The sequence below is a fragment of the Tyto alba genome, unplaced genomic scaffold (assembly GCF_018691265.1).
Source record: "Tyto alba isolate M040663 unplaced genomic scaffold, T.alba_DEE_v4.0 Super-Scaffold_22, whole genome shotgun sequence".
NCBI lineage: Eukaryota > Metazoa > Chordata > Aves > Strigiformes > Tytonidae > Tyto > Tyto alba.
This window is the reverse complement of record NW_024881296.1, coordinates 8,642,103-8,755,984: the sequence shown is the minus strand read 5'-3', so window position 1 is coordinate 8,755,984 and position 113,882 is coordinate 8,642,103. Positions and strand designations below refer to the sequence as shown.

At 40.5% G+C, this 113,882-nt stretch overlaps 3 protein-coding genes and 1 long non-coding RNA gene across 10 annotated transcripts; 1 reads left to right on the top strand and 3 right to left on the bottom strand.

The window, feature by feature from the left end:
- Positions 1-1,125: 1,125 nt before the first annotated feature.
- Positions 1,126-5,142, bottom strand: LOC122153732. The gene is made up of 2 exons (XR_006165615.1): positions 4,831-5,142; positions 1,126-4,749 (listed from the first exon to the last, which is right to left on the bottom strand). It is a non-coding gene; the product is annotated as an uncharacterized LOC122153732 (long non-coding RNA).
- Positions 5,143-5,172: 30 nt separating this feature from the next.
- On the bottom strand, positions 5,173-30,900 carry EDARADD (EDAR associated death domain). 5 transcript variants are annotated; one of them, XM_042796079.1, is made up of 7 exons: positions 22,821-23,141; positions 18,342-18,403; positions 16,622-16,661; positions 13,595-13,683; positions 10,693-10,738; positions 7,802-8,184; positions 5,173-7,646 (listed from the first exon to the last, which is right to left on the bottom strand). In XM_042796079.1, exons 1-6 carry the CDS (start codon positions 22,849-22,851, stop codon positions 7,808-7,810), a joined length of 645 nt encoding a protein of 214 aa, XP_042652013.1. In that variant the 5' UTR covers positions 22,852-23,141; the 3' UTR covers positions 5,173-7,646; positions 7,802-7,807. The 5 variants fall into 5 exon arrangements, with proteins under 5 accessions (XP_042652013.1, XP_042652015.1, XP_032865347.2 ...); XM_042796081.1 differs by lacking the exon at positions 22,821-23,141 and adding an exon at positions 30,581-30,900 and having other exon boundaries at positions 5,173-8,184; XM_033009456.2 differs by lacking the exon at positions 22,821-23,141 and adding an exon at positions 30,581-30,900 and having other exon boundaries at positions 5,173-8,184; positions 18,342-18,400.
- Positions 30,901-31,141: 241 nt separating this feature from the next.
- Positions 31,142-63,657, top strand: ERO1B (endoplasmic reticulum oxidoreductase 1 beta). Of its 2 annotated transcripts, XM_042795684.1 has the most exons (16): positions 31,142-31,564; positions 36,256-36,375; positions 41,448-41,531; positions 41,941-41,982; positions 46,432-46,514; positions 48,471-48,544; positions 51,199-51,319; positions 51,410-51,456; positions 52,552-52,563; positions 53,391-53,417; positions 54,854-54,946; positions 55,109-55,355; positions 56,344-56,413; positions 57,605-57,691; positions 59,137-59,270; positions 60,014-63,657. In XM_042795684.1, exons 1-16 carry the CDS (start codon positions 31,466-31,468, stop codon positions 60,072-60,074), a joined length of 1,401 nt encoding a protein of 466 aa, XP_042651618.1. In that variant the 5' UTR covers positions 31,142-31,465; the 3' UTR covers positions 60,075-63,657. The 2 variants fall into 2 exon arrangements, with proteins under 2 accessions (XP_042651618.1, XP_042651619.1); XM_042795685.1 differs by lacking the exon at positions 54,854-54,946.
- A 2,051-nt stretch (positions 63,658-65,708) lies between these two features.
- On the bottom strand, positions 65,709-91,373 carry GPR137B (G protein-coupled receptor 137B). 2 transcript variants are annotated; one of them, XM_009975864.3, is made up of 7 exons: positions 90,867-91,373; positions 82,071-82,120; positions 76,728-76,950; positions 72,779-72,928; positions 70,713-70,841; positions 67,735-67,859; positions 65,709-66,317 (listed from the first exon to the last, which is right to left on the bottom strand). In XM_009975864.3, the coding sequence occupies exons 1-7, from the start codon at positions 91,233-91,235 to the stop codon at positions 66,206-66,208; spliced, it is 1,158 nt and encodes a 385-aa protein (XP_009974166.2). In that variant the 5' UTR covers positions 91,236-91,373; the 3' UTR covers positions 65,709-66,205. The 2 variants fall into 2 exon arrangements, with proteins under 2 accessions (XP_009974166.2, XP_032864457.1); XM_033008566.2 differs by having other exon boundaries at positions 66,148-66,317; positions 67,735-67,791.
- Positions 91,374-113,882: the final 22,509 nt, after the last annotated feature.

Here is a 113,882-nt window from a genome sequence, read left to right as displayed (position 1 = left end):
TTCTAACCCCTTCTCACATATTCAGTCAGGTGGCTTAACAAACACCACTTTATTGGCTAGAAAAAGAAGAGTACAACCAAGATCTATTTCGAGCTCTCCTGCAATTTCTCGCTAAAGGAGCTGCGACGTTTGCTCCTTCCTTCCTGCCACAACCACCTCACCTCACACCCACCCTTCTCCACCGTAGGGGCTGGTGCCTTCCTGGGAGACAAAAAAAAAGAAACGAGCTGCTCTGCCCTACCCGCGTGCACCTGTGCCGCTCGGGCTCTGCTAGCCGCCTCAGCCGCTCGCTGCCGTTCAGCCACCCGCTCCCGCTCTCCAGTTCCTCCCGCTTCCCACCCGACTGCCACACACTACATGGTTACGTGTTATCCTGCCTCCTCGAAGGAGACTTCCTAAGCAGACCCCCTGTCCTTGCTTCCCAGCCTACAACCCGCACCTCCCAGGGCAGCAAGTCACGGCCCAAGGTTAGGGTATTTTACCATTATTTTACACACAGTTCCAATTATAAAATTTTCACCAATTAATGGTGAGCTATTTTGAAAAAAAAAAAGCCCCTAGACTTGACACAAATAAACACACTTCAAAACCCCTCATGGGTCCCTTTTTAACTTTCCTCCTCTCCACCATACAAAACAACATTCTTCTCTTTATGTAACAGGCTGCTTTTCCTTTTTTAGCCCTATCTAGCACTTTCTGTAAGAGGTTACTTGTGGTTTCTCAGTGTTCAGATATGCTTATTTACTTTTCTTCCTAGCCTATGTACCCAAGCCCAAAGTTATGCTGACTTTAGGGACAAGGCTGGCTCCCCCACTGGCTACATTCGTCCTTTTTTCTGATGCATACAGTGACAAAACAGCTTCCTAACCACTGCTGTTCTTTTGAGGTTAGCACAAGACATCTGTGGTCTGGTAGCGACAAAACCGGCTGTACCACACCAAGTCAAAGGGTCACGTAGCCGTGACCAGTACGGACAGTTGGCCATCATGAGCAGCGTACAGGAGCAGGGTGAGGGCTGAGGCAAGCGCACAGTACAACCCACTCGGCTTCTGACCATCATCTGTTTCAGACTTTCTGGGCCAGAGGCCACAATTGCACCATCTGTCTGAATGAATAAGCAGACCATGGATTTTCCCAATTTATTTTTAGGTCAATGACACCACTTTTGGGCCTCCACAACACGATCCATGGCAGCACGTAGTATATTTTAATGAATTATTTCCTGAATATCCATCCTGCAAGAAAAATCCTATCCAGAACCAGAAGCTTCTCCTCACTGTACATATCGCTATGACCATTCAATATTAATAAACTCAATGGCTCTCTGCAGGTGTCGTCGGAGTCCTTAACAGGCTGGTAGCAGATCGAAAATATGGGTTATGAGAAGTTTGTTTGTCCTCACCCAGAGCTGACGGATACATAATCTAGCTTTGCAGTGAGGCAAAGTAAGTTACTAGGCCCCCATTAAGAAACCTGCCCAGTGGAAGACTCAGCTAATCTTTTTCATATTGTCGTGTGGTACCAGAATAACTAATTTCTTCCCCTAGTTAATAGAGTAGTACAGGCTACAGGGGTGAAGCCTCTGACACACTGTACTGTTCAGCAGAAAAGCCTGATGTTGTGTCTTCCATAGCTTTAGTGGAGCTGTTTGTGCATTACAGCACTTTCTGAAATTATTCCCCTAGCTTCTTTGAAAGGCTTCAGATTCAAAGTGCACATGAGTCACCACTTCCTGGTACACCAACATTAAAATCTCAGTTGACAGCCCAGCTGGTTCAGCTATTATTTAGTTACAAGTTAATCAGTGGCCTTCCATTAACTCTTCCTAGATAGGTCAATACTTAGCTCCAGATCTTCCAGTTTTCAGTTTAAAGCCTAAAAGCACAAATCTTACAAATCACAGGGAACAAAATAAAAAGGTTGTTTGTTTTTTGTTTTTTGTTTTTTTTTTTTAATTTGGCTTACCCATTCAAAAGCTTAAAATGTTACTGCTTCTTCAGAAACTAGTAAGTAGTCTATTTTTTTGTTGCAGTGACTGCTTTTTAAAGCGAAAGGTTGAAAAGAAGCATAAGAGTAAACAAGATACAGATGAGGGCCAAAGGACAAATGAGTGACAGAAAAGTCACCAGCCCTCTTGAAAACCAATTATAGGCCATATAACCCTTAAAACATACTCGTCCCTTCTTTTTTAAATCAGTGACACAATGCTCTAGGATTCTGAAAGTAGTCAGGATCACTTCTTCATTTGCATTGCAATAGATACTGGAGCAGTCCTGTGCCTATACCTGCCCTGTCTGCCCCCCTCAGTAGATGATCATGTCATGGTCTACACATACATAGTGTCTCAGTCCTTATCCAGCTAGGGAGACAAAAAAAAAAGAAACACCACGCATCTGTGCAAAACAAAAAAATGTGTGATGTTCTCCAAACTAGAGACTGTGACCAAACCCAAGATCCTCAGGACTACACCTTCGCACCTTAGCTACACCATCATCCCCACCGCAGTTGCCTTTGGATATCCCTGCTGGGTCTCTGCAGCTACAGACGGGCTCGCTTGCCCTCAGCGTTGCTGCATTTTCAAGGGAAAAGTGAGGGCTATAGTATCACCTCTCACCACAAGGTGGTAGGTGTTTCTTGATGGCTACAGGGAAATAGGCTTTTAATAGACCTTTGAGTTGGTGAGCTCCTCAGCTTCAGAGAAAGTATCGACAAAAGTAAATTAGGACAAAAAAAATCTACTAAACTATTCATGGGATTGTGAATGAACCGAAGGTTGAGGGGAGTAGGGGAAGCTCACATATATTGGGCACAAACATGAAAAAAAATCCTCAGCTTCGCCTCAAGATATTATTGCTACTGTTACAGATTCGGATGGCCCTTTCTTATTCACATCCTGGCTCTTCCTGTTAAGAAACTTTTTAGTTGTATAAATGTGTTTTCTTTCATCAACAACATGAAACCTTGGTAATTTTTGGAGACAAAAAGCATTTCCAAACCAAGTATTGGGTAATTTTGAAGCAAACTCGTAATAAAAAAAATGTACCTTCGTGTAGATGCATGATGTTGCTTCTCTATCTCATGCTGTACACAGATACACAGAATATATTTATTATCCAAGGTACTAACACATTTGGCCTTGTTTCTAGAATTTTCTCAAAAAACAGTTGAAAGATGCAGCTCTAAATAACTAAGATTTTCAGTCATGGAAACTATTTCTTTACATGCATCAGAGGAAGAAGAGAATTAACACCACAGACATTGCTTCTCAACAATTATTTCTGACAGAAGCTACTTTTTTCTCATCTCTTCTCCAATTTTAACTCTCATCTTCATAGCATGGTGAAGGCCAGTGAATAAAGCCTAAACAAACCCAACACACCAATACTCTTTCATGTTGGAGTTCGAAAAGGCCAAAAGCCAACCTTGCTGATCCCATCCTAACAAGACTTGCACTGGTTTGTCTTTCTCACATTTAAGATTCTCATGCAACTCATTACCACAGTATCAAATACATATTTCCCCCAATGGCCTGCCTTTGAAATCACGAATCACCATTTTACAAATGTAAAATAGAGATCAAACCAACTACTAAGTCTGTCTGGCTGTTTAATTGCCCCCGCCCCAACAGAGGGTACAGGCAAGCCTTTGCCAGGTCTGTCAACTCCTCTTTGCCATCTGTTTCTTGTAAGATGGAGTCAGTCCCAGTCCATGGCCGAGATACAGGCTTACAAATACTACAGACTCCACCTTTTCAAATAAACTCTTAGTGCTCCTCCTACGCAGCCTGTCTGACCAGTAGATCCATATCTTCCCTACCCAGCTAAGGCTAATAACTAACCATAGCCATGCAATCAGGAGTAGCTGAGCTTAGGGGCAAGGAAAAGCACTTTTCTGCCAAAACAGGCAACAAGCCAAAGTCCTCATTTAATGGTTCTCTGCCCTACTGTTCAGAACTGACCCAAAACTTAAGACTTACAAAATATATTGAAATAGTTATGAATAACTAATTGCTTTTCCTTCATGGACACAGCACATAATATGCTGCAAAAATTACAGAAGTAGACTGCTCTTTAAATTATTATAAATGTCATGCACTTTGACCTTTTAAACAATTCTGCTGCCTGACAAATAACTTCCAAATTTGTCTGGCCACGAGTCAACAATGTTACCCTAACTTAAACCACCATAAGGCAGAATTTACACTTTTTTTCCACTTTCTAACAGCTTACTTGGAACGATGGGAGGCAGTCAGTTTGAGACCGAGTGAAAAATACATAGTCTCTTGCATGAAGCGTTGTCCAGACTAAACTACAGCTCTCCATTATTCAGTAGTGATTCAGGAAAAAGTATGGTTTAGTTTCTGTGAAGCTTATTTCCAAGCAAGCACCTGGGGCCATGCTAACTACCCTATCCTTTATGGTAGGCTTCCAAAGGACAGCCCCAAGCCCATTTTGCATTCCCCCCCACAGATCAAAGGGAAGTGCGTGCACTGAGTAAGGCAAGTGGATGCTGTCACCATTTTGTTGGAGATGTTCCACAGTTGACCTCACAGCAAAACTAAGGGCTCCTGGCACACAGGACTGTACCTCTGCTGTTGAAGAACAGTTATTAGGCTCATCATGTCTTAAATAAAGCTGCAGGAATGAAAGAATATAGTGGTTTCGACATCTTCATAGAAGCTAAAGTGGGTGGGAAGGGCCACTGATTATCCTGCAGGCACAAAGATGGCAGCCAAAGAACTGGAAAACCCTGAAGGGAAAGGAGAAAGATATAATGGAACAAAACTGATAGTCTAGTAGAGCCTTTTCAGTGTCCATGTGATTCTCTAACCTTCATTATCAGATCGGTTATTAATTCAGGAAGAGTTCACCCAGTGTAGGTTTCATAGTTCTCTATAGTTAGTAACTCCGCTGCAAGTTTCTAAACAAACATCTTTGTTCATCATCTTATCAAAATTAACTCATTTTTCATATAGAAAATATTAAAAAGTGCATCTTCCTTTCTTGAACAGCAGTATCTCTTGCAAACATAGGTGCTTTAAGATTCCATGAATCTTGTATTTAAAATGTTTTTTACACAGCACAACTAGTTGATAGTTCAGTGGTTCCAAGGTAACTGGTGAGAAGGAAAACATCTGTTTTCCTAGCTGTAATAAAAACAAATACAATAAAGTCAAACACTGACAATCTGTATTTCTTCTAAAAAGAGTATACATTATAACAGAAGATAGAAGAATAAACCGAACACTCGGACCCAATATCTTATAAACAGATACAAAACTAGAAAAAGTGTATACATCTCAATTCATGCCATACAAAAAGGAAAAAAAAATATTTCAAGTATACTAATAAGTAATCCAGTGTGTGATGAAGTTTAAGGCCAACATTTTCAACCTTCAGTGCTGAGTTTATACAGAATCCATCAATGAACTCAGAAGCAGCTTTATTTCCATCAGACATGAATCCTTGCAGCTGACATTGACTTTTTAAGATCTTCAAGGGATCAGAACTCACTTCCACAAGACAACAGTGTTTCTTCAAAATTTTATAAGTTTTAGTCAGAAAAGAGGAAAAGGGGTAGATTTCAGTTGAACATCTTGATTCAGAAATGCTGCTGCTGAATCATTTCATATTCCCATTGTGAGTCTTTGGTGAGGGCTCCAGCTCCTTGCTGGACTGGATCTATCAAAGCAGACCATACTAAAATACCACACACCTACAGCTGTGGTATGTTATGGAAGACAAAAGCTGTTGACATACATGCCAGCACTCATCACTCAGAACAACAACTTAACACACAGACACACATGATCCTAAATCATGCATACAGTAGGACCAAGGTATGGGGATTATGTTGGACAAGCTGCATAATGACCTATTTGTACGTATGCAACAGATGCCTCTGTAAGAACTGAAAATAGCAGGCAGCCCAGCCACAACAGTAGTCCCCAGAGCTGATTCTAGAGCTCCTAACTAAAGACAGATTTTTTGCAAAAGTTAGTTGACAGAAATCAAGAAACCCGTTTCTAGAAGAGCAACATTAAACATTTGAACTGTAGCCCTGACAAGATACAGCAGTACTCTTTCCTCTCTAAAACATGGCTAGAAAACTTACTGGTCTAAGGAGTAGCAGCTTTTTTAAGGAATGTTTGGGTTTTTTAAAAAAAAAAAAAAAAAAAGTTATTAAAAATTCCAGTCTTCCAGTCACTAGTGCCTGACATTGAAAATGTTAGTCTTTACTTCTAGCTCCTCTGTAACAATATCACTATAGTATAGTATTACTAGAGGTTCCTTTTCATTCTCTTACAGTAAGAAACGCAGTATACAGCATTAGACTTACCTCAGCTTTGCTACTAATTCTTAGATATTTCTACTTGAGAAAAATAAACAGTGCATCAAGCTGTAACCCATTCTAGTTTTGCCCCATATCTTGACATACTGTTCACCAGTGTTTTGGTATATACACCTATGTACATATTAGTATTGTTTGAGATGCTTTTAGGAAGGGTAACAACCAGAAGTATTTTTAAGTTACAATGTCTTTGTGTGTGGTATTATTGCTATAAGTACTTTATACATCATATTGTATAACTGATTTTTCAGGAGTTTTTTTAAAACATTGTAACACAGAAGAATGGTAGAAAAAAGATCAATTTCTAAAATACTTAAAGTGTAAACAGTGTAATTCAGAGTATCAAAATTCTTTGAGAAACACCAGTCTAAACAACCATAAGTGCTTCAATAACCACCCACCTGGACTGTAGATTAAATCATCTCCCATTAGAGTGGTTTTAATCAATACATAAACTTGTGCTAGTTTCACACAGGTGTGCAACTACTTTGGTGTGTGACACAAAGCAGGTCAACCCACATGACTGTAAAGAAAACCACAGCCTGTGAAAAGGGAAGTTATACTCAATACTAAGGATATATTGTGGGTGAGGCATTAGCCATCACCTCACACTGCAAAGAAAGACGCATCTGAGATAAACAGATAAGTGCACTCAGAGTATACACTGTCTTAAAAACTTTGGAAAGTAATTTTAAGTATAAAGCATTTTCATTGGTTTTTTTGGTCCTTAGTGGTTATGGGCTGGAAAGTCCCTCTGAATTGCATGATTTCTTCTATACTAAATATATGCCCTATGACATAATAGTATGAAAATAATTTTGTTTAACATCTATTCTTGTTTATAAAAGAGATTTGAAGCTTAATTTGCCTCAATGTGATGCTGAAACATTGAATTAATTGTAACATGAAAATCCAAACTGCTGCTTGCAACACTGAGGCGTTCCTGTGCCAAAACCAGTGTTAAATGCTTAAAAAAAAAAAAAAAAAAAAGGGGGGGGGCAGGGAAGAAAAAAATAACACCTAATCCTCACCTTCTACCAGGTAGAACATATAAAACTGTGTAAGGGCTGCCAGAAAGGATAAGAGACTTGCCTTCTAATTGTGGCTTTCCCAAGAGCAACAGCACACCACTGGCATGGTTCACAACTGCTGCAGTAAAACCAGCGGTCTGGCTTTTTTGTGCCTCTTCTGCTTAGGAAGCCCATGAGCAGCAGCAAAGAAACTGAAGGCATTTATAGACTCAAGAACACAATCTGCGTCTTTCCATCCACTTTTGGAAGGTTATTGTTGCAACCCTGAGGGCACAGAACATACATATATGTGTATACAGTACATAAAGCTTACAGAGTATACAAACCGTCAGTACAGGCTCTCTCTCTTGCAAGGGAAACTTCCCATGTACTAGTGGCAGCTAGTCCCAGAGTTTAACACATATGGACTAACAACTTACTTTCACCTACAAGTCATTCTGGTAAGTTCTGTTCCCTCTCTTGGGCCATTCCTCCTCCACCCATTTCAGCAGCACTTTCACAACATCGATTCTCTTATAAAATTTACAGAGATCAATCAGCTGCTCCACAGTCCGGTCACTATTCCGTAGCAAGAATTCCAAGGTGGGACTTTGGGGCTTCTGCTCAAGGAAACACAATTCATCGTAAGTCATCCCCCACTTGCTTGCTAAATTTCTCCAGTTTTTCACTGTTGGGTGGCAGGGATCCAGCTTTAGCCTCACTGTGTACAACAAGTCCTCATCATTGAGCATATCACTGATGGTTGGTGCACGGAATAAGCACAAGGAGCAGGTGCCATTTTCCTTGCAGGTTTTCTTGAGATCTGCAGTAAAAATCATTACATGGGAAGAAGTTAGGATCTATTACTATGGTTCCACTGAGGAAAAAAAAATTAAAAGCAAAGGATTGAAAACTGTTTGTTCCTGTGAATTGTATCTGAAAAAGCCAGAACAGTCACGTGTAATACCTTTCCTTATGAAGTACTCATGAAACTATCTAATACTTCTCTCTTCACTATGTTCAGTGGCTATAATCAAAAGGATAATAATTTTGAAAGTACCATATTTGTACTTTTATAGAAAAGGCATGCAATTCAATACAGTGTGTGAGCTGGGATATTCCCCTTTTTTGTTTTTGGGAACTACATCGCTTCCTCAAATCTGCCATAACCTCTGCTTATATCACCAACAGGATTATGTGTGCATTACATGCATCTTGTCTACATGTTTTGTCGGATGAAGGAACGTTTTCCACTTCTGAGATGCTGCGAACTTCATAACAACATGAAATATCTGCACCAGGAGAATCTCTGCTGACGGCTGCAAACACAACTAACATCTAGTACTTTAACACAACGAAAAAGTGGAAATGTTCTTTTGCTTTGTAAAGGCTCTTACAATAAAAGCTGCCCCTGTTCTACCAAGCAAGCCTATTTTAGATGTACATTGTGGAAAGGAATAAAGTGCATACTCCTCCATGTGTGAGAAAAATAAAAATATCACGTTGCTGGAAGTAGGTGGTGATATGTTCCAAAATCTACATCAAATACCGAAAATTGCCATTTAGAGGTCTCCCACACACAAGTGTGTCTCCCCAGCACTGTGAACAATGTGGTGCTATTGGACTATCTTATATATTTATAACCTGTAAAAGCATGTAGAAACCAATCCTAGTCATACTTCTAGTTAAATAATAATACCAAGACCTTTAACACTGCAGTGGTGTAGGGGACTGTTGAAGCCTTTTGGCTGCAGATACAACCTTAACATTCTGCGCTCCTTTTTGAAGGCAGAGAGAATTTGGTATCTCCAAATAAGAGTAGATAATGGATGCAGCCTAGAGGCACCTTCTAAAGCTTCTGCCCTCCAGCCTCACTGTACAGCTTGAAATAAGGAAGTAACTGGTCCTACTTGGGATGAAACTCTTTGAAAAAGGGACACCACAGTAAGAAAAGTGATATTAATAAAAATATTGATTAAAAACAACAACAGAAATCAGTGACATACAATGTACAAGTGCTGGATCAGTGCTGGTCTACGAGACCTGGACAGTATCTCTGGCAAAGGGCAAATCTGGTACTTATGTACTCATACAGACAACAGCATCTGTTAAGGTTGCGTTTGGTTTTGGTTTTTTAATTTGCAGTAATTATTGTCAGAGTGTGTGAAAATTCTAGGAAGACCATAAAATTGTGATTTTTTTAATTCTGAATATTAGTACTGATAAAAGCAAATCAGCTGGATGCCCTGTTTTGTTTTTAAGGGAAGAACAAGCTATTGTTATTTTTGTAACACTGCTCATCAGTTTGCTTTTTTAGCAGGCCAAAGACAACTTCTGGAGTTTTCAACAAGTTAGGACGTGCAGCAACAACACTGCTGCAGACACATAACTTCATACAAATGCTTAGATTCCCTGTTAATGGGAAACATGTTCTGGTGACATATTTGCTCACAGATATTCTACAGGCCTTGCAGCTGTTCTCTACAGAAATATGTATGAGAACAGAACTATTCTGCTCTTCTTGTGCACCCTAAACTCTTGCTGAAGTGAGACAGAACTTTGTTGCTTCACTCATATCAATAATTAGTTATACAAACAAGGCAAAATGAATGTAACCCAATCAAAGTTCTGGCTGAGCTCAAAGGGCAGGAGAGCACCATATCTAAATTTCATCTTACTTTGCTTTGGAAGGATGCCAGAATAAGTGTTATCCTCCAATGGAAGCAGGGGGAAGAAAGGGTAAAGAAAACACAGGGCACAGTTATAGGTAAACAAAACTAAACCAACCTGCTTCTTGTGCCATACCATTTGCAGACTGTCAAAAGCATTATAAAAAAATCCTGGTTTTCTAAGATGCCCTCTGTTAGACACTGATGAGCAAATGATGACCTACTCACTCAATTGCATGAGTCTCCTGTTACATGATAGGACAAGCTTCCTTACTAACAGGAAATTCTCAGTTGTTCACTGTTAGATTAACAGGTCTGTGTATCATCTACACACACCCCAGCCCCAGCAGAGCTCATACAATTGTGATAAATTCCCCACAGCCCACTGCCAGCTTCTGCTCTCTCCTGATAGCTGTTTACAGATTTCTTCCAAAGGTGGATGTACTAGATGTATCTGGAAAGCCCAACTTACGCATGTTGTATGTTCTGCATTATTGATCACCACCTCATTAGAACAAAGAGGAAGCTGTAAATGATAGTGGTAATGAAATGAGCCTCACGAGCACTGATTACCCAGGCAGTTCTTGGTTATGACAAATAGCAGTTTTTAATAAAGTACTTCCAAGAATAAAATGTGTAGAACAGTAAAGCTGACATACTACCTGAAAGTGATTCATCAGTATGGTTTTGCGTGTCTTTGTCTTCTGGCTACAAAGCAGAAAATAAATATAAATCAAAACAAAACAATGTATTTGAACACCAGAATAACTATTTGGCTAATTTATGAGTGGCAGGAGGTTACTTAGAAGAATCCCAAGCTATCTGTAAAGTCAGACAGGGAATATATCCAGTTTTGAGGAATTACTGACAATCTGCAGCCTTTTCAGGTAGCATTTTCATGCTCTGGCTCACAAAACTGCCCTATTGGTTGTATTCACTGAACAATGATATGCTATGGGCTTACACCTTTTGAATAATTTGTTCTTAAACCCTCAACAGCTGTTCAAAAATTCATATGGTTTGATTAAAAAGATTTTTTAAATGTTTTGTAATGAAAAAAAAACAAAACCAAACAAGAATCTTGCCTGTAACATGCAGCACTGAAGCACTGTTTCATTGATCTAGGAAAAGTGGAAGAGCTTTTTTTTTTGTACAAACTTCTTTACATACATAAGAAGCTTTTCTAGACAACAGGTGGACTTGAACATTTCTGCTGGCTCATGTCTAACCCTCCCCCTGTCTGAAGTAAACATTCCCTCAGTGGTTTTTTGCTTGCTAATTAAGCATAATGAAATTATTAGCATCCTGAGACTGCAACACACGTTGTAACATTTCAATTCTACTATTTAGAGCAACGTCTTAAGACTGGAAGGACAGCACCCTTGATCCTAGGACTGTGGGATACTGTAGCTGACCTTACTTTAACTACACAGGTGTGGAGACAGGTGAAATAGCTTTCTTCTGTTGTGGATTTAAAGATGAAAGCAGAAGGGGATTTTTAGCCTTAGATAGCTAAAATAAAATATTATTGATTTTTTGTATTGCATCATTCTTCCAAAACTATCACAGCAGGCTTCTTAACATTTTGCAGGCTGTGCATGCAAACACAAGTCAATTGGGTAACAATATACCATAAGAGACTATTCCTACTTGCTACACCTTCTTTACTAAGAAATCAACTAAAAATAGAATATAGGCAGTTTCAGTTGATGTGGTGAACATGCATACGTTCACAGTCCAATTATCAAGAAGATAAACTATCTCCAAAATATTTAAAGACTATATTAGGAAAGGAAAAATTTGCATGTTGTTTTCAGCATGTCTTTATTCCCTGAAAACTGCAAGATCACACATGCAACATCAATTCACCTCACAAAATGTCTGCTCTCTGCTCAGGAGAGATCTAACACTGCACATGCCACTTGCAACAATAATAATCCTTGCCATTATCTTCTAATAGTTTACTTTTCCACTGGCACCATGTAAGCTTTCTCTGGACAGAGCTTTTTAAACATGAACTTGGCCTTCATGGCAACATTTGAGCACACAAAGTTTAAGAAAAATTAAATCTGGAGATCCTGATTTATAGTCATTGTCTCCATTTCCAAAAACTCCTTAGGAAGGTAGAACATTTTTAGTGACCCCTGAGGAGCAAATTGCCAGAAGCATAACTCACTGGGAGAATAAGGAGCTGCCCATTACAGCTCAGCTTCCCCACAGGTCTGTTTTAAAAGAAACAACCAAGGAAATAAAAACAAAGCGGGGGGGGAAGAAAAGTGGATACTAGGATACTGTTCACTTAGTCTGTAATAGCTAAGTTGCTGTCCAGAGCTTCAGTAACATTTCCCAGACTTCCTGAATTTATGAAAGTTCAAACCATATTGTGTTAGCTTTCAACACCTAAATGTCTTTAAGAGATGCCATGGTACTCATGCCTTGCGATAAAAATAACAAGAATGGCTAGTACTGCAAAAAGTACAAAGAAAAACATAGATACTTACCTGTGCCGTACATCTGTTTTCAAAATTAATATTGTTACTGATCAGTTATTATCCACTTTTATCAAGCCAGATGCACTTAGGTTTATTCAAGATCATTTTCTTGTAGTGTAATTGCAATGAGACAATGTAATGTTACTGCCCATGAAATGAAGGCATTAAGCAAGAATATTTTTTCCCCACAATTAAAATCCAATCAACCTCTACAGGTCTAATCAAAGCCATAAACCTATGCACAGCCTGAAGACAAGTAGAAAGTTTTCCAGGTCTGTAGAATCGTTAACACCCTAATACACTGGAATATCTTCATAGTGATTCTAAGCTAGCAATAAATGCTTTCTTCTTGATGATGGGAATGAGATTGTTACCTCCATCATCTGTGAAATGCATACCAAACCCATGTTTGTTTCTGATGAAATTCAGCTGGGACTCTGGCATAAGGAACTATTTTTAATTCTCCGTCTTGCTGGAAAATGTTCATTCATTTTTCTTCTCCAAGTTTTCTGCTCAACCCAAGGAGAATCAATTTGAAATTCAGCAAATAACATTCACTTGAAAGATGGTTACCATGGAATCACTCAACACTGCCCACCTTACGGCAATGTAAAATTTCACAAACACTGGAGAGTGTTTCCACTATGTGAAGAGCAGTATCCCAAAGTCAAAGCAGAACAATCAAATGCCTCCCTAAGGGCAAAACACCAGGAGTCCAAAACGTAGGATCCCTTACTTCTTCATTTATTCTCTGCCCTGGCTTGATTTTCAGCGGGAAAGAGGGAGGGCATGCATGACAAAGCCTTAATTCTCTGTCAGCTTTCCTTCAGAGCATCTACACACTAATCTAAACCTATTTAAAATACAAAGTATACGTTAGTGATTAAATAACCTTTATTTTGCTCTTCTCCAGAAAAGCTCATTTAATTAAACTCTTGAAAAGAGAGCCTATTTCTGGCTTGTATTACTCAGTAATTCCATGCTCTCCAGATATAGTCTGAAAATACTTGTTAACATACTTATTTAATCAACAGCAATAACTTAGTTCACATTCAGATACCATTTTTCTTACCTGTTGGATTAGGCCAGAATCTGACGTAAGGGTCTTTATGTTCACAGACGCAATTTCCAACGTAACTTGATCTGTTAGGTACTCCTCATCTAAGACAAAGACTGTGAGACACTAGCCTTCCACCCAAATACAAATTTAAATAATAAGACTATCAAATATAAATTACAGATGGCTAAGATACAAAGTTTAACTCCATATCATGGTCAGTCCCTGGGAAAATCTGGATTAAAAACTCAAAATATTAAACTGGCAGATACTGCAACAATCATGTAGAGTATGACTGTGAGAAGAAAAATTATCCTTGCAGAGATTAGATATTAACGTAGCAGTTGTTTTTTCAAACAACACACTGTTTTTGAAGGAAGAGTCATGTTCTTCTTTCATAAAGCTGGCCAAAGAACATTAACATCAAAGTAGGCTGAAGACAACTGTTGTAAATCACTGTAATTTTTGCAAGTCACTATGATTTTTACTCTCTTTTCTCATAATACTTACAACTATAATTGTTGAAATATGTACTACACAAATATTTATCTTTTATTCTGCCTCTTTGTGAATTAGGTTCATCCTACTTATCTTCACTACACAAGAGTTTTCCGAAGCAGTCAAATAATCCATTTCAAAGTGTGCTTATCAACTGCCCTGGGAGTCCACTGAAAAGCACAATGTTCCCCAGTAAAGCACACTCTATTTACCTTTCAAGCTTCACTTCATCCATCAAAATGGGGCACAAGGGATACATAAGCCCCTTCTGAACCTTATGCAATCAGACAAATTTTACTCTGCACAATTAATAAGGTCTTCATCATCAAACCATTTGCATAATTCCCCTGGGTCAGGTGCTGCCCAACCATTAACACGAGCTTAAAGAGGTTATATTCTATATGTTTTTACACACAAGAATTCTCTGTGGTGGTGATTACATTTGTAGTGCTGGTACCTTTCCATTTGCTGTTTGTTTAGTGGCAAGATCTCATTAAAGAACAACTATTGTCTTTATGAATTGTCAGATAACAGAAAGAAGACATATTTCCTTATCTCACTCAATAAATTGATCTCAATCAAAGAATTCTTTCTTATGCTTGCAAGAAAAAAAAAATATCATTATTTTCCTCCTCTTCTGGTTGTATCAGCTTGTTAAAACTTAACACCAGATAGTATTCCACCCCCAGCAGGGTAAATGTTTAATAAGGATCACCTTTATTGACTGTAGGTCCAGAGAGTACAACAACAGAAATAAAAAAAAAAAAATAAATTCTGGCTGAAAATGCAGAGTATGGGCATCAAAATTCCACTTCATTTGCGTGGAAACATTATGTGTGAAATTTGTTCTATAGTTGAGTAGAGGTAGAATTATAATCAAAACATGATGTAAACATTAAGCCTAGTCCTGCAAGATGAAAAGTTCCCTCAACTCACCTTTAATTCATAACCACTAGAGGGTGCCAAGACCTTTAATAAGTTATGGTCCTAAAACGGTCCATTAATTGACCTGTAAAAGCAACCAAGCAGCCCTCCCCAATGTACCCTTCTAATTCGAACATTAGATCTGAAGCAATAGAATTTTGTGTTACACAGGATCAGACCTGCACATCTGTAATACTTTTTAGCTCACAGATTCATATTTCTAAGTCAGTATTTTTATAGAACTAGTTATGAAAAGCAATTCTTAGAAGAAAAATTTTAATCATGGAAATTAACAGAATATTAAGAGATAATTGTATCACTTTCTACCCCAAAGGAGAAATGTCACACTATATTAGTACTTACATCTTTTTACACTTAGCAAAAGGAAGCAGAAACTAAAATGAAAAATAAATTGAGTTCACTTCCTTTCTACAGAAAGTGCTTAAATTTCTACTTCCTCTCAGCTTTCCTTTTTAGATCAAATGCATTTAAAACATGCAATCTCAGATTTCAAACAACTTTGACAAATTTGAAATTTAGAAATTTATCTAATTAATTTTCAGGAGGACCTAACGCCATGGGTGAAATAAAAAAACAGGACATGGAAAAGAACGTTACAGAGAAATTGCTTCAGTGTTAGTAAACAATTCTGAAGGAACAAACCACCTGCCTGCAAATAAACAGTAGTTTATGATTTCAAATAGCTTTCATCCTGCATTCTCCTTCCCTACTGAGCAGCACTTCTGCGAAGATGCTCATTTCCTGTGGCTGGCTCCCTCAAGCCCCCAAAACAGTCTCTAACCCCAGCGGTATATTGCTGATGCTCCTCAGCAAAAGCTTCCATTGTAACTAGCCGCTTCTGCATAGTTTCGTGTGTCTGTCCCTGCTGCAGACCTGCTGTGCAACATAGGGTGGAGAACACCCTACCTGCAATGGGCTCCTCAACTGAGCCCCTGTCAGTGCATTCCCTGGACAAAGGCCAATGGTAAAGCCCAGGGTGATAAAAAAACCCACCCTACATGTCAAGGAAATCGTAAAGGGGATATTCACACTTTGTAATCCAAGAATTTGACTTCACTGCAATATAGAACCTCCCCTTCCTCCCTCCATTTGTAGTAAGGAAAGCCATGAACTTGTGCAGAGTGGACCTATATTCGGTTGCCAAGTAGATCCCGTGAATAACCCACTGAAGGTAAAAGATGGCTGAGACTGCAATCAGAGGTAAGAGACCTGAAAGGTATGTCTGGATTATATTTCTGATAACCTGAAAGCATTCGTAATATCTTCAAAGCCACCTTCTAACATTATCACGTCTCTACCATCTGTTCTCTGAACACACTGTTTTTCGATGGCACTACTCTATTTTCCTTCCAGATTGAGAACTAAGATCTTCCAATGATAGTTTTAGACTGACTTTTAGACCAAAACCAAACTTTGGAAAAAATTTCAGAAGTTACATATACACACCAAACTGACCTTAAAACTACAGAAGACAACACTACATTTAAAACATAAATATCTAGGGAAAAGTAAGAGTATTTCAATCTGTTGGATAATGGTTTTATCGGATATAACAACACAGCTCTATGGTACTGAATAGACAAAATTCACAATACTTACCTTTAGGTAATCCTGTGTCTTGGACAGGATATTTTTCAGTCTGTCACAAAAAGGCAAGAGACACAGATGTTTGTTATTTTGAGTGTAACTGTGATGGAGAAAGAGTATGTAAAACTGCATAATTTAAGAGTTGCATCTCTTAAATTGTGACTAGCTGATCTATCTACAATCAGATATAGAAACACTGCTCTTACGTGGGAACTGAGATGCTACTAACACTACTGATTAGCATGTGCATAAGAAATTGAGATTGCTGCTTTGCTGCAATATTTTTAAAGGTATTACTTTTTAGTGAAAAAGCAGAGATTGGGAAATAAATTTTGCATTTCAGTAGCAAGATAATCTAGAAAAGGTAATGCATCAGGAGGAATAGAGATGATTTCAAAAGCTCTTTCAGCAGATACAAGCTTTTTACTAAAATGTTACTGTACTGAAAGAAAATTTTTTTCCTTTCTGCTCTAGAATTAAAAAGCTGACTAAGATGAAATAGAAAACTATTATTACTGAGTTTAAGGGGATAGCTGCTGATTTCCAAGCATATTGTAACTTACTGAAATCTACCTTCTTCCCCATGATCCCTACTACCCTGTGTGGCTGCCTGGAGTGGCTTTTATAGATGCTCATATCCAACCAAACAGATTAAAGACTTCTTAATTTAAGGGAGTGGGGGAGATAAACAAACTTTAACTTTTTTCAGACATAGCAACTTTCCATCACCTTTTAAAAACTCCTCCTAGCAAAACACAGTATCTAATTTAGCCAGTGCACAAAAACAATGTCTATATCTTTTATTAAAACCTGCTAACATATATGCATGTACACATACTGCAATAATGGATCCCAGTGAAGGATCAGTACTAGTGAAATTTTCAGAATTTCCTGCTGACTCCCTCTTGTAAAGTTTCAAAAGGGATAGAAAACACCAAGGCAAAGCAACAGCTTGCTCACTTGCCATCCATAAAATAAACCAATGCATTTTAATCTGTTTACATAACTACACTAGAGAGCAATCTTTGGGCTACACAGCACTGCATCTTTTCCCCAGAGGAAACAATCCATACCAACATTAAAAACTCTTAAAAGTCTTCACAGATTTTCATATTGCTTTTACCTGATATACTCCTTGTCTCAGCACGAGGCTGGCGTGTTTAACACCTTAAGACACAAAAACTTGTCGTAGACGGCGCTACCCTGTTTGCCAGCAAGCAGTAGAGCGCGCTGTTCGGCCTCTCCCTGGGTTCACCCGTGCCTGCTGTAAGGCACTGCTGTTTGGTCCTACCTTGCCATGACTTTAACTCATCAGGCAAAATAGGTACAGGAAGGAATAACTCAATTGAAATTTTAAGCCTTTGGTGGGTTTTGTTATCCCTCGGACCCATACAGGCAGAAGAACGTCAGCACCAAACTTCCTTGGTTGTTTTATGGGGTTTTTTAAATGAAAAAGAAAAAAACAAAAAAAAAGCCTCCAGAGGACTATCCCACAGAGAGCTCAGCTGGTAATATCCAGTTCAGCTTAAGTACCTACTGGTATTTTTATTCACACCTGAACTGTACAGATTTAGTAAATTAAAATTTGTTTATACAATCATATAGATAAGCAAACCCCTATATATATATGCACAGTTTGAATTAACATCCTTGAATGTTTTACCTTACTTCTGCACTAAATAACTGTAGAGAGTTATAATGATTTTAACTGTGTTAGACCAGAAACACATACCATCGTTAGGGAAAGAGTGCTTGGATCTGTATCCTCCACGGGCTCTTTTGCTGCATGATCTGCTGGAAATAAGAAAGCTTTATCACTGCATAATCCTCAAAGTATTTCCATCTGGCAATTCATATTTTCCTTCTTTGTCTGACCAAGATAAAGCATAACTATGCAGCCATTACATGCATTATGTCAAATTACATTTCCACAAGAAAACATGACAAACTAGAAAATGTCAGAACTACTAGCACATAGGTGAGAAAGTACATGCAACAAGGAAATCCAACTCTAAGCTAACAAAAGAGAAAGTAAAAATTCGAAATTATTTTTAGTAAAGAAAAAATAAATCACAAAGCAATTCTACAATAAAGAATAAAATCCAGTAAATCTGCTAAAAGTTTTGCAGTGACAGCTCTTTGTTTTTTCCGCAAAGCGGTAATTCAAACAGTAAACACACCCACTACAACAAAAATGAATACTATAATAAACAACATACTATAGTACAAAACCAAACAAAAAAAGCATATATGAGGTAAAATGCAATTATTTGTATACAGTAGAATCATAAACTCCAATTATATTAACATTAAAAGGATACAAAAATAAAACTTTGAAGTACTTGCAGGTGAATAATTAAATGTCAACCCCTCTGCATCAATGACTAATTTGACAAATAGTAGTGGGGGACTGACCAAATGTGCTCAGAGAATCTGAAACAAATCTCATACAGAAGTCAGGATTCACTCAACCACTCCTGTAATTTACCATTGTCCTGACATTTCCTTGATGAATCTCTTCTGTTGATAAGTATCAGTTTCCAAAACCAAAAAAGCATTTTAAATTAAGTAGTAGGATCTTTACTCCATTCTTGTCACTTGCATTCTAAAAGTCCTTATGCTTACTACAAGTACACATTAAATGTTTTCGGCCACAACCAGTAAGAGGTGATTGGAATCAATATTTGGTGATTAGCTTCTCCCAGATACAGAAATCTGTGCATTTAGAACACAGTCCCAGAAATTAACTACAAAACACACAGTATTAACACTGAGCCCCAAAACAGCACAGCAGTTACACAGACGCTATCCTAACCAACTCAAATTTAACATAATTGTTTATTTTGGGACCTACTTCTACAAATCTACTCAATAAAACAGAACAACAAGCTAAAGTATAAGACAATGCAATACAGTAAAATAAACAGGCCTGAAAACAGAAAAGGTGTGCAGCAGTGGGACAGAAGCAGCCCCAGGGCTCCAGGACAGAGCCGGTCTCCCTCCTGGTTCTGTGAGGCAGCCCCAGCAGCAGCAGCAGCTCCTGGGTGCCCGGTGCAGTGCCCAGCCCCTGCCCGCAATGCTAAAACCACACGCACTGTCCAGGCCGGTGGCACTCGATCCCAAGGGCCAGATCTCCAAGGCCCGAGCACAGCCTCTGCATACAGGCACACTCAAGGTTTTAAAAAGGCAGAGGTCTATGAAACTTCAGATGAGCGTGTTCACACTGCAGTACAAAGTTTAGGAACACATATGCAGAAGAGTCAAAAAAAAAAAAAAAAAAACCAAACAAAAACAACCAAAACCCCATATTCTTGTCACATGTGCCTTTTTTGGTAACTATGAAATCCCTGCTCCAGAAACATGGTATTAACAGAACATTCCAGATAAAGCCTATCCTGATGGCAAGGGCCAGCACAAACTGACATAAACTTGCCAACTCAAATGCGGAAAGGTTGAGAGTCAGACTAGGGCATGAGAAAATACTGTAAGCTGTTTTAAGACGTTGCTTGAGAGTAGGGCCAGAATGGAGGATCCAAACGGGAACTGTAGTAGAGAGCTGCAAAGGAACTGTAAAGGGAGCTGGGGCAAAGAGGAAAGCCCGCCCTGTAAAGGAAAGCTGAACAAGGAGGTGACACTGGGAGCCAAAAAAGGCTCCGAGGAGGAAGGCCAGCCCAGGCATCCCTAGTCTCAGTTTCTCCAGTGTCAGAAAAGACCCAGCAAACCCAGTGGCAAAGCATGCAACTTATCAACTTATTCTGGAGGCCTTGCAGCTCCTCCTTATGGATTCTTAGATGCATTAAGGAAAAAAAAAAAAAAAAAGAGTTTTAAAAAACCTTTCTTTTGCCCTTGTAATATAACAGCACCCTTGAGGTAGATGAAAGCAGACCCCACAAAAGGTCCACGCCCCAGTGAACCTTGGTGACTAATGTAGATATGGTAAGGGTTTCATCCCCTATCTTCTCTCTTACATCTCCAAGACATGGCCAAGGTACACTGCAACACTGGTAATTTACTTTACATAATCCAGAGGGAAGCACTGAAAAAATGACAGAAGCTCCAAGAATACGGGCATTTCAAATAGGGATTTGACAGACCCTTGAGTGACCCTTCAAGAGGTGGTGTGGCACAGGGTGGTATCTTTAACTGACTCCTACTTTCTAGGTCTCACAGAAACAGTTAGTGTGAATCTGACTGCATCTTCCTTGCTTATTATCCATCCTGAAAAATATTTGAAAACTGTATTTCTTCCCCTATACCTCAATTTCTTCCCTTTTGTTTTTCTAGTTCTATATGAAGAACAGCAAACTCCATGTTTTTGAGGTTGCAGGGCACTACCAAGTCCCAATGTTTTCTGTAAGTGGCATTTATGTGTATGAATATTTGTACCTGAGAATAAAAGTTCCACGTACTAGCTGCGGATGACTCATCATGGTCTTGTTGACAACTGATAGTAGGCTGATGATTTTAAAACAACAGACTTAATATTTAATTGTGAATAAGGGAATTAAAATGCTATGTGTCCTCTCTTTCCCACACCTATCTCCTACAGCATTCTGCAGGTCATGTCATACAGCTGGATGCAGATGCATAAAACAGCTGGGAGGAAATTTCTTTGTTTATCTCAAATGTAAAACATCCACATTTTGCATGTTGAAAGGCCAACAGGAAACACAGGTGTCATCTGTCTGACTATGCAGTACAGACTGTCTGATTTCATAGGGACTTTGACAGACAGCTTGGTAACAACGTTATCCAGGATTCCTCAAAAAATCACTGTCACCATACTCCCCACTGACAGAATACAGCCACTAGCCTACATTTCCTTCCTCACACTTCTGCCAGGAACCACAGGGGAGTTGACTCAGATGGACATAAATCAGTATGTGCAAATTGACTCGGACAGACATCAGTCAGGTTCGGTGGTTGCTCCCAAGGCTCCTTCCTGCTGCTCAGCACACTGCTCGGCGGCTGCCACGGCTCTTTTGCCTGAGCCTCCCCAGTACAACCAGTCTGCAACAGGAACAGTAGACTTGTACCCATCGCCACCATTTCACTCTGTTCAATACTGCTACTCTAGCAGAGATGCGATGCTGTGCACTTAGCAGCGTGAACAGTTGGTCAATTTTACATATATGCAGATGTATATATGCATATACAGATACACATTCAAACTTCTAATCCTTGCCTTGGAAGGAAGTCTGAGGGTCAGTTTTAGAGACCTCAGCATTTTGACCTTTCAGTAGGAGGGGATTCACAAAGCACCACGTAGCAGAGACCGTATTGCCCTCCGTTAGTTTTTTCCCTGCAACACATCCTTGAAACTTCCAGAAGTGAGTGAAGAATGTAAGGTCTACCATAGTCACATAGTCCAAAACCATACACATGTAAAACCTCTTTCACACCAAGGTGGGGCATACACATTAATAGTACACCCTGGTACAACTTGAACAATGCAATCACCCAAATACAAATGTTGTCCATATAGATGAACCCTTTGATTAAACTCAAATCAACAATGGTGCTTTGACCAAATAACATGAACTTCATATCTGAGAAAGAGGAGAAAATACAGCAAATTACATTAGAATATTCAATTCTCTGAAAAATGTAAGTCCATCAGCACTTGTGCATTTTTGGTTAGTTAACTGCTCAAAGCTCTGTCCCTGTCTGAGCGGATAGGTAGGGAAAAACTGTGATGTTGGCACACCTGAGATGAGGCACTCCAGACATTTGCACCATTAGCCATGTAAGTTAAAAAGTGTAGGCATCCCAACCACCCGGAGTCCAGGATTTTAAGAAACTAGCTTTGTAATGTGCTGTTAGCAAGCACAAGCTAACTCGCACGCTAAACACTGGAGCAGGCTTGACAAGTTGCACTAAAGCACATCAGCCGAGCACATGATAAGTTATTACCGTGCTTAATTAGCGCGTGCGGAGGGGGAAGGGAACAACTACCAACCCCTGTTAACCTCGGCCGGGGCTGGGCTCCTCACCTGGCCCCCGTAAGCCAGGCCCGCGGGTCACCCCCGGCCGGGGCGGGAAGGCCGGGCGCCGCACCCCCGCGCAGCGCCTGCCCCCGGCTCCCCGCGGCGGGGCCTCGGAGCCGCCGCCGGCCCTCCCTCCCGCCCCCCGCCCGCCCGGCTCCCCGCGGCGGGGCCTCGGAGCCGCCGCCGCCGCCGCCCCTCCCTCCCGCCCCCCGCGGCAGCCTCACCTGGGGGCAGCGGCTCCTGCGGGGCGGCCATGGGGCGGGCGGCGGCGGCGGGGTCCCGGTGCAGGAGGAACGAGCGGCGCCCGCCGACGTGCCCGGAACCGCCGCCCCGCCGCGCCGCCCCCTTCCTGCCGCAGCCCCGCCGCAGGTAGGGCCGGGGGGGCGGTCCCGGGTGGGGTTCCCGCCGGGTTAGCGCCGCCCGCCCGGGGAGCGCCGCGCTTCGCCCACAGCGGGGGCGCGGGGCGCACGTCGCGGCTGATGGAGTCGCGCTGGCTCGGACCCGAAGTTACCGCGGCGCCATAAGATCAAGTGCTCCCGCTCCTGCGTAAACTGCACCCAGCTTCTTCGTAAATACTTTAAATTCGTCCTCTTATGCTGCAGGCGCTTCCGATACCACGATGATGTCAAATCTTTGTATGCAATTGCTTTGGGTCCCCACTGTCATCTCCGGCCAATCCTCTCACTTAAGGTTTCAATATACTTAAATAAATACAAGTTTCTTAAGAGGGGTCTGTGCATGACATTACTTTCTAAATAAGAAATACCATGTATTGCTATTTATTGTACAATGCAAACAAAAGAAACCAGTGTAACTGAGTTTGCCATTATAAAGACTACATTTATGGGTTAGCCACCTTACCCATTAATGACATAACTTCACAGCCTAACTCTCTTACACTGGGAGAGCTCCATTTCAGTCAACTGGTTTACACTGGAGTAACTAGAAGTAACTTGTCCATAAAGCATTAAAAATCAAGTGCTTTTCCACAGGTTATTTTCCATCTCTCATGCATGTTACAAATTAAAAAGTGACTGAGATCAAATTGCTCTTATTTTCAGAATTTAGATTGAATACAATGACTCATCCTGCTATTTGTTTTTTTCATTTAATATCAATAATCTTAATGTTTTGCAATGAATCTGTTATTGAATTTGTGAATTCTTGTAAAGGAGCAAGTCTTTTTGAGGAGAGCTCTTACAGTGTACCTCTACATCATCCTACCAGTGGGAGTACTGACATGGTATTTAGAAGATTCAGAGCATCACCCTTATTTCGCCTGAGATAAATGGAGGTTTTGCCCTTGGGTTATACACACACACAAACACATAAATGTATCTCTATATATCTTAATCTCCAAAACTGAGCTATCAGATCACTAAATATTTCTGTAATTCACGATGTATAAAAACCAAAGAAGTAATTTTCAGGTGTATCATTGGAGTCTGGCTGTTCAAGGTATGGGTTGGCTCCGATTGCTTACACATTAATATTGAAACTCATTCTCAGAGAACAGAGGCGTTTCTTAGTTTAGAAGGGAAACACCAAGTCTAATTAGAAATAAAATTACTGACTCTGTAAGTTTCCATAGATTTCCTTAGAGGCACAATGTTTTTGGTGATGGATAACAGGGCTGAGAATTAGAGAGCAGAGAAAGTGTATTCTTACCAACACAGATCTGCACAAATGCTACAGTAATAATTGCAGCGTCTCCTATAACTGTAAGGAACGAGAAAGCCACAATAGAGCTAAGAATTTTCTGGATTTTAAACCTGTCAAATTTATGCCTCAATAAAATGAATGCTGTATCTGCCCTGAGGACCTGCGTGTATGTATTGCCTCTGTGTGCTGTTTGAAGACTACTTGTTTTAACCCCAGAAGTAGATACAGTTAGTAACTACAAAAACTTTGGATAAATACATGTATAATCTATATAAAAATGCATCCATTAACCTCCTTCAAAATATTGCTAGTGTACTGTTGTTACACAGATGGCTGTAAACTACAGAAACCTACAAAACATTACTTGGGGCTAAGCCAGGTTTTACCACCAATGTGGCATTTACTCTTCTGATAACTTACAACCTGAAATCTTCCTATATTAGGATTTTAAAAAATGTTTTAGTAAACAATAACAAAATAATTTTAGCAGAACAACACTCGTGCCAGCAGCCAAAACTGGTTAATGTTGTTTAAAATCATGTGTTTTTAGAAGTATATATGTAAATTACATTGGCTTTTCAATTTGAAACAGGTGGGAGGGTTTAAACACATTATTCATAAAGAGCTCTTTAATGGAATTTAATAATAGAAGCAAATAGTCAAGATAACATTACTGCCTCAAAACTTAGGTTAGTCATCGTAATTTAACAATCTTTTCCTAGTAATGAAGGAGGAGCCTGCGATTACATATAAATATCTCTAGAGCACTGTCAACAGTATGGATTAATTTGGCTGTTGCATGCCTGTTCTTGTATCATTCTTTAATGAGTGACACAGAAATCTTTATTACTTAATTGACCAATCCAGAAAGCCAGCAATTATTTTAACAAAGCTAAATGTAACTGTATCACAAAAACAAATCCAGAATGAGATAACTTTAAGCAACAGCATTCTCTAAAACTGTGGTTTAACTTTATCAAATTTCTATACTTAAATACAATCTGTATCTTATCTTACTGTAACCCTGCAAGCTGCTAAATTCAGAGTAACTAATGAAAATGTGAAGAGTTTGGGATGTTGTAAATTTCCACTCAAATACAGAATTCGTATTTTCAAATACTTTTTACAAACCAAGTCTACACATGCCTCTTCTCACCCCTTTCCTGGCCCCATCAAAAAAACAGCCGTCTTTGATGAGGACAAAGACTTTTCCCAAAGAGTTACAAACTATGTGGTAATACATAGCCAGTTAGTTTATTGTTTGAAATAACTAACCCACACTCTCAAGGGGTTTCCTGCCTTCTGACCACAAGGCTGCAGATGAAACCTCTTTCTTCCCATGGATAATATATTCCTGTCCAGCAAGATATTATTGCTATCTCCCCACAAAAAAAAAAAAAAAAAGAAAGCTATAGAACTTTTTTCTAACTGATCCTCTATGGCTTTTCCCCATGGAAATAAAGAGCTTCTGTTCCAGATCACAAATGCCTCTAACACAGCGGAACAGTAATCTTTCCCTCCCTGACAGAGGTTGCTAACAGTCACAGTAACTGTGGGCCTGCCGGTATCACGTGCCAACCTTGTTTACTCTTCCTCAGTCATTTGCCTTCTACGTTTCAAACATCTTTATTTAAGGAAGTTCATATTGAGTAAAATACTTCTGTTTCAACGTAAGTTTTTCACCTCTAATGTATTTCAGGAGAGTTAGGAAATACCTCCCTGCATTTTCGCTCCCAGGTATCCTATCAATAGCTTTCAGCTGTCAGCAGCTTCGGTGTGTTGCTAGACCAGTTCTTTAAAATGCTGAGACTGTTTTGGAGTAGGAATAATTAACCAGCAGCTAAGACGTTAAAACTACTTTCTTTGCCAATAATGATGTTGGTCTGTTCTTTTACAGTTGCACTGGAATGTCACAATTTTGACATTTGACAGAAACAACATTCTATGGAGAAAATACATAAAATGACACACACCTAGACCATCTTACATAAGCCTGTGAGTATTTGTTTGCCTTACAGGGCTGCATGATATGGGAATGTTCCCACCATTCCAGGAGCAGTGCTGTGTCCAAGTCAAACACGTGTCACAGAAACAGTGAAACTTCACCTTCTCTAGATTGATTTGTTAACACCGAGCCTAATACGATTGGTTTCAGGCTGCAGCTTATGCCTCTGCAGGGTCCCCCTGCCTGGCTGCCTGTTTTCATAAATGTATAATAATTTAGTTGAGATCTCTACCTCACAATCAGATTTGTTGACAGATAAACACACTCACAGAAAGTGCAAGTGCAAAAATCTTGGTGTTTTGGTTTTGTTTTTTTTTTTTTTTTAAAAAACATGATTATTTATGTTTATCTGTGCCTGCTATAGCCAGAAGTTTGACAAAGTTAGTACATGCATTTCTTTGTTAGCATTCTTTCTTCAAAAATTATAGGTACTACAGGAATGACATGTATGTATGATTCTGTACTCTTGATTCAGACCATGCTGTCACACACTACACAATGCAGTTTGTTAACATTCAGCTGTAACACACACATGTGAAACAGGAATGAGGATACAGGCGTATAGCTAAGATTTATAGTTAATTTTTCACCACCTACAAAAACTTGTAAAAAATGTACTCCCTCCTTGTACTTTGCTATTCTTTCTTTTTTACTGCATTCTATCTTCCTTGATCCTCTTTTTTCCTCATAATCATTGTGAAGATACTACTGAATTTTCACATTTTTAAATGCTCCTTTTTTTCACTATGCTGCATTTGACCTATTGTTTTGCCATTGACAGGCCATACTCCTGCCATTTTCTCATTTGTCTAGACATTCATGGGTACTTTTCAAAAGTTATTTACAACACTTGCCTCAGACTTGAGCATATATTGTGGGTTTAGGGCAGGTATCAGTAGGTGAGAACAGAATGTCAGTGAAGCATGACTTGCAGGGAAACTTAACTTGTATTGGGCCTCATGACAGCTGGATAAAACAGGGGTTTGGGTGTACAAGTTCTTCAGCTGTAGCAGGCCTGATTGACCACAGGACTCATGTGCCCCACTACTTGTCTGCTTCTTGTACTTCCATCAGGTGGTTCACTAAAAGTTCTTACCCACAGCTTTGCCTCACTGTATCGTCAAATCTTCATAACTAGGCTACCACAAGACGTTCCATTGCTCAGCAGGCACCGCACTCCCACAGCTGCTGTTTGCCAGACTTAAACAGAAGTTTGTGACATATTGATTCCCCTGGTTTACTCTCCTAAGTTTAGAGAGGACTCATTCAAACGTTAATTTGGAAGAATAAATAAAGGCAGAAGTTTCAAGGGCAAAAAATTTCCAAAAATCCACGTTTCAAATTACTGAAATCTAGTTCATGAACTTGGCAAAGCAGCTGGGATTTACCAAGCTTCTCCTAACATGAAATGTGAAACCACCCTGTTTTGCCTGTTTGTTCACTTAAATTAGTCCATAATAATTTCTAAAATACATTTTTACACAGTTGATGACCAGAGATGATTATTTCTGTGTACAACCAGAGTGCATAAGCTCAATTCTGGCAAGCAAGAGCTGACTAAAAAGCACCGATGGAGCTAATACAAGAAACGTAGCAGGACTTTATCAGGTTCAGTTCCCACTGTGTCCTCTCTGCAGGCCAGAGGCAAGTTTGGTAACTGCACATTTGTTATAGCCACTAAAAGACCAGCTCTCACTCACTGGTGCACCCAGATCTCTGTCCACTCTAGAAAACAACATTGTGATGGGGAAGGGGTGACTGATGTGCATTACTTAACTCTTATTTACTAATACATAATAATGTTTTTAGTTCCCATGTTCAAGGCTTTCTTTGCTTGAACATAGAAAATGCTAGAGCTTGCAAATAAAATTGTCGACATTTTAACAGCAATGTGTATTATGAAATCACAGAAAGCATTTGTTCTTATGCCAAGCATGTACATTGTACAATATATACTGAAAATTAAATATATACGCAGACTCTTTTCACAAGCCCAGCAAGCTGTAAACTATGATTATCCCTGGATAATATTTACTGGACAAGCCAGTAAAGGCTTGTCCTCAGCCCCTGCTAAAATATTATTATGTCATGGCAAATTGCTTTAAAAGGAGCAGGCTTAGTAGACACTCCCAGCTTTGTAACATGCTGTTAGGTTTTGTTTGGAATTGTAAGACTGTTTCTTCTGCAGCTATCTCCTGAAATTGATTTCCCAGAGAAATCCTATATCAGGATTTTTACTTCTTTTTAAAAACATTTTTATACAGCTATCAAAGTAGCATTCATAGGTTGAAATCAACACTAAAACATTAAATAAGAATGAAAGTACCCTAAGAGTTTAGGAAACACTATTAAACTAAATTCAGTTCTGGTATAGCAGATAATATTTATGGGTACAAGGAATTAAATTCCTTTTCTTGCCTCCTAAAATTATTAATTATACATTTCTACAGCCCATTCCTCATGCTTCTGAACTAAAACACTAGTGACTTTTGATGCAGGCAGGATAATATTCTGTCAGAGTACTTTCTGTAACTAACAAAATGTTCTGCACTGAGTGAACACTATGACTTAGAAAAGATGACAGTTTACATCTAATTTGCATAATCCTTTCTGCAGTGTGCTTGATTCTTCCAAGGTTTTGGGGCTTTTTAAAATACTCACGATAGAAACTCTTCTGCAGAATCAAAGCTACAAAGTGCAAACAAATACAATGAATTCACCCGAGTCTGCTAAACAGAAACAGTTCCTTTGTTAGAAATACAAACCACTTGCGATAGAGGAAGGAGTACTGATAGTGAGAGCAAACCATGGCAATGTAAACATTAGCATTAGCTGTTCTGCCATTTCTTCTGAAATATCTAGTAAATTTATTGGCCTGCTGATGCTGAAAAGTAGGAATAGATTGTAACTGTTCCCAAATTATAGGTGTACTGCCTGTACTCCAGAGAAGAAAGAACAATTACATTATCTCTTTGGGACCAAACTATAAAACTACTGCCTACTCCATTTCATGGTTTTTATAATTCATAGCTACCAATCCTTCATCTTTTCAAGACATTTTCAGCAATGCAAAATCCATGACATAGTGGCAGTTAAGGATAGGTATAATGGAAAACTAGTTTGAATGAATTTGTAAGTAACAATGCCGAATCTAAAAACTTTTAAGCTCTCTGAAATATTTACCCTGACCTCAAAGCTTGTCTCCATATTCCAGTAAAGGAGTATTCTCCTCTAACTGAAAGGGTGCAAAAAGAACCTGGGCTAGCAGATGGATTGAAAATAAAAACCTAATCCTATCAACCCTGCACATGAAATCAGTGCAACACTCATGTTTTCCTACAGGAATACGAATTTTTGCAATTCTGGAAGTGAATTACAGATATACGTTTAACTGTTGGGAGCAAAAGATTGTTTCTGAGCTGTTTGGGGTTTGGTTGTTTTCTTTTTTTTTTTGTTTGTTTAACATTTTGAAAGGAACTGAGAAGAAGCAGCAGTAACGGCCTTAGACCAGTTCCAATAGCTATTGGCAAAGCACTGCTAGACAACTTCAACTGATGTCATACCATAGCTTTTAACCTCTCAATTCCAGTCTCCCTAAGGGGGTCAATAAAAAAATAATAAAATTCGATGTAGCTAAGCTGATCTAACAGTAAGAAGTCACTGGAAGGTATGGTCCTACCCTTTCTCCTTCCTACCAGGGTATGTGCCCTTGCCTCTTCCCCTAGATCAGGATGAGAGATGAAGCAGCCATTAGTGAGTCAGTTCAGCTGGCTGCTCTAGCAGAAAATTATCCCTAGAGGGGAAAAAAAAAATAAATTATTCAGGTAGTTGAACTGATTTAACATGCAAATTCAGGACTGCTAGCTCAGATACATGGGATGGGGAACTTGGAGAAGGAGGGAGGGGAAATAGTACTGCCTCTTTCCACACAACTTGGAATTTCATTATCTTAGGTATCAGGTGAAACCACACGTGAAAACACCTTCTTCTCGTCATGTAAGGCTTCCATCTGCTACACATTAGCCTGTGCCTCCACTAAAAAAACCAACCAAACAAAAAAGAGCCAGTGAATGGAAAGTGTGTAGCTTTTCCCTTAACTTTCACTTTGCTCCGAAGGGGAACAGGTAGGAGAATCAGACAAGGCAAAGCCGTATTTATCTTCCTGTACACGATACTCTTAAAAAAAAAAAAAAAAAAAAAAAAAAAAAATTAGGCGTGCCCACCTTCCTATAAATACCTTCTCATAAAAGAAGCTGTGCTGAGAGAAAAGGACAGTTTAAATAAAAATGCCGCTTCTACACACTCAACACAATTCACCTCTAGGGCGCTTCCCAGCACTTCGCAGCAGCAGCAGCAGGGAGACGAGGAGGCCCCAGAAGTACTTTTTGTCTCTGTGAGACACCGGGCCCAAGGCGGGGCACGGGCGCCGGTAATCGCCGGTCGTTTCAACTTCCCGGCGGCGGGGCGGGGCGGGGCGGGGCGGCCCGCGGCGCTGCCCGACACAACCACGTCACGCAGGGCTAGCGCGGCCCCAGCTCGTGGCCGCCCCGCGTTACCGCCGGCGGCCGCGCGGGTGACGCCCCACGCAGGACGGCGCCGCCCGCCGACATCGCCCCGGCTCGTGCCTCCCCCCACACGGGCCGCGCCAGTGCGCGCGTACAGGACCCGACTCCTTCCGCTCCGCCCCCACACCCTCCCGCGCGCGCGCGCGCGCGCCCAGCAGCCCCTCCCTCGCCGCTTGTTTTGGAGGCGCGCGTGGTCCTCGCCGATTGGGCGCCCCGCCGGGCCCCCGCCCCCTCCCGCGCCCCGCCCCGGCGGGGGCTGCGCGCGTGCGCGCGGACTACAGCTCCCGGGGTGCCCCGCGCGGCCGCCGGAGGAGCGGGCGGGCGGGCGGGCGGTGTGCTGCGCGTTGCGCGAGCGGGGAGTGTGTGTGTGTGTGCGCGCGCGCGCGTCGGTGCTGTGGCGGCAGCGCGCGGGCAGGTTGAGGTGAGCGCGGCGCCCCCGCCCGACGGCTCCCGCCGCGGGCAGGAGCGGCAGCGCCGGGAGGAGACGTTTGCCGCCGCCGCCGCCCCTTGGTTCGTCTGTCTCCTTCCTGTGGCGGCGACGGCTGCTGTGTTGCGCTGCGCGGCGGAGCGAGGGCCACCCTCCCCTGTCAGCCGTGGCGGGCGGAGCGGCGGCGGCGGCAGCAGCAGCAGCAGCAGCATGAGCGACGGCGGTGCCGCCCGGAGCACAGCGGCGAGGGCACGGTTGGCAGCGCGGCTGCTGGCGGTGCTCGGCTGCCTTCTGACAGCGGAGGCCCAGGTAGGAACCAGCGGCGGATGGGGCGGTGTGGTGGGGGGCCCCTCGTGGCGGGGGCCGGGGGGGAAGGTGGGGGGAGGGTGGCCGGATAGGGCTGCCCCACCGGCTTTGGGCAGGGCTGTGTAGACCCATGCGTGAGGGGAAGGCGAGCAGAGGTCCTCCCCGACTCGGGCTGGAGGAGGCGGTGAGGGGGTTTCGGAGGGGTGGGGGACAGGGCAGCTTCGGGCCGTGCCTTGTGCAGCCTCCCCGGCGGACAAGGCTGGGGGATCCCCCGCTGGTCCGTAGCCCGCGTCCTGCCTGTTCCGTACCCTGTGGTTGCTGCTTGCTGGGATCCAGCTCGGGGCCGGGCGGTTCGGTGCCTCTGGTCTGTGGGGCCCCGCTGCTACAACGAGGGGAGAAGTTGGTTGATCTGGGAACCACTGGGATTACTCTTATATAACGGTCCAGCTACACGGGAGAGTTGTTTAATTCAGATAACAATATTTACTACCTGTGGGGTGTCGTGTTGAGGAGCTCTGGGTTGCATCGTACCCTTGGCTTTAGGCAGAAACATTGGTGTTCTTACGAAGTTGATGAGAAGCCATATGTTTGAATGGTAATGTCAATACCCAGGCTTGGCTTATGTATAGGTCACGTCTGCCCGCGTTACAGAGTAGGATGAGAATGTAATTCCGTTTTTCTGTGAACTGCCTTCACAGCTTCAGAAGGACCAGTGTCTGTAGTTGGGAGTTTGCTATTCATCAGTAGTATAACTGTGACTGAATTAATAGCTGGTGTCAAGTAGGGAAGGATTTCGGCAGGGCCAAAGACATTAGAGTGAGTTTATATGGACATACAATGTCCACATGGAGCAAAGTTTATCTTCTGTATCAGATTAGTATTTTTCTTATATTTTCTAGATTTCTGCTTTGTATAACATGCTGCATTGTAAGTGACCATCCAAGGCAGTGATTAGAGTACTCTAGAATAGAAGGCTTTTATTGTAGGTTTTTTTTTTCTTGTAAACTGAGGTTTTCTCAGGTTTAACAATGCCTTATTTTAGTAACTATTTTAGCGTAACCAAGTGCTAATTGAATTGGGATTCTTAAAGAAGCCATTAATGAACTGGCATGGATTGCTTATGACACTTGGCAGAGAGATTGGTTGTTGCTCTTTCATAAAATTGCTAGCATATTGTATTCAGAGGTTAAATACCTAGAGTTTGACTTGTGCAGGGAGAAAATGAGCTAGCTGTTAGTTCTTGGAGTCATGTTACCTGTAGATTTTCTTTCATTCTGCAGCTATGGCAAAGTAAAACATTAAGGAACAAAACAAGGCATCCCAGGTGGTCTTCTAATTGTTGAAGCAATTAAAGTACAACAGTGTGATAATACTAATAAGGTTGTTTGTATGAATAGACTGCTTGTTAGTATATGCATTTATTCAGGTTTTTCTTAATGTTGAAGTGCTGAATAAATTTCTCTTTCCAGATTTCATAAAGAGAAATTGATGCAGGTTGAATGTTGACCTTTTCTTCTGAAAGGTTGATTTATCTTGGAGAAAATAAGTTAGAAGGTTAACATGTCCAGTACATCTCTGATACCTGTACAAGAACTAAACTAGGTTTGACAATACAAGGAAATACTTCGATAAGCATATTGGAAATGTAGAAGAAATAGCAGCTATCCAAGGTCAGATGACTTCTTGAACTCAAATTATAGTAGGTTAATGCTTTTAGAGTTTATCGCAGAGTTCAAAGTAATTAGCAAGTGAAAAGAAAGCTCAATACTTGGCCATGGTTATAAAAGTTGTGATAGCTTACAGTATAGTTTGGCTTTATGTTTGTGGACTCAGTTAACTAGTATAGTTCAATTTAAAAAAGGCAAAATACCAGTTGTGTGAACAGCAAAGTAGATCTTGCAGTACATAATTTTAACTGTGTAATACACTATTTTTATTTTGATGTCTCCAGTTTGATAAAGAATTCACTGGAAGATTGGGTGTCAACATAAATGAAAGAATTTTCTGCATATTCTTAGGAGTGTTCCATCATTACACAAGTGAGAGCACTGAAGACTATACCTGGACTAATTAAAAAACCCCTCTAGCTGGGGTACTTGAAACCTGTGTTGCTGTTGTATTGGTGTGCTATGAACTGACTCCACTGATATGCAGTATTGGTGTTTCATATGTGCTGTCAAACTATTTTATGAATTGTGGTTTGGTACAGATATAGCCTAGTTTAATTTTAGACCATGCCTTCCAAGGAAACATTCATTTTGCTCTTCTATGTATACTGGGAGCTAACTGTTCCAGTTTTGAAAAAGTTGTGAGAAAGAAATGGAGAAATTTTTTTGCTTGCTCTTTTTACTCTAAATTATTTTTTTCTCTCAATAGTTTCTTAGACCAGTTCTAGTTCTGGGGGGTGGCCTACTTCTGAAACTTCATACTAAGTAAACTGTACTGTGTTTTGAAAGATGTTCTTAAAATCAAGTTTTTATCAAAGATGTCTGGTAAAGGTGTGACTTCCATTAGTCTGCCATCTTAGTTGAATAAAGAGGCTGTAGCTTTTTATTTTTCTATGGGGCTTTGACACTGAGTGTGGCTACAGCATGTTTGTTTGGAACACTTTCCCCTTGAAAAGCATTTTCAGTTTTGCATAGGTGGTAAAAATATTTTTGTAGGCAGTGGATAGCTTCATGAGGTAGTCATCAAAATAGTTTTCTATTCTTTATCTTCTAGGTCCAAAGGAAATTTCGTGGATCTTTCCTCCTGCTTTCAGCTTAATAAATTATTGCTGCTTATATAAGGTTTCTCCTGTTTATACAGTGTAATAATATTTGAGCAAAATGTTCAGAGTTATATTTTTGCCTTTTGATGTTATAATGAAATAAACTGTTTTGTGGTATGATGAAATTTTTAGTGAAATCATTATGGATTAAAATGCATGGAGGTTTAATTTCTGTAAATACCAATAATAACTAGTTTTGTCTTCTGACTTTGAAGTTGGCAGTCATGTGGGCTGTGAGCTTTCTTGGCTTTGTGAAAAACCTGTCATTGCACACAGGCTCTTTCGTAGCTGTTTGCCCAGGTTTGAAGTTAGATAACATTAACAAAGCAAGCATAACAGCATGGAAGGCTTTGGGTAAAGTAACTTCCCTTAAATGAGTTTTACTTCATTGCCATATCTATTCTGCAGAATTGTGACAGCCTATTTAGTGCATCAGGAAAAACAGGATCTATATAAGGTGAATTTTCTACTTAGATGATTTACTGTCATCCCCTCACCTCTTTAATCTCACAAGGGGTTGGGGGAAATCCATTTTCCAGGCCTCCTTTATTCTTCATAAAAGACCAGAAGCCTACAGTTTGGTTTCTAGTGACTTTTACATCAAGCTGGTTATATAAGGGTATCTGTTCTGTAAAGTAGTGGAGTGATTTATCATGCATAAAACACATTAGATGATTTCATAATCTCATCTATGTGAAATCTGTGGAGGGAAAAAAAAAAGCCACAAAATATTTTTCATCTCCTTTTGCACATAACCTTCTAATAGTTAAAAGTTCTTCTAAGCCCATGCAAGGTATAAGATGTGTGGGCTTTCCTATTTTATATGCTTTCTAGGCCGTCACGTATATCGATGAATTTCCTGTCTACCTGAGGAATAATAGTAGCTGACAGCTGTGTTTGGTTCTATTCCCTTAGATATGGTCTAAGGCCTTCCAACTTTTGTTTGAAAGGCTTTTCAAGCATATTTGTAGTTGTTTAAGAAGCTATGCTTAGGAGTAGTTAGTTGAGATTTAATTAAATTTATTGTACAAATGTTCATAGAATCATACTTTCCGTTCTTCCACCTTTCACTCAGATGCTGTCAGGGTCTCACCAAAAGTATTGCAGCACCTTAGGCTGCTCAGTTAGCTGGGCCTGTCCTCTCTGCTGCATGCACAGTCCTGCCTTCCTCTCCTGTGCTGGCAGTAGCGCTCCTGCACTCGTGTGCACTCCTTCTTGTAGAGGTGTTCTTAAGCTAGTGCAGTACCATGAACCAGCCTGCTGTCCTGGCACAAGAAGAGGGAGAGAACCTGGGAAGTTCAGACTTAGCTTCACAACAGATTTACAGCCTTACAATATAGGTGCCTGCACCTGGTTTTCCTAGTATTAATTTGCAGAATTTAACTTGTGAAGTTACTAACATTTGGGCAGGAAAGTACCTATTTCTCTTTCTCCCATGCCTCTAAGGAGACTAGCTGGAGTGTTCTTACACTTTGAGAAGAATTATAAAAATAAGATGGCAGTGCATGATTGCGGGTTTTTTTTTAGGCAATTCAACTAATGAACATTGGGTAGGAGAATACTCAGTGTGCAACTCTGATGTGTTAATATACCATGTGTTCGTAGTCTGGAAAATCTCGCTGCTTGTTCTGCAGAAAGTTCTATATGCTGAATCTGTCAACAAATTTTAGGGCTAAAAGTGTTAATCTGGCTAACAGATTCAGCATTGTGTTTGGAGATGGACTTAAGCTCAAAAAAAGTGATAAGGTCTGTTATTTTCTAATTCTGAGCAAGGTATGTTGTAGAGTATTTTAATGATGAGAAATGCGATGGAACTGCATTTCACTAATTTCTTTTGACTGCCATCTTTTCCTCTTGAGAGGATTTTTCTGTAATTAATGTTGAATTTCTTGACTAAAAATAATTTTTTATGTATTTTTAATAGCTCACAGGAGTCCTAGATGATTGTTTATGTGACATAGAAAGCATTGATGACTTCAATACTTTCAAGATCTTCCCCAAAATACAGAAGCTGCAAGAACGTGATTACTTCAGATATTACAAGGTACAATTAGAATGGTATTTTCCTGAATAATTTAAATAAAATCCAGAAAATGTAGGCAGGATTACATATCAAACCAACTTGTCTGTATGAAGTTGTCTTTTAGAAGCCCACAGCTCTTTAATTTGGTTGTAGCAGGTTTTCAGCCCCTAACAGTTATGTTGATAATAAGTCGTTTGCTGTGATAATCCTGGAGTTAGTGACAGTAAATCATGACTGCTTTCATTCAACTGATAAGTGGTGATTTTAAAGGTAAGATCTATGTACTGCTGCATCTAGAAAAGGACTGTACTTTCTGACAGCAGCTTTCTGGCAGCAACTTTCTGCAGTACTTGTCTTCTAAGAAATGTTTGTCATTTGAAATGGAAATATTGCAATGATTTCCTTTTCTTGCCAGTTGCTGTCCTAGTTCTGATTTTAGTGTTTGCTATCTAGAGAACCGTTATTCCTTTGAAAAAATAGGTTAAAAAATTCAATTTTCAAGTAGTATGCAATATGACTTTTTTTATGACTTCAGGCATTTTTTCACTGTATTAGAATCTGATGAGCAAAATAAGACTTTGAAGCCTGATAAATCTGTTTTGAGATGTGGTTAACTTGAAAATGGGGTTGCACCTTGACTGAGCTGATCTGAGGGTTCTGTGCCACTGGAAAAAGGAAGTTACACTCCTTTAGGGCAGGCTATCCTGCCCCTTCTCTGCTTTTAGCTCTTGGGCTTGTCTGACTGTATTTTAGGCCAATGCATCTCTAACCTGGTAGATTTTTAATTTGGATGTTTGGGTTTGGTTGTTGTATGTTGTTGTGTTTGGTTTGGTGTGTTTTTCCCGGGATGTAGCAAGTTTTCTAGCTGATCTGGAATCAGACAAGTACTAAACTCATGCAGAATAGGGTCATGAATGTGAGGAAGGAGAAAAAAGAGCTAGAATCTTCCCTTTCTAGTCTGAGCAAGCAGTAATGTGTAACTTCACCCTGAATCTTCTCCAGCTACATGATACAGTTCTAACTTAACTTTTCAGGAGAAACAAGATATGTTCAACTTCAGTGATAATACATCACATAGTAGTGGTAATTAGATTCTCCAGAGGCAACAGAAGGATACAAAAAATATTTGAAGAGGAGGAGCAACAGGTATATAAGGTTTTATACAATAGTAATTTCATCCTGCAAATGTAGAGCTAATCTTCATTTAACCAGCAGTTCTGCAGATCATATTTTAATGGTGTGTTGCAATCCCACCTCATCTTTCGTAATGGTCTTCTTAATAGATGGGCAATTACAAGGGCAGGTGTGCAGTCCACGTATCATCACACATTGTTTAGTACTTCCAGGGGTGACAGGGAAGAATTTGTGTTGAACAAGCAAACTGAATAAGTAAATCGGAACATTTTTCACCCTTTCCCCTCTGAATAAGCAACAGAGTATTTCTGATGTCCCTGCACAGAAACATGGAAGTGCTGTTAAACACCTAAATGGATGTAGAAATTGTAAGTGTAGGAAGTGATCATCAAGGTCAACTACAGTGTAGCTGAATACTGAATGAGCATAGGGGGAGTATACTTGTCTGGGAGTGAAAACACTTCTCTGAAGTAATTTAATTTCTAATAGGAATTTGGATTATGAACTTTTGTAACTACAGTCACAGTATTCCCATTGTGTTACTAGTTCAACAGCCATAAAGGAACTCAAACTTGAATGTATAATACTGAATGGACTAGCTAGTTTTTCTTTAAGGCTGAAGAAAACTTTCTTTTTAAAGTCTTGCTGAAATTGTGCTAGGTGTTTTCTAGATAGTTAGTGGAACACCTGTCAGTGAAAGAAATAATAAGAAATTTTGTCTCTCTATAGTTTTATACATCAAAGTGCACAAACTTGGATTTGGAAGCCTCATGATATGGTATCTAGCCTTTATTATGTGACAAGTATTGAACAATGCTCTAAAAGATAATAATAAAATCTAATACTTCAGACCCTGAAGAAAGTAGAAGGATGTCCTGTGTATTCAGTGCATGATTGGTATTGATTAAAGTACAGGTGCTGTACAACCTCAGTTTGTCTCAGAAGTGTGTGTGCACGCGTTGATTTTAGCATGCTTGAATCATTCTGGGACTAGTCTATCTTGATTTTCAGGTGTTCTTCCTGAATTAATCTGTAGTTTAGACAGCAGTATTCTTTTATGTAGTGTTCCTCTGTGTAAGAACAGCAACTGTCTAGTTACTTTTCCTAAGTGTGCTGGCGTTTTTTATTGTTAGAGTTTACTTTGAAGAAGGTTGAAGTACGTTAGCTGGTCTTTTTTTTGGTAGAAATTAGTAGGAGGGGTATGTTTTATATAATTGGTCTTATTGTGAAGGTGATGTAAAATGTAACAATTTGGGGGCTTTATTTAAAAAAAGATGAGTGAACAAGTACAAAAGATTCTAAAATTTTACATATTTTTTTTTCTAAGGTTGGTGTTTGTGGATTGAATAGAGGAATTGGAATGTGGATTTTGGATTGAATAGAGGAAATGGAGGATGGGGAGCAACCTGAAATCTCTGCTTTTAATATATCTGTGCTAGCATGGCTTGAACTGTAACTAGAAGATAGTTGTCATCACTCCTAAGAAGTCGTACCATCTGCTTAATGTCTTGTTAGGTTTTTTTGACTGAGGAATCTCTAACATTTTAACGCTGAATTAATACATCCCAGTCATGCTGAATAAGTACAGCAAAATGGAAACCAGGAAAAGTCTTTCCTTCGGGTGCTATATTGTAGTTAACTTTGTATGTGTGTTTCGAAAATACAGAAATAACTTACTTGCTGAAAGGTTTGGTGGAGGAATTTAGTATAATAAAGGGCAGTTGAACAAGTCAAACATTCAGTTTTGCTCTTTGGGGATCTTTTGTGGTATCGACAGAACATTTGAAGAGGGAGTTCTTTTTGTTTTGCTTTAATTTGGGTACAGAGTACCACAGAACAATTTACTGTTCAGTCATTAAAGTTTGTTTCTTTATTTCTGGTACATAGTTTTGATTTTTCTTTGCTGTCAAAATTGGGAATAGATGGAGAGTAAAGTCTGGCTATAAAGCATCTCAGATTCTTATATTGATCTAGTTTTCCTTATGCTTAGTATATTATGTATAATGCTGGGAAAATAAATTAAATGTGATGATTTTTTTTTTTTTAATTATTTTTTTATTGTTGAGCTTCTGGTTTGACAGTTCAGTGAACATAGCCATTGACCTTCTATTACTGTACTCCCCCAGAAAACAAGTCACTTAAAGTCACTGATCCAGTATAAATGTACTCTGCCAGTTAAATGTGTTCAAAGCAAAAAGCATTTTTTAAATGGAATAATTGTTCAAGACTGCTCAGTGATTTCAGTTTTTCTACAAGTTAAAAGACTGAGTAGTGTGTTTGGTGTACCATAGCAGGAACCCTCCAGGTACCACATGCAGTGAACTCCAAGTTCATCAGAGCATGGGATTTGGAGCTCAGTTGCCAATTCTTTGCCTAAGGGGCTGCTCTGGCACTACTGTACTAGATGTTTAATCTTTGTTTCCTGTCGGTGCTTCTCGTTATATAAAGTGTAGGATATAAATTACGTGAATCAGAAAAATGTTCCTGCATATAAGGGGAAAACATGTTTTTCTGAAGAATAAAATGAAGTGTTTCATCTCAATCTTTTAAACTATTAGGTATAGCAAGAACTGTTCTTGATAGTGTGTGACTACTAATTTACTTTACAGCTTGTAGGTATTTTTTTCCCCATATACTAGCATAAGGATTAGTTTTCTGATTTAAGATGTATGGATTTCAATAATTTTTATAAGCACATTTATAGTTATTTTTTTGTGTTGAAACTGCTCTAGGGCCTGATGCTATCCTTGGGGTATTAGGCTTAATTTTACAGTGCATTTTATGCTCTGTGTCTGACTACAGGATCAAATTCAGTATCTTCAGGTTTCAAATAAGAAGTGGTACATCAAATTATTCAAGATGTAGTTTGTTGGATATAAGTAGTGACTTCAGTTGAATGTCTTAATAAATAGTATTTATCAACTGAAGAAAACTAGTACTAAAGGAAAACAAAAGAAGTAATTTTTGTTTTGTGTTTTTTTTTTTTTTAAGTTTTAAAATGGACTTTTAATCTGTAAAATAGTAGTTACTACTGAGGATAAATGCTTTGTATTTTTTTTTTTGTAATGTTAGCTTTCAAAGATGGTGTACTTCTGCAGTGTTTCAGGTTAATCATGCAGGAATAGTGGTGTACTACTGCAGTGTTTCAGGTTAATCATGCAAACCTTTTAGTTTGTACTATTCAGTTTAGGAGTGTTGAGGTCAAAACGTTTTTTATCACTAATGTTTGTTAGTATATATAAGGCTAATATAAAGGAAAGCTTGGGTTTGAGGTTTTTTTTTTTCTTCACTGATTTTCACATTGACAATCCAAGTGAAGTGTAGTAAAGTGTTTGAATCTCTTGCCATGTAGTATATACTAATATATGTGGTACTCTCTGCCTTTGTTGTGCCATTTGATGACAGATAGGAGCACTAATCATCACAGGATTTGCTGGTAATGTTTCTGAAGTGTTTTAATTATTTATATTTGTACTGTATCAGCTTTCTAATTTGATGGTCTTTGAGGTCCCTTCCAACCTAAACCATTCTATAATTCTATGAAATGTATTTTGTTGATCAGTATAGTGTAAGTAGAGCTGATTCTAAGTACAAACATTTTAGAGCTGCATATGTCTGATGTGCCTTCTTTTTAGTAGTTTATTTACTGCTTTAAAGTTATATGAGTAGTGAGAGATTTAATTTGTGCTTTAGTATACTGTGTTTGTGTCCACTGGAGACCATTATCACTAGCAATTCCACTGCAGCAAACTTCAGCTTACATAATTGGAGGAAGAGTAGCTAAAAGAAACCAGCTGACCAAACCCTCACAAAACTCCTCAAAGTTAAAGTGCTAAATTTAACTCTTTTTCCTTATATCCTCTCCTATAATTTGAAAGGACTTCCTGATACTGAGAGCTCTTTCTTTAAAGTTGCCATATGTAAGTGTTGATTGTAAACTTTTGGTTTTGCATGTTTAGGTCAACCTGAAGAGACCGTGCCCGTTTTGGGCTGATGATGGCCATTGTTCTATCAAAGATTGTCATGTGGAGCCTTGTCCTGAGGTATGCATCAAATAATATAAAAAGGTTATTTGGTTAAAAAGTTTGCTAATTTGCAGTAACTAATAGTATACTAACAGTACTTACTAATGAGAAATTTAAATAAAGGAGTGACAAAATTATTTTTTCATTTCAAAAGCAGAAATGCAACAAAAGTATTTTCAGGTTGTAGTCACTTTACCAGTAAAACAAATAACTTTAAGAATAAGTCTCTTCTAAGCTCTAGCACTGTTTTGGATATAATATGTTGAGAAGGTAAATGAGCAAGTTAATTATTTAAAAACAAGTTTGCTTTGACCTCTGTAGGAATGATACTTAATTTGTAGATTTTAATCAAGCATAATAAGATCTATGAAGAATGTAGAAACTGTGATTTTTTTTTTTTTTTTTTTTTTTTTGGTTTTGTTTTTAGAGCAAAATACCTGTTGGAATTAAGGCTGGGAGTGCTAATAAAGTAAGTAGTCATTTATTTATTTTCTAAGTTCTTGGCGATTTTTTTTTTTTTTTTTTTTTTTAAATCTTAATATTACAGTAGCTGTGTGACTTTTCATTACAAACCTTCAGTCTTGAGATAGTCATGTAATTGTTAACATAACTGATCAGTTTCTCTATGTGGCCTTACATTTTTACTTCTACGTATAATAGTTTTTCCAACATAGCTGGTACTGTCATGTCATTCTGAGTCTGTCGTAGCTTGAGAGCCAGTACAGACTGAATCACTGAATGATCGGGGACAGCAGTACATGGCCACAGAATGTCTGATGCAAAATTCTTTGTTCATTTCTGAGTACAGGCCACCTTCCATAAAGCCATAGGCTAAGATGCACAGATGCAATCTTGTAAGAACTATATATAACCAGAACCTCTTAATATTAAAAGAACCTGAACAATTACATGTAGTTTTGCCATGTCTAATCTTGAGCAGGTCATTAGTCTAAAGATGATTTGGTTATTAGTTTAAAGGCAATGTAGGCTAAAGTGGTCAGCACAAGTTTAAGTAGTCAGTCTGTGCTGTTGGCTTTTGTTTGCTTCTCTTGAAGCCATCCTTTCTAGATCACCAAGTGATCTTAACAAAGCCAAAAAAGTAAAGAGGGTATATACACCTAGAAAAGAGGTCAGAGCAGAAAGACAAACAACCCTTCCCCACCCTCAAATTCCAAACACAGTGCCCAAGAATAAGGATTTTAGCAGTTGGTGGTATAATGGTGCCCAAATGAGAGATCTTCCTGTTGAGTGTCTTGGCTGTGTTGTAGACTCATACGTACTCTTGATTAACTATATCTCCATCTTCCCCACTACTTCCTCACTGGGCAGCCATAGTTGCTGCTTGCCTCACCTGAGTGTAGCTCACCATATCATAAATGACCTTTTGCATTAAGTTTAGACTTTATGCCAAAAAAGATTACCAAAGACAGTGGGAGGAATACTTCATCGTGAATTGATGACTTCTATGTCCCGCTGTCATGAACACTGCAGGCAAGCCTGTCCAAGCTTTAGCTCAAGAGGAAGTCTCGTCTCCTGGTTATACATATATTGTTAAGCTCACTCTGAAGTTAAGTGTGCCTCTTCATTTAAAGATTTCTGGTGGTCAGAGAAGAAACACCTCTCTCACTGACATCACTTTAAATGTCAGTCATTCATCATTTTAACACAAGCAGCAGTTGCTGTTCTGGGAAAACTTTGGCACTATCTATGGGCAGAAGATCTTGCGTTTTAGCTGCATAATCTGTTGTCAGTTCTCTTTTTCATTGACTCTGTTCTCTTCAAAGCTTGATTGTAGAGAAACTGACTCCTAGAATTCTGTAAGGCCTGCTAAAGAGGCATTTTAAGACTTTAAAGACTGTTTTAGAAAGGATTCTTCTAGTAGGCATTTGAGCTTCCTGATTGATTAATCTTCAGAGCCTTAAGTAATATGTTAATTAGTAGCCAAAGACAGCCAATGCTGTTCTTAAGATAATTCACATGAGCTTATTGAATTGGACTTCGGAAGTGAAAAACCAGCCACCTTTTGCTTTCACTGCAATAAAGAAACTGGTGTATTTGCTGCAGTTGTTTCCTTTGAATTGCCTTGTAGATTGTTACAACCAACTACAGTACTGAAAGTTAGGCAGTTCTGCACCTTCAATATGTAGTAGAACAAAGACATTAATATCTGCTGCTTCTCTTTTGGAAAATAAAATATTTCTGCAGGAAAAGTGTCATCAGGACTGACATAAATCGTACACCATTTTCTTGCTTTTTATGATTCAGTTAAAGATCCTTCTTGGAGCCAATTAAAAATTGACAATCTCATTTAATATCCCTTTTAAGGAAACATCAAACTCATCTTAGTATGGATGTTTTGTTTAGAGGACTATGCAAGTACTATACTTTTAGCCTGTGTTTGGTCCATTTGGGAAAGTCCTGCATCTTGTGGATTATCCATAAAGTATTGGCTTAAACAAAAAAAATGGTGTTTTTCCTCTGAGGACTTACATGTCCATCTTCTCTCTTTCCTCCTGATAGTGTCTGCCTTGGGAAGGTGAAAACAGCCAAAGCCATCATTTTAATACTGAGAGCTATAATCTCTTGAGTAGATGTACTCAGAGTAGAATCCTGTGGAGAAGTTTTCTGTGGTCTAAGTGCTTGGCTTCTCTGCAGTTTCCTATTGCCCTTTTCTCCTAATGTAGATGAGCTTGTAAACTTCTAGCTTTATTTAGGCTTTCATGGGGGGATCTTTTTGTTTGTTTGCTGAGCCACAGAGAGAACAGTTCTTTTGAAAGCTCATCTAGCCACAAAGACCAAGGTTACACTTGCACAGCTTCCCCACACAAGTGCAGTTAGCAATAGAGGATCTCTTTTTAATTCTTGGAACCAACGTAAGCTTTTTGAAATGGTGCTAGAGAGGCACAAAATAGTTTCCCTTTCTATAGTCTTGTTTCGTTTCAGTGGTAAACACGTTTTGAGGGGCTAGACATTAAAGAACGGTCATGACAGCTGCTGTATTAAACTTTGAAGCAAGGGACAGGATGCAGTAACTCAAGATTACAACATTTAACTTGATATTTTACTTCCTGCCCACCTCTTTCCTGTTTTCTTCAAGAAGCTGCTCTTAGGAGATCCTGCTTTGGCAGGAAGAGACACTTTATCCTCATCTAGTTAGTGGTCACAGAGCGCTGATCAAATACCTGTTGCAGTTAAACACTGGAGAATAGTGAAGCCCGGAAACTTGTATTGAGACTTGATTGTTCATGCTGTTTGAAACCTTAAATGTAGGATTATATTCTTGGCAGGAATTTTTTTCACTTCAGGGTGGGGATTGGTTTGCAACTCTAGACATGCAGAATGTTTACTTCAGCATCTTAGTACATTATTTTGTCAGCAATATCTGTTTCATTTTAGGTCAGATCCATTCCTTATTCAGATTTTTCATTTTGACATCCATAAGATGCTAAAGAATGAGCCTCCACACCTGGAAAATCCAAGAAAATTGAATGAGAATTTTTTTCTAGAGTAAATAGTTGTTAAGGGTAAGGCCCTTAATGAGGTTTAAATTATTTGAGTTTTTTAATTTCCTTCACTTCTTTGGTCTTCAGTGGGTTCTGCTATTTTTTCTTGTATTGGTTCTGGCAAATACGTATTTAAAGCAAGTCATATTGCTTACTTATCTGAACATTTTTAATTAAATACTGTCTTTTTTGAGAAGTATTGTGATACGTATTGTGGTGGTACTTTGCCTCTGGCATCTTGACCATAAGTCTGTCCTCAGATATGAACTATTCTATTTCTTTTAAAATTTATCAAATTATTATTGTTTTTTGCTATTTCTGAAGGATTGATTAAAGCCTTTATCTTACATTTTTATTTTGAGCTGGTTTTGGACAGAAATTCTTCATGTCATTATGTGCTCTGAAGTGAATGGAAGTCATCAGTTTAGCTTTATATAGGCTGTCAGTTACTGAATGTTAAATCATTTTCTCTATTTCTTAAGGACTGTGATAAGGTAGAAATCTGTGTAAACCTAAGGCTCAGTCTGAAAGAAAGGCTCACACAGGAAAAAAAAAAAAAACCTCAACCCAAAAACCCCAAAAAAGAGGAAATTGGGTTTGTTTATCTTCTAAGAGAGGACTGATACTATCTATTACGTTCCAAAAGTGTTAGAAGGATTTTTTTGAGCTTTAAGCTGTCAGACAACAAATTCCCTGCTGACATAACCATATTATTGTAGAATAGTGGAATTTAATCTTTAATTCTTCGAAAGTTTTCCTTAGAAGTATTCTAATAGTAAGTCTATTTTAGTGGATTACTTTTTTAAAAATACTGTATAATCAGAGTTCAGCTTAAATACTTCAATTCTGGCTTTAAAATAATCAACACTTGAGTTCATCTTGAAAAGCGTCTCAGACCTATGCACATCTAAAGCATGTCAATGAATAGGATTAAATGAAACATGAGGGAAAAATGGCCAAAACTGATAAATTTTCCTACTGGAATGACCAAGGAAACTTGGGGTATGATTATGCTTGCAAAATACAAGGTATGTTTATAGGCATGACACTGCTGTCTTCCAAGGTCTGTTTACAAGAATGTAAATAAATATCTGAAACACTTTAGAACTCCATTTAATGTAAACTATGTTAAAAAAAAAGGGGGGGGGGGGGAAACAAACCAAATTTTGACATACTCAGCTGAATTTTCTGTGGTAGGTAAATCAACATAGTGAATGAAATTGGCCTGATGAAATTAAGTGGAAAAAAAAAAAAGAAACAAGAAATGTTGCAGAATTCCTTACTGCTTCTAGAATCTGAGAATTTTCCCTGATACTAGCCAGTTTACTGCTAAACCTAGAAATACCTTTCACATCACCTGTTCTCAGAGAATTTTAGCAAAATAATTTGTATATTAAATATAAACTTTCTTTCAGTATTCAAAAGCAGCAAATAATTCCAAAGAATTGGAAGACTGTGAGCAAGCTAACAAATTGGGAGCAGTTAACAGTACCTTAAGGTATGCTGTGATTTATAACAATAGTACAAAAATAGTAACAAAGGAGCATTTCATTTTGTCTGTCTTGTTTTTGCAATGTGCTGGTTTTTGTTCTTCATTCTTTCCATAGCCCATTAGAAAGTAAATGTGAAATGATGCAAGAATATCTGAAGGTAAAGGTGCTAAGTGATAAGTAGACTTTTACAATTTTACAAGGAGACTTTTCTTTTTTCTTTTTTTTTTTTTTTTTTGAAGTACACTTTGATATTATTTGAAAGAGGTATCTTACAGCATTAAGAATCACAGGAAACTTGCAATAAACCCCACTTTTTTCTACTTTTTACCAGTATCAGTCGTTGTCCTTGATGACTGTGGTGGGTGAAAGGATTCTGTCCTGCTCTGTCCCTCTGTTACACTGATGTGCCCGTTTGTGATCATTCAGTGAACCAGATCAGGGAGCTTGTGAGTTACTATTGTTGTTGGCAAAGTTATTTTTAGCTTGGATCAATTCCCTGATCTTGCTTATTGCATGGCACAGTCCAGATTGGGTGGGAGGAATTTTGCAAGATGGTGTTGCCCCAGAGTAGTAAAGTGTGTGGAACAGCACTTAGAAAAACTTGCATTCTACTAGATTCCCTGCCTTTAAAAAGTAGAAATAGAAGAATCAATTCTTCACTTCTGATGGAGAGATGTGGTATCTTTGGCCACAGGTTTTATCAGTTCTACCTGATAGAGATGTTGAAACCCTTTCCTGTCATCTGACAAAATGGAACTGCCATGAAAAAGCAACTGCTTCTGCCTGGTGTGCGATGTTTTTAAAGCAAACTAGGTAGAGCCCTTATCCAAGGATTTTTAAGGGGAAATAAGGAACTATTGACTCTTTCACTCCTGTAGGGCAAAAGATTATGAGATTGAGCATGCATAAGGAGAGCTAAAGAAAATGCAGTTTGTGGGAGTAGGAGAGACAATTAAAGTTGAGAGAGGACAGGTAACAGGTCCTTCAAGTGCAGGAAGTATATGTGCTTTTTCAGCAAACCTCCATGTTCTCTACCTAGCAGTGCATCGTCCTCATGGTTTGGGGTTATTTGCCTTTATCAACTGTATTTCTTGTGATTATCAAATCTTGCCTGCTAGTAATTACTAGAGAAATTCCTCACCTAATGCCAAGTACAGGGTCTCCTATTGTCATTTGGCAGAAGGTTAGAAATGTATCTTGTTGTAGAATTGCTTCTGTTTGTAGAACTGAGCTAGTACTAATTTGATCAAACGGAAGAGGTTGTTTTCATTGTTCCAAGGTGCTTCACTGCACCCTGGAGCAGAGTTCCCAATCTTAACTTTGCTTACGAAGAAAGAATTCAGCTTTTGGCACTGTTTGTGTTTCATAGTGTGGGAACTTCAAAGTACTTGTCTCTTTGGTACAGTACATGTTTGAAAACACTAGGGTGAGTGGACAGTGCTATTTAAAAGGCTTACGAGAAATCATATTCATAGAGTAATTTAGCTTGGAGAGGATGTTTAGACATCCAGTCTCCCACTAAAAAGCAAGGCTAGCTTTTGTAGATCTCATTGAAAGTACAAGTATTGAAGGTATGATGATTCCTTCTCCCTCCCTGAAGTGACAGCTGCAAAAGTAGTACTTTGAAATGTATTGAAAATGTATGCTATGAAAGTGTTTTACCAAGCTCTTACTGAAGGAAGAGAAGTCACTGCTGCTGCACAGCTTGTTCAGATAATGATGGTGAAGTCCTTCTTGCTGTCTTAACATTAAGACAACTCCTTAAAGTATTGCAGTTGATGCCTGCTTGAATCTCTGGGCAGCTAACAAGTGGTATCTCCATATGTTCTCAAGTTTCAGATACAGTAATTCAGAATTGAGTTCCAAGTTAACAACTATATGTGGATTGTGTTTGTTTCAGTAGCTCTTACTGATGTTGTTTATTGAAAAGTTTAAAATTAAATGTATTTTTTTCCCTTCAGTAACCAAAGTAAGGAGGCTTTCATTGACTGGGCAAGATACGATGATTCACAGGATCATTTTTGTGAACTTGATGGTAAAATGTTTAAGCTTTTTCAGAGTGTTTGTTTTATTTGCTGTCTCTTAAAAAACACAAAAGATCGTGGTTTCTCTGCAAATAAACATTTTTAAAAAATTTTAATTTTGTGCTAAATGGAGATGTGACAGTTCATATCTTAATTTCAAGGAACACAATTTTTTACGAGGAACGTTTGATAGTCTACATAATGCACATTCACTGTTACCTCCTATTAGTACAGTGAACAGGTGACTTAGGGAAATCAAAAAGAAGGTAAATGGGAGGGGTTTAGCATATATTTTTTTAAAAAAAGCTGCTTCTTACAAGAGAGTTGCATCTAGCACAAATATAAGACAAATTACTTGCAGCTGATTCAGTTTCTTCCTACTATATTATTTTTGTTGCTCTTCTACTGTCTGTGCTTGGACTGAGTTTGTTCCTCTTCCAGCCTTGCTGTTTCTAAATGATCTCTGCACTAAATTCACCCTTATTTGTAAGGACTTTCTTATGGTTAAAACATTAGGATACTAGATTGTGTCTTCCCTCTGCTTCACATATGACTCTCTTTATTTGGTTGTAACATTCAAAGCTCAAAGGAATGTTTTTTCAGATAAACATGAGAATTGCCAAGTTGAGGAGTGACTGCTAGAGGCCTTTTTATTAAATACCTTAGACAGCTTTCTATGCTAGGAAGACTTAGGACATAATGCAAGATGTTTTAATGTACCTTTAGGCTAATGTTTGGTGTCACTTGAGAAAGTAGCAGCTGTAGTGGATTTAACAACAGCAGTTCCCTTTCAGCACTTCTGCTGCATCTTATCTGTGAAAACATAAGCTGTTTATGTGATAAATAGTTGGTGAGCATTACTCTAGATCTGAACTGTTATAGGCGATAAGCTGCTGTTGTCTCTGCTGTCTTCAGGGTGCCGACTTACGTTTTTAAGAGGACTCAGTTGGGAAGTGTATAGTTTAGGAGCATATCTTTCAGAAGTAATACTAACTTAAGTAGTTCCTGATTCTACCTCTATCTCTCCCTACATCATGCCCTGCTGAAGGAGGATGTATTGCCCCCAGCTGTGATCTTCTAGTGCTTTTTTTATTTTTGCACTGGCTCTGTAATGCATCTTCCTGCATAGTAAACTGATTCAGCTTACTTGAGTATCAGGAAAGTAAGTTGGCATCTCCCTCCCGTCTCCCAGGTTGTTATATGAACTGGCTTATCAGGTGGGTTTGCGAGCTGGAGCAGGAAGAGGTGAGAGAATAACTACTGAGAGTGATGGGAGAAGGTAGAAACTTTCGTTCTTTTCATCTCCTCTCTTCCTGGTGATGTGAGAGCTCTTAATTCACTCAACTATAGAAGAAAACCATATAATCAGTTTTACTTTTTACTCATTTTTTTGAGGCTTAATAATAAACTAGATAAGGGAATTGATCTAGCTGAAAAAAACTTCATAACCCAGGTCAGCTTTCCGTCTTTCTGTTGCCCTGCCCCACAGACTGAGTTGTATGTGGATAATAGGAAGAAAAAGTAGAGACCTGAAGTGACCAGGAAGTGTAGGAACTGCTTAGGTTAGCCATGCTGTCAAAGGAAGAAATAAAGCTGTAATTTGACTTTGTCTCATCTGGCACTCACTGTGTTGTTGTGCATTTTGTGTCTGTCTCTTCTTTGTTTTTGCTACTACTGCTGAAGTGATGCTTAACTGCTCATGCAGAATCATCTCTTCCTTTTAGAGCAGTTTTCATGCTCTGTTTCTGTGGCTTTTTTTTTTGACATCTGAGGGAAATATTCAGTGGCACTGCTTGGCCTATTGCTATGATTAAGTCTCTGGGCTACTGGCTTGTGTTGTATGTGGAGTTTTGTTTAAGCATGAGTTGCTCTTGACCTAGAATTTCAAAGAGGAGGGAATTCTTCTTGCTTTTTACTGTTTGTAGCTCGAAACTTAAGTTTCTATGTGTATGGAGTTTTTAAGCAGAGTACTGTTTCACAGTTTTCTTCGGATACGTTGCCTGAATTCATAGTGAATTTTAGAGATGAGGGTCTAAATTGTTGAAATGCTGCTTAAGTAAAATTTCTTGCCATAACCAACAGACCATTCTGCAAAATGTTGAAAGTTTGTTCAATTCAGCAATGTGATCCAGACTTTCTGCCAGTATACAAGGGTATCTGGGGAAAAAAAAGGGATTTAGTTAATAAATATGCAATATGTACCATCTACAAGATGCACTTCTTTGACCTTGTCTTTATTAAGAAGCCTCTGTAGTAGTATACCCGTTTCAAAAAGGCAACCCCCCCCACCAAATACTGCCAGACAAATAAACCCTGAGTTTGAAATCCCTTTAAAACAAAGCACTGTTTATATCTTAGCACAAGTTGAGAGAACACATTGCATGACAAGTGTTTATGGTAGAGTTGAGGAAGCCACATAGAAGGTTTTCAGACATCGTAGAAATTATGGCCACACATGAGACTTTGAAATAAATTATATACTTTCGACCTTTCTATTTATTGTGTATATTGCTGTATTTTTACGTTCAAGGCATTTATAATCCAACTGGAAGACAGAATGGTGTTATATGAGACCTCTTACATATTTGATTCTATATGACTTTTTAAAATTAAATCTTTTTTTAACTAATCAGTTAGAATATGTAACAAAAGGTTTCCTATTTAGATGAGAGATCTCCAGATGCCCAATATGTGGATTTGTTGCTGAATCCAGAACGTTACACTGGATACAAGGGGCCTTCTGCTTGGAGAGTGTGGAACAGCATCTACGAAGAAAACTGCTTCAAGTAATTGGGAGGGAGAGGAAGCCTATTTCTTACACTTGCACTTCAATTTAGCTTAAAACTGATTTTTGTGTTTTCTAACTTATTTTCTAGGCCTCGATCTGTCTATCGTCCTTTAAATCCACTGGCGCCTAGTAGGGGTGGGTCTTGACTTTTATTTTGTAACGCAGTTCTTTTAACATAGTGGCTATTGCTGTACGAGTGATACAAATAGTAATCTTCAGTCTGTAGGTGTGCTTTCTGCTTTCTTAAATTTCCTCTGTAGAAGTAGCTGTCCATTTTCAATATTTAAGGTTTGCAATACTTGATTACATGCATGCTTCATCTTCTGCGTATGAATAGGCTTACGAAAGCCAGGGGAGCTAATGTGAAAACTAAAGTAAGTCTCAAATTTTCCAGTGTGGATGGGAAGGAGTTAAAGTTCAACAAAAATTTCATCACTTGCATTCTTCCCTTGTTTTTAATTCCTATAGCATTTAATGTAATCACTTTAGCTCACAGTCGTCCTAGTGTATGTAGCCGTACATTTTCCATCCATAAAGTTTAGTGTATTACAAATGTACAAACAATTGCATTATTTGAAGAAAGAGTGGATACTTTGGAAGGCTCAGTTATCTGCAAGAATGTTTTAAGCAAAAAAATGCCAATGACTTGGGTTTTAAGTTTTCAAATTTACATTGGAAACTGTAACCTGGTGTTCCAAATAAGTCAGCTTTTCCCTGTCAGTGTGTCTCATTTCCCTTAAAATTTAACTATTGGCCAATAGATTGAGTTTAAAAACATCACCACACAGTAGAAAATCAAGATAGCTTTTAGTAGTTGTAAATATTGAGATAATACATTGCTTGTAGACACAAATAAAAAGAATTGTAAGAGCAGTTTAACTTAGAGATCAGAATTTCAGAAAGGAGCACTGTTCAGATTGTTGGATAACGTGAACTGAAGCCAACAGCTTCCTAACCATCTTTCTGAAGCTAAAACACAGCTTTCAAGAATATGTGAATCAGCTGTTACTAAGATTTCAAATTCTTAGTGACTTTCATTATTTTAATGTGTTTAGTCTCAGGATGGAAAGTAGCCTATGTTTGTTAGATTAAATAAGGTTTCTTGCACTTTTTCCATGTTTGTAGTAAAGCCTGTGTTTCATTACTACTTTGCTGTGGAAATGATCTTTTTAATGCTTATGAATTTTTTTTTTTTTTTAATTCCCCTTGCCCCCCAACCCCCCCCGTCAGGAGGAGATGATGGTAAGTTGTCTTATTTTGCCTGACTTGCAGAGATGAAGTAAGAGTTAAAGAGTTTTGGACATCTGATTTATTCACTTTCCTGCCCTCTAGTGCAATAGCAATAAAGTTATGTTTTTATGCAGATGATTAATCAGAAAATGTTTTTATTGGGATAATTCTTTCACTTGGAATAGGGGGAAGGAGTGGATAGAGCAAAATACAGTTCTGTTGTTGGTTCTTATCCTTGTAACAGAATACATTGTGATAATTTTATTAGCGAGATAACTGGAGATGCACAAATGAAAGGATTCTTGGGTCCCCTCCAGAGTGCCATCGATACTGATGTCAGAGCCCTTAAAAGAAGAGGGACAGGTTTTTTATGTATTTTCTTGAATGTCCTTGATTGTGGGGAGAAAAAGCATTTGGTCTGTCTACAGTGAGACAGCCTTTAGGATTTTTCATTCAACTGAAAACTCTCAGGCAAAAGGTCTAAGCCTACAGGAAACCTTCAGATAGTAGCAGTCAGAGTAAAGGCTATCAGATAGAATTACACTCTTCCATCACATCTTTCACCACTAGTGCATATAATCAGGCTTGTGCTTCCATACACCTCTGAATGTCCTGACTAGTAGCTTAGTCATGCTCATTCTTGTATTTCTCCTAACTGACCCAAACGTATTTAAACTAACCTCAAAGTTAGGCACTTCCATGCCTACTCTCACTTTAAAAGCTAAATTATTTAGCTTTATGTCCAGATGGCAGCTAATGTTAGTATGAATAGTAATGTAAAGATACTGAAATGTTGAAAATTAGTACTCTTCATTTAACTATATACTTTGTATTTACAGGAGAATCTTTCTACACGTGGCTAGAAGGTAAAGGCTCTTGGATGGGTTAATATAATGTTAAATACACTAGAATAAACACTGTAGTATTTTTTTTCATCTCCCCAAATATTTTTTGTAAAATATTCAGTAAATTGTGCAGAACTTCTGAGTACCATTCAAAGAATATTTTTTTTTTCTTGAGGGTCTCTGGAAATCTTCTCATTCACTTAGATGGTATATTCCTTAAACCCTTCAGTATTTCATCTTTTATAAAGGGAGAGTTCAATAACAATTACTTGGAATTTTCTGCTCATTTTAGACATTTAAGCAGGGACATTATCATTATTATTAGTAATATTACTAAGCAGTTTTATTTGAAAACAGCATAAAAACCTTAGTTGTTGATGGTTCTGTTCCCAGTACATAAACTAAGTGCAATGTGTGTTCAGAAGGCAAAGCAATTTGGTTTTTATTCATATTTAAATGGAAATTATTATTGCAGAAGTAGCAATCAGTTTTGGAGCACACATTTTGGAGGTGTGTGGAAAAGTAAATTAGTGGAATGTACTTAATTTTAAATTTAGTTCATGCTCCCTCACATAAGCCTTTGCTTGTCTCGTCAGAAATCTCTAACTGGTGCTCTTGGAGGAAAGCATACAATTTTTACATGCTTTTACTGTAATTGTGACCATATCTCTGCCTCACAAATAGGCTTCCATCAGCTTCTTCCTGCTTCTGTTTGTGGAGATTGGAGTGGCAGGGAAGTCACCCAAACACATCTTTGAGAAAGAAACAAACTCCTAAATTCCAAATGTAGTCTCTATTTCTGGATCTGAGCGGTATTATAAATAATTTCTGCATTTAAAGTATATTTTGACCACCCAATGCTGTTGTGTTTCTGTTTACACTGTAGAAGTGTATCAAAGTGATATTTTTCAAGGTTTTGTTCTGTGCATTTAAATATTCAGTGAATTTATAGTGGAGCTTGGAAGAAGTATTTTTGCTGTTTTCCAATGCCATAAGGTTTTCTGGGATTTCTGATGTTCTTTTGTAAGATCACTAATTCAGTGGTAGCTTTAGTTCGAATTCGGATGGGTAATGGTATAGTTCTGGTTTTCAGACTGTCAAAATTCAAGACTGAAATTTATTGCTCAAACGATGTAAGCATCTTATTTTTGCGTGGCAATTTTATCTGTACTGATTGACCAGACACTCATTTGACTTCATTTGTGAGGACACTAAAATACCAAGTAATAAATGTAAAATTTCATTGTTAGTACTTCTTTATTTAAAAAATATAAGAGATAAGCTTTTCCTGTGGTGGATAGAAGGGCTTATTAGCAATGCTGAAGTACTGCAGTTGTAACTCCAGAGAGTTAAATGGTGCAGACTTGCATCACTGAAATGTGAAGGTATATTCATTTTAATACAGTATTTCCAGTATTTAGTTTGGGGTCTGTTTTTTTTTTTTTTTTCCTGGACAGGTCTTTGTCTTGAGAAAAGAGTGTTTTATAAACTCATTTCTGGACTTCATGCTAGCATCAACTTGCATCTGTGTGCAAATTATCTCCTTGAAGGTAATTTAAGTCTAGGTAAAATAGCTGAATGGAATTCTACAATATATGTAACATGTATTTGTTTTTTGATTAAAATGTTTGATGTATACTGAGTTGATTTCTTTTTCTAATTATGTATGTTTTATTTACCCTGCCCTTTTTTTTTTTTTTTCCTCTGTGTAGAAACCTGGGGGAAGCCTCGCTGGGGACCGAACGTGAAAGAATTCACTCACCGCTTTGACCCTACTGAAACAAAAGGAGAAGGACCGAGGAGGCTCAAAAATCTGTATTTCTTATATTTGATAGAGCTACGTGCTTTGTCAAAGGTTGCACCATACTTTGAGCGTTCAGTTGTTGACCTTTACACTGGAAATGGCCGTGAGGATGCTGAATCTAAAGCTCTCTTACTAGATATCTTCAGGGATACAAAGTAAGGCATAGCGGTTTTTTTTATATCAAGAGTTTGAAATTTTCAGTTATATTTGCACATGAGAATAGATGCCTCTTTGATAGGATAGGACAAGGAGAGTGGAAGGAAGAAGTAAAATTAAGTAGTGGGAGAGAACAAGAGGAATCTGTCCATTTGATGGGAAGGGGTTAATATTTTTGAGGTTTGAATATACCAATCTTTAAAAAACACATCACAAAAAAGGGGGAAAAAAACCAACCAACCAACCAAACAAACAAAAAAAACAAAAACAAAACAAAAAAAAAAAACAAAAAAAAAAAAAAAAACAAAAAAACCCACAACAAACAAACAAACAACAACACCCCCCCCCAAAAAAAAAAAAAAAAAAAAACCAAAACAAAAAAAAACCAAACCACCCTGGACTGCTACTGATTTGTTGCTTTTTCTGATTCTTCAGTATGATGTACGTGGTTTATTTTGAAAAGGAAAATAGTGTATATAGTCTTTTAACGATCCAGTGAGTAATCCAGCTTTTATCATAGACTTAACATCTGGGGTTTTAGCCATCCCTTCTTCCTTCTGTTTACTCTCTAAGGTTCTTTAGTCCAGTTCTTTTGCTCACCTTCTCGCTAATTTTTGTGATTGGTAATATGCTGTATGGCTTCTTTGCTGTCCCTAATCATCATCTTGCTAGGTATTTGAGATGTGGTCAGACAACAATCAACTGAAAGGCAAACATTAAGACAATTTCAGTGTATATTAGAAAGAAATCTTGATCAGTGGAAATGGAGCAAAGAAAATTCTCAACAAAACTGTAAATAACAGATTTCAAGTTACAGTGATTGAACAGTAAAACTGATCCCATTCAGTAAACTTGTTAGGAGCTATTCTGCAAAGGCTAGGTACTCTGAAAAGCATTTTATGTGGATGGCGTTAGCTGCTCGCCGAGCTTGATGGAACACTGTAGTTTATGCCAGCAATTGTTTTTTTTACATTTTGTCTTTATTAGGACCTTCCATATGCACTTTGATGAAAAGTCCATGTTTGCTGGAGATAAAAAAGGAGCCAAGTCATTAAAGGTAAAGCTAGTTTTCTGAATGACGTCCAAAATACCTGGTTTGGAATTAAGTTATGCTATTTTAGAAAACCTCTCTACCTATCAGAAGCATATTGCTGAGAGTAGGAAAGGCAGGGACGAAAGCTTACAGAATTGTATCCAAGGCCTCTTAATCTACTTTCTAGTAAATGAATACAAGATGTTGCCCTGAGCCAAGCAGGCTGAAATCTCTGGTTTAGAGCCTTGGATCTGCTATCAGGACTGTGGTGAGGTAAATGAGTTGAACTGGTACTGCCAGTAGATCCAATGGTGTTTTTTTAAAACAGAGTATTTGTTTCACATAAGTAACTGGAAAAAAAACAGTGCTTTTTGCTTTAAAAGCTGATGCCTTCTATAGTATAATATAATGTAATATAATATTATGCTCGACATTAGAAAAGCATAATTCCTAGACATGGGAACCTAATGCAAATGCTGTTGCTACCTAGCGATTTCCAGTGTTAACATGCTGGTGTTTGGATTGGTATGTACTACAGTTCCGCAGCTGGAGTGGGTGGCTCGGTAATAAGGTCTGTTTTAATACTGATTAACACTTTTAGTACTTATTTCGGTAGGGGTATGGAATTTCATCAGCATTAGAAAGAATGCTTATTAGAAAGGTGCCAGTAGTTTATCAGCCCAGCTGGTATTTTTCTGACCTTAAATATTTAATTGAGATCATCTCAATTAGTTCTGTGCTGTGCTTGATTCCACTCTGGCTGAAGCCGCAAAGCAACAATCTACCCATAGCTTTGGACAGGAAATGTCTTTTGTGAATTATAACTTGTTTGTCTGTTGGTCAGAAAGGTAGGTTAGTTCAAAAGGGGTTTGAATAGTGAGATTAAAATTGGGCAGGGACACAGATAGGGTACTTAGAGCTCAGAAAATTTTGAGAAAGTTGGTAGAAACTCAGCGTACAGAATCCAAGCATTACCTTGCATGTCCTGTATTCGGGGCTTTTTTTGAATTAGCTGTTAGCAGTGGCTTGGAAACAAGGTTCTGGATTTGCAGGGACCTTTGTTATGGCCTGACCACATAAGGTGGTCAGTGTTTTGTTCAGTTTTAGTAATAGAGAATTGATATTCTAGTGGTCCTAGATTAGTTAACCTTCTGCTTTTGTGGAGCTAAGGGGTATTTTAAGTTAACCTTTTTTTATTTTGTTTTTAACTGTTAGGAAGAATTCAGATTGCATTTCAAGAACATATCCCGCATAATGGATTGTGTTGGATGTGACAAATGCAGGCTGTGGGGCAAACTGCAGGTACAGTTTATTTTATGTGTGTGTGTGTGCATGGCAGTGGAGGAGGTTAGAAAATAAGCATCTATTTCAGTTTGGCAGGATTCCTCTTACCTCAGCATTCAGACTTTCTGCACATGGTTGGTCTTCGATATCTTTACCTATATATTAAAAATAGACATATGTTTAGTTCACTTAAATTTTTGTTTTATTTTGTTAAAAAAAATGTTTATTTTGTTTGGTCAACAGCTGTTTAGTTTACTAAAAAGTTTAGTTAGTTTTCTCTGAAAAAAAATTATTTAAAGCAGATGCTTCACAGCAAAGTCTTACTGGCTGTCAGTAGCTTGCCTGTATTCAGTGATCACATGAGCCTTGTAGAATCACCTGTGGGAAGCCTTTCTGGATATACAGCACTCCCTTAATTTTTAGAAAATCCAGCATGAGATTTAACTCCACAAATTGAGGCATAAGAAAAAGAAGTATAATATTTTCACCATTTATGCAGAAGGCAGCAAATGAATGCAAAGGTGCACAGTAAAGCTGAAAGTTGAAAAACAGTTTCAGTTTCTGGACAATTACTAGTTTTACTGAGAACAGGATTTTAAATCTTAAGACTAATGTTAAGCCCAGACTGAGAATAGTTGTTGCTCTGGGGTACTTACTGTACTATTCTGCTGTGTAACATTAAGCTCATCAGAGTTCAGCTTTCAAAGAACTTGATAACATCAAAAATTTGGTGGTCTCTGCTGAATTTCTGGAGTTCTACCTACTCTGTCCTAGTTAATGCTTCTGATCTATTACTGTTTTTTCCTTCTCACACAAAATGAAATAGGGCCATATTTCCTGACCTACAAAATTCTCTTACAGACAGCTTTAACCGCTTTGTATCAAAATCCAGTGGTTGTTTCTGTAGCCTGGTTAAACAGGGAAGCAAGAATAGCTTCTTATGTTTTATTTCTGTATAGAAAATAGGAGTTGAAACTGAAACTGCAGTGTCTACCACGGGGACTGGAGGTGGAAAAAGCAGAACCGTTGTGATACCTCATAGTAAAACCTAGTTTGACTTAGAAGGGGGAGTGGAGAGGAAAAGGGGAGATCTGATCCAGCAGCTCCTGCCACAGTGGGGCAGCTGTAAGGTGAGGGGTGGGAGGGAGCTGGAAGGGTTGTAACAGGCAAATTTCTGCTGTGCCTGAGGAGAAGAGAGATGGGAAAGGAAGAGATTAAAAACAGAAGGATGAAGAGCAACTGTACCTGAGGAAACAAATGTTCTTAAATAAGTGACTGAACCGGGTACACAGTTGATGGCATGCATTTGCATAAGTGACCTGGTTTGCGTGCAGCTGTTTGGGTTGAGGGAGCGTCAGGTACTGCAGTTTGCCTGGATGAGTAGTTTTTTAACTTCTTTACAGTTTTCAGAGTGTTTGAAGGAGTGATCTCAGTGGTGTTAAAACACTGGACTTTTTTTGTAGACTCAAGGCTTAGGAACTGCTCTGAAGATCTTGTTTTCCGAGAAAGAAATACAGAGCCTTCCTGAGAATAGCCCATCGAAAGGTTTTCAACTCACACGTCAAGAAATAGTTGCTCTTGTAAATGCCTTTGGAAGGTAAGTTTTTATCATTTGTATTGTAGAAAACCCATAAAACTTCAAAGTTGACACACAAGGTCTGTGGAAAGATGGTATTGTACATGTAGCTGTAGCTTTTTAAAGGCAACAGCGTAAGCATTAGTCTGTAAGTCTCCTCCTTGTAGAACAGCTGTAGTCAGTGTTCGGAATTTTCTATTTCTGTTTTAAATGTGTGTACGTAAAGAGTAGTGAAAAGGAAGAAAAATACTTGGAGATTTTTTTTAAACACTGTCATCCAGCCCCTTAGGCTTTTGGATTTTTGTGTATGATGTGATTATTTTTGTTAAGACTTTAGCTTTGGTTGATTAATTTTTTGAAATTTTACTCCAGGTGATGAAATAAAACATTTTAAAAGCTTTAAAAGATCTGTAGAACTTGCTTTGTTCATCATGCTAGTTTTTCAGATCTTGAATATAACAATCTGTTCCTGTTTGAAAGAATATAATAAACTTTATTGCCTCTAGTTAGAGATTTTTTGATGCTTAATGAAGTCAGGACAGCTAAACATTAAATATAAACTTTAATCCTTGTCATATATTATGTAAATATAATGGAGAGTCAGATAGTAGATCTTTTGAGAGAAAGTAGTATCTTAAGAGTGTTCATCTTGGGAACAGAGTTGTGTTTGAAAAGAACCAGACAAAAAGCCCCCATGAAGACAATGACTTGCACTTCTCTCTTGCACTTGACTTACTAACACTTCAGGGGTTTTTGTTTTACAGGCTTTCCACAAGTATAAGAGAGTTGCAGAATTTTAAAGTTTTATTACAACAAACTAGGTAATGAAGGCCTTTGAACAACCCATTAGCGAAGACCATTTACATGACTGCATTTGAGCAGAAGGAACTGATCCTTACAGGACTCACATGAACTGATAAAAAGTAAAATTGAATACCAACTTGAATATTTATGTTTAAACTAGAAATGGTTATTAATTAGAAAATATATTTATGAATGAAATATATAGTTTTTAAATGTGTAAATTATGCTGATCTGATTACTGTTTAAGTTCTCTGCTCACAGTTCTGTTGTACTGAAACTTAATAAATTTTCTTTATTTTCTTGTCTTTGAGGCAGATGTTTTATACAAAAACATACGTACCTCTACACTGACTTGGCCTGTCCTGAGAGAGGTGGTTCACCTTTTGCCTCTCCCCAGTACTGAGCTTCAGTGTATTTTGAGGATTGGGTATGCCGACTCTGGCTGCCTAAAAGAAAATAACAAAAGGGGGGTGGAACAGGAAAGGAAATAAGGCTCTCCTTGAGTTTTGACTTCTTACTGTAATAATGAAACTTACTTAAAAATAGGAAATTTACTGAGCAGAAAACTTTATTTCCTACCAAGCTCCTTTGCATCATGCTGATACCAACATGTTTTTCCTTATGTGCTGCTTTTCAGAATTTCCTTTCTTCTTTGAAAAAACTACCTTGTCCCTGATGCAGCACAGTTGGAAGTGACTTTCCTGCACAGCCCCGTGGCTGCCTGCGTTTGCCTGGGGGTGGGGGTCAGGGCAGGGGGAGATGGTTGGTGGAGTGCTGCTAGCTGAAAAGCCTCAGTCAATCAAAGTTGCATTTTATTTTCTAGATTGTAATCACAAATCCAGTTTCCAGAATTTGTCTTTTTAATGTCTAAAATGTTAAAATAGCACACTTGATCTTTGAGCTGTGGAACTAGATTTGCTCTTTATGGGTTGTGTTTTAGTGCTGTTAAAAGGTCAGTGCAAACAGGAAGAACTTGGTTTTGTAGCCACTTTTAAAAAAGATGCTTTTTAAATTTCATAATCACACTGACATCTAATAGTGCATACTCTATCTATGCAATCCCTAACTGTATCTTCTTTAAAAGGATATTCAGCATAAAAAAACGGGTATGTTAATAACAGAACTTTCATAAAATAAGGAATTCATGTATCATTGCCTGCAAATGTCAATGATAACTTACAGTTGTCCGAAACAGAATTCAGAAACAGCACTACTGATTAGTAGCAACCAAATACTGGTTTAAATTTAAAATGAAGTAATAAATTTTTTTTAAACCAGCATGTTTCAAAGTGAAGTTAGGTGTTATGAATGTAAGAAGTGCTGGTACAGTGTAGATATAGCTCCTTTTTTAAAAAATTAGTATTCACAAAATAAAGTGCTCTTAGACATTTTTCACGCTACCAGATATTTAGTGACCTGTTTATATAATTGATTGTAACTGTATTGACTTCCATAATGCGGTCCTTTGCAGCTGAGATTTTCTAAAAGCTGTAATACGCTGCGTGTCCTTTGTTTCCAGAGTAGCCACAGATACCTACCTGACTGGAAATGAGAGAGACTACCTGCTGACACTTGCTGTTATAAAAAACACTGTTTCTCAAGGAAGTAAACCCTCTTGAGCCGAACTGGGATAAGATAAATGGAAAACAAAACAGGACAAAACCAAACCCCCTCACAAACCACCCCCACGAAGTTTTGGTGATAGTTGCACAGATAGGCAGTGAACTGGTTCGCAGTTGGAAGTTCCTGTTTAAGCCAGCAGATAATTTAAGGTGGTGTTAGAGAAAGCTGATGCCGGTCTGGGGCCGTTACGTTCTTGCCCAGCAGCTTCTCCTCCTGCTTGTGGGCACCCGGGTCTGAGCATGTCACCACAGGCTTCCTTTTTCTAGTTAATGGAGGAGAGCAGGTGATCTCTAGGTGGATTCATCTGGCCTATTCTGAGCTCTGTGTTTGCACCCTAGTGTCTATTTTCCTCTGTTAAATTGAAGTGGGAATCGAGGTAACTAGCTCACACAGCTGTGTTTGGTAATGGATTTACACCTCAAGTATCTAACTCCTCGCAGTAACTGTATATATTGAGAGAGTGGTTTTTTCAGTTGGCCATCAATTCCTTGCCTCTTGGATTGACCTGCAAGGGCTAGAACCTGTAGGCTCACTTGTGTGAAGAATGCTGTGTGGCTGGGACTTACCTATGTTGTCGTACATTATACTGCCTAAAGCTTTAGGCAGGATTTTTCTAGTTGAAAACAAATTGTGCTGTCTGCGCTACCCCAGGAAGGACCTGAGTTTGAGAATTTTCTTCCTTTTTCCCCCCTCACTTGGTGGGGAAAGTAAATTGCTTCCAACCTTCTTCTGGGGGTGCAGCTTGCTATTTTTCTTTTTTTTTTTTTTCCACCTGTGCCTGGCTAAAATCTACGGACACTGAAGCAGCATCGCGTACTACTATCCCCCGCTTGCTCACGGGACGGGTGAGAGGCCCAGGGGACACACAGATCCTGGGCATCTGCTCCTCACACCCCTCCTTGGCACAGTGCAGGCACGGTTAATACTGGAAGGACATAGAGAGACGAGAAGCTTGTCATGAAAACACAGGAAAGCAACTGAACAGGAAATTCTGTGTATGGGGAGGTTCGGTTGCGTTTGAAGGTACGTCTCGCTTGGTGATCGAGTACGGAAGGCGTTTCACTTCACTGTCATTGCCGAAATAGGACATAAGAATTTTCCTGTTACAAATCTAGTTGAAACCATTTTCCTGTCACTGTCTTTTTTTACCGTATTTGTACATTCTGTGATTATGCTGCCTATGAAGTTTTGCCATGTAAGTCGGATGACTTAGCTCTTTGTATGTTAAACTAAATTTTAGAAACCGACGGGTCCATTTTTATACTAAAGAATACGGTTAGTTACACTGTCCGTGACCTGTAAACGATCTTAAATTCCAGCTCCCTGTTGGAGATCAGCTTGCCAACATTGTCCGTCGTTCATTTCAGAGTAAAGGTACATTTCCCTGTACAAATGACAGAGTGATTGTAATCCCAGAGCTAGTGAGAAGACGAAGACAAAAACGTTTCCTTTTTCCCGGGTCATGAAGACTTATGTGAAACAGTAAAAAAGACTTGGTGCAAACTGCAAAGGTAAAATGCAGGGCGCTGTTGCTGAACAACTTGCTCTTCAGTGCCTGAGGAGGAAGGTGAGAATATAGATTGGAGACAGTGAGACAGACCTGCGTCAGCTGGAACAACAAAAGCGTTTCCCCTACTTCAGCTGGTGATTTGTGCCGTCTGTCATTGTACGCGCATGAAATACACTGGGCCACGCTTCCCTGAGTTGTGTTTTGACGGTCGGGTTGCCTTTATCTGACCTTGCTTTGTGCTCTTCTGGGAAATGACCTGTAATATTTTGTAAATAATCTCGATGCTTATGTTTATAAAGTAGCAATCAGCAATTCATCACTTTACAATTCTTCCATGTAGCTAGCCTGTTAAAGTGTAATATTTATTAAAATCACAGTCAATGTTGGAACTGCTTACTGAGATCTAAACACTTCTGAATCTTTGCCATGTTTGAATCTACGAAATGCAAATTAAAGTATTTTCTGCTACAACTTCTTTATGTGAATGTAATTTTTGGCTTTTCATTTGAAATTTTTTTTACTTTTCATTTACCTTTCAACTACACTTGGTAGAAATGGTATTATTTAAATTATTAACGTGTGAGTCATTTAAGTTTCAGGTGATGATCAGGCTTTCATTTTCACTTTAATTCCATCCGAAAGATGAATGTAACCTGTGAGTATCTTGTTTACAGTGCATTGCAGTGTGTCAGCACACCTGAAATGCATGTGGCAGAACTGCAACAGGTTCTGTCTGAATATGGGCAAATTCAGCCACTGTGTAAGTCCAATTGTTTTAAGAGGCAAAAAGGCTTATTTTGAACTGCGCTTTGGCCCATTCTGTCCCTTTCTCAGAATAGCTTATAAAATCAATTTTGTAAATATTTTTTCTGGCTGGTTCACCCAGTGTGGGGCTCTTTGTGTAAAATTATTCCCCCTACAGGGTTTCCGCAGCTTTCTATTTCGTTCCATGTCTGCATTTTTAACAAAATATCTTACTAAAAATTTGGTTATCAGTATACACGTACTTCATCCCCAGTTTAGGTGGGTAAGTACCTGTTACACAGGTGATGATAATTATAGTGACTAATTTAAATTTCAGATCTTACCTTTCACACTGTGGTTTAAATCCCCTGTGTTAAAGAGTATTTAATTAATTACTATGATTTGTTACAGTCACTTTAATTCTGTTTTTTGCATGCGTACTGTGGCATAGGGATTAAGCTTGTTTTAAGCACAGAATTCTCATAATTAAATTTTTGCTGTGCAGATATATCTACTGTGAAGAAAATGTAATTCCTGCAGACTTTTCTTGTACTAGGTCTTAAGGCAGTTTTGTACAAACATGTTTGTAGAATTCCAAAGGATTTAATAAAATTTCTGTTCTGCTAACCCTGTGGCACCTTTTTTAAGCTCTGGCTGATAGTTTAATTTGCCTTTTTTCTTCCACAAACATTCAGGAAGAAGTGAAGAAACTAATGGAAGCTCTGGAGGGCAAACAGTTGGCAGGATGCTTCTGCCAGAGGCGAGGCTCATGCTCTGATTTTACCACAAAGGCCGCAAAAATCCAAGACCCAGTGGAAGACTTGGCATACGAGTGTGGCACTGCTGTGCTTTTGGCTTCCAAGCAGCCCCGAGCAGATCTACTCCCCATCCCTCTGTTTTTTCCTGTATATCCTCTGCAAAACGTATACAGGACTTCCCTACTTGTAGCTCCTGAAGTTGAATGAGGAAAACATCAGGCCTGGGGGTGCTGCAGTACACCTCAAAATTAACTGCTGCTAGAGAAGTAAAGTTCACTACAATAGGTTTTTCTCCTAGGGAAATGATGGAATTATTACAGTATTTATCTTGTGTGGGGAAGGAGAAAGAGACTGGGGGTGTGGCGTTCTTCACAGCAGAGCATACCAACCAGTACTGGCCACAACAGAAAGACCTGCAGTAGAGTTTGGGTTCCTGCTCGCCCTTGGAATTAGTGTTAACTAGTTTTAGGCTTACTATGCACAACGTCACACGTTGGAATGGTATTTATCCCCCATTTCCACCCCAAACCACCCAAATTACCCCTGAAAATGCAAAGCTGAAGCCGGCTTTGCTGACCCGCTAGTTACACAGAATTTATCCTCTAGGTCCACTTGAGGTTTTTCTGCTTTACATACTCCTGGCTCGTGTTCTATTCCCTAGGTTTTCAATAAATAAGTACTGAAACACATATCCATTTCCCCAGCTAGGTATTTGACTTAATCTTTTACATAACATACCTAGAACTGATTGACAGAGATGATCCCATAACTTTAATTTTTCAAACTTCCAATTTTTCAGCCTGTTTGCAACGTTCCAGCCAGAGCAGATGCCCAACTCTACCGTTCTGAGACTGTCCCCGTAGCTGCCAAGAAGACAGAATTTTCTCACTTTCTTAGAAGAATGCAGTGAGTTTTGAGATCATAACTAGAGCATAGATGACTTTTAGCCTCCAGCTGTCTTGCCACATGGCTTAAGCAGTGATGACCCAAAGAGTAAACTGTGCTCTGAGAACGCAGCAGTGACTTGAAAAGACGGTATTTAATCGGGTTGGTATTTCTCCCTGACGGGCTTTTATGCGCACGTAAGAATCGCTACTGTCATGCGTTTGAACAACCCATTCATGTGTTTACAGTATATTCCATCATAATCACGTATTTCTAACCTTATACACAGTGTAAAAATAAAAATACTTAGAAAATAATTATGCCGTTTCACTTCATGAAATTTGCTCTTTTAAAATGAGCATAAAATGATTAAATTATACCCTCCAACAACACTATTCAAAGCCAAAAATACCATGGCTTAGAACAAGGTATTAAGTAGAACAGTCTTCAAAGTTTAAATCATAGCTTATACTTCTCCTTGAACTATGAAAAGCTCGTGGCAAAGACAAGTTCTTCATTTATCTGTGCATAGGAACACTTCTAAAAACCAAAAGGTGGAGAAAAATCGCTAAGCTTTGCTTTTCGGAACATTTGTTTTAATATCGGAATGTCTTGGAACGCTGTAGTTGAAGTTATATAGGGCTCGGCTGGTCTGTGTCCAGTGCTGGATCTTGCTGGAGGGATCCTATGTACGCCATGAAGCTGTTGTTCTGGTGGCCCCAGTCGTAGTAGTCTGGAGAGAAACTTAAAAGCAAAACAGAAGAATGGGTGACTGGCAGGTCGGTTCTGTAGGTACCTGGTTAGTGAATGTGGGCAAAATGCAATCACAGGGGTAGTTCCCACACTGACGTGCAAAAATGAAATAAAACCCCAACCAGGGGTTGGGGCAGCTGTTTGTTTTTCTGAGCTGCCAATTATTTTGGCCTAAGCGTTCTCAACTTACTATTTATTCCCTGATTTTTCCAGTTCACGGAAGACCGTCCCCTTTCTGAGCCGCTGTTCCAGAGGGTGTTTGAAACCCCTGGAAGCGGTGCTCCTGTTCCTGCTCCCCGTCCCTGCACGGGCCCGTCGGTGACAGACCCAAACCTCCTGCACGGGGCTGCTTTGGTTTCCTCTGGGACCTGGGCCCGCGTTACCCCCACGGCTGGTTCCCCCCGTGCCTCTGTGGGGAAGGGAGGGTGCCCCGGGCTCCAGGCCCGCACGCACCACCCCCCGTGCCCTCGGTGGGCTTAGTTACTGTGGGAAAAACTAACGCGTAGGGTGACTGTAAATACCAAATACCCAACTTAACTGAATCACGGGTCGGGCTTGGAGACAGCGACTATACAATCTTAGCTACGCGTGTGACAAGAACTAGGCCTGGGTATGTTGGCAAGTTAGCCGTCATTTTAAGAAGACCGATTAATTGGTACTAGCTTAGTGTAGGTACAGGAGCAGCAAAGGAGTAACACGTGCCTGAGCCGCCCCTCCGGGCAGTACGGTGTCCTGGCAGTGCCTTTCCTTCTCCGCACTGCGTGCTATCATTCTTGCTGTAAGCTGCTCCTTCCTGGAAGGAAGTTCACAGTTCCACAGAGAAAACAGCCTTTTTGTGCCCGCTCTGGGTTGTGCAGGATTTCAGCAGTCGGGTGGCTTCACGTCAGCTTTCAGCAAGTGGGAAAGCGGAGGCCCCCGTCGTTTCGGGTAACCCCCAAAGCCACGTCACAGGGCAACTTCCCGCTACCCCCGTCGCAAGCTGCTGCCTGCGCTGGCCAGCGTTTCCCTGCTCTCCCTGAAGGCAGGGAGACAGCTGCTTTTCTAGGTTGCCTTGCTCACACGCTTCAACTAGTAAATGGCGCCTCCTGGGCCACTCTTGGAAGAAACAGAGGGTGAAACACGCAACCCAGAGACCTGACATGAGTTTTTCAGAGAGCGGCACACTGTCTTAACACAGTTCTTAAATTACGAAACCGGTTTCACTCTCGTGTCCCCATTGTCTCTGTGGGGCCTGTGGATGCCTCCAGTCACTCAGTGCTGCCTTTCCACTCCAGCTTCCCCCTCACCCCTTGGAATGTATGCAACAACCGGAGCTAAGACAATTCACATTAGCCTTCTGCAGCGTGTGGGAGTTCTTCCTCTTCCAGTTTCTGTAATGGGGAGCAAGTGGTTCCCTCTTGTAACTCACCTGCCCTGTGCCCCCTGGGGTGCAATATTCCACGCGAGATCGTCATCACTGTCGTACCTGCGAGGGTTGTCAAAGAAATAAGATCTGGGACTGAAGCCGTGGCTTGGGACCATTCCTGTGCTGCCCTGAGGGGAGGGAAACCTCAGTCAGTTCTTGCAGCAGACAGACGGACTGCTTGGTGCCTGACTTCCAACAGACGTCACTGCAGACTTACCTCCTGGCTTCCAAAAGAAAACAGCCAGTTTTACATTTGCTGTAGCCAATAGAAATATTTTTGTATTTTCTGTTTTTCTCTAGGAGCGTAGGGCTAGTCTACCAATCTTAATGGCTTTTCCTTCCTTCTAGCTGACAGAGACAACCCGTTTCTGGAACCGCCCCCCACTATGTGTTTAACCTGTCTGCTGGATTCCTGTCCAGCCCGGACACTTTGCGCTTTCAGCCAGCTGACCTGAAGTGAGCAGTAGGGAAGCAGCTGAGGAGCTGGAGGATATGAAACACCTACAGAGATTTGGTTTTACCTCCCACATCTGTAATCCTCCCTCCTGGTGCGTTACCTCCCCTGCCTCAGGAACTGATTGTGCTGAACCCTGGCACCCTGCTTAATGAAAGCACAGCTGAAAAGCCCCTCAGGACCCCTCCGAGCAATTTCAGCGTCTCCCCTACAGTGCTGTGAGGGTCAAATCCCAAGGAAAGGTCCTTTGATAAAACAGGGAAAGGGATGTACATGTAACTCCTTCGTTTACAAGGCATTTTGTTTTTATTTCTCTATTCATCAAAACAGAAAACATACTGGATTCCAAAGGTCAGTTTGATTCTGGAAACTCTGCCGAGGGACATCCAGGACCCAGCTGAGCCCCTGCCACGGACCCGCTGCTTCCATCCCCAGGGAAGAGGGTTCCCTGCGCCTGTGGGTGAGCCAGGAGAACATATTCTCCTTGGCCTAAAGAAGGAGAACAGGTTAATCTCCCCCAATTTTTTAGATGGTAGATAACTTTGACAAAGATGAGGTAAAAATAGGTCCACCTATGTCACCTCCCCCTTTCCAGCAGCTGTCAGGCTGAAGGTACGGCCGGGCAAAGGCCCACGCGCTGCCGTCGCCCCGTGTCAGCACCAAAGCAGACAGACCGCTCCCTCCAGGCTCTACCTGGCTGTGGCGTGGGGCTTTCTGGCTGAACAGTGCTGAGCACAGGCTGCCCCTCTACCCAAACTTCTTGTTTCTGAAGTCCCGAATGAAATGTACCAAAGAACAATTACTTCTTGGCATTTTTCCTCATTAAAAATAAAGACCATTTTTGATTTTTACTAAATCAGAGTTGTTAAGATTTTTTAACTAAAAGGGGGTTTGTTTTGATTCTAACCCCATGTTTTCTGGCCAAGTATTTTCAACCACTGGACCGTTTGCTACTTAATGCTAGAACAGCCACCCTAGGGAACAAAGTCCTGTGGCCTTTGGTCTCCCTCTTGTGGCATAACTTGCACTGAAGTTCAGTTTTGCCTTTGCTACAGTGTCTGCATTTTTTTATTTGTCACATTGCTGTTTCCAGCTTTCCTTCTACCACGATATTATTTAGCATAAATATTTGTCTGGTGTAGAAAAAATCCATAAATGACCTATCAACTATGACAGATAATGTCTACCCTAAGGAAGGCACCCCTAAAAGAAGTGATCTCGCTCGTCTGAACTGTATCTTTATGAAGTTGGAGATTCAAGGCTTCCTGCAAATCACAACGCAAAAATATAATGCTCTCCGTGTTACTGCAGTGCTCTTTGACTTGTGAGAGAATACTGCCTCTTCGACTCCACTGGAACTCTCATTTGATTAGGATTCCAAATCCTTATGTGATCGGCTTTTTGAAAGGAGAGATTAGACCAACATCCTTTATTTTTCAGTCTCTCGTAAACCTCTCCCGCACTATTCCAACTTGACCATGAGCTCTAGGCTTACTCCACTCACTTTAAATAAAATGAGATCTCTCTGTGGTCACTTTTTAGAAGAGCAGCACCACTGGACTGCACTTTAAAACATTTATTCTCGCTGCAGTTGTCCTGGCTAACTCCTAAGCAGGAGTGGGGCTGAGAATTTTTTGATGCTGGACACTGGGGTCTCTTAGTATGATGTCAGGTATCACTCCCTTGGTCAGCTTGGCTTTATCATCTTCTCTGAAGCTGGCATGTGAGAATAAAACCCGTCACCTTCTCTAAAAAGTTCTACTGATTGCTCCTCTTACTTGTGAATTTACCACTCACATCCTTCTCGGGGAGCGTTAGCTTTGGCTTGGTTTGGCCTGCAGAAACAGAGACATTGCCTCGGTAATCCTAGCGCAGGGCTGATACTCCCCACGTGCCTGTCAGCCAGCATAGCCTCTGCTAACCTGGAGACGTTGCCTACAGCTATAAAAAGACGCTTGTCCATCTACTACCTACCTAGATATTAAGGATACTTACAGGGAATTATCCTTACAACTCACACTTTAATCTCCGCTTTGCTGAAATAGCAAACAAAACTGTCAGCAAGTGATTATTATGGCTATTGGTCTTTGACATGGAACCAATTCAGGGGGTGCAGGGCTGAAAGAATTTAATCTATTCCTTCACAGACGCCGTTGAACAGTTAGCACACAACCATTTCATCACGCGGTAAGATCTCAAGTTTGGATAACAAACTCCTTTTCCACTAACTCCAGGGAAGTACTGTATTAACACAAAAGGAAGATGCCCCTAAATTTAAGAAGGTTCCTGATTTTTAAGGTAAACTGCCTGAGAAACACCTTGTCTTCCTCCTGGATAAATATGATGAGTTTATTTCATGAGGAATTAGTATAAAGAAGCAGGAAGTTTGTGGTGCTTTTAGTCTGCCAAGGACACATAGAAAAAAGAAAGAAGTCAAAATGTAAAGAAGCAAAGTTCCTTCAGGAGCTGAGCTCTCCAGACCTGCCTGGACATTACACTAACAAATACACTAACAAATTCCACTTACTAGGTCTTTTGTAGGGTTTCGAACACGGAAGAAATACACAACCAGGGAAGTAGGCAAGAGCTCCCAGATGAAAAGGATCACTCCAAACACTATGTAACCTGCATCTCCCAGCTGACATTTCAGGTCTGCCTGTTGAAAAGTCAGAGAGACAAGTGTTTCAAAATGAAGACAGCAGATCATTTAAACGCGCAGGAGCTAACACGTCTTTTAATAAAGATATGTATTTAAGTGGCTGAAGTGCTTGGCAACATGGCCAGAAATTCCATTCAGTAAAGCCAGATTAACCCAGCTAATGATTAAAGGTATACTAGAAAAATCAGTATGCTATCTCCTTGGGTACACGACTTCCCTTTCCTTCTACCTTTCCTCCTCCTGCTGCTATCTTTCCAGGCACTGCTGGCAATCTGGCTTTTAAAAATTAAGTCTTGCATCCCTTCAAATTGGTGCCCATTTTTAGCTTGAATAACCATGCTGTTCCTCTAGCATTAGCTCTGAACTTCTCTCTAGATTTCCCCTCCACCGTTCACCATAGTTGCAGAGGGCAAATCCTGCCCTTTCATGTGCTTTGTACAGAAGAGAGAAGGGTAATGTTTCCGACAGGTGACCTGAGGCACTACCACAGTACAAACATTGGGCTGTACTTTTAAAAGTGACTTCTGATTCCGGTAGCAAATTGAGTACCTGCTCCTCAGTTCCAGACCCTTTACATATGGCTCAAATAATTTATCCCAAAATCCAGGCAACCCTCATGTCACAAGTCAGATCAGATGTTCAAAAATCAGTGGCAATGCCCTAAGGCCTAAAGCATTGCAGCGAGCTCCCTATGTACAACTTCTGCCTCCACAGGGGAAACAGGGCCAAATATTCTGGTTGTAAAGTTCCAGCCTCTGTTACTCTGGACTAGGAGTCAGCACAGGAATTGTCCCCTGCAACGGGTCAGCAGGAGCAGCACCAGCGCTCCAGGCCCCAGCAACAAGAGGGGAAATGTTTGATGCAGCAGGGGAGTCACAATTTACTGCCCTTCTGCCTAAACCCCTGTGTTCCAATCACACAGAGTGGCAACACCTTGCTGCGCTCCCCCGCACTGCACCAGGGTTCATTAACGGTCCCCTGGCAGACCCTACTCAACTAACTCCTAACGAGGCCCTCCGGGCAATCCTACCCTACTGATTACCTACGTCCTATTTACAGGTTTATCTACTGCTCAACAGAAAATTGTTAATGGCTCCAGGTTTGCCTGGCCACCCCGGCAATAGAAGGCCGCTGCGCGGCTGGGAACACGGCTTGTGGTCTGCGGGCGCTTGCTGGGAGGGTGGGGAGATGTCATGTCTCTGGGATTTTGAGGCCAAACAAAATATACTCACGGTCCAGAGCCAGGCCTGCCGTTTTGCCTAGCCTCGACAGAGCTGGAGAACTACTGGGGCCTAAGTATGTGCTCCAAAGCCAAGAAAGGAGCTGGATGCTCAAATTTCATTAAATTCAGTGAAGAATCCCCTGCTGTTTCCTTTAGTGTTTTTATCACTGTTAGTTTTCAGTCTGAACCGTCACTTGCAGTTAAAGGTTGGGAAGAACCTTAGTCTTATCCTCAGACTACAGAAGTCATCACGCTAAGGACAGAATTAAGGTAAAAGTCTCTGCAGCCCTGGATGGCAATGGGGGATTTGATGATGGCTTCAGAACTGAGCATTTCAGTGGAATCAAGTACTGGTTTTCTGCTTCTCCACATACAGTAAATTCTTTCTAATGGACAAAACACCTGTCTTTTTTAATAAAAGGCATGCTTTTTTTTAACAATAAAATCAAAGTAAATAAAAGATTGGGGTTTTTTACTTATTTTTGCTAGCAATTACTTCTTTCTTTTAGCACTGAGGTGTTTTTTTTTTTTTCCTCCTTATGCTGAAATTACCATAAACTTGTATTCCTGGAACTAAATAATCTTAGTGCATTGAATAAAAGAAAAAAATAATAGGATTTTAATATACTAATTCCTCTTGTCATAGCATTTAGGAAATAAGCCATCACATACAGAATGAGTTTTTCTCATTAGCAAATATTTTCATACTTGCCTGATCTGATACGTTGTACCAATCATAATCGAAAGAATTTACTTTCTTGGTTTGGGAAAATGATAAGATGAACAAGTTGTAACAGGCTCGTGAGGTATAAAGCAGAATAACAGTCACTCCTATACTTGTCACCTGACAGACAGATGAGCCCTGGAAGAGATTCAAGCACAGGTTGTTATTCGTAAAGGAAGTTGAGAAGAACATTGCTTTGCATGGACTTCAAGGGTTGTCGTGCTACCCTGTCTCATGCAACTGACTTTCTCTTTCCTTCTTTGATCAGTACATCCTATATTATGTATATTCCCTGTTTTGTCAGTAGAGTGGTGTCCAGGCAATGGTAGCGCTTCCAGCCCATACCAAGATGGGGTGAGACCAATTCCTACAACTTACTGTACAAGTGTTATTTTCAGAGCAATGAAAACACCTAAGAACTACACTTGCTACCAGATGGAACAAGAAAATTCAGCCTTCAGCTCTGCATTAGCTATAACGCATCCTGTACGAGATGCTGGCTAGCTACCATAATGCAACCTTGCATCTTCTTACAACGGCTTGCTGTGCGCCTGTTTCCGAAGTACAGAGCCAACTGTAACAGTGAGCAGTTAAACACAGCACAGACAGGAACAGAACATCCTGCCTTGCCTAGTGTCAACACAGAGGAGACTAAGTGGAGGCACAGCCCAGGGGCAGAGTGACCATGGCAGGGCAGTCGTGAGTGGGAGCTGGGGCACAAGGGCAGGAGCGGGACTGTGAAGTGCGAAATCACAACAGGTCCTAAGCCCTTGAGAGAAAAAAAGGACAGAGCAGGGGAAGGAGCCTAATCCAGCGTGAAGGAACAAGTGAGATGCCTGACTGCTCCGTCGGGTGGGGAGGGTCACTGTGGGGCGCTGAGACACCAGCACAGGAGCTGCAGCAGCAAGGAAGGAAGGAATCAATCCCGGAGCCGTGGCTACAGGGATCAGTGTGAGTCTGATCACAGAGGGAGGCAGGTGTGCAAAACCAGGACCGGCTTTGAAGGAAGCTCAAAGTAAACTGTGGGCAGGTGGCTCTGGAGTAGTGCTTTGCACAGCCAAAGGAGGAAAGATGGGTTAAAGCTCTGTGTGCTTTTAGAGGAGCAAGATACCTTGCAGTCATGTGCTTCGCTAGCCGTGCCCTCGCCCTCTCCTGGCACAGACCCACACCGCGAGGATGGGCTCCTCTCATCGACGTGAGAGAGACCGAGGCCAAGAGGGAGGCCGCTCCTCCCTCCACAGAACTTTTATACCAGTGCAGGAGACGGGAAGGTCTCTGCACCTTGCTCCCTCCAGGTTTGCAGCCGAGGAGCAGAGGTCCAAAGCACTGTGGCAGGTAGAGCACAGACACAGCAGACTGGCCAGTGAAGTGTCAGGGACAGTCACCAAATCACCATGTCCTGAATCCCTGGCCTTCAGGAGACTACCAGGGCCTCTCTGCCGCTCGCCCACGCTGGTGGCTACTGTCCCTGCGGCTCCGTCAACCCAGTTCCTCAGTCTGCACTCCCTGCTGAGTGTCAGTAAAGAGAAGCTCAGGGAGTAGCCATAAAAGCTTGCAACAAACTAGCTTCCCTGTTTTCCCAGCAAAATCATACTGATTCAGGGAACAGTCAGGCTGAGGAGTATTACAAAATCCCCAGTCCAGTCAACTTCTCTGACTGAATTCCTGCTTACAACACGCTGAAACTATCACCGTTCACTGGGCCATAACCTACAGCCACACCAGGAGTGAGCCCAGAGCTTGCTGCTATATGGGAATTGAAGCCAGATACGCAGTAGGCAGTGATAAAAGCTGTGGCAGAACCAGCAAGCAGGAAATGCCACAAAGAGGAAATGTTTACTGGGCTCTTCTCTACTGCCCTTCGGTACTAGCAAGCCAGCGATGCTGTCATGGAAACCGAGGGTGAGGGAGCAGAGAGAAGCTGCTGACTGGCGCATACCACATCCCAGCTCAGTGGCAGCTGCAGACTGGGGATAGCAGAAGTGGAGAGCAAAATGGGGTCAGTATTTCCCTATATAGGTTTCCCCACATAGCTGTCACTCTTTAATAGTTAATAGTCAAATATGCTTGAGATTTAACAAACTTCAATCCCGCCAAATACGAAAAAGAGGGTAAAAGTGTCCCAGTTTTGCTGCCAGCCAAATATACTTAGAGGCCTGGGGAAGGGAGAGCGCAGCAGTAAAAGGAAAGCCAGTGGAATCCCTTCTCAGTCACAGGCCCCAGCAGAAAAGAGGGGGAGCCCCCAGTTTGTAGCATGTGCCACTACATGATGCTTCTGGCCAGCACAGAACCGGCGCAAGGCAGCCCCGAAGGGCAGGGCTGTGCACCTCCTCGGTGCTCCTGGCACAGAGAACCAGGCCGGTCCCCTGCGCCAGGTCGTGGCGGGGAATGCCTTTCCACATGTGGGCAGAAGATACGTGCCAGCAGATGGGAGATGCAAATAAAAGGCTGTCAGTACCGATGCCCATCGACACGCACTGCTGTGCACGCATTATCTCCAATGCTACGTCTATCCTATCCCTGTAAAGAATGGATTTTTCTTCTTTAGCTAGCTTTTGTAGCACAACAGTAGCGGATTAAACCAGGATGTTTTTTCACTGTCAGCTCCAGCCATCTGTATCCCTAAGTACGTGCAGTCAAATCCTACTGCAAGTCCCCAGAGGAACTCCCATTTCAGGACAGCAGAAAGGAGCAAAGCGCTCTTTAATTCTCATTTCCACATTCAAACTTTCATCAGCTGAGTGTCCTGTCCCTTCCTGCCTGCAACAATGTTAGAGTTTGTTTGGGTTTTGTGAAATAGCTTCAAGTAAAGAAGATCAGGTTTCCTTCAGGAGGAGGAAACGGAACAAAGTAATCTATGAAAGCCTCCCTTAGGTTAACACTGCTTTGTTAGAGATTTACACTTCTGTGATTTGCATCAGCAGAATAACTTTTCTTACTAGTTAAAATAATCCATTGCCCATGCCCTTTGGTCAGCGAGTGACAGGCTTGAAAGAAACAAAACAAAGCTGTGTTTTTAAATCTTCTATTCAGCCCTGAACTTTCAGTTGTCGTGCAGTATGGCCAGATTTGATTAAACAGGAAAAGTACTCCTTTCATCTGATTAAGTAAACAGAGAGAGGAATTTTATTGTACGATTTTCTAAGCAGTAGCTGAAATCTACATTTCTGAAAGGTTTGTTGTGGTAATGTGCTATCGGTTAAACTAGTCATTTATTTTAAGATTTAACTAACTACTGCAGACGCAAGGACCTTTGAAACCCCTGTTTCATTATTTATAAATACAATCCACATTCACTGATTCTATAACAAACATTGCAGTCTTACGTGATGCCATCCAGCGCCTTGACCACCGAATGTGTCCAAAGCTGTAAACCTAGCAATTTTTCTTTAAAGAACATTTTGTAGAGTAATATGAGAAACTTTTTTCCCCTTCTCCCCACTTGGCTGAATTTATAATGCATTTAAAACACATCCTCATTAGCTATAGGTCATTATGCAAATGTATAAAGGGAGATTCATATTCCTCTGGCTGGTTTATCTTCAGCAGGCTGCTACCTTAAACATTCAACTTAATCAGTCAATAACTGGACAAGCTGAAGGATCCCAAAGTACAGACCCCTTCTGTGTAGCAGTACTGAAATGAAGCGGTCTTCAGACAGGGATTTGGAGACAGCAGTGTCCACTTGAAAAACAGATGTGAGAAACTTCAGCCAATCAGTTCTGTAAACTCTGTTTCAAAATTATGTATTTTGGGGTCACTGGTGGTAGCCAAAAGCACCCTCACTGGCACTTAGTATTTAATTCATGCATTCAGCAGGGTGGCCAGCCAAGCCCAAGCCTCCAGCTCTCAGGGGATCTAAAGAACTGCGTGGCTTTGCCTCGCACAGCCCTTGTCCCTCAGAGGGTACTTGAAAAGAACTGAAAATGTACCTTACCTTGGACTCCAAGTAAATGTTGGCTAAAGACATCTTGGAAATCTTATACAGGCAGATGGAGAGTGAAACAGCGCACAGCACAAACAACGTGTCATTAATTGCCACCCGGACAGAGACAATGACTTTTCTCTCTGAATTCTGTGTCCTCACCAATACTGCACATGTTAAATTCACCAAGAGGAAGAGGAGACTTATGAAAAGAGAAGCCAGGTAGAGGGGCAACCTGGGAGAGTGAGGAGGAAAACAGTTTTAGAGACATTGTTCAGCAAGTGTCAGTCATGAGATGGAAGGTGCACTCTGAGCAATGAAAGCTGCACGTGTTGGGCTGCCACTGCTGACAGAGTCACGAGCCGCCCGAGCCCACACCAAACTGCTCCAGATCGCTGGAGAGATTAACTTAGCTCATTTCAAACCTGTTTTTACACTTACACAACAAGCTGTAAGTAAAGAAACTAATGTTGAGCACCAAAACATGGAAGACTTTGCAGCAGAAATACAACAGCGTAGTTCTTAAAAACTATGCAAGATACACATGTGCACTTCACATACAGCACAAACCCTCTGACTACTCACTGACAGGAGAAACCTTCCAAAAGGTTGAGTTTCCCAGAATGGACTGGTTTTGCCCCTGGTTTTACTACACCACCACTGCCATGAGAAGCATGACTGACTGCTAATGTTTGCCGTCAGATTTCATATGAAATTATAGAAGTGTTTAACAGTAGGAAAAAAATCTCTGAGTTACTGATTCCCCAGCATTTTTCTCTTTCCCTTTTCCTAAATAACTTGGTCAGAGGCATCCTCTTGCAAGAAACATCAAGAAATTTAAATATGCATATTGATTCTGGGTTGGCATTTTGCCATCTATGCCAGGCAAAAGGTTCATTTCTACAACCAAAGGAGCAGAGCTGGAACAGAAATGTGACAGACAGAAGCCCAGGAGCTGGATCGGTTTTCTCCATCTGTTTTTTTCCCACCTACCCAGCACTGATACCTGCAATGTAAGTATACCATATACTCAGGAAAGCTGCTTATAATTCCACTTTACTCCTACACACAGCTTTGGAGCTTTTCACTTAAAAAAAAAAAATAAAAAAAAGAAAAAAGGCATATTTCAATTTCAGGTGTTTGCCTACTTCATTATCATTGCTGACCAAGGCAATTACTGATAAGGGTCATAATCTGCAGTCACTGAATAATAGGTTTTGGCCACAGCTTTTCATGTCTGCTGGGAACTTTGAATTTGGCTGACAACAAACATCCAGACTGCCCTGAGGAATCCAGTTCTGATTGTTTAAAAATACTTTACCCAATGGTGATTTACTTTTTTTTTCCCCACACGTTCATATCCTTTTGGGATAGCATCAATGCAGCTACGAAGCTGAAGCATAGTTGGCTTGTTTTCAGAGGGCCAGAAAGGAAGGGGTATACCTTCGAGACATTTTAAATGTGTAACAAGGAGAACTGAAAGCCTAAAAGTCCCTGCTTGTGAATCAATGCTCTTCTTTCCAGTTATATCTGGCAGAGAGTGAGCATGCTGTTTTTAACTTGCCAGTCATGGAAATTCCCTCTCAGGGGGAAGATTGTGCTCGTTCTTATCCTTCCAGGGCAGGGCTCTGTTTTTAGGATAAGCAGTTAGAGATAGTTCCTTTAAACCTCACAGTCTAATGCTGGAAGCACTGCAGTCTTGAAGTTCCTCTCTCACACAGCTTCCCCTGGAGAATGCAGGTCCCAGTTGTAGTGGTGGTACATTTACAGCTTTTATTAATATCTCAAAAGTCTTTAAGTGGCAGTCATGTGTCTTCCTTTCCTTCCCCTCCCAAAGCCTATTTCATAATCTGCTCCCCTACTGTAGTACAGGTAAAATATTCTTGTGGGGTTTGGGCTTACAGGGAAAGGAACACTCTTGAATGCTGCCTGCTTGCAGGACAGTAGAGTACAAGCTCTCTTTTTGCTCATCTTAATCAGAAGGACCTTCTGTTTCAGAGCAGCCTGCAAGCCCTTGATGCTGGCATGTAACCAGCAAGGCTTGGAGGCTTCCAGGACAGGCTCCTCCTTGATGGAGTTTAGCAAAAAAAAAAAAAAAAAAGGCACTGTCACGCTCTCATGCCCACACACTCCCGCACATGCCAGGGTGAGCTGTCATGGCCAGTCAGTTGTGCAGCTCTTCACATAATGATCTTCCATCCCCCTTATTAACATGATGTGGCTGGGGAAACAGCAGCCTGTTTTGACAATAGAAGCACTGTTGCTGAATTTCTGAATAAGCACTGATGGAGATGCAGGATGTGTCTCTCAGGACAGTTTTAGGGTCTCTGCAGCTGCAGAGAGCATTCCTAACTCACCTAAAGCAGGATGTATCCCTACATCTCAACTCCAAGAGCACCTACAAGGCATGAATAGGTATATGGGAGTTTTTCAGAAAATAGAGAAGTAGGGCAGGAGAGGTATTTCCAGATTGCAGCAGTGACTGTTCAAAAGCCTATTGTGCCTAATCCCCACTTTGGGGCTAGTCCCTTGAAAGGAGCTGTGTGTAATCTGGCCTGGCCAGGGAAGGCACGTGCCAGGGTGTTCTGTTCGTTCTGTGTCAGGCTGGATGCACCCCTAAGTTTTAATTTGAGCTTAAAATCAAACTGCACATGAATGCAGTGAGTTTTGCCTTGTTTAACACGAAAATCTGTTTGAAACTACTATTACGTTTTGTATGTGGCTTCTGTAGAAACCATACAGTGTCTGAGGCTTGTGTGTAACAAGGCACGCACACCCAGCACAGCAAGCCTCATCTAAACCCAGTGACTGTAAGAAATCCCCAAGCCTAGGAAGACGTGCAGAAGGACTGTTTAAATATGAACTTGGGCTGGCACAGGCTTCACCTTGAGCTCTTTTGCCACAGTGACTAACATCATGAAGGCTGTGCTGAGTAAAGTTTGCTTAAGCTCTCTGATAGGATTTTATCCATTTTTTCCATATCTGAAATTATTCTGACTTCTGAGACCTGCGCAAATACATAGACCACAGTCCTACTTCTCTGTTGCTCTGCTTATGTTGCCATTATCAATTGCAGAAGTGCCAATATCAGGCAGTAAGGTCTGACATTTACTAAAGAAAATGCGGGGGGGGGGGGGGGGGAAACAAACCAAAGAGTGAACATTCAGCAATAAAGAAAAATTATATTCAGTAAGTGCAGACTCCAGCCCCTGTCTGTAGGCCATCCATCTTTCTATGATTCATCCTCCATCTCTCCATCAGGATTTGAGCAACTTGATCTAATGAAAGATGTCCCTGCCCATGGGACAGGGGTTGGACTAGATGATCTTTAAAGGTCCCTTCCAACTCAGACCACTCTGTGATTCTATGATCTTTCACTAGCCTGTTACAATTAAGATTCAGGATCTCAGCTGTGGGTGTGCACGTATTACACCACTTCAATTGCCCTGTATAAGACAGGAAACGAGGTCAGATTTATTTATATGGCTCTTTTACACAGGCTAGCCACACTGATGCTAGGAGATCTAGCTATTAAACCAAAACACTACTGAAGTTCTTTATCAACAGAGCTGAATAAGAGACAAAGGCTAGACCAGATCCAGGAGTGATCTGTGTTAGAAATGCAGTAGGCAAGAGTCAGGGTGGCCACGGAGCTGTTGTGGGAAGGGCAGTCTGTGTATGAGTAATTCCAGTCACAATACGTAAGTGTTTAGGAACAGAAATGCTCCAAGAGCTACATTCAGGGTGCTAATGTAGTCACTTCATAGGCATTGACTAAATATCACAAGCTCCCTTTGCTTGAAGAAAAACATTTTCAAGCAGGTTTCAGGAATAAAGCCTTGCCACAAACATCAGTATCCGATGAGGTTCAAAGCTTCTACCTCTTACCTCTAAAGCCAGCCAGGAACATGTTCACAGACCTGCCCTGTCCCACCCTCACCTGCAGCGCAGGTTTTGTGCAAAGCTGTCCTCTTTGTTCCTCGTGCTTATGTGTACCATCAGGGGCAGGCACACTTGCACTGGGGGCTGCTTGGGGGCCTGGGTGGCGTGTGCTGTGCTTGTCTACCAGCCCATACTGCTGGATTTCCTTCCCACAGAAACCAGAGTGCAAAGGGAGGTGAATGTATTTGTACGCCACAGCGTTCACCAGGGAGCATCCAGCTTTTGCCCCTTGTGGTTTGGGATGAGGCCAAGGTATGCATGTAGACCCACTAACCTGAAAGCATTCCTGAGGCCACCAAACTAGATTCAACCTCTCTGTTCCCATCCTGGCAATTTATGCATCAGCTGTGGTTCAGCACGGAGTCCACATCCCGCAGTCAGCCATCACACCCTGCGTGTCCCATACCCTCACCAGCCCCAGGACAGCCCGCCCCAAGCCTGCCCCCACTGTACTGCCATCCTACCAAACATGGTTTCTGAAGCACTTGCTCCAGATGATCGATCACCTGTCTAGTTGTATCAAAACCCAACTGGATAACAAACTTTCCAGGGCAAGAACAATGTTAATATTTGACCTGCTGATACAGTACTATGTTCTCCTAACAGTCAGCAAGTAACAGGTCAGATGTCAGTTTCAAGTTACTCTGTTTTCCTATCCTGATTTCAGATTGTAAATTCTTTCTTCAGACAACCTCTCTCTCTCCTCCCCTGTCTAAACAACATTGCCCGACTGAGGCTTTTAGGTACTGCCACAATAAACATTAATTCATTGAGCTGTTTCTCAGCTTCCTGGACATTACTGCCCTTTGGGGAGCTTTCAAGTAGTTCTCGACAATTCCTCCTGCTCAACAAGATCCCCAACAAATCTTTTCACCTAAGTGCAAAGCTACCATAATCTCATGGTCAGCAGGGGTTATCTGTGAGCTCCCAAACATATCATCAAGTTCAATCCAATCCCACTAGCTCTTTCCCTTCACAATGCTTCTCTCATCTTTCCAAAACTTTTGAGTCTTTTATTACAACTGACTTCACGAATGAATACATACCTAGTCCCACTCAATTCCTGTCAAAATAAATATATCACTCGGCTACCTTTACCAGAGCACTGGATCTGAATTAACCTAGCAATACAAATGTTAACCTGTAAAAAAATCACCAGGGTGAGTGTTTTCTGCTTGCATTTGAAATATTTGCCTTTGAAATATGTGAATGTCTAAAAACAGTGCTCGTGTTGGGAAAGTACACAGACTTCTAAATGTCATAGGAAGAAGTTGGCCTCAGAACCATCATCATAAAACATTGGTATATAAATATGAATAGCTGAGATATGAGTGCCACACATTATAAAAGATGTACTGTTTCTCAAAAAGGATGGCTATTCTTCTTTACGTTAAATGTTTGCATAGTTCTTACCTGTATTTCAGTAGCTCTGGGGAATATTTTGATTTAGCTTTGAAAATCACCTGCAAAACAGACAAATATTGCATCAAACACAGGATACACGTAAGTAAAGAAAGACTGTGCTTCACTGGAATCCTGTCTCACAGGTCACGAGAAATCTAATGATAGGTTCCATTACATAACAGATTTGCATTTATTGCTTATCCATGGCAGGCAAGCTCTAAGCAAAGTATTAAAACCACTCAGCAGGTGATCACAACGTACTTGTATACAAATTGTCTGCACCATTATTTTCAATTACTCTGTCTTGGGAATAAGGTTCTTTATACCAGTGTTCACCAGAGGATCAACACCAGTATAACCATAGATGCAAGTAATTATTAGGCTCTTATGTGACCTAACAGCACATTTGTCTCATGTAAAGCAGCTCATACCGGCACATCGGGTCAGATGCTCTGTTCCCATGAAGAGCCCTTCATAGCACCTGGGCCTGAAATTGGATGTATACATTTGTGTCCGTGTTACATTGCCAAAAGGATGCCATCGAGAGCCAATTCACTGTTTTACTCTGAGGTGTATTTGGCTTCTGCTGCCTGTCTATTCCCTATACAACAATATGTATTTTTACAGAGAGAAAGCTCACACCCAGTAGTTACCTTGCTGTAATAGAAAAGACAAAATACTGACATGTTTTCTGCAGTATAGCTAGGTATTATCAGTCGTGGGTCTTTAACCATCAGAAATTATACAAAATTACATTAGCATATTTTATATCTTATTTACTAAAAAATTACAGGGAAGCATCACTGCTTTTTCATAAGCTAACATGGTTTCCAAACACACTCAGTTTACAAATGTTCATTTAAACCAACACTGAAGCACACCAATTGCTAGTATTACCCCAAAACATGCTGTATGACTTATTCTGGGTTGTTTCCTAATTGTTTTACCCTCAAGTTATCCTGCCTTATCCAATTCACTTGGTTTTGCATGCCCTTTAGTATAGCTTGCATAATATTTGCTATGATTATCATGCTGTCCCAAGGAGACAGGACTTACATGATCATTATGTATGTGTAGGCCTGTGTATGCCTCTCACCCTGTTTATCTGTCCCCTCACTAATCTTAAAATCAAAGACAGGATTCCTTATCACCCTCCTAAAACTAGTGACTCGAGAAGTAAGGAACCCTATAAATGTATCTGACATATGACCTCTGTGAGAAGAACCCTGCATAATGATCCTACACATTACCCAATATGAGAGAGTCTGTATAGCAAAGTGTCATAAGAAATGCCCCAGTTATGGAAACAGCTCAAAGTCAAGTATGAGACATAGGTCTGGAGAAAATCAGGCTTCACTTGTTCCAGCACTCCTGGAACAACTTGTCATTTAACTCCTATTCACCATAAACAGTTGCCTTGACATGGAAATTATTTTTGTGACGCATGAGCCCGTTTAGTACTAGCTGAACCAGCAGAGAACACTGAGATTTTCAGCAGGCCCTATAAGAACAATAGCCAATATTAAAATTGAAAAGTTGAGGGAAAATTCTCTAAAAATATTCTGCAACCATTGATAATGTTTTCAAATAGTTAGTATCTCTGGCAGTATCCCTTACAAAAGATTTTTGCGATTCATTCTCCAAATTCCTGGATCATGAATTCTCACAGGAGTTCAGGAGGAAGTTTTATGTTGCTTTACTTACTAGCTACTGAAAGGACAGGTACAAGAGGCTTGTGAATGTTCTGTGTTTCCATGGTGCACAAAGAGGGGCTGTCAGTTTTTATAGAAGAGATGGGGTTCAGAATACTTCCTGTACACTTTCTACACTAGATTTGTTGCCTACTCTGCTTACTCTGGAAGACACTGTGGGCAAGCAGGAAGGAACAGATTCCTGACCTCAGTGAAACTAAACAAGTAAAACTTGTCTCTAGGGCCATTCCACAATTCTCACCTGTTCTGGGTAGCACTTACTCACACATATTGTACCGTTAATTGTGACAGCTTTCCAGAGTACCACTGAAGAGAAGTGTTCAGAGCCTGTACAAAGAACTACAAAAGACAAGCAGTTTGCAGTGGGCAATGAGTTGTGCTGGGTCCACAAAACCCAGAAAATTCACAGGTTCCTGAATACCTCCTAGGTTCTCCAGAAAGGATCCACTCACCCCTATAATGTCACAGAGCTCTCCTGTCACATAAACCAGTCCAAGGCTGCCCTACCTAGCAAAAGCTCTGCGGATAACCTAGCTAAAGCCAAACATGACATTCCTGCTGCAGATCCAGGAGGCTCTCCAGATGCAAGATCGCCAAAACAGTTCTTATTGTGATTCCCCATTTGGTGGGCCTCTCCCAGCCAATAAACGCTTCTGAATTTTATCAGAACAAAATGACCATTAAGAAAGAAAATGAAGACCGCATAAAAAATGGATGCTGTATAGATTAAGGCATGGACATTTTTAGAAATTCACTGCTAGACAGAAATACAGGTTCTGCCACCTTTGCTTAAACCTTGCTTAAACACTGATGGGGCCTTAGTTCATGAGTAGCCTTGCTGGAAGCAATGAGATTGTCACCGAATAAAGGGGCTGTTCAGTGCAAGTAAGGATGTCAGAAGCTGATCTCAATATACCTTACGTGCGAGGGTGCAGCTTTCTGCTTTTAACAGCTATTTAGCTCAAGAGACTGGTTGCTCAATGGCCCCTCCCCGCACCAGTGTTGAGAAAGCTTCCAGTCAATATCTGAGTCATGTAAGCAAGTCTTCCAGCAAAGCAGAGCAAACCAGGCTATTCCTAAGAATAGACTAAACAGCAAGCAGAAAGCAGACTTTTTTAAAATGACCTTTCAGAGAACCCCAAGATGAACAGCAACACTGAAAACTCAGTGAAAGTCCTTGCTAATTTTCTAATGTCTAAAGGGTTACTTTTTCTTCTGAAAAGTACTTCCCCTTTTGCTTGTTCTTTAAAGGAGAAATATCCTGTTTCGAATCTTGTTTTTGCCAAAGGACTGGAAACCTCAAATGAGATTCTCACACTCCCTCCTCCAATCCCCTGAGGTATATGTCTGGCATATAAAACTGCAGCACTACAAAAAGACTCCAAAAAGCCCTTCACACAGCCGGGGAAAATTTCTGTGGCAGGAACTGATGTAAACAGCTGACCTTAAAGACATGTTACTAGGTGCTAGCAGAGGAGCAGTGAGGATGGCATGGGAGCCCATCAGCAGCTCGGTGGCAGAGCGCTCTGCAGAGCTGCTGGGCAGCAGAGAAGGCAGACAGGGCCAGGCTGCTGTAGCTTAAGGAGGTTCCAGCTGTGGTTATGAAAGTTAAATCAGGAGCCACTCTGGCCCTGTAAGTATCAACGAAACAGGTGTCAAAGCCAAGCCACACATTCCCAGAGCAAAAGAAAAAGAAAATCACAGTGGAGCAATTTTCAGTCCATGCTCTGATTTAGCTGAACTGACACGACAGCTGGCACGAACCACCAGCGTACCTCTAGTGCTAGCTGACCAATTCACTTTTACAGGAGCTGCAGCCCAGCTTACCAAAAAGCCTCAGGTATGTGTTTAAGTGCTTGCATATGTCTTAAGCTGGCCCTCTGCACAGGAATGAAACTCAGTTCTATTTACCAGTTCTCCTTCCAAAATCTCTATAAGGAGCAGAGTGTGTACTTTTCCTTCCCAGTTCCTTTCATCACATCCCCCCTCTTCCCCTGTCACACTTCATGCAAACTTCTCTTTGCGCCCTGAAAATATGCCACAACCTCATGTAGGCCCAGAGCCCCTCACCATCAGCACATATACCTTTCCTCTGCTGTGTATCTGCCAGTCCCAGACCCATCTTCCTCCTTCTCTCTTTCTCCCATGTTCATTCTTTCATTTGGATCAGATTCCCCAAAATATGTAAGTTTTCACTCTATTATCTAAACTTTACATGATTTGTAAGGCCTACAGACATGGGCAAGATGACTCACTACCATACTCAGCCTTGTGTAAATTGGTAAAAATAGTCCTGAAAGGACAAGGACCACTGCAGGGCTGGCAGCCAGAGTAAACTTGCATGTGTAGCTTTCCTATCAAATTATTTTCTAAGTCAAATGACCTCATTCTTCATGTCAGATGCTGACAGCCAGCCAGTCTGCAGTTGCAATTTGTCTCCTATAGATCCAATACTGAGGGCAATGTTTTACGCCAAACATATTTGCTGATGCTTCACCATCTGTAGTTAGACTCCTGTGTAGTTCTATGTACATCTGAAGCATGCTTTAAATTAATAATAAGCTTTATAATATATGGTGGGTTCATTTCTACTAAAAAGAAAAATATTTCTTCTAAATAAAAAGCTCTCTGTTCTCTCAGTGGTGGTGTTACTTTTGAAATGCTATCCCCAGTAATTAGAGGATTAGAAGTTCTCTTAATTCTTCTCCCAGAGCTAACACATATAACAGTTCCACTGTGACACATGTAACCTCCCCAAAAGCCTTGTGTTGGTTTTACCCCACCCTGCCCGGCACTTCCAGCATGGCCAGCTCCCCTCTAAACTGTCTTGCTCTGTACGATTTCTCTTCATTTGAAAGTCCCTGATTTTATCAGCCCTGCCTGGGAGGCAGGGTAAGCTTCTCAACCTGAATGCCAGAGAAAAGGGAAGATGGTTAGGGAGGAGGAAGAAGAGGTAAATCTGCCTGCTAGCCCTTCTCCACCCTACAGCCTCACAGTTCTTGAGCTCAGCATCACTTTCCCTAGGTCCTGGAGTAGTTCCCAACCTGATGATTAAACCTACAGCCCACCAAATGGTTTGCTGTGCTTGGCCACAGCGGGGGCCTGGGATCTCCAGCATCCCCTACGGCTCACGGTCTTTGGCCCTGACCTTGTTTTTTGAGTCTGCAACCCTCCATCCTAGCCTTCCTCCTGCTTCATTTGTATCCTGTTCCCCAGGGAAATGTAAAGTCTGAGCAAACAGGACAAAGTCAGGCAAGACCTTCTCTGCCCACCCTTCACACACACCAAAAAAGGCAACTTCTTATTTCCCAGAGCCTTTTTACGCTTTTGCCCACAGCACTGACCATAAAGCCAGAGGATTCAGCTCAATTTCCCCTTGTCAGGCTCAGGTAAGATCTGGCTAGGCAGGACATAAATAAAAGAGTGCCTGAGCCCTGGGATCCTCGCTGTCTGGAGTCACTTAAAGTGGAAAATACGTTATCTGCCCATTTGCAGTCTTTGCTGTATTGAGCAGCAAAATAAACCTGTGGGAGCTGCAGGTGTGAGTCAAATGTGTCTTGCGGCTTTTTGGTCTCTGTAGGTGGAAATGCACGCTTCAGCTCCCTATCTGATGGATCAGAGAGCTGCTCTGGCTTGGTACAACGCAGTTATTTGCTGGTGTTGCACTGTTTTACAAAAGTGTGACTAGATCACATCTTCACTTTTTATTTTAATGATTTCTAAGTAGACAGAGGCTTATCTTGAAAGAGTTGGTCACATTTTTTTTTTCTTCTTTAGAAGAGAATGAATACAGACACAGGATTGATAAATTCTAATAAATGTAGCGCTCTCACTAGGAATCACACATATTTTTTCCATTATGAGATTTCTGAGGGGAGCTAATATTATATAAGCCTTATCTGCACCACCCTTTCTATTCTGTCCTAAGCAGGGCATCCAGACCATAGCAAAGGACCCTGAACTTGACTCTTAATCCAAAAATTCCTTGTTCTAAGTCAAAACTATTTTGATTGCAACTTCTCTTTCATGCATTGGTCCCCTGCTTTAGCAACCTGCCCCACACACTACAGCTCCTTCCGCTGTATCTGCTGCTGGTGATGCTCAAGTCTGGGAACAGCCCTGCTGTGCTGATGCCATCCTGGCTTATTTGTCTTGCTACGCATAAAATACAGTTGAAATTTGTGTCCCCACTGCTTTGGGATACCTATTAAAAAGATAATAGTTGTGGCTAACTTTCTGTCAAGTTCAAAGGTGCTTATTATTCTGAAAAATGCCCTCAGGCACTTGTCAAATGAGGTTTTTTGTTTGGCTGGGAGGATTTGCAATATTTTTAGAATCACTTTTTCTTCTCACATCTGTGTCTAGAAGTTTTCCTAGCAGTGCCACATTTAGAAATGGTGGGTGCTGTACAGCAGATAATAAACACCTGCAAATTCCAGAGACCCATTAGGCCTCTTCCAGTCCTCTGTCCCTATACTATACATAGATCACTTCTCTCCCTCTAGCTAAGCACCAGTTAAATAGCATGGTTTTCATGCAGTGAGACACAGCTGCAGACCCTTCTTGCCTGCCTTCTAGAGAAAACAGGATGAAAGTTGTTTCTGAACAGGTCTGTGAAGTTATAAGCCATTACTGAAAACAAAATTCTCTCTCCCCACCCCTTTCACACTAGTTCTTGCTTGTCTACTGTGGAAAGCTAGATGCACATTAAATATACAGTCTCAAGAAGATGCTGAATTTCAAGCCAAACCACCTTTTAATGGTTAGAAGTAAAGAATTAATAACAGTGAATTAAAAATATGTGCACTTATTCTGTGTCTTACGTTATATTGGTACAATGGCTGTGCTTGTATTTCTTAAGGCTTTGTTTTGGCTGGGGAGGTATTTGAAATGAGATTTCACCGGGAGCAACCAGCTCTAAAGCAAATAACAATACTAATAATATGCCTGTCTACAGCAGTCCATGATCTTTAAAGATTATGACGCATATCAAAAAACTCTGAAAGTCCCTTGCAAATACTGTTTCAAAAGCCTCACAACAGCTCTTCAAGACAGGTAACCATTACACTGTTTTACAGAGGGGCTCAGAGGAAGATCGTGAGGACTCACGATGACAAGGCAGAAATTGTCTCAAAGGCAGAACCAATAGCCTTAGCATTTTTTCTGTTTCCAACCACTGACTTGTACTTCCTGAATGATATCAGACAGCAATGCCAAAAATAAGTTAAAAGGACATATGTGTGCATTCTGTAGGCTCTCTTTTTAGATCTTCCTTAGATGAAAGGAATCAGTTACCCACAACACTTAGCCCCCAAGTGCTGGCACTCTAACACGCAAGGCGCAGACCGCTGTGCCCACTCTGTGCTCATGCCAGCCTCCACTTCTCTTGGTGCAGAGCCAGGATGCTGCATTCTGCCTCCAGACTTCCATGGCAGCCCTTCGTGTCTGTGTGCATGTCTGAGGGAAGAATCTGACCTAGGGCTATCACTTGGTCCCAGCTACTTAGATGGGGATGGACTCGGCAATGATGGACGTTTGCCCCTGGGGAACTTGCACCATTATCAAATGACTCTCACAGTAGCTGTGGGATGAAGCATAGGTCACCACATGCCTGAGCTGGATTTGAGGAGCATGTAGATGAAAGGTTCCTGTAATCCCTTGATGTATCTCAAGTCCCAGGGAGGGGAGTGGGGTGAGCTAGCAGGTGTTTCAGACACTGAAAAGTAAACCTAAGCACAAAACTGTGTATGTAGTTCTAAGTATTTAATACCCTCTACAACTCAAGTGATCCTCTTACAGCTGTCATGCTTACCACTGCTGCTTTTTCATCTCTGGCATGGCAGCTCTCACAGGCAGCCTGATCTCTCCGGCCAGACTGTTCAGAACTGACAGGCCTGTAATCACTACAGAGCACTGCTGAACACAGTAGGCACTACAGAAGCACCCAGACCCAGGCACTAAGCTGGTTCCCAGTGGGGCACACAGCAACACCCAAAGCATCCTGAGCACTGCCGGGGGTGCTCCAGGGCTGGCTGGTGCTCTCCTGGCCATCTACCGCTGCACTGGGAAAGCAGACTTTGACAAGGGTCATCTGAGTGCACGCTTGGCTTCCTCCTGCTCCAGGCACCATAGTAGGATTGAGGAGACAGAGAATCCAGTCCCTGCCCTCACGCAAGCTTCCTGTGAGATCTCAGGCAAGCCCGGCAGCCTTTCTTTGCCTCAGCATGCCAATACTCCATCCTGCAGCCCAGTGCCAAGATACCCAAGCTCACCGTAAATACTTCCCAGCAAGTCTAACTGCAGCACCCTGGAGTGCTGTGCAGTCTAACTCATCCGGCTTCTCAGCTGTCCGTAGCACAGATACAGTCTCAAGACCTCTTTCTGAAACGGAGATACTATTTCCTTTACCCCACTATACAGCTAATTTACCTTTATATCACAGCGTCCTTGAAGTAAAGGGTGTATCTCTGTACAGCACTTAGCACTTACTGGGGTCCGGAGTCACTGCTGTTTGTAATACAAGTCATTATAGGAGTTTGGGTCTGCAGTAGGACTCCATCAACAGTTTTGATTGTGATACACAGAACAGACATCTCACTCACAAACATGTTAGCCAAGTTATGAAAGGGGGGGGGGGGGGGGGGAAGATGGCGAGGGGAGGGGAGGGTGCTGCCAGCAAAATTAGAAATTACAGTTCTGACTGCAAACGGAGATCAGGTCTGCTAAGCCAGGAGGTTTATGAAGTCCGGTAACAACAATAATAATAAAGACTAATAATAGAACAGCACTTTGGATGTCCAGGTTTCAAACTCTCCTATACATTTTTTTCCCCAACCTTTAAATTAAATGACACCCATTTAATGGACAGTAGATCTATTATTTGCCATTTCTGAAACAATCACTTCAGGCTCCAGTTTCATTGTAACACTGTTCACTAGCATACAGATCAAAAGTTAAAATTCCCAACTAAATAACTGAAATTTGATTTTTGCATTGCCAAGGTACATTAAGAAACTACATTTTTCTCATGATTCTTACAAAATAATGCTTTACCATTCTGTCAGATTTAATCAACCAAATATCCATTGCTTACCTGTGTGAAGTAAAGATTCATCAGGGTCAGGGTGAAAAACTGGAGGCAGACTGGGAAGCAATAGAGAAGCCAGAAGATGAAGGGGCTGAGAGAATTTGCTGTGACAAAGTCTTTGAAGTAAAATGAAAAGAGCACTGTCCTAAGAGAGGCCCAAAACAAGCACAGAAACAGAAAGACTGTTTGGTAACTGAACCTCTTGTGCCTGTAGTGAAGGACCAGCCAGAGCTGGACGTAGATGAACACAAAAAGCAGTGAATAAAAAACAGTATATACAATGGTCAGGCCCAACTTCACATACGGAGGGACAGCAGGCGTCAGGGTCGGTGGAAGGGTGTCATTTTTCAGTGGGTCCCACTCAGGGGCCTCCATTTGATATCAGGAATCGTCAGAATTATTTATTAAGTTTTGCTGCCGCTGTTGCCTCCTCCTCCTTCTCCTTTCATCTTCCTACAGCATAGGAATCAAGAAAATGAAAGAAAACAAGCTGCACTTCCTCTTTGGCAGCTCACTGTGGGCTGGTAGCACATGATCACAATTCAGAATGATTCATTAGGACTGCCTTTGTCAGCAATTGGCAGGGAACAGCTCAGAAAGCTGCCCTTTGCTGATGTTTGTGCACGAATATTTACCATCCTTAAGAGACAAAGAAATTCACCAGACCCTGAACAGTTTACTGCCGATTTTTTTCGAAAGGAAAATTATGTGGATTTTAAATTAGTTAAGTAATGTTCCGTTTTCTACAAGAAGCAAGTACCTGACATTTTCCCAGTGACAGCTACATCGTCTCTTTGTAGGATTTTTTTGTCCTGTTTCCCATTTAGCAAGTACTTTATTTAGCTTCATTTCATTAGGAATAATTTTAAGCACTTTAAAGTACTCATGAAATTCAAACCACCGTAATAAGCTGTAACAGTGCAGCTCTGCATTGCAGAAACCTTTGTATTTATAAGGAAATACACAATTTGCACAGCAAATCTAACACATGCAGTATCTTCTTTTTCTAACATAAGGCATTTCATCAGAATGGGAGAAAAGGCACATTAAGGCTTTCAAACATGGTCTATACAGGAACAAATAAAACCCCCTAAATACTCAAATTCACCAAGGTGTACATGCAGCTACAGGTCTTTTTCTTCTTGGTTGTTGCCTAGTTGTGGCATCACTGTGGCAACAGCTGACCAGACACGCCTTCTCACAAATGTGCAGATGTGCCCTTGGGATTAAATCTATAAATTAATAGGCGCTATGGCAGGCTGCTGGGTTTGACTCACAGGGGTGAGAAGTGAGAACTGAAACTGAGTGGTTTAGACGTTTGCAGCGTGGTGGAAATGCTTCATGTATCTCTAGGTCATGAATAGCGTCGTACACCATCAAGTAACAAGTTTTTTAAAAGATACTTTGGTTATGGCTGGAGCACTGCCAAGTTTTGTTCTATCGTTATAGTAAGCTGATTACAAGAAGTGATTGTTACCTGGAATAATCCTCAGGGAGGACCCCACATGTCTGGTGAGCAGTGAAAAAAGATTCTTTTAGTGAAACAGTCTAGGTAGTGAACTACCACAGTGTTCAGGGTATGCAGATACTGATACTGACACTGAATATTACCTAATGATTTCCATTATTAATGCTTTATTCCAAGAGAAGTTCAGAACTACTATTTTGTTGAAAAAGACAATTATTATAATTGTGCTTATTAATATAAATACAGCATATGTAAGTTTGGACAGTCCTTTAAAAAGATCTCTAAGTGAAGCCCATCCTGCCCTAAAAATAACCACACTAAACACTTAAAGCTATGTTACAAAATCCATGTTTAGGTACAGAAACATAAGCATTTTGATTTTAAAGGTGCTCACCAAACTCTGCTCCCATTGACTGGAAAGGGATCTGTGGGTTCTCAGTGCCTCTGTAAATCAGGTCACTTGTATTAAGGCATCCAGATATGATTTTAAAGGAACAGTCAGCTTTGGAAATCCTGGATAAACTGCTTACAGAAGCAGCGTGATATATAGCACCGAGTGGCTTGTCGATTTGAGTGCGTATAGTAATACACAGGACAAACAGTGAATGATGGGAAAGAGGAGAGAGGATAAGAAATGTCCAAGCACTAAAAATCATGTGCATGTTTGTATGTTATAGCTTGCACAGAAATAATTTTATGGCTTCAACCTAAATAAACTTGGACTTAGTTTTAAATTAACACCTGCTCATTTCCTGGAAAAAAAAGTAAAGCTGGCTCAATGCCAGGGTTGAACATGGAAAACTGAGAAGTTACTGAAGCAGGTTTGTCAGAGAAGCTGTCTGTACTCAGGCCATCACATTCATTAGGCGAAGATGGGCAAGATAAAGGGCCTAGACAGGAGTTTCAACAGTATGTATAACAAATAGAATAGATACAACAAAATACATTTCAATACATACTACAGAAGACTATCTCCCAGATCAGGCAAACATCTCCCCTAGATTGATACATACTTCCATCTAGCAGACAAGGAAAACCTCTTCCTAACCTTTCCCAGTTCTACTAACAGGCCTGCCTTATACATCCCTTGATCTCCCAGTACACACACGCACTATCTAGGGGCCAGAGTACAGTGATAATAAATTCAGTGGGTTACACACCACTTCTCTGTTCTCAGCACAAACTTTCTGACTACGCTGGTGGCTAACATTAACCCATGGTGGCCATAAGCACTCTATTGCTTTTTATCAGTGACCTATAACAACTCTTCACAGCTTGTGCTGTAAGACTTTAACCTGCTAAATGAGGGTAAAGGCTTCCATGACAGACCATCAGCAAAACCACCAGCATTTTAAGACTGCCACATGCCTAAAGTATAGTATAAAATGTACAGAGAAGCAGGAATGTATTTCCACTCAACAGACTGCTCGTTTCCCTTAGTGCCTCTGTGGATGTGATTGCCAACTCACACTTTGTGGGCAGCGTGTTGTAAACAGGCAAAGAAAGCTGCGGCTCCCTCGGTCAGGTGTTGCCAAGGGACAGCAAAGCATAGTGGTCCCACGGACCACGCTACAGGTGTGTGTCCCTGCCAGTAGGTGAGCAAAGGTTGGTTGGGAAAGTCTGCACTGCAGCATTACGAGAAACTTAATAGACCAAACTTCCCACTCAGCTCTCCAGTGCTTAAGAACTTCAGCCCCTTCTTGGTCTTCAGCACACTCCTGCTGCTGTCTAGGGATGTTGGGCAATTCCGGGAGACCTGTTTGTGTTACTGTTTTCTTTCTAAGGGTCAACATCCAAAGGAATAAACTTGAGTGAAGCTCAAGGGCACAAAAAGTTGCTTAGATAGGCTATCCCACTGCTATTTGTCTTGAAATGAACAAAAGTAGATAACATAAAATATCTGGATTCTGCAAGTTGAACTGCTGCCCTGCTCCTGAGCAGAGAGGTCTCGAGTTCTCATCTTTGATGTCACCTACAGTTAATGAATTTGCTGGCAAGACTGTTAGCAAATCACTGTGTCCTAAAGCACTCTGCACCTAATGACACTCACTAGTGTGTAGTTCAGAGTCTTTTAGAATGGGTTCTGCAGAAAAAAGCACTTCTATGAATTGAATAACATAAAGTAATTTAAGATTTTGTTAGATACTGAGCCATCTTCATCTTTGATTTTATACTGTGATAGTCCAGAGAGTTTATCCTTAGTTACACTGGCAGGCTTTTCATTCTTTTGAGGTTTCATATTTCTTGGATTGTCTTTCTTATAAAATACCTGGCTCTCATGGTTTGAACCTCAAGTACTGAGTAAAGTATCACAGCTGGACCTTAAAGTCTGTCTTTCTTCAAAATTTGCTTTTCCTTAAAGTCATCTGAAAAATTGTGAGAGGCCATTCCATCCAGTTCCACCATAACCGAGACATACCAGGAGAGCTTATCAGATAGGAAAGCCTCTTGCCAAACCAAAAAAAAGAGAGAAAAAGGTATTCTGGTTCAACGTTTACTTTTGCTCTGCACTCCATGAGGCCTACAATTACAAAACTCAAGAACAACATTTTGAAGGAAGTAATTCTTGCTATTTCTACTCAAAAACCAAGTGTGATAGAAATCTGCTGTTGAACAAGATCCATCAACTAGCGGGTGGAGAGTGTCAGTATTAAGACTCTTTGAATTAGACAAAAGGTACAGATACTGTGGAATTCATGACAATTTAATTCACCCAAATTTGTCACACTTACACGTCCTCCTTCTTCATTTTGTGTTCTGCAGAAATATCAGCTTGCAGTCCACTCATTTCAATTTAAATATTATTTTGGAAAGGCAAATTCCTCTGAAGTCTCTAGTGATATGGCTATTAGAATAGAGAAATTTAGCTATGTGGTATAAGCACGCACCTTCTGCATCTAATAGTTAGGCCACTGCAATTTGGTGCATTATCTGACAAGATGTCATGTTTTCTGATGAGAGATGGTGGCTGAGATGCTGAAAGGAATGGACATTCCCTTGGAACAGTTTCAGGAATCTGATTTAACTACAGAGCAGGCACCTAAACTAGAGCCTGCTCAACATGATGGATGAATTAGCCAGTAAATCCTGAAACTGTAATTTCTCATTTGCCTTTGGATTCTGGAAACCTTATATTTGAAGCTTTCTGAATGCTGCTGCATTGGAGAGCATGAGTACTCAGCCTTGGAAAACACTGCTGATGGGATACGTCCATCCTTCACTTGATGTGGGATCATCTCCAAGTCAAGGACTACGTCACCATCTTTGGGATCCAGCATCTCTGTGCTATTCAACATTTAGCAACCCTGGCAAAAGCCAAACAGAGGGCTGGGAACCAGTTTTCTCAAGGGAAAAAATGTCCTTTCATTGTTGGGCTTTCTGTGTGCCTGGGCATGTTAGATTTCACTATTAATCCTGACACAGACCTCATACTCAAAACATGTCTAAATAAAGCCCTCATAATAAGTCAGGATTTATTATTCTAATCTCATTTAGGTCATAGAGTGGCGTACAACTGTACAAATGTAGGGCCTTAACCCATAATCCTTAAGGCAGCCAAAGCTTCCATCAGCTTCAAATAAAGTAATGCCTATGCATTAAGGGCAGGAACTCACCCACACAAACTAATCAGAGTAATGCAAGTAGCTTTAAAGCAAGAAAAGTGTGGTTTCATAATTTTAGCCAATACTAGAAAATTTTCTTCTGGTCAAGAAGTATATTACTCAGTGAACAGAAGATGGAAAGAGACAGATTCTGTGAAACAAAAGCATCAGAACATGAGTGCTTTTGTTTCATTTTGGTTTGTCTCTATCAGGCTGGTTTTACATAGATTTCAGGTTCTCCTACAGACCTCATTGCACAACACGCACCAGGAGCAGACTCAAGCTTGGAGATGCAGTCTGCATCCCAGACTGATAAGAAAGTCTTGAACATCCTGAAATTTCTGTCCATGCTGCACGTTCCTTGGGGTTTAAAACAAGACTCAGCAATCTGTAGATCCAAGATTAAAAATCACTGAAAAGGATTTTTTGCTTTTCACTATTTAAATAATTCTTTGCAGCTTTCAGTTTCCTGGATGCTTCCATAACCCAGGAGGATACTTTAAATCCATGTTAGCTCAAGTAGCACGTACTCTCTCCTTTCCTAGCCTCCACTGCTTTCTTTGACTTAGAGTTTATGCCTTTCTTTGCACCCCTCCCCAACCCCCACTGGAAAAACCCATAAAAGAGGAACTAAAGCTGTTAGGTATTTCCCTTCAGTGGGGATTCCCTTAGATATATCAGATGGGTCTGAACTCACTGGAAAAGAGAAACGGACTAGATGTGGACTGACAACCAAGGGAGGTGGATTTGAGTGCTAAAGATCACTTGGCCCACTGTCTGGGTTTTCATCTCATCTATGACACATCCTGGCAGGGAATGTGTCTTCTCTTCACAAGAACGCTGATGAGTAAAGCATAAAAGTCCATTTAAATAGGGATGATTTTAGTCACATCCCATAAAGGGAATTAATTCATTTTCTTCCCTTGGCTTCTAATACATAGACAATACAATGCATCTGCCTCGCAGCTAATAAAGCCCCATGTTGGAAATCATCTGCTTCAGCCCTGATTATCTGCTCTTTCAAACAGCTGAGAATTCAGCTGTGGAAGCAAAAAGTCCTCAATCTTGCTGAATCCTTCTCAGGTCAATGCCTGGAGAGGGTTTTTAACTCCAGTATCCTACATCTACTCCAGTTGGTGCTGACATCCATACTAGCTCAGAGGACTGTGCAACGTTAGGAAGTGGGCTCATAGTCTGAGCAGATTGATGTTTTCTCGCTTTCCTAAACTCTTTGGCAAGACTGCCCTCTGTGTGGTCAATGCAGAAACTTTTCAGCTGTATGTCTGCACTTGAAGCAGTGATGAAGACATTTTTGTTGGCAAGGGGCCTACAGAACTGCAGTCTGGCCTTTCTGGGATATAAAAACAGGGTGGAAAGAGGTAGCCAGTGCAGCTGGAAGCAAATGACTGTGTCTGGGACTGCAAGGTGATGCAACTCTGCAGAGGAACAGTGAATTCTTGAGCTGTGTGTCAAACCTACGGCTCAGAGATGAATTCCCACAGGATGAGGTTTCTTTGATCATTAGTGGATCTGTACGTAAGACATCTGCAAAGACCTGAGAGACAAGTGTAACTCCTGGGCTAAAACCAAATAGTAAACAAACCTTTACAGCAAATTTGCATTCGACATTTAACACCCAAGATTCATCCAACACCACCCTTCTTGCCCTATACGTGTGTATCGTTTATATATTGTATACCGCGTTTATATGTGTGTATCTGTGCCATTACCTTCCTGCTGCCACAGGACTTGTACAAGCTGCTAGCCTACACCTGAGGGCGAAGGACTCCGGTAGCTCCTCCAGTTTCAAGCAGAGGAACAGGAGAGAGCTGGCACCTTACCTGGCGGGGCAGAACGGCGTCATCTACAGCCCCCGGGCTGAGCTGTCCCCTCACTCCCTCCGAGGTGCCTCTCCATCAGCAGAAAGGAGCCGAAGGCAGCTCGGGACCCCTCGCCTCGAGTCACAGGCCCTCCGTCCCTGTCTGCCTAACAGCAAGGGCCAGGGAAGGCTCATCATAGCCTGCCCCGCCCCGGCAGCGACCACGACCCGACACCCCTCTCGCCACAAAGCGCAGGGCCACGGGGAGGGGCGAGGTGGGGGCACAACGGCAGCCCCGGGCCCTGAGGACTGAGCGGGAGGGCGGCGGTTCCCGCGCGGCCGCTGCTCCCGCCAGAGGCGGCGGGCGCGCGCCATGGCGCCCTGCGTGCCGCTGCCTCTTCGGCACCAGCGCGCCCCCTCGCGGCGGCGCTCGGCTGCCGGCCTCTCGCGCGTGCCGAGGCCAGGCCGCGGCCCTCTGAGGGAAAGCGAAGGGCGGGCGGGGTTGTACCACCTGCTTGTTGTTCGGTTTAAATGCCGGTTTTGTTTGCTTGGGCTTTTTTTTTTTTTTTTTTTTTTTTTTTTTCATTCATTAATTATTATTCTTACATGTAGGGCGCGCGGGCGACTTCCACTTAGAACCGCGCCGGCAGAAGCGGCGCTCCACCGGGCCCCCTCGGGTCGGTGCGCCGCAGTTCCCTCAGCCTCGGCTGAGGGATCTAGCCCGCGTGCTGTGGGTCGTTTATTTTATTATGTGTTAAGGCTGCCACGCGTGTACATACAACATTCAGAGTTACATAGGAGCCAGGGGGCCGGGCAGGCAGTTGCCTCCTTTCTGCTGACTGCCCGAGAAGGACACCCTGAGAAGAAATCGCAGCTGCCTGCTTTCCCCAACAGCTCTGTGTGTTCTGAGGACATCTGGTTTTCTGTAATGCCCGCCTGTGAAGATGCCTGTTTTCTTCATAAAGCTCCTCTGGAAGAGACACGGGGATTTTTCCATAGGTTGGTGTCCCTCAGCCAGCTGCACTTCGCCAGGCGGTTTCCTGTCCCGACCAGCCGCTTTTCCAGATTTACCCCCGTTGCAAAGTGTTGTCCCACTCTTTGTTCAGACCGCTTCTGCGGGATTTTATTTCTTCATGAACTGTGGCTCAGCGGCAGAAATCAACTGAGCTTTATTTCCTCCTCCTTAACATCATTAAAATACATCTGTGTGAAAAAGTTTATAGTAACTAGCTTAACAAAATGTTGGTTTTATTGGGGAAAAAGTGCCAAGAATATATTGTATGTAAATGGAACTGCTTTTGCTTCTAACACAGTAAAATAAAAAATCATAATTTCATAAATGTAGTAATTAAACCAGATGTTTATGTTTGTTTATACTGTGACAGAACATTAAATGCATTAGACTTCAAATGGCCCAGCTGAATAAATTGCCCTACCGGGTGGAACAGAACAGAAAACTGTAAGACTGGTGGAAAAAAAAAGAGGAAAGGACAAAGTTTGAGTGCTTGGAGAAGGTAAGTACCGTACAGATCTCTTAACCTTTGGGGGATTTTTGTACAATTCTCACAAGCAAGTTGTTTGATGATATCATGTGGATAGCAAAAACTTTCTTTCTCACTTATTTTCATAAACCTATGTCTATGTAAATTTATTATATTAAATAAGTATCTTAGCTACAATTATAATTCCTTAATAATCCTATTTGACAATACATTTATAATAAATCATAATCGTAAGAATAAATAGAAACATACCATGTAGCTATATTAATATTATACATTAATATATAAATAATTTATATTATAACTAAGCAATAAAAGATATAATTATTAAGTAATAAGATACTAACAATTTAAAGATTAGGAAATGGTGGAATTAAGGTTGTCAGCACAAGGGTTTTTTTGAACCCCTTTGCAAGTGCTTTTTGGCATTACCTTTCATGATGTTTTTCCCTCAGGATCCTCACTTCATTGAGATGACAAAGTGGTAGTGCAGCAAGTGTCCTAGGAGGAACCAGAGTTGTTAGGAAGTGATACAGTTGTTTCTAGGGTGTAAGATATATGTGAATTAGGGCTTGCTAAAATAAGGGTTTGCATAAGGGCATATTAGGTCTTTGTAACTACAGGATGCGGAGAGCTGAGGAGCTTTGCAGAGAGGAGAGGGTTGAAACTGTCCGGTGCTACATGCTGTGAAAGGAAAAGGGTTAGAATGATTTAACAGCTGGGATAGTGGACAGGGAGTAGGTATTTATCCTGGACGTACTTCTGTCACCTCCAGCTGTGCTGGCTGCCGTTTATTTTGGAGGAAAATCCAGTATAATACAGTGGCAGATTTCCAATCCTCTGATAGAACAGACAACATTGCAGTAAAAGGACTTCAATCATTTTTGCTGTTAAAACGTTTTAAGAGGTGTGTTCCTGTGTGCAGCTGTATTTGCTTCATCCTAACTATGCCATTGCAGAGAATGTTTCATCAGAAACTGCTGCCTTTTTTATTTTTCACATTTTGTTGGTGCAGATTTTTTTAAAAAGTAATGAATGTCTAAATCTCAGCTAGACAAAAGTGGTACAGCCCCTTAATTAATGAATAGGAAAAAGTATACAGAATTTCAAACTACCTTAATGATAGAAACTGAGCAGCTAAATTTGAGTCTGATTAATCAGTAGCCTAATTTGTCAGTTTAAATGTGAGAGATGTACTGAAGAGACCTCAGTCAGTGGCATCGATGACAAAGCTAAAATCAAAAGTGATTTTAACTAATTGACAATGCTTGTTGGGATTGTCATATGTTGGGACTGCTTGCCCCAGTTGTTTCTCAGGTCAGTGCCATCAGGTGGCCATTACATATATCATGCTAAGTATTGGGTTTTTTGAGAACCACAGGTATAAAATTATAGTCTTACGAGGCCTACAGCACTAGGCCATTTACTGCACCTTGCTGAAAGTCTGTCCTGTGTTCAAAGACATGGCAAAAGAGTATAAAGATATGAAGCAGAAAGAATTTTCAGGACTGTGTATTCAAAGGTAGGATATGCAAGCCTCTGTCTGTATCTTCAGACAGCTTTGGTTATAATTTAGTTAAGATGTTATAAAATCTGTTCTAATGGCCTACCTATTTTATTGTGTTTATCAATAATTTTGAATTAAGAGAAACAAAATAGTCATGTCAGAAAGTTTGCAATAAAAAAAGTGTGATGGAGTAGTCGGGGGGGGGGGGGGTGGGGGGGGTGCAGTCAGTTTCCCCCATGGAGCTCTATGAAAATGAGTTGCATAAGAAAAATTCAGTCTTCCAAATGTTTTAATGAGACACACTAAATCTAAATTATTTTCACTTGTTCAGTTTGCAGGACTGTAAAAGTGATTTTTATTAAAAAAAAAGTGAAAATGTGAAGCTAGATATTTGCACAGTATATCATCTTTATAAAAGTCTTGCAGTGGTATATCAAAAGTGCATTTAATATTAGACGAAATGAAGTGTATTTTGGAAAAAAAAAAAAATTTTCATTAAAAAGCAAAGCAACTGCCTTTCCTTCCGTGCTTTCTATTGAAAACACAGTGACTGACAGAGACCATGGAAAATTCTCAGCTTTTTTTTTAATTCACTGTAAAATACAGACTACTGAGAAGATACAAATATCTCTGTCATTTTGTGTGATAGATACCTGTGTATGCAAAGCAGTTAAAAATCCTGAAAACTCAGCAGTAACAAATTCTGACCTTTCAGGGGCATTCCACTGATACAGACTTAACAGTCTGACTGAGTGTGTTAGCTTTCATTATATATTTTTTTGCTTTTATTAGCCTCAAACATACTTTTCCTAATGTTTTTTACGTTTAAGCAATTTTATGAGGAATTATTTTTGTTTGTTTAGATAATACAAAATTTGAGCATTTCTGAATGCCATAAGAACCTGCAGAAGCCAGCTTGTTAGAAAGAAGCTTGAGCATCACCAGAATTAGAATAGGTAAATTTACTAGCGGTGCCACCACTTGTCTTTTTGGGCAGAGACAGATAATGTTGATTTTATCCCCCAGGTCAGGGCCATGTTTCTGTCTTGGAAACTACAATTGCTTTCTTAGTTGAATCACTGTATATATTGATTGCACACGAGTTTGCATAATATACTGGCTGAAGATCTAATCCAGTCTGAATTCTTACACATGGTCAGAGTGCCCAGGAATTTGTGGTAAGAATTGATGTAGTCACTGCATATATATTCCGTGTCTATCCACTCACATGATCTTGGACAGCATATTTTAAATGCAGTTTATCCATTTAAATTCCACATGAATATCTAAATTTCATGTGGTTACAGTAAACAACTATAATGGCTACAAATTACATTTTCCAGTTTCAGTCTATGTATTTTTGATTATGTAATTGGTAAGAGTAATCAGAATCAAATATACGTCAGCCAGCTCATGGAATCACTGCTACTCTGCAGGACCAGCCACTGAAATAAAAATAAACTGGATTAACCTGCATGAATGCACATGTGCTAAAAAGGAAGAAAATATCCCCCTCCCCCCCCCCCCCCCCCATAAATATGTAATCAGATCGTGAACTGGTTTAGGTAGACCATTGTTTTCACTATGGATCTTTGTGGTTTTATTATTGGATATCTTGATATGGCTAAAGAGTTTCTGTAACTACAAAAAATAAAGATTTTTAGGTCAGTAATTTACAGGTAATCTTCAAATTAAAAAAGTTAAAACATGCTGAATGTGCTTAATCACAGAGAGTCACTATTTGCTACTTCCGGATCAAATAAAATACACTTTTTGCAAGCTCTCATGCACACAGACACCCTGTCTTCCTCATGTGCAGTGGCTTAGATTGTCCTTTTTTTTTTGGTTTGAATTTTGCACATATCCAATGGCCAGAAAACTTGGAGGAAAAAAAAAAATGGTGATAATACCCAATTTAACTTCTCATTACAAGCTCCCAAATAAGGTCGGTACTATAACTAAAGTGTTCATTAAGATTAGTCTGTTGGGAAGTATATATATTCATATATGGTAACATAGTTTATGAATCTTGTTATTAACACTAAAATTAAGTGCTCTTTCTGTGCATAAGCTTTGAAGTCACTACCCCTGCTTTTAAGATAAGTATGTATGTAGGGACTGGAGGCAGCTGGAGGCCATTTACAGGGAGCATGACCTATTAGTATGTTTAGTAAAAAGGTTGTATTTCTCTGGATTTAACATACCAGGCCTAGCAGCAGCTCCAATCAGCCCCTTTACTGCAGGTGTCTTCATTGCAGGGGCCAGCGGAGGGTGCTGTGGTTACTTTTCTGTAGTGGAGCATGGCGGAAAAAAGCTGAGACTAGCGTTATACTGGAAGTACGGTGTGGCAGCGTGGGGTCCTGCCGTTCCCCTCCCAGCGTGGCCTGTGCAAACTCCCACCCACCACTGCCTCCAAAATCTACGAAGTAGTTAATAGTGGCTGACAGTAAGCACTATCTTCAGTCTGAAAGCCGGGGTGTGTTGGCTACAGGGTGAGGGGGCGAGGCGGGGGGGGCAGGGAGGTAACAGCTTCCTTTGAGGAGGAGTCTGCAGCAGAGTGCCGCAAAGCGCTGTGTGATAGAAGTCGGTTTGTCTTGCAGTCTGTAAGGCTCGACACGCTGGCGGGCAAGAGGTTCTCACCAGTCCCTGGATTCAGTCTGTCATGGTGTTTTGAGTTTGTGTGAGCTCTGTTTCTGTTTTGAAATATCTCTTGGAGCTGCTCACCTCCTTTACCATAGGCTTTGGCTGTATAGGTACGTCCTCTGTGGTGAGCTTGTTTTCCTTGTGATATTGTAGCTTTTTGGCTGTTTTCAAGCATGCCAACTTTGAAAAGCCGCCTTTTAGAGATTGCAAGGTATGCAGTAGTAAATATATCATGTATTGTAGCCCCTGAATGTTGAATAGCATATGCGTGGATCTTTGCTGGTTGACTTCACAGGTATGGGACCTCTGACAGGGAAAAACCTGCTGGAGTCTTCAGCTTCTGCTTCTTTATATCTGCAGTTTGCCAGATACCCTAAATAGAAAGGCTGAAACACCAAGAAGTCTTTAATACTCTCTGAATAGAGTCTGAAGACAGAAATAAACTATTAAGCATTGGAAGCAGGAGTCAATCTCATCAAGAAATAACTTCTAAATACACAGTTAAAACTTCTTAGTGCCTCCTGTGTGCTACTCTGTCTTTTTGGTTGGCTCTAACTTCGCCAAGCTTTTGCTTCTTTGGACTAGTACCAGTGCCTTTCTTGTGCCTAGCGAGTCAAGCGTGCCTGTTCCTTTCTCTAAGCATCCTTCCTTATTACTGAGTGGCAACATTTCTTCTTTATACAAACACAGCAGGCACTCATTTAGCAAATTCACTCATCCTAGCAGAGCATTACTGAAGATAAGAGAGGTCTTCAGTCAAAGAAGAGATCCATTTTTTTTTCATGCAGGGTGCCAAGACCATCAGGATCGGCAGAGCTTGGAATCCATTTGGTATGGCTGGGAATGTACACACAGCTAGGCAGCAGTCCACCTCTTGCTTCTTTGCCTGCAGTATTGGACAGCCCAAGCTGTTCACTTCTGGTTGCCGTTACGATGTGATCAGCTCCCTTAAAGTGAATGAGACAATTTGCATGCACAAATGCTGATAATGTCAGGGTTTGTATTTGTGTCCTGTGATCTAAAAGTCTCAGGTTGTCTTTCTCTTTCCTACTACCCTTCTCTCACCTGACTCCTTTCTGAACTGCAGTTTTCCCCTGGTTATTCCTTCTCAATTGACCAAAAAAAAAAAAATAAAAATCCTCAAAGTAAGGAGTGAAATTGCTAAGGCCAGTGGAAGTCCAGCAGGCTTCCTCTTCTCAGTTCTGGGTCTGGCTCCACCACAGCCAGGAGCAGCTGAAAGCAGCTGGTTCAGATACTGGGACAGTAACTGAGTTGTTACTCTGTTGAAGCAACACATGCAACAAATGTTTATATCTGCTACCAAGAAAGATAAAGAATGTTTGGTGAAGATGGGCTCTTTGGAGATGGCAAAGGTCTTGTCCTTAGGCAAGGCTGAGCAATCTGGGGGGATTTCAGTTTAAGTCAGTCTGAAAAGCATGAGAAAACTATAGTAGACTATAGGGAATGTTCAGAAATCATAGGAACTAGAAAAATGATTGGAATTAGTGGTAGTGAAATAATAAGGGTAATATATTTATAAGTTCTTATGTATGTATAATATATATGATACTAAATATAAGCCCCAAGGTTGCAAATGCTCAGGCAGAAGTGTTTCCAAGTTTGGAGAACACTTAGATGCATGAAACATGCAAGGCATGCTGATGAATATGTGGAAATGAGCATCGGCAAACAAGAAAATTAGGTTAGTCTTGGTCATGGTTTGCCATGTAAAATGGACATGATGCTATGGAAACTTTAAAGATAAGGTGTTATTCAGGTGAGAATCATTCCAAACAAAAGTTCCTCTCTAATTCTCCTATCTTTGTACTTTGCTGTCTTTGGATAGAGGGTTATTTGAAAAATACTGCACTGTCAGGGGTGATTTTCTGCTGTTGTCGTGTTAAATCAGTCTGTTTGTTTTACTTTACTCTGAAGCATACATCCTGTTTTCAGAGTGATGGCACAGTTTATGAAGATCAGAAACAGCTTGCAGATATTTAAGACCAACTTTTTAATTCCTCCACCACACAGAATGGAAATCGTTGCAAAGTTTTTGTATCTTTCTCTGCTTAGTGAATTGTAATTTGTCAGTCATATGGCCCCCAGTAAGGCTGAATTTGGCAGCTAGCAACAGAATTCTTTATTATATATTCACCTTAAAAACATGACTCATTTTTTCCTTGTGGTTTTTTTTTTTTTTTTTTTTAATACTAATTTCCGCCATGTGGTAGCCTCCTGAACATCTCAAGTTGGTGAGCTTTCCTGGGGCATGTGAGCATTAGGATTAACTACACAGCTTCACACTCTGGATACCCACAGAGACAGTTATTAGTTGAAAGTGGCATTTGTCTCGGGAAGAAACATGATATGCTCTACTTCAGAAAGCTACTTCTGGTTGTCAGGAAATCTCCACTGAGTTTCCTGTGTGTCTTCTTATTTGCCAGGTGGACAAGCTGTATATCTTTGGTGCCTTAATTCTTCAATTTGTGAAGTGGAATAACAATAAATGTTTCTTAGATCACCAGGAAAGGTTTTGGGATTTGACAGAGTAGTAATGGAGAGTGCTGTTGAGACTATTATACCATGATTGCTGTATGAAAATCTGCTTTATGCTTTAGCACTGCTGCAGGGAGTATGCTGCAGAAAATAATTACGTTTTGGATTAGGCAAAGTCCTGTTCTGAGTACTTAAATAACTGAGTTGTATTTACTAATATGGAAGAAGCAGAGGGCAGTAGATTTCCCTCAGGAAGAACACAATGCTCTCGTTTGTTCAAACACTGTGGCTTATTCTTCAGAAGTTAGATTCCCTCCTCAGATGGAAAGCATGTAAATATCAGTGCATCCACAGAAATCAATTATTTTGTTAAAACTTAGGTCCAATGTAAGTCACATTTTTTTCCCCCCATTGTTTGTTTTCAGTAATTGCATCTCCAAGTATTTTCAGACTATGACTTGTATACACATAGAGAATAGAGGTTTCTAACCAGCAATTTCATATTGTATTTTATGGCTCTAAAGATAGGTGGGATTGCTGGATCAGATCATTGATTTAAGGGACAAATTTATTAAATACATGAAATACATAAATAATAATTACTATATTAAAAAAAAAAAGGGCCAGATGATTTAGATGGTCTCATTTTGGATAATACTTTTTCTTTCTTAACTCATTTCCTTAAGTTTAGTGGCTTTACTGGTAAAAAAAGAATACCTCATGCTGGCAGAACTGATTTGAAAGATCTGTGCTGCTGGAAAACATTCAAATGTTTTTCATGCAGGAAGTTTGAGAGAATCATAAAAGATTTGCAATTAAAGGAAAACAGACGAGTTTCTCTGAGAAAGAACTCAAGGAATGAGAACCATCAATGAGCCATTAAGTGGGTCAGCCTTAAGATCCCAAAAGGTTAATAAAAAGCCTCTTCTGGAAAAAGACAAGGCAGGAAACTGGATGAACATAACCAGTACAGAGTTAAAGGCCCTTGCAGGGAAAAGGTAGAGCAGGAGGATGTTAACGGTGGGTTAAGAGCTTAAGGGAGAGAAGACAAGAAAGATCATTTAAGTATAAGTCCAATAGTGACTGCAAAGGAAGAAAAAGTAATTACTTGAAAAGAGTTTTGATGACCTTTCATCTGCAAGTGTAACTTTTCCAGTTGTAACAGTAGTATTGCTGTCTCTCCCCCTTGAAAAACTCACAAATATGCCTCTGACTTGCAGATATACAGGTACATCTGTGTTGCTAAATGAGAGAGCGCCAGGGATCTCTCTCATGCACTGGACTCCTGAATATGCAAACTGCTGAATTTCCTCCCTGCTTCAAATGCCTCTTCCCAAGACCGAGCACAGGAGCTGTTAGGGGACAGTTTCCTCCAAGGACCACACTCAAAAGGCAGTCACAAGCCAGCACCAGACTTTGTTCTTGGCCCTGTCTAATCTTCCAAAGCTATCCCAAAAGCTCTGTGACTTCAAATACCTGCACATGCCCTCATGTCACGGGCTGTTGTAGGTGACATGCACCCTTAGTGTTGTGCTATAACTAAACCACTGCTGGACTGTATAATGGTTCACTTTATTTCAGACGCTGTGAACTGGGGGCTGGGAATAAATAAATTGTGTCTTAGAGCTACAGTAACCCAGCAGAGATCATGGGCTAAATGCCATGTAGCGTGGACACAGCCAGTGAGATCCAGGGGTTAACAGTTTGGACACAATCCAGTCCTTGCTACTTGGCCTCAGGGATCACACCCTGTCCCTCTCTTAATTGTGAGTGTAGACTACACACAGAGTTTGTTCTCAGCTGCCTCTTGTAGAAAAAAAAGAGAGTTCCTGCTTTTCTTGCCCCTATCCTGTCACTTCTCCAATGAGTAAGTTATTGCATCAATCCTAGTGTTTGCAAATAATGCGTCTTTTTCCCAGGGTAGACTTGATTGTTTCTGTGCAGAGTTGCTTTAGTGCAGATCTTCATGTTTTATTGTTGCTCTATGACAAAACTACAGTGTTAAATCCTAGGCTAAAACACTAAACTGTTTTGGGGAAGAAATGAGTGGGCTGCTGTTTATATTAGTCTGCAGATTCCAAGTGAAGTGAACAGCAATAGGAGTCCTTGGGTCAGGAAGAATAAATAGCTGTAATTCATGGAATTACTCCTGGCTTTTTGGATCTGGACTGTTTCAGGCCAGGGGAAAGTTCAGTCTTCACACAGTTTTCAAAAAAATAGGAGAGGAAAATTTTCTTTCATCATTATAGATTCATGGTGTGTTACAGCCAACTATATGCGTTATGTCCAGAATCTTAAACATAATTTATCTCCAAGCACACAAATTAGGTCTTCACATTAAAAATGTACAGTAGGCTCTTGAACTTAGACATGTTTAAACTGAGAATAAATGATTATATTTATTCCATCTCATAGCTACAGTTTCAACTCAAGGTATTAGATGTCTTATGAAGAAAAAAAAGAAAAACAGGAAAAATTAATTTAAAAAACAGTGAAAATACTGAATTGTTACTCACCAGTTTTTACTAGCAATTTGTGTGGAATAATCAGCAGAATTGCCACTCCAAACTTTTGCCTGTTGGCAACCTTCTTGGAGTCTAAGGTTATGATTCAGACATCCTCAGGCAAGCTTTTGAGAAGAAGCATTTTAGCCTTTGAACACACACTTACATCTGCCCCACTCAGCAAATTATCTTAAGCTCACAAACAAATTTCAGTAACCTGTAGGAAACTTTGGTGTGTGCTGAGTGGATTCCTGAAGGCAAAAGCCTTCGGTGTAGCTAACTTGGAACAGTTGACCAGGAGAGGTCAGGAAACACTTACATCTTCTTTTTTTGGATGGAGGAATTTTCTTTCTTGGACCTTGCCCAACAAAGAAAACATTTACAAGCAACCACATTAAAGGAAATATTAATACCTAGTGTTCAGTCTGGCCAATCATAGACTTCTACAAGGATCTTCGTTCTCCCTCTATGCAGGGCTTTCACAGCTATCTCTACATGTAAAGATGAACCACAATCTTAGTAGAGACCATACAGTTAATAAGAATACATGTTATCTTTAATAAATATTTCTTCCCTTATCCAGTCCTCTTATAAAAACCAGTAAGTAAAATTGTTGGCCTTTGCCACACCACAGCATCATCTACCCTGAATGAAAATCAGTTTCTCTGTTTTACTCACAGCTGCTCAAGGTAATGATATATTGGGTGAATTTCACTAGCTTAATCAATGGATTCCACTTCAGAACATCAGTTTCAGAAATAAGTCTTTTTTCTTGTAAAAGAGATCATCCAATCATGATAGGGGAAAATGAGTTAAGTGCCTTCTCTAAATTGTCATGATTATTTAGACTCATTGGACGAATCATGTGCTCTTTCTAAATGACAGTTGTTGCAAATTGTATTAATCTAGCAGGCAATGTATCTAGGCAGGTCAGGCTCTGTGAGGCTGGGTGCTCTATCAGCACAAGGAGCAGATGTGAGATAGCAGCTTGGCTGTCACAGAAGAGACTGTGCCAATGTTTCAGACTTTATCGGCCCTTTTGAATGTTTATAGAAAAGTTGAGGCTGAGCTTCTCTTGTAATCATTTGTTACTGAATTTCTAGCCACCTCTAGCATCACACCAGTGCTTGACCTCTCTTTTTCTTATTGTCAGCTAGAAGATTTGCTGATCGGACTCAGTGCAACATCTTTTTGTGTGTTCTGTGTACGACTGAAATTCACAGCCATTGCAGAGTCTGGATCTCAAGTAAAACAGAATACAAAATGTAGCAATGCTTTTGGCTTGGGTGCACATTCAATCGGAAGTGTTGGTTTATCTTGAGATACATTCAATACCATCTCATCACCAGACTACAAGGAGGTGTGTTTTTCCTGTGTGTATTACCTCTGCTCTAGATCTGACAGAGTAAGATACCAGTGGGTCAGAGTGGTTATTTCTTTAGTCTCGGAGTAGATTGGAGGTAGAGGATACCTTTTCCATATCTGCCTTCCTGTTCCATTCAAATTACTTTTCCACGTCCCATTCCCATTGTTTAAAAAACAATGTTCCTTCATATTGTAATTGGTTTTTTGCATATATGAGAAACTGGTCATACCTATTGTCTTCCTGTCTCCTGTGTGTTTTTTAGAAGTCTGAAGTCAGTTATTATTGTCTGTTTGGAGTCTTTAGTCTAAAAGCTAAAACTTTTAGATAGTAGCAAAACAGTAAGCCTTGGAGTAGGTGTAGTAGTTACTGCTGTGCTGAATATTTAAATAGAAAACTAATTATATGACTTCTTGCCTTATTACAATTCTGTCCTACTACAGAGAAGTCACAGTATTCATACCGGATTAGAGACTCCATCCTTGAAAGACAGTAAGCATTAGGATAGAAGAAGGATATTTTGATAAAATATCAAAAAAGATCAAAAGTATCGTATTTTTATGCGTCTAAATGACAGATGGGAGGATTGTAAGGCTGCTTTTTTAATCTAGCCAGTTTCCCCAATGCTGATATTTTTCTATTCGATTTTCCATCTCATTTTTCCTAAATTATAAACTGGGATGAAGAAAAATGTTCATGCTTCTGTATAAGCATAACTTTACTGCAGAACTTCCTCTGTGATGATAATTTTTTTTCTGTCCCTTATTAATATAGTTATCGCATCTATTAATGAGACATAGAAATACATGAAGGTAACCCTAGAAATGTAAACCACCTTTCCTAGCACCAGACCTAGGAAGGACCTGGGAGATACTGTTTCTCCCCTGCTTCTTGTGCTGCTCCAGGCAGTTACTAATCTATTACTGCTATGTACCATTATATCACAGCAGTACATCTCTTCTGTACTGACCAGGTCATTGGCCGAGTGTTAGCACATCCTCATTCTTGCCCAGCTGTTCTCCAGAACAGGATATGAGTTCCCAGGGAGCTTGTCCTTTTGTTGCCCTGTAAGAACTCCACATGAGAGAAAAAGAAGGGATTCTACAATCTTTGGTACCCTGCAGTAGTGCAGAGGGTGAGATCCAATATTGCCCTTCATGCACATCTCTTCTCAAGAGCATTTAACAGCACTTCAGAATTGTTAGTCTCTTTCTGTAGAGTTCTGCTGCAAAATACGCTTTTTTTGAAGTTGTTCCTGAGTCTTGTGACCTCCATAGTACTACAGGCTCATGTAGAGTTTCAGAGGGAGTCTCATCACGTTCCACTTTAATGAACAATGAACATTAAGTTCCAAGACCGAATGATTTAAATTTATGATGCTCACTCCATGATCTTCCTGCAAACCTTGCCTTTGCTTGTGACCCTCTGATTCCCATGACCTTGTCTCTCTAAAAAATGCTCCTTCTCAGCAGACCTCAGTCCTATTTTTTCCTGTCATTATCCCAAATGCTCAGTTCTCTCCAGTTTATTACCACATGGTTACTCTGTCCTTTGATGATCGATCCACTAGAATGCTTTGTCATCTCTGGACAGTAGAAGAACATCATCAGGGGCCGAGGGCATTACTTTCCTTTCTCCAGTCATGCCAGCAAAGGGGATACTGACTCCCTATTCAGTGTTAATAGAACCTGGGGAGGAGCTTCAGAAGGCCGGGAGAGATACAGTATCTGCAATCCCTTTTACAAGTCTCCTCACATGTAGGCAGTGGAAGTTTTCAAATGCATGTGCGTGTATACCTGCAAGCTATTTTGTACCTGTATGAATGTAGAAACTCAGTTCAAATTCTGTTGGCCTGTCTTGTCCCATGATCACACACAGAATTATTCCTTAAGGTCTGTTGTTTAGTAATCTGACCAACCTAGTGTTGGACTATTCAAAGCTTTCTGTCATTCTGCTTCCCTATGCTTAATCTGTGATTTTTCTGAAAACGGACACCATGGTAAGAAAGCATTTTCTGGTACTTGGTTTCATGATTTTATTTAGTTATTTTGATCTCCTAGTTATCTGTTCTCCTCAAACTCACCCATATAATTCCTCCGTCTGTTTGGTAGTACTCTTCAGATACTCGAGTTGAAGACACTCCGTGTCTTTGACAGAAGATGTTAATAAATCTCCTCCCCATTATCATTCAGCCAAGTACACGTTAGGTTCTTTATCAACTCCTTGTACATTACTCTCTTTGATCTTTTTTATTGTCTTACTCTGAATTCTCTCCAGTGGTGAATTTTCTGTGAGATCTCTGATCTCACAAGCAATCTCTGAAAAACCAGTGTCATTATATCCCTTTAGAAAATGTAACTTACTTCCTTGTAATGCAATAAAACCTGCTCATTTGTTGTACAGGATCTCAGTGGCTGTTCTGGGGATACTGTTGCTTTGTAAACTGCTGTCATATTTTATTTATGATCCATTGAAAATGTGAGGGTTTTCTTTGCATTTTCTAGCTATGTTCTGGATGATTTGTCTCAATGGTGTGTTAGCTGGTGATATTCCAGTTTGCATCTGAATACATTTTTTCCCTTCTTAAATCTCACTAAAATCTCACTAAAATAATAAAGTAATTATTGAAGATGCAAGAAAGGACAATTGAAAACATTTTTTTTTAGTCTTAGAACTAACAGTTCTCATTAAACCTCACACTGGGTGCTGCATACAAGGTAAACTTACTCAACTGCAACAGAAGCACTGCAGTCCTCTTAAGGTAAAAGTAGACTAACCAATCACAATACGCTGACTAATGGACAAAAGTTTTACCATAATATGGCTATTACTCCGTGTTTTAAACATGCAGATGTAGATATTTAACTCTTCAGCCTTCAAATAAATTTCAAATTTACTGCAGTAAATTTCTGGCTTCCCAGTGGTCCTCATCCTCCAACTTCTGGACATAATACTAGGAACCCATGTGGATCTGACAGAAAAATGTTACCTTCTCAGAGTTTTCTTGTGCTTATATCTTCCTCTTGTTGAGGCTGGGAAAATGTAGCTATGGAAAACTTCAAGCCTAACAGAATTTACATTTTTATGCTGTGAATGTGTATGTGGGGTTCTGGGGGTGTTATGGGGTTTAATTTAGGCTTTCTCTTTGTTGTGGAGCTCCACTAGACAAGCACATCTTGCCTTTAGGTTCTGCAGGTTTGGAAATAGGCTTATGCTGGAGAGGGGATGTTGTAATGGGAAGATGATTTTGTGATCAAGGCAGTTGTGGTATTCCAGTGTACACAGTTAATGTGGGTAAGGAGTTACAGTTTGCTTAACTGCTTGTGGTTTAAGTATCCATTTGTCAAATGAGGAGAAAGATACCTCAGGTGGGTACCTCAAGGTATCTTTGGATATGACTATGCTCAGGTATGGTGGTGATGCAGCCAAGAGACTGCTGCCGTAGCAGTGGTTAGCCAGACATCCCCGAATCCACCAGTTACTGTCTTCTGGGCTCTGAAAATAGGGAGGGAGGTTTCAGGTGAAAGTGCAGTGAGAACTGAAGGGAGTGGAGGGAAGGCTTGTTGTCCTCCTAGACCACCGCGCTGCTTGTCTCAGTGGCTGTTTTCACCGAAATATGGAAGTCAATTGTAAATAGTTGCTAATGATAATAATGCTGATTAGATGTACGGATGTGGTTTTCTCTTTTAGGTAGTCATGCTTATAGCTCTACCCTGGAATGTCTTGTGCTCTTGTGATTCCCCAAATGCAAAATTATGTTTTCTTACCCAAAAAATGAGCAGGTGTTTACAGGAAAGGAAAAAGCCATGTAAAAAGCAGATGGGTAGCGTTTCAGCTGCCTTCCCTCAGGTGATTTTTCTGATGTAAGCGTTCTGTGGAGATATCATGGCATACACCTTACCGGACAAGATTTAATCCTTAAACACTGTTGTCTTCATCTGGAAGCTTTAGAAAGAAATATATGAAATATACCCATTCTTCATGTGCTTCTGAGTGTTTATTGGGAGCAGGACTAGGCTATAAAACAGGAAGATGTAGACAGAAATAATGTATTTAGATATCTCATGTTTCTATTTATCTCATGTAATCAGTGAGTTTCCATTTACAGATTTTTTTTT

Excerpts from the sequence above, each read along its gene's own strand:
- EDARADD (XM_042796079.1), bottom strand. The coding sequence starts at position 22,851 with ATGGCCGCCCCGCAGGAGCCGCTGCCCCCAG. Across the intron at positions 18,404-22,820 it reads GCAGGAGCCGCTGCCCCCAG|CAGATCATGCAGCAAAAGAG; the intron begins GTGAGGCTGCCG and ends TCTTATTTCCAG. Across the intron at positions 16,662-18,341 it reads GCACTCTTTCCCTAACGATG|ACTGAAAAATATCCTGTCCA; the intron begins GTATGTGTTTCT and ends TTTTTGTGACAG.
- ERO1B (XM_042795684.1), top strand. The coding sequence starts at position 31,466 with ATGAGCGACGGCGGTGCCGCCCGGAGCACAGCGGCGAGGGCACGGTTG. Across the intron at positions 46,515-48,470 it reads GCAGTTAACAGTACCTTAAG|TAACCAAAGTAAGGAGGCTT; the intron begins GTATGCTGTGAT and ends TTTTCCCTTCAG. Across the intron at positions 59,271-60,013 it reads CTTGTAAATGCCTTTGGAAG|GCTTTCCACAAGTATAAGAG; the intron begins GTAAGTTTTTAT and ends TTTGTTTTACAG.
- GPR137B (XM_009975864.3), bottom strand. The coding sequence starts at position 91,235 with ATGGAGGCCCCTGAGTGGGACCCACTGAAAAATGACACCCTTCCACCG. Across the intron at positions 82,121-90,866 it reads TGAATCTTTACTTCACACAG|GTGATTTTCAAAGCTAAATC; the intron begins GTAAGCAATGGA and ends TCTGTTTTGCAG. Across the intron at positions 72,929-76,727 it reads ACATTTACTTGGAGTCCAAG|GGCTCATCTGTCTGTCAGGT; the intron begins GTAAGGTACATT and ends AATCTCTTCCAG.